Genomic DNA, 144179 nt, shown 5'->3' on the forward strand with positions numbered 1-144179 from the left:
TTGGCTAGGTGACCGAAGGAGAGGAAAGAGGGAAGTGAAGCATACTGAGGCTTTTCTGACTGTTGTAGGAGAGGCAATCACCAATCAGGAGAGGAAATGGTGGGGGGGGGATGTATTTCTCCAGGGCAAGATTTTTGGTGTAGAAGTCAAGTAATGCCTGGAGATTTTAGGAGAGATTTTGGAGAGAAAGGAAAATAGTAATAGTAAACATTTATAGAATTCAGAATTTGAAAAATGCTTTACACAGATAATTTCATCTGATTCTCACAAGAAACCTGTAGTGCTGCTAATATTATACCCATTTTACAAATAAGGAAACAGGCTGAGTGAGATGCTCTGAGTCTCATACCTAGCAAGTATTTGAGGCAAATTCAGGTCTTGACTACAAGTCAGGTGCTCTATTTACTTCACCACCATTTGTTGTCTAAATTAGCATTTTCCATCCTCCAACTTTCTTGGTAGAACAGTTAGGAGCGGAGAAGGAATGGGTAGAAATGAGATTAGAAATTAGTTATGGCTGGAATTTTTTTTTGATAAATGTAGCTATTCTAAACTTTGGGGACCTTCCTAATGGCTTCTTGGCATATGTCACATATCAAATAAGTTCAAGTCAAGAAGCATTATTGAGTACCAACTACAATATGTACACTAAATGCTAGGGCTACAAAGAAATGCAAAAGACAATCCTACACTCAAAGGCCCTTTTAATTCAATGGGCCAGTATAAATAGAACCTATTTATGACAAAATGGAGATACTCTTAAAGGGAAGGCATTAAAATTAAGGAGTATAAGGATGGTTCCCTGCTAAGACTTAAAGGAGGGGAGAACAGTCCAGTATAGTACACAGTCCTGACCCTAGCAAACTAGAAGCAGTCCTTGAGAGCCTCTGAATTAGCAGCAGCAGCAGCAGCAGCAGCAGCAGCAACAGCGGCTGTTTCCAGAGGTCTCAGTTTAGAGACAGTGAAAGAACAGGTTGAACAATTGGTCACAAGAAGATTATAGGAGTTTCTTTGCTAGCACTGAGTCAGGACTTTGTTGCTTTGCTCATATTTGGTTCAGAGCCTGGGTCCCAGACCCTAGGAGAGGAGGAGCACTAGCACACCAGAGCTTACTTCTGCCAGGGAGCCAGGCCCCTATTCATAACTGCAGGATAGAAAAGAGTGCTTGTGGTCATTCACAGATCAGAGTACAGACTAGGAAAGTAGTAAATACTTCTCCTTAGATCATACCACTTTGGAAGAACTGAAAAATTGCAGGTCCCCAAAACTATCTCTGAAAAGAGCTGCAAACCCCCCCCCCCAGAATCTTGGGACAGTGCACCCTTGACCCAAGAAGCATAACTTAACTTCAACATAGAGTTAAGTTGGGAAAACGATCAAACAACATAAAAAAGAAAAACATAACCGAAGAAAGTTATGTGACAAGGAAGATCAAAACACATGTTCAGAAGATTACAGTCAAAGTTCCTACATTCAAAGCCTTCAAGAAAAATATGAATTGGTATCAGGCCCTGAAAAAATTCAAATAAGAAAGGTAGAGGGGATAACAGGGAAGAGAAATGAGAGTGATATAAGAAAATTATGAAAAATGAATCAATAGCTTAGTAAAGGAGTACAAAAATACTGAATAAAATAACAGCTTAGAAAACAAACTGGATCACTTAAAAACAACCTAAAGGTACCAAAAGTCAATGAGAAGAAGAATGTCTTAAAAACACAGATTTGGTCAAATGGAAAAAGGTACAAAAATTCACTGAAAAAAAAAGCTCCTTAAAAAATTGAACTGGCCGAATGGAAAATAGGTAGAAAAACTCACTGAAAAAAATAATTCCTTAAAAAATTAGAACTGAGCAAATGGAAGTTACTGATTTTATGAGAAATCAAGAAATAATAAAACAAAACTCCCAGGAATATTATAGTTGAATTCCAGAGCTCCTAGGTCAAGGAGCCAGAAAGAAGCGATTCAAGCATTGTGGAGTCACAGAAAGAATAACACAAGGATTAGAAGTTTCTACATTAAAGGATCAAGGGACTTAGAATGTGATATTCTAGGTTTTTGCAAGGCAATGGGGTTAAGTGGCTTGCCCAAGGCCACACAGCTAGGCAATTATTAAGTATCTGAATCTGAATTTGAACTCAGATACTCCTGACTCCAGGGCCAGTGCTCTATCTACTGTGCCACCTAGCCACCCCTAGAATGTGATATTCTAGAAGGAATAAAGGCTTGTATTACAACCAAGAATCAACTACCCAGCAAAATTGAGCATATTCTTCATGTGAAAAAATGGACATTCAATAAAATAGAGGACTTTCAAATTTTCCTGATTAAAAAGACCAGAGTTGAACAGAAAATTTGATTTTCAAATACACTCAAGAGAAACATTTAAAAAGTAAAATAAAGGGAAATTTTAAGGGACTTAATGATGTTGAATTGTTTATATTCCTTCAGGAAAAGATGATAGTTAATTATGTGAACTTTCTCATTATTAGGGTAGCTAGAAGGAATACACACACACACACACACACACACACACACACAGAGGGCAGAGGTGTGAATTGAATATGAAGGGATGATATCTAAAAAATCAAGGAGTTTAAGAGTTAAAGGGAAAGGAGGAATTAGATTGGGGTAAATTAACACACATTAAAGAGGAAAGAAAAGGCTTTTACAGTAGAGTGGGAAGAGTGAGGAGATAAGGAAGATTGAGTGAACCTTATACTCTCATTAGAATTGGTACAAAGAGGAAATAACATACATACTCAATCGGTAATAGAAATATATATTACACTACAGGAAAATAGAAAGACAAGGAGGTAAGAATAAAAGGGAATAAGAATAAAAGGGAGCATGGGGGGAGGGGGTGATGGAAGGGAAGGCAGATTGGGGGAGGGGTAGTCCAAAGCAAAACACTTTTGAGAAGTGATAGGGTGAAGAGGAAGAGAGAATAGAACAAACTGGGATAGAGAATAATAGAACAGAGGGAAATACATTTAGCAATAGTAATTGTGAAAAAAATTTTGAAGCAAGTTTCTCTGAAAGAGGCTTTATTTCTCAAACATATAGAAAACTGAGTCTAATTTAGAAAAATAAAAGCCATCCTCTAATTGATAAATTATTGAAAGATAAAAACAGTTTTCAGATGAGGTTACCAATGCAATCCATAGCCATATTAAAAAAGTTCTGACTCACTATTTGAGAAATGCAAATTAAACCAATTCTGAGGTACTACCTTATATCTATTAAATTGGCTAATAGGACAGAAAAGGAAAATGACAAATGCTGGAGGGGATGCAAGGAAAATGAAACATTAATCCACTGTTGGTGGAGTTTTGAACTGATTCAAATATTCTGTAGAGTAATTTGGAATTATACCCAAAGGCTATATAAAACCATGCATAGCCTTTGGTTTAGCAATGCCACTACTAGGTGGTCTGTATCCCAATAAAGATGGAAATAAAAAAAAAAGGACCTATATGTTCAAGGATAGCTTTTTTCTGATGACAAGGAATTGGAAATTGAGAGAATACATATCAGTTTCATAATGGCTGAACAAATTGTGGCAAATGATTACGATGAATTGTTATTCTGCTATACGAAATAGTGTCCAGGATGCTCTCGGAAAAACCTGTAAAGACTTAAATGAGCTGATACAAAGTGAAATTTACTGTGTACAAAGTAACAGCAATATAGTAGGATGACCAATTGTGTATGGCAGCTTTTCTCAGCAGTCTGGTAAACTGGACTGAGGAACGTAAGATAAAAGAATGCTATCCATCCCCAGTGAAAGCACTGATGGTGTCTGAACAGATTGAAGCATAGTATTTTAAAACTATTCTTGAGATTTCGTGTGTGTGTGTGTGTGTGTGTGTGTGTGTGTGTGTATGTGTGTGTGTGTGTGTGTAGGGAGTCTATGTTTTCTTTCACAACATGACTATTATAGAAATGTTTTGCATGACTACACATTTATAACCTATATGAAATTGCTTACTTTCTAATTGGGATTGTATAGGGAGGAAGGTGGAGAATTTGGAACTCAAAAATTTTAAAAACAAATGTTAAAATTGTTTCTACATGTTACTGGGAAAAAAATTAAATAATATATTTTTAAGAAAACTGTTAGCAAAAGCATGTTTTCCTGCCTATAGTTTCATCAAAGATATCCTCACTAAGGGGCAAGTAGGTAGCCCTGGAGTCAGGAGGACCTGAGTTCAAATTTGGTCTCAGACACTTAATAACTACCTAGTTGTGTGACCTTGGGCAAGTCACTTAATCCCATTGCCTTGCAAAAATTAAATATTGGGGACTGCCTAAACAAAATATGTCATTAATCATATTTTGTTTAGGCAGTCCCCAATATGACCCTTCCTTTGTTTCCAATTTTTGCTACTACAAAAAGAACTGTATTTCTGAACATAGAGGACCTTTTCCTCTCTTTGACATCTTTGTTATATATGCCTAATCATGGTATAGTTGGGTCAAAGCCTGTACAGTTTAGTAACAATTTTGGGCATGATTTCAAATTGTTTTCTAGAATGGCTGGACCAATTCACAGCTCTCATATCAATGCACTAGACTTTATAGACCCTGCATTTCATGTTTTCCTCTTTTATTATCTTTGCCAATCTGATGAGTATGAGATGGAAAGTTACTTTAATTTGTATTTTTCTGATTGTTAGAGATTTAGAGCATTTTTATATAGTTACTGATAGCTTGGATTTCTTCCTTTGAAAATTACTTGTTCATATTCTTTGATCATTCATCTATTGGGAATGGTTCCTTTTCTTATAGTGGTTCTTATTCTTATAAGTTCCTTATACATCCTTATACAGACTTTTATCAGAGAAATTTGTTGCAAAGATTTTTCCCCCTATTTTGCTTGTTTTCCATCTAATTTTAGTGAGATTTGTTTGTTCAAAAACCTTTTTAATTTTAAATAATCAAAATTGTCCATTTTAACTTGTGTTATCTTCTATTACTTGTTTAGTCATAAACTCTTTTTTTTTATCCAAAGATCCTAAAGGTAACCCTAACTGGGTTTTTTTATGATTTTGTTTATGATGTGATCTTTTGTATCCACGTCATGTATCCATCTAGAGCTTATCTTGGTATATGGTGTTAGATGTTTGTCTAAATCTAATTTCCAGGTCCTGCCAAGACTGTTGTCCAGTTTTCTCAGTAATTTTTGTCAAATAGTGGTATTTTTCCTTAGTGACTTGGATCTTTAAGTTTATGGAATACTATGCTGCTATGTTTCTTCTTTATGCTTAAAACTTAATCTGTTCTACTGCTTAAACTATTTTTAATCAGCCTAAATCATTTTAATGATTAACAATTTGAGATCTAGTACTGACAGAACCTCTTCCCACTTTTTTCATTATTATCCATAAGTTTTTTGATATTTTGATCCTCCTTATTAATTTCTTTACTTTTTTCTAGCTCTTTAAAATTCTTTGGTATTTTGATTGGTATGGCACTGAATACATAAATTAATCTGGTTGATATTGTCATTTTCATCATATTAGCTCAATATATCTATGACATATTAATGTTTTCACATAAAAGCTTTAGGGATGATTTTTGGGCCTCTTCACTGCTGTAACTACTTTATATCAACTAAACTTTTAGGAAATTATGAAAGTCAGAGTAAATATATTTACTTTTATTTGCCATATTTCTAAGCAAACTGCTAAGAACCCATTTTTACCTTTATACATTTCATATTTTTAAAAAATTTCATTTCCCATTTTTAAGAGCCAAGTTTGTTTAAATACACTGGTTTACAGTTTTAATTTCAAGCTACATTTTCCCATCTTTAATCCTTTCTCCTAATTATGTATTAACTTTGATTTTTGACCATCTAATGATCTGAGTGCTTTCAAATAACTGGTTTTGAAATGACTGGCATGTTGGTAACCAGTTGTTTTCTGTTAGCTAAAATATAGTCAGTTGTCATTTTTAATTTTTGGTTAACCCACCTAGTATAAAGTATTTATCAGATAAAGGCATAAGATTATTAAGTAATCTCTAAGCTCTGGAATCTTATTTTCCAACATTTCTCTCTATCAACTTCCCTGGGTCCCTACACATCAAAGTTACATAGTAGGCATTTAATAATTGCTTATATGTTAATTTGGTTAAAAGAACCTTGCAAAGTTTTGAGTAGTATTATCTATTTTACCTTCTGTAATGAATCTTGGTATATAAGCTTCATCTATCTTTATGGTGGTCACTATGCCTATGCTTGTCCCAAGTTCTGCAAGGTGAGAAGGTTTTTGTAGTCTTTGGATGTAAAAATGAAACCAACTTTTCCAATTCCTTTGTTTGCTTCTTTAAGGCAAACCGTTGAATCATCTATGGTTTCATTTATGGTGATAATATCTATAGATGATCTGGTTTAGTTCCCTCAACAGTGTTAAATTGTTCATCAACAAAGTCATCATATTTAGAATATGAATAATTAGATTAATGATGCCAAGATGGACTAGCACCAGAATGCTGGGCATTTATCATTTGAGTAGATAGTAACTGTTCTCAGGAATCATAGGTAGAGCATGATGTAAGAGGGAAAAGCCAAAGGATTAGAATCATAAGATCTGGGTTCAAATTTCGATTGTTACTTTCTGTTATCTTGGGAAAGTTTGCAAATAATTTAAAAACTATGAGATTCTTAGCACACTTTGCCACTGACACTAAAGAAGAAGAAGGAACCTCTTGGAACCTTAGAAATTCTCCATATTTAGTGAAACTGGTCCTCATTCATGAGGCACATTCTGTTACTAAGACTACACATACTCTAATAATAGTAATAATTGACCTTCATGTTCGAAGAGGACCATGCCAACCAGGTTAATAGCGACATAATTTCATATTATGATTATTATAGTGAGGAGTTTTGCCATTTGCCTTTTGAGAACTATTTCACCCCAGGGCTTGATTTGATAGGAACTAGGACTTCACTTGATGGTCTGCATGCTGCAGCAGTCCTTGGTCTTTGAATATGGTTTTCCCTCCCTTATTAGTGAGGCACCTCGTCACTCCAGCAATGCTGAGTAAAGCACCAGTATGTGATATCTGGTGACAAAATAGATACATGGTACATTCAAACCTGTCTCTCATGGACTAATTGTCAACACAGCCTTTATTCTCAGACCTTCAATCATATTTCCCCAGAACCCAAAGACTTTGGTTTCCCAGGAGCTGCCCAGTGAGTCATGGGAATAATGCTGCTGTATCTCTAGATAACATCATTTATGATCTGGACCAGAGTGAAAGTATTTTCCAAGAACATTTTCATTAATCAAGAATGAAAGTCAGAGGTTTGAAGATCAGATACTGATACTGTTCCAAACAAACAAACTCTAAGCTGACTCAGATAGAACTTTTGCTGTACTGACATTAACTTCACAAATCCTACATCATCTAAAAGCCACAAGGAATTGTTGGAAGAGGACTTCTGGAGAAGCTACACAATTTATTATTAAATTTCTGACATTAAAAGCATGTAAATTTTTTATGTCTGGCCTTCATTCTCAAAGAAGACTATGACATCAGGGAGGTGATACTATGACAAGCACATGATTCAGATTTAAGTGGGGGGGGGGTGCTTTGCTAAGTCACCATCCTCACTTTCTCCTTCAGGGTCATCTGGATCCAGTGGTCAGATATGAATCAGGATGACTGGAGATGACCCTGCATGTGGATATGAGACAATCAGGGCTAAGTGACTTGCCCAGAGTCACACAGCTAGTAAGAGTCAAGTGTCTGAGATTGGATTCAAACTCCTGTTCCCCTGATTTCAAGGCCAGTGCCATTCACTATGCCATCTAGCTGTTATGTAAACTTCTAAAAGCAATATTAAAGAGTGTTCTTTAACCAATGATTTTATCCCTAGGCAGACACAGAACAGGGACTCAAGTGGTACAGAGAACATTAGGGAATAGCCACATTTGTCTCTTCTGCCTGTATAGCAAGATCACTACCTATGCTGTGGGTAGATTCTGGAGCAGATACAGTAATAGTTTGTGAATGACTTAAAATTCTGTGATTCTTAGAAAGCTGTGTCCACTTTTCCTCTATTATTTTTGCAGAAACAAGTCACATAGGAGCCTCTCTATATTACTTAAGCTGGTCCTCATGCAGAATGCAGTGCCACCAAGACTACACTGAAAACTGTTCCATCTTGGTTGAACCTTCCAGGACTTGGGGTCTACTCACACATTGCTTCAAGAATCAAGATTTACCTCCATGCCACAATGAATTATCAAATACCTCAAAGCTGGGACAGAATAAGAATGTTTCACATGAGCCCAGGTCATCTTGGATAGACAGTAACTATCCTCAGAAATAGTTGATAAACACATTCAATTTGGATCAATGTATACCACGGAAACAATGTAAAGACTGAAAAACTGCCTTCTGTGGGGGGGAGGGAAGTAAGATTGGGGGAAAAATTGTAAAACTCAAAATAAAATCATTAAAAAAAGAAATAGTTGATAGAGCATGATATAGAGGAAAAAGCACAGGAATTAGAATCATAAGAACTGAGTTCAGATCTTGACTGTATTACATTCTAGCTGTGACCCTGTGACCCAGAACTTCTCTGGGTCTTATGGGTTTATAGATTTAGAAATGTGCTTCAGAAGTTTTTAGAAAATGGCTTTTCATCAATCTTCTTACTTTACAAATTGTGAAGCCTTGATTTTTCAGGTAGAAAGAGAGATGCCAAGATTCATATCTGGGGTCTTCTGCATCATTCTTCACTATTCATTACTTAGTTTTTTTTATCTTTAAAATGAGAAGGCTGGGTTTGGAGTTAAAGAACTTAGGTCCCAATTCTGGCTTTTCCATTCATTGGCTAGCTGTGAGATCATGGGGCTGTGTTTTTATCATCTATAAAATGAGGTAGTTAGATTAGCTGCCAAGTAAGTCCCTTCTAAATCTATGATCTCATGTTCTCTCAAAGATCCAAATTTCATTATATATATATATGCATATAATATGCATATATGCATATAATATATATGTAGATAGTTACAGATATATACATATATATACATACATATACATATATATTTTACAAACTCTAGATTATAGTAGTTCATTTTCACATAGTACAATGCAAAGTGTTTTTGAACCTTATAACTCCCCCTTGTTAAATCAGAACAGAAATTTCTATTTCCATTTACCAGAGGAGGAAAATCAGATACTAAGTAGTGATATGACTTACTCAAGGTAACATAGCTCCTAATTAGGAGGACTCCTTATTGCCAGATCTATGCTCTTTACACTGTACCAAATTATCTCTTGAAGGGTGAAACCCAGAATCATAATTCAAAAGACGGTATCTCAACCAACTTCATGGCCGCAAGTTACAAGCAGTAAGTTTAGCATGACCAAACAAGTTTCATGAAATGGGGCCAATTTTGTAAAGTTAGCATAACGCTAAACAGTACAGTAGCTCTGTCATTCACTAGCTGAAAGATTAGAGTTGTTTTTGCCTCTACTTGAGTTCCTTCATCTGTAAAGTGGAAATGATTATTTTTAAATTCCTTCCCTCAGAGCTGCTGAGGAAGGTGCTTTGAAACTGCAAAGCAGTGGGAAACATTTTTTTTTTTATTCTTACCATTTTGACCTTGGACGATCCACATTTCTTATCCAAGCTCAAGTTTTCCTATCTGTAAAATGAGGTGATTAGGATATGATCCTTAAAATATCTTCCAGTTCCAAATGCCTGATGATCTGTAAAATGGGGATAAGACTACTCGCACGACTTACCTCACAGGATTGTTAAGGCTTTATAAATTGTAGTGCCAGAAAAAAGGAAGGCTTGAATAACAACTCAAATTTCTATAGATTTTCCATCCTTACTCCCCTTCTTCGTTTAGTTTCAAAGCAATTGATCCAGAAGCCAGTCTCTTCCTCCCCTTCCCCCGCTAACACCTAAAGGGCCTTGTCCTGGTACGAGGTCCTCTTAGTGGACACGACTGAGCCCGTCTCCATGGCGACCTCCTCCTGGGACTCAGGGCCAACCTCCGTTTCCATAGAAACGCAGCCTTCTCGCCGGCCCGCCCCACCATCCCCGTGATCGACAAGTTCGAGTCTCGTTGCTATAGTGACCCCAGGTAAAGGCACCAAGTCCGAGCCCGGTCTCCATGGAGACTGCAGGGGGAAAAAAACTCGGGGGAAAGGGGTGAAGGGGAGGGAGAAGGAAGGAAAGCTAATTTTTAGTGGGGGAAAAAGAAAAAGAAAAGTTTCCAAGGCTATTCTGTGTAAAAAAAAAAAAAGGGAGGCGTGGAAAAGAGAGAGCAAACTAGAAGAGATGAAGGGGGAGGGGGAAAGAGAAAGAATAACAGGAAGTGATATCATCCGCACGTGCTTCTTAAGTGCGCTTGCGCGTTGGCCCCTGCTTCCCCCGCCCCCCTGTCGTCCGCGGGCTGCCGAGTCACGAGGGTGGGACGAGTAGGAGCGGAGGCGGGGCTGAGGCCCCTGCGACGCAGGCGCAGTGGGAGAGTACGGTGGCGCTGGGCGCCCCCCTCACCGCTCTGGATCCGGGTCTCTCCGGGCCCGGGGTCGGGGGGAAAGAGCGGAGCCGACTGGACCGGGTCGAGCAACCGCCTCCGCCGCCGGGAGGTGAGTGTCCAGGCCGTCCGGGGCCCGGGCGGCCGCCGGCTGCCCCGTCCGTCCCTCTGTGCCCCGGGGCGGCCCCGGGCCGGGCCCGGCCCTCCGGCCGCCGGGCTGTCGTGGAGCCGCCTCGCCGCGCTTCCTGGGCCCGGCGCGCCCCCCGCCCGCGGCTCCGCGGCGCCCGGCCCGCCCCTCCGCCCTCGGCGGCCGCTGCCCTTTGCCCCTTCCCGCCCTTTCCCGCGGCCGCTCGCGGCCCTTCCAGCCGGCCGGGCCCCGGCCCTCGGGCGCCCCGACCTGTTGCAGTTCCCCTCGGAGCCCGCCTGGGGTGCGGGGAGAGCCGCGCCGCGCCGCCTGCTAGTCGGGAAAGTGACGGGAGACCCGGGGGCCGGGGGGCATCCCGCGGCCCCCACGAAGCGCTGGGACACGGGCGCGTGGGGGTCAGTGCGCCTCTCCGGACTTGCCCTGACCTCCGCGTGCCTCGAGTTCCGCCCGTACATTGGAAGAGCCGGAGCAGACGAGACCTGGCTTCCAAGGACCCTTCCAGGGTCAGAGCCAGCGATTCCGAAAAGACGGGGTGGGCGCTGCAGAGGGTTGAACTCATGCACGACGACTGAATTAATTTCGGACTTTCACGGAAATTGCCAACTTCGTGTCTGTGCTTTAGAAATAGCGACGATATTGTAACATTTTAAGTTCTTGGGATGAATGGGAGCTGTTCTGTTAGAATGGAAAATGCTCTTTTAAAAGGATGCTTTTTAAAATAGTCAGCATGTCTAGGCAGAGCCGGTAGTCCAGCACCATGTCTACTTTGCGTATAAATCAAAGTTCTGTCACTGTTTATGGCTCAGTTCAAGAGCTAGGAAGGATGTGAAGGAAATCTGTGGAAGTTTATTTTGCATAGAGTTAGACTGGAAGCTTCTCGAGACCAAGAACGTAGTTTTACGCCTAGTTTTTGTGTGTGTCCCCATTGGCTATAATTGCATTGTAAGCAATGGAAGGAGCCTGGACTTACAATTAAGAAAAATTTGGGCTTTTGTTTTTATATTTTTATGTACATATAACTCCTAGATGCTGTGGATCGAGTGTGAAAACACAGGGACTACAAACACTCAGGACTGGAGCTGAGCTAGATTAAAGTATAATTGAGAAATATTTAACAAAATAAATGAATACAAAAAGAACATAGATAATATTAATGTGACTTTCTAAATCAATATGTCGCCCATAAGATATACTTATGTAATGTTCAGATTACCATTTGTGTTTGACACAACTGTGGAGAATACAACAGTGGTAAAAGTTCTTACCTTCAAGAAAAGTTTATAACATTTAGGCAGTTCTGCTGTAGATATAGAATTTATAGGGCACATAAAGTACAAAATAGGATGAGAGGAGTGTGTCTTTTGGAGGTATGATTCAGAGTCCATGGGTATATCTGTTTTAGGAAGTTGGAACTAAATCAGTATGAGTTCTTTGAGTATATTTTCACTGTCTGACATGCCAATGTAGAATAGGCACTTTAAAATATATATATATATATATATATATGTATATATATATATATGTATGTGTATAGAAATATCCTTTGAACAGCATAGTATCCATTGAACTTCTTTTGCAATGCAGTCATCTGATTCTTATGCTCAACAGTTAAGTGAAAATAACCACTCTTCAATTCTACCTCTTTATATGGTAGCATATAAAATATATTATGACACCTCTATTCTTTGGAAGTTTCATAATAACATCAAACTGAGAAGTGATCAGATATGAAATTAGATGAACCAAGAAGGAAGTTGGTGGAGTAGTGGGGAGTGGCATGAGAATGAAGAAGGGAACAGTATGAAGAGATAGGTAAAAACTACTATTTTTTAGAGAATATCTTGCTTTATGCTATGTTATGTCTTTTAGTTGTATTTTTCTTTGAATAAGTTTATTTTTGTTATACCAAATTTCACATTAATCTACAAATACATTATGCAGATTGAACCCTTATTAAGTGACTTTTTTTTTTTAACATTTTTCACTTTACTATAATGAGGGCATTTTGTATATTGGAATCAAGAAGTTTCTTATTTTTGGTATGGAAGATGAGTTGTCCATCTTCTGGGTACTATATGGAATACATCAGTAATCAGGGAACTATTTTTCTAACTCTACCTGCTTTAATCTTGCCTTAATGATACCCTATACTCTGAAGCACATTTTTTTTTTTTAACATTAATGTGTAGGTTAGGAAGTACTTAAGTAGATACTTCAGGAGGAGAATATGTGTCATAGGGTTATATTAAGCTGGGGTTAAGTGTTAGACCAGCAGGAAACCTAATAGCAATTATTAGAATCCAAGTGTTCTGGCTTCCAATTCGGGCTCTCCCTACTTTCGTGTGTTTGTGTGTGTGTGTGTATGTGTGTGTGTGTAGTTCATTTCTGATGAAAAGATTAGTGTACTTGTTGAGCACCTAGATCTTTTCAAATAGGGGAAGATTGGTGCGGCTAGGTGGCACAGTGGATAAAGCACCAGCCCTGGAGTCAGGAGTACCGGGTTCAAATCTAGTCTCAGATACTTAATAATTACCTAGCTGTGGGGCCTTGGGCAAGCCACTTAACCCCATTGCCTAGCAAAAATCTAAAAAAAAATAGGGGAAGCTTTTTTCTTTTTTTCCTGTTGGCAGGAACTAAAAGGCACAGATGTTTGGGATAATTTCTCCAAGCCCAGCTAATAGAATATTGGCATCAAATTGATTTCAGTTTAAAAAATTGCACATTTTATATTTAAAATATTTTATTTTTTATTCCCTCCCACTGTCTCCTAATATTTTACATGAAATTCCCTTTCAAAAATACTTTTCTTCATACTGGAAGTTTCCTGCAAGAAATACTAATTAATATAGAAAGCTAATCTTATAGAATTTGTGTTCTTTTTTAAATTGCTTTAAAAATATTTTTACTTTCAGCATTAACAGTTAATCATAACAGTGAAGCAGCTTCCACAATGAAATCTGAAGCAAAGGATGGAGAAGAAGAGAGTCTTCAGACTGCTTTCAAGAAGCTAAGAGTGGATGCAGCAGGGTAAATATATGATATGATATTGGTGAATTTTTCATTGTATCTAAATAATACCTTATCTTGGAGGCCGTTTTATCCTTTTTGAAATCTCTCAAATCATTAAGAAATGAATGCTCACTCTTATCATAATACAGTATCTAGCCAAAGTTTGACAGCAAAATTTTCAACTATCCAAAGGGAATATTATTCTGTCTACCTGTCCTTGCCCTCTTGCTCATATTAAACCTGAAAGGAAGCATGCTAGTCTTTAAAACACTTCAGAGTTGAGCGTTTTGGTTGTCTTTCACTATAAATAGCTTTATTTTGTGCCGTGGGGTTGTTTTTAAAATTGGAAATTATTAGATAAAATTCCACTAAGTTCTGAGATGAATTTAACCTGAATGTCTCAAAGGAATCATGAAATTTTTCATTGAAACATGAATTGGCTCAGTAGAAACCTTTAAAGACTGTGGATTTCATAGATCTTGATAACTGAGCTGATCACTATGGAAACCCACTCTGTAGGGTTCTGTTACTAAGATCAATAATCTTAGACCCTTTGGTCAAAGTAATTAGTGCACCTGCAAACCAGCTGCTCACTGAATCTTAATAGCTTGACCTTTTCAAAATGTCATATGTATCCTCATTCTCCTCCCAAATAAGGGAAGAAATCCTAAATTTTTAACAGCAATTAGGATTTTCTTTTTGATCTTGAAGCTTCCTACTGGGAAGTGCAAAACAAGAGCTTGCAGCAACAGGTATGTGTGTGTGTGTGTGTGTGTGTGTGTGTGTGTGTGTGTATGAAATTTACTAATATTTGCTTTAGAAGTATTCATTTTTCACTTCTGTGGTACCCAAATAAGTACCTTTGTTGGGCTGATTGCTTTACTGCTATTTTGATGTTTTGTTAGCAGAGAGACGTGAGAGGGAATAGAACTTGTTCTTCCTTGGTTCCAGACGTGGTTTGATTTTAACAAAGCAAAGAAGTTTCTGCGTTCACAAAAGATACTCCTAAATGTATTCTTACATAGAAAAGTAAAAATCAGAATGTGGATAAAAAGGTCTCATCAGTGTGTGAACCAATATAAATATCTGTTTCTGTGATTATTTTATTTATTTATTTTTTTAGGCTTTTGCAAGGCAAATGGAGTTAAGTGGCTTGCCCAAGGCCACACAGCTAGGTAATTATTAAGTATCTGAGACTGGATTTGAACCCAGGTACTCCTGACTCCAGGGCCGGTGCTTTTATCCACTGCGCCACCTAGCCGCCCCTGTTTCTATGATTATAAACAATATTCTGGAAAGTCAGGCAATTTATTAGTTAATTTAGAGGCTATACTTGGGACATTATCAGATCTATAAAGTGAATGGCATCTTTATACTTCCTTTTGATATATGAGCTATATAAATCTGAAGATAGTAAATTTATTTATATGGTAACAGACTATTATTTGGACTGATTAAATATAAAATGAGAAGGAATTTGAGTCTAGACAAGAAAATTCATATTCTGAAGTCTTTAGGTCTTGATGAAACAAAACCTGAAAAGTATATGTCATTTTCCCTTAATTCTTGAAATGAGTAATTTCATTGTGACAGTTTTTTTTTAGTTGAGCTATCTCATGAAAGACAATGCAGTGTTCTTATATGTAGGAAGTAATCTTTTATACTGCTTTAAGAAACTGAAAAATTTAAAGCAGGCTGTTTTTGTAATTCCTCCCCCCTTCACCCCCAACAATTCATTTGAAACCCTTAAAAATACTGATAAAGTAAATAATATAATTATGTGGTCCCAAGTGTACATTTCTAGATTTGTAGGAAAGGAAGAAAGGAAAGCATGTGAAAGAAAATATTAAATTGTACAAAGAATGAGTCATTACTATGACTAAGCAGAGTGAGAATTCTGGCAATTCATTAGTAGGTCCCAGCCTCTTTTGTCATTATTGGTTTAGAAACTGAGGCATTATAGTATTGTGGAAAGAGCATGGATTCAGAAGATGTAAGTTTAAATTCCAATTTGTTGGATAATTGTAACAATAATCTGAACCAACCTCTTGCAGCTTCAGTTCTCTCATTTGTTGTCTATTCCTGTTACTGATCTTACAAGATTGTTATGAGGAAAGTGTTTTGTAAGCTCTTAAGCGCTGCATAAAGATGTAAACTATTACAAAGAATTATCTGTGGGATTAACTCATTAGCAAGTGCAGGGTGACATTATAAACCTAAGAAATATTTAAATTTTGTGATCTTTCTATCAGATTGTTTAAATTTGTAATGGTACTTTATTTTATCTGGGTTGGTATCTTGTTATGAACATTCTGGATTTGACAGTTTTTAGATAGTTTAATCAGTACTTTAACAGTTATCCTAAAACTAGAAGATAAAAAGAAATTGGAGCTAAATGGAAAGGTGACTTAAGAATTTTTCTTGGAGAGACAGTTGGTTTTAGCTAGTGCCCAAAGAAAACAAGAAACATTTTATGACACAATTGATCATGATAAGTGTAATAAAAAGCCCATTGTGAAGGTACTGCAGTCTATACTCCACAACATAAGCTGAAGAAATTGAGAAATTTTGGGGTGGCTAGGTGGCGTAGTGGATAAAGCACTGGCCCTGGAGTCAAGAGTACCTGGGTTCAAATCCAGTCTCAGACACTTAATAATTACCTAGCTGTATGGCCTTGGGTGAGCCACTTAACCCCGTTTGCCTTGCAAAAATCTAAAAAAAAAAAAAAATTGAGAAATTTTATGCTGAATCCATTAATGCCCTCCATACTAGTGATTTTAATGTAAAGTTATAAATAGAGAGAATGGTGAGAAATTAATGGGAAAATTATAGTTCATTTTAAAGAAGTGAAGCAGAATACATGCACCCTCCTCAGAAATCTTATTACCTACAAATTATTTATATTTAAATATGCATATTTCTTTTAAAGAGAAAGTTGGGGAGCACAGAAGATCTCGAGAAATAAAATTGACTGTATCTTAAGATAAGAAATAATTAGATAACACCAGGGAAGTCATTTCATAATCATATGTCGTTGTGTTGTAAGAATATCACTTTATTAGAATAAAGTTTAAAATCAATGCCAAATTTGAATAAAGGATAATGATGAGATCTGGCACGCAATTATGTGACCTTGTCAAATGATTTATTGACATTAAGAAATTGAATCTGTAACTGGAAAAAGTGATTGATATAGATTATTACCTTTCTTATGGAAGTTTCCAAAAATATACAGAAATCTCCTTAGCCAACAACAAGCACTTATACTAGAGGAAAAATATTTTAGAGTATAAATTCATTTACAAAACCTTATGAAAGAGGTCAGTAAGAATTTGAACAGTATCACCTCATTAAATGGCATGAAGTAGTAGAAAAAAAATTTTCAGAGAGCTTAGCTTGAGATCTAGTCAAAGAAGATCATCTCTGAGCATTTAAAAATGAAATTTTAAAGATAGAGCAGACCTGACAGCATTTCTACCATAAGTGATTTTCTTCATCTGTGTTAATGGGACCTCACCAAATTTGAACTCAGCAACTTAAGCCTCCAAGAAGACTTTGTGTGTAAATTGAGGAAATCTGCATTGGATTCAATATAATTTTGAGAGATTGAGCCCAAGATAGCTTGAAAAGAAGGAAAGATCTGTGATTGGGGAAAAAAAATTACAGCTGCCATTATGACCAAAAAAAAGCAATTTGGGAGTATGATGTTTGCCAACCATATGCCTTGCTTATCAGCTTTTGAGAATAAAATCTACTCATGTATTGAGGATGTCTTATAAAAATAAGAGATCGTAACAGATTGGATTTAACAAATGATATTTATACCTTCTTATAGTCACAGAGTTGACTGAAAAACTTTGGCAAACTTAAGATCCTATTATGTCTCATTTGATTTGGTAGAGAACACTTCCTTTAAAGACTTTTCTCCAGTAAGTTGCCTCCCATGTATTTTAGGCTTATACAAGATACCTTGATAACAGCAAAGATAATTTTGGTCAGTGCTCCATGTAAAATCAATATAAAACATGGAACAAATAGGTAATCATGGAAGATATGCATCATAAGTTGAAGAGTCTATAGATGGCGTTTTTCAGATGACTCCTATTTATGAATATTGTTGCTCTGATTTTAGCAAGTCTTAAGAATATAACATTCCTTTAAATGAATTCTAAGACCACTTAAAGCTTGGCCTTACAATACACATAGGAAAAAAGCTGGTATGCAAAGATTACTATTATGTAGAGACCAAAAGTGGCAGTCTTGGTGCCCAGATTCCCTAGGAAGTCCTGTACAAGATTGAAATGTAACTGGAAATGTTTAACCTAATAAATAAAAATATAGTATATCATAATATTACTTTGTAGTTCCCAAGTTATATGCAACTCAGAAGAATCTGTTTGATACAAACAGTCCATAAGAGTTTGTCCATCAGTATCTGAGTCTTGGATAGACATTGCTGATGGATGATGAGCTAGACTCAAAATTGAGAAGAGGGAAGAGAGAATTCAGTTGCGTGTGAGGGCTTGTATTGTGTTTTTCAGCAATCCTAAGATGCTCCCAGAGGCAAAAATTCATCTTTTTTAACACTAGATATTCTGGTGCTTTCTTAGTTCATATCATGGTTAATGTTATCCAAAGAAATCAAAATTTCTGATAACATTAAAGCAATGGAGGGACTTCCATTATACACAAATCTGTAACATAAGGCAAGATATAACATAAAAATATCTTCTAGATATTTTTTAAAATTTTTTTCTAGGTTTTTTTTTGCAAGGCAATGGGGTTTAAGTGACTTATCCAAGGCCACACAACTTGGTAATCATTAAGTGTCTGAGGCCGGATTTGAACTCAGGTACTCCTGACCCCAGGGCCAGTGCTCTATCCACTGCACCACCTAGCCACCCTTAGATATTATTTAGAAAAAGAGCCTGACTGGTCATTTATTGAAAATGAAGAGAAGTGAGTTACACTGAACTCCCATAAAATAACTTAAGACCTAGAGTAAGATCTCCAGTCTGATGACTAGATTTCCTTGAATCCATGGAGCTATTACAATCTCCCTGTTGAAGAGAGTATTTGTAGATGAGATCATAAATCCATTAAAATGTAAACTCTCTTTTTGGAGACATTGATGACCATCATATCATTATAAAACATCGAACTTTTCAGTTTTTTAAAAATGGATATGATTTAGCCCTGAGTTCTATGATGAGATTAAATAAAATATTCACATTTTTAAGATTCTCTTATTAGGAAAAAAATTTTTTTGGTTTTTAGTTGAAGTTGGAGATTTGGAACTAATTGGATGAAGTCTTTCAGAAACTTTATTCTGAAGATTGGATAGTTATATTAAAAATATGGCTTAACAATGAAAGATGTTCAGTGTCATTTATGTTCTCCCTCCACATGAAGAATGATCTGCCCCAGATAAACAATCTAAAAGCCTATTAATAGTCCAGTGCCATTTTATACTTAGGACTTAATACTTTGATTTATGACTTTGAAAACTGAGGACCTTTGAGAACTTGTATTTTGTGGGGACCAGGGAATTGGGGAGAATTTCTGCAGAAAGTTTTTTTTGGTAATAATAAACTATAAGCAATAAAAAGTTATTTGATAAGTTAGAAGTTGGGGGTAGGATGAACAGGACTGATCTGACTACTGGCAGAGGAATTATGTTGTCATGTTAACCACGCTTCATAAAAATTGTGCCACAAAAATTTCTCTATTGTAGAATCTAGTCATAGTCCTATGTTAGCTGAAAGTTTACGGAGATGAACAGTCGAGAGAAAAATTTCCCCAAGACTTCATGTAAGAAATTATCCTAATATCTCTGTGTTCCTTAGCTGACTAGAGATTTTTTGATGGTAGAACATTTTAAATGGCTCAAGAAAAGAAGTCAGACTCTTACAGATACACTTGAAAATTCATTTAGAAATGTCTATAATGACCATAATCTTTATCCTCATATTCTAGATCCATAGCTTCTCTTTCTGTTGGAGAAGGAACGAGTGTCAGAGCATCAGCTAGGACAACTACAGACGAGACCAAACCCAAAACCATATGTGCATCTAAAGATAGTTGGCACAGGTAAGATTTTTTTTTTTTTTTTGCAAATTCCTTTTAGTCAAAGGTTCATCAAACCAAGGGAATAATAATATTTTTCCCCCCAGGAATGTTGAGACTTTTCCCATAAAAAATGAAAAAATAGTTTAAAAATTTGTTTTAAGCAACAATAGTTATAGTTATACTTAAGTGATACTATTTGCCTCTGTACTTGGGAACTTTGTGTATTTTAGTGAAGATCACATTATGTTGTTTACCTCCTGGTTAAGTATAGCAAAAAATAGAGTGTTAAGTCTCTGATTTTTGTGTTTCATCTAAAAATTCTCTTCTGTGCTTTCTCCATTCAGTTCTACACGAAAGACTTCACGGGGAGCAGTGAGAACCCAACGTCGTCGGCGTTCCAAGTCTCCAGTCCTTCATCCTCCAAAGTTTATACATTGCAGTACAAAGGCTGTGCCTTCCACCAATCAACTCAGACACAAAAGCCAAACTGACTGTCCTGACAGCAGTGGCCGCCTGGGGATTCTACCCACTAACGAGTTCAGTGCCAGGGAATGCTCTGTTTCTTCTCTCAGTGAGGCTAATCACACACGAGCTGTGAAGGAGCCCTTGGGGGCTACGGTTTGTGATGGTGCATCAGAAGGCAAGTCAGAAGAAGATTCCCCTGATGCTGCTCTGGCCTCCCAAGCGAGTCTCAAGACCAGTGATCTCTCTGACTTTCAATCAGTGTCCAAGCTATCCCTGAGCAAACCATGTGCATGTGGAAGCAATGGATGCCAGTGTAAGAGGTGGCAAGACATGGAAGTGTACTCCTTCTCAGGCTTGCAGAATGTCCCCCCGTTGGTACCAGAACGAAGATCCACCTTCGAGGACTACTCGCAGTCTTTCCATAGCAGAACTCCATCTGGCTCACCCCGCTCTTGTTCTGAGCAGGCCAGGGCCTATGTGGATGACGTAACGATTGAAGATCTTTCAGGCTACATGGAGTATTACTTGTATATTCCCAAGAAAATGTCCCATATGGCAGAAATGATGTACACCTGATAGCAATAAGCAAAATCACATGCTTTCAAACCAATGAAGGGTTGGAAAAGTGACTTAGTTACTGGCAGACTGCTCAGCCACTCTGTGTGAGAAGATACCTTCCTCTGCTCACTGTGCTTGCAATAAAAACATTTCTTTGCATCTCAGTTAATTTTCATTCTTTAAACTAGCTTCCCTTCCTCTCTTCATCTCCTTTGTCCCAAAAGAAACCCTGGACAAACCAAAAATCCCCTTTCACTTTGAAGTATCTCAGTGGATCAGAGGATTTAGAATTGAAAGGGACTTTAGAGCACCAAAAATCTAACCCTGCCATTTCCCCCATCCCAGTTTGAGAGGGGAGGAAACTGAGGTCTGGGAAGGTTATCTGACTCACTTTAATTCAGCAAGCATTTCAGTGCCTACTTTGTGCTAGATGGACACAAGACAAAAATAAAATTTGCAACTTCCTTGTGCTAAGTTAGGCAGACAGGTAATCACTTAAGTAGAGTATACAATATAATTTGAGAAGAGACCAACAATAAGAGAACTCCCCCAAAACTTCTTTAAAGTGGTACGTGGACTTTAAAGGAAATTGCATTCTTAGGCTTGCCCAAGGTTACACAGCTAATGAGTGACAGCTGAGATTTGAATCCAGATCTCTTGACTCCAAATCAATGAAAAGACCAATCTCACAAAACTACTAGTGGGTGAATATTTAATAATACTTTCCTAAAAGCCACTCTTTAGGCCTGTTAGCACAGAGTGAATGAGTTTTGTAAATTATTTGAATGATTTTTATGCCATATTTAATGACCCAAAGAATCCTCCAAAGAGTGAAAAGCTTTAAAATGAATTTACTGTCCCTGATTTAATTCAGTACAAATTTTTATGATTCCAGAGTTTACTGTGCTAGTGTCAGGCCATAGTTCTGTGGTTCACTAAATATAACACAAAATCATTAGTCAACATCCACTGAAACTTCCCACAAGCAGTATATTCTGTATTTGGTATTCTGAAATGGCAGGCCTCATAGATGGCATGTGAGAGGCCCCAATTTTATTTAAATGAACCCACTTTCTGTATGTTTAAATTAACTGTTGAGCCACTGATTTAGTATGAATACAGTAATACCCAGCATCTTGGTTCATTGTCCCACCAAGCTACTTCAGTTGGAACCTAGGAGCAAGATGTCCTGCTTGTTTATTAAAGTACTTAAAACTGAAATGGAGATGATTTTTTTAGAAGTATAACTAGGAGCTATTAGATTCTGCATGGTTACATCCCTGCAATTTCTGGGTGCTAAGCAGCTGAAGCTCCTTGTCTTCAGTATTGATTACTAGAGAAAGGCAAAGTAGACAAAACTAGGATTAATCTGTCTTAAAATGGGCCACTACCTCTTTCAGTTGCTTTTTAAAATTACAAAAATGGAAGTCATTTTTTTCATAATGTTTAATTATAAATGTTGGAATGGTTTACAAGCAATGAAGAGTAATCAGTTGTCCTGTTAGAGACATTATGAAGAGATAAGGATTAAAAATTGGAACAAAAACTAGTTCCCATTAATATTTTTCTGGTGAAGATATCTAGTCTTTGATAGGAATTTAGCTAATTCGGATTGTGGGGAAATAGGACACATAAAAATTTCATGCATTTCAATGGACAAAGGTATCTGACTATGAAGACTACCCTTTACAAGAGAAAGTTAATTTGACCTTTCCAAAAGTCCCTTCCAGCTCTAAATCCTATGACCTATAATGTCCCCTTGAAAGAATCAGTTTTGGGAGTTACTATTTTTTTTTTTTACTAAGATTCTGGAATCAGTAATGTCTCTAGCAAGCAAATCTAAAGAAATTAAAATTCTGATTTCCCTTTTCTAAGACACCTGGGATTTCTGTGTACAACCCTCCTCTGGGTATTGCTCTTTGTTTACCACACGTTACATGTAATTTTCTCTCCCATTGCTTATTCTACATGAAATAATCAGGTTAAAGGAATTGAAATGAAGCAAGATGAAGGAGAGTGTATGTTTTTTTCCCTAAATAGAGGTTTATTGAGCTGTGAATAGAGTATTTGACATTAAAGAAGAGGAAAGCAGATAAAAGGACTTGCTTTGGAAATAGGCAAGTCCATTGCAGTTTAAATTCTATATCCCTTTTTGCTTAAAGCAAACTACTTAAGGGGGTGGCTAGGTGGCGCAGTGGATAGAGCACAGGCCCTGGAGTCAGGAGTACCTGAGTACAAATCCAACCTCAGACACTTTACCTAGCTGTGTGGCCTTGGGCAAGCTACTTTAACTCCGTTTCCCTTGCAAAAAAAAAAAAAAACCTAAAAAAAATAAAGCAAACTACTTAAATTCCAAATTAAATTTCCAAAATGGTTCAATCCAATCAGTTTCATAAATATTTCCGCAGGGTGGGGGGTGGGGGGGAGGAAGCTGTTCTGCTTTGTAATACATCTATCCAGCCGTGTGAGGTCTCCCTTTCTTTTTAAGAAATCCAGCAGTAACATTAGTGGAGATGCCCCAGGAGAGCATTAGCCCCAAAGTAGTTGATTGCTCATTCATTTACTGTATTTTCTTATGTTCAAAATGGAAACAGGTGACATCAACATAGACTAGGGATTATCAAATTTGTAAAATCATTTAAGACTTTTAAGAAAGTGAAGTGGACTTTTACCAGGTAGGTTAGTTTTATTAAAGGGGAAGAAATACAATCTTGTACTAACATTGAAGGGTAGGCAGGGGAAGGGAATACTATCAAGTATCTAGCATTTAAGAGAGTTACTTTTCACTTGCTCACTATTTTGTTTGGCATGATGGTTTTTTAAAGTGTGAAAACTGCCTCCTGAATAAACAGATTTGAAAGGGCTTTTTGGTGAAGCTGTTTTATTTTGTAATCTTTTTCCAGAGAGCTCTACTTTGAAAAGTACCCATATTTTTATAAATAGAATTTTTTTTAAGTTAGTGGACAATTTGCCCTAAATCAAGATTATCAGGTACACAGATGACTCAATTTGCTCTTGAGGATAAGGGAAAGACAATATTCTTCAGGAAAGAGCTCCCCTTTCTTTCTCATCCACAAGTTACTGCTTTTTCCCTTGTTAGCATTAAGCCAAAGAACATGTACAAGTGTCTATTGGTACAGCACTGAGGAATTCTTAATAATTGAATGGTCCAGGCAAGTGACAACACAATCAGATGAGGAGGCACCTATATAATAGATGTTTTCCAGTATCAGCTAGCTGCCTATCAGACCTAGTGAAGTAGCATGATAGTTACATACTTGAAACTGAAAGGAACCTTAAATTTTATTTAATCCAAATCTCGTCCCCCTCTATTTAAATAGATGAAGAAATTGGGGTCAAGAGGAGTTATATTACTTCCCCAGACTCAAATCCATGTTCATTCCACAATATGGTCCTACAGAAGTGATTTGGATGCAAATTCCTGGTTCCTTAAAACTAAATTACTGCTTTGTGGGGAGTATACATTTCAGTAACCAGTTTCCAACTGAGGAAGAAGAGGTGTTCGTTGGTCATTGAAAAAAAAGGATGAGCCCCTACCGTGACTTTTGTGATGTCGAATAACACTGAATTTGGAGAAAGGTAAGTTTAAGTCAGATAACAGTATAACAGATATAACAGATAACGGGGAAGAGTCCAGAATTTGGTATCAAGAATAAGATTCTTGTTCACCTTAGTCGTTTAACCTTGAGGCGTGTCATTTAGCCTCTTGAGCTCAGTTTTCTCATCTGTAAATTGAGCATTCAGTTAGATATTCAAGGATCCTTTTAGCATGCACATTGTCAGTGAATGATTTGTCATAGATATCCTCTTTAAAAGTTTTTGAACTTCTAGGAAATCAATTTTCATCTTTTAAAAATAAAATAGAACCACTGTAGGATGGAACAGCTCTTTTAGACCAATTTTTAAGTGGGTGGAATGGCTCTTTTAGACCAATTTTTAAAAGAAATTATTCTTTATGCTGTCATACACATACTTAGATGCCTCATTATTCATCAAGAAACATCACGATCAAAAAAAAAAAATAAGAAAAAGATGGACCAGACATTAATACGGTATTGGCTGAAGTTGTGAATTGGACCAATCAATCTGGAAAGCAATCTGGAATTTTTCTAAGAAAGTGATTCAAATATCCACACTTTCTAATTTAAATACCTCACTGGCATATACTCCCAAAGAGATCAAATTGAGAAATGTTCCATATCCATAAAAATATCGATATCATCATTTTCTTGTAGCAAAAAGGAACAATGGGTATTCTTTGATTAAACATATTAGGGTACATGAATGTAATATTACTATGCCTTGAGAAACAAAGTAGAATATGTTGACATATGAACTGTTGTAACACGAAGTAGGCAGAAACAAGGAAACTATAATGATGATGACAATGAAAAATGAGAAAATTAAAACCCCAAACAAATCTTTATTACTATAATGATTAAAGCTTTTTCTCAAAGAGATGTGAAAATACCCTTCCCTTCTTTGTGAGGGTAGAGCATTACAGTAAGAAAAGTTGCATATATTATTAACTTTTGTTTATTTTGGTTAAATGATTTTTCTCCAAAAAAAATTTTCTTAAAAGGGATGGATTTTTGTTGGTGAGGATGAGAGAGATTTTAAAATGAAGATGATATATAAAAGATAATTTTTAAAAATGAACCAGTAGTGCAACGATCAAGAAATGACCAGTGAATAACTAACTATCCATTTCTAAGAAGGCCATCAGCATGTTGGGCGAACTCCTTGTGGTAGATTTATGGGTAATATGGACAGGAGTCTCAAAGGATGAGCAGACATAGATATCTGCTTTATTTTTGGAGGAACATTATTAAAAAGACATTCACTGGAGTTTTAAGAGCATGATACTTTTCGTATTTGTATAAATACTCTGCGTATTTAACCTTTTCACTTAACCCTCAAATATGTGTCAAGGACTGGTCATTATTGGTTTGGAATCCTCCTCTACCAACAGATCACAGTCTTTGACTTAGAACCTTAGAGAATTTCCTGGGACTCAGACTATAACTTATTAGTGGTCAAGTATCACATAGAGAATCTGAACCCAGATTTTTCTAATTCCAGTTCAGAATTCTCTATTCACAGAACCACACTGCCCCTCAATCCTTAAAAGTGCACAAGTTGAGGGAGGAAGGGAATTCTTTACTACTCATCCAGCAAAAGAGACATTTAGTTTTGACAGGTAGTTTTTTTTTTTTGCAAGGCAAGTGGGGTTAAGTGGCTTGCCCAAGGCCACACAGCTAGGTAATTATTAAGTGTCTGAGACCAGATTTGAACCCAGGTACTCCTGACTCCAAGGCTGGTGCTTTATCCACTACGCCACCTAGTGGCCCCTGGCAGGTAGTTTTTGGCAGGTAGTTTTTGGCAGGGAGTGTTGGCTTTCTTTTGTCTGTCAGCTTGACTGAATTGAAAATTACAATTTTGTCATTCAATTACACTGCCAATAAATAGTGGGACAAAGAGCATTATTGATGAATTAGCAGAATGCTGTTCAAACACTGGGCTGACCAGGATTAAATGTAGTGCTAAAGTTAGAAGGTAGTTTCACATGCCTTTTAATAGAGTATTTCTGAAACCAAATGTGCTTCTCCACCCCCCCACCCTGAGGAACACAATTCTAACAACCTAATTTTTTTGTCTCACTTGTCAAGAAAACAAATATAAGTAGTTACCATAGTTGTATTCCTTACATTTGCAACTTTTAATTGGAACAGATAATAGTGTTTCTGAAACTTTTAATATGTCATCTCTATTTCAGTCTCCTGAAAAACTGACAAAAAAGAGATGGTGTGGTCATATTAGAAGAAGAGACTGAATAGCCTCTTTTTTTCTCTCTGCTGGCTTGAGGAACTGAAGGCTAGCTAAAGAAAGCTCATGATTAGTAAAGATAATATTGACTTCCTTACCTTTTTTTCCCCCCATATATATGGTGCAGAAACATGAGTAGGCACAAAGTAGTTTTAGGCCAGGCTCTGGAAGGAGGCTTGGGATTTGTGTTAACTTCCTATTTCAGTTTAAAATCAGGTGCCTTCAAGAAAGAAAAGTTAATCTTTCCCTGAGTGATTTTAAGTGAATTAGAAACTTGGTCATCAGATTACTCAATAATCCTTGTTTTTCTGATAGCTGGTATAATATGATGACTGGTATAATATGATGACTGGTATAATATGATGACTCCAGTAGAAGACTGAAACATGTTGGGAAACTCAAAATCTTTTGTTAATCTTTTCATGCTTTATTGACATCCCAGCTAAATGGTATAAATAGCCACTAAATTTGCCTCCTCTAAGGATTTAAATAAAGAGAAAATTATTTTAAAGTTTGATAGTTCAGAGTCTGTGTTGTAATCAAGGGATGTGAAATTGAATATAGCTGTCAAGTAACTAGTTCCTTATCCTTTGCATCTTGGCAGTGTTCCCATTCCCTGATGCCTGAGTACTTCCTATTATTCCTACACTTCCACTTTCCCAAGAATTACTTTTGCAGCTCTTCTAACCCCAGGGATCTGCTGGTATATTCCAGATCTTGGCACTCCACATCAGAAGGATTCATTGATCTCAAAAAACTTTGGTAGGAACTGAGATATTGCTGAATCCACTCTGACCCAGGAGCTTTCTGAAAGGGGATTTAGGATGGGAGGGATGGAGAGGGGTGGTTCTCTGGCAGTGCATCACTTAACATGCCAGAGTTAAAGCCTGGGGAGATGGGGATAGGAAGAGTGTGCACACCCTATGATACATATATGTATATGTATGCATATATGTGTGTGTATATGTATGCTGTGAGCATGTAGGCTTCTACTTCCAGAGCAGGGAAGGAGTGCCATCTGTTTAAGGCTCTAGTGTCCAGTGTTTCCCAGGATTCCTTAAGTATGTATTGAGTTTATGGGAGTAGAAAGAGAAGGGGAATCATGGTGGAAATGGATTGAATTTCTTGTACCTTCTGATCTAGACTGTGCCTAGAACCCAGCCTCTTTCTACTATTTTCTTCCAAAGGCAAACAGAATTAAAACAAGAACAAAATATTTCCCATGCCTTTTAGAGATTGGTACTTTGTGACAGTGGATTCCTGTAAGGGACTGGTCAGGGATTAGCTTGGAAGTCCTATTTTAGGCAGTGAATAGGTGCACTGCAGAGGTGATGTTCTGCAGAGGCAAGAGGGGATAGGATCTGGGTATTTCCCCCAGGCTCTCATCATTTTAAAGTTTTCTTTGATTTTAGTATTCTACCTTTTTTCTTCCTTCCCTTTTTCTGAAACTTCTTTTTTCCTCCCCACCTCCCCACCCCCCCAGACCCAGAGATATGCTAGACATACGCCTGTGGGAAGAAAAAGCAAAAAACTTCCAAACAAACAGATACCCATCCCAACTCTCTCCTCCCTTTCCAGCCACTCCCTGGGCTGAAGCTCTGGCTCCTGATTTTAAACACATGCCTTGCCATTCTCTCCCCTCCTTTCCTTTCCTACCCCCCTTAGACTCTGTGCTTTTGCTGTCTCTCCCTCCCTCCTCCCCCCCCCCCCCCCCCCCCAGTCCCAGCTAACTTCAGAAGAAGGAGGGATTTTTACCTACCTCATTCGAGGGGCCCAGGGAGGCTGGGCTATAGGGTTATTTTGGGAACAGCTCCTCGGATCTGAAGGCCTTGTTAGGGTAGCACTGACCTTTCCACTAGAGAAGGAGGGCAGGACCAGGAGAAGGGGGCGGGGGCTAGAGGAGAGAGACAGGCAGACCCCCCACACCCATTAGAAGTGAGAGAGGAGCCAGCTGAACTTTTGGCGTAGTGGCATTGCCTTGGGGATCTCAGTACTGGCCGCACTGCTCAGAGGGGATTTCCCCCTTACTGGGACTGGCTGGAGACTCTTAACCCCTATCCTTTCTCCCCGTAGCCTCCTTCTTAAAGGGACCATGCAACTTTTCCAGTCTTCCCTAGAATTGCCTCTGGAGTAAAGGATCATTCTGGGGGATGTGAAATCTTTCCTGCTTTTGTGTCTTAGAAGCAACAGATGCTCTGTCCTTCAGATTGATTCTTGAGGGAGGGTTGGGGACCCTCTCTGCCTGTCATTTACAGACAGACACACCCCCACCTTAGTTCTCTGGACCTTCAGACCCCTGACAAGATCATGTCCATACCATATTGGAGCGGCCTCATAAGGGTGAAGGTACAGCCCTGAGCCGGGACTGGAAAGAGGGTGGGGGGTGGAGCCTTAGGGCTCCCCCCCACACTCGAGCTGGAGGGTGGAGAAGAAGCCAGGGTCTACGATGAAATGAGTGGAGGCCGCTTTGACTTTGATGATGGTGGTGCATACTGTGGAGGTTGGCAAGATGGCAAGGCCCACGGACATGGGCTCTGCACAGGACCCAAGGGCCAGGGCGAGTATTCTGGTTCTTGGAACTTTGGTTTTGAAGTAGTGGGCATCTATACCTGGCCCAGTGGCAACACCTATGAGGGTTACTGGTGCCAAGGCAAGAGGCATGGCCTGGGGATAGAGACCAAGGGGCGCTGGCTCTACAAGGGTGAATGGACTCATGGCTTCAAGGGGCGCTATGGGACCCGGCAGAGCTCAAGCAGTGGAGCCAAGTATGAGGGCACCTGGAATAATGGACTTCAGGATGGCTATGGCACTGAGACCTATGCAGATGGAGGTACGTTGACCTTGCAGCCAGCACAGCAGCAGAGAAAATATGCAAAGAACAGAAAGGGGGGTTAGGGAATATTTGACCTGGAAGACAAAGAGAGGCTTTGGTGTGTGTCACATTGAGGCAACTTGCACATATATTCTGTGCATAATACATTTATTCCCCTTTGGGTGATAGGATGTGATAAAGAGAAATGGACAGGAATCAGGAGACTTAGATTCTAGTCCTATTTCAACCACTAATTGTTTCTTTGGGCAAGTCACTTCCTCTTTTTGTGTCCGAAGTTTGAGCCTCAAGATAAGGGGAATGGACCATGTGGTTCCTAAAGTTTCTCCTCTAACTCTGATGCTATGATCATTTACTCTAGTAAGGAAGAATGATTTCAAATCATGTATGGATAATTTAAAATCATGAGAAATTTTAAACTGTTTCTATTTGACTTTAGAACGCACGATATATTTGCTTTCTATAGCTAACATTTAACATAGATTGTATTCCAGGAGCACACAGTGACAGACTGTCCATAATCTGCTTTCTGTGAATGTGGAAGAAGGCAGGGAAAGCCAGTCTAGATTGAAAATTTTGCTTTAGATAATCAAAAGTAGATTCAATAATGTGACTGAGTATGCATGTAGATTTGTTACTAAATATGGACTTATAGTTTCAGGGAAGAGGTATGCTTGCCAAGTGGTGTGTATACTTTGTTTTTATAACCATGAATGTGGACGTGTGGGGTATTTCATTGATTCCAATTATTATGTAGGAAGAGAATAACAAAGAGCCTAGGTGTGATAAGTTCAGGATATATCTACTGAGAAGTGAGTGTAGACTTCCAAGCCACTACATTTTACTTTTTCCTTTCCCAGGAGAGAGCAGGCTGTATGCTAATGGTACCAACTTGGCTTAATTAAAGTACTATGTGTAAAGTTAGATCTATCTGTTTTGGGAAACATCTTATTTTTATTATCAATCCATCATTCCATCTTAATTGAGCTCCTGTTGCATCCAACTGTTTATTCAATATTACAAGAGCTAAAGAGATGTTTAAGGCAATCTCTTTAAGATAAGTAAAATCAGTTTGGGCAGATAAGATTGATGCTCATGACTCTCATGTACAAAAGACTTTATAATTTAGTCAGACATCATACACACTTTACAAAGTGCATTCATATCCACTCTTACAATAACCTTGTGAAGCAAATAGTGTAAATATCTCCTTTTTTAGAGCTAAGGAAACTGCTCAGAGAGAGAGAGAGAGACAGAGTGTGACTTGCCCATAGTCCAGTAAGTGATGAAACCAGGGATGAAACTCAGGTTTTCCAAATCTTTTTACTTCATTCTATATGGAAAATTATAACTATTCTTCCCCATCCTATAAGTGACTGGGTCTATAGGTTGTACCACCCAATCATTTCTCTTTTCTTCATTGTTATCCATCCTTTAGCAGTTATCCTTTGAGTCATATGTTTGATTAGTGTTCTAGTATCGTCCTATGAGATCTTATAGGTACACACAGAGTTGAGGGAAAACTCTGATCCCAAGGCTTGTTGCCAGTCAGTTAGGGCAGCATTCCTTCCTGCCATGGCCATATATAGCAAGCCTAAAAAAAGCTGCTGATTGGGGTGGGGGGAGAACCCGCACTTGAAAAATCAGCTCTTAAGTTATATACTGCCACTCCCATGGTATTTCAGAAAGTTCTCTTGGAACCCAGGAGGCCTTATAGATCAAATCATGGAATGTCAGAGCTGGAAGGGTCTTTTTAAAACATAATATGTCATCTAAAAGGAATGTTAGACATATTTTAGTATAACCTAATTTTATAGATGGGAAAACTGAGATCTCATTTTATAGATGAGAAGCCTTCCTAGAGGAAGGAAAATGATTTGACCAAAGTTACACAGCAACAGTATCTACTATTTGCAAGCCACTGGGGCTATGAAGATAAAAGAGTAGTACTGACATTTACACTTTATTGAGGAATACAATATGCAGATTATAATATCTGACACAGTATTTTATGGTTTGCAGAACAAATAGGTTTTCTTCTAAAAAAAAATTATCCTCAACCACTGGGGTCAGGTAGGTTGCACAATGGATGGAGAACTAGCCCTAGAGTCTGGAGGACCTGAGTTCAAATTCAGCCTCAAACATTTGCTTAACTGTGTGATCCTGGCAAAGTCACTTAATCCTGATTGCCTTTATTAAAAAAGAAAGAAAGAAAGAAAAAAGAAAAGAATAGGTCATACCTTATTAAACCCATTTCCTTTTTTGATAGTCTTACCAAACTAAGAGGTAAGGTGAATATTGTAGATATAGTTTATTTAGATTTTATCCAAACTTTCAATAAAGTATCTCATACTATTCTCATGGAGAATAGGCATTAGTATAGTCAAGAAGATTTGGAGCTAGCTGAATGATCAGACCAAAGGAATAGTTGTTCATGTTTCAATATCATCCTGGGAAGGAAGTTACAAGTGGAGTACTGTAGGGTTAGCCCCATGGGATTTGACATTTTTATTGGCAACTTGGATAATGACATAGATGATATTTCACCAGAGAGATAGCTTGGGAGAGATAGGAAAGATTTACTGTTAAGTAAATGACAGTCAAAATCCACAAGGATCCACAAGGATCTTGATAAGCTTGACAATTAGGCTTCATGTAGAAAGATGAATTGAGGGGGCAGCTAGGTGGCGGCTAGGTGGCGCCTAGGTACCGTAGTGGATAAAGCACTGGCCTTGGAGTCAGGAGTACCTGGGTTCAAATCCGGTCTCAGACACTTAATAATTACCTAGCTGTGTGGCCTTGGGCAAATCACTTAACTCCATTTGCCTTGCAAAAATCCTAAAAAAGAAAAAAATGGTATAGATCTTCTGTTCCCTTCCGTCTTCATACCTCATTTGGAGGGTTATATTTAGTTCCAGGCACTGAGGCTTAAGAGCATTGATAAACTTGAAAATATTCAAAAAGGGCAACGAGGATAGTGAAGGCCTTCAGTCCATGACATATAAGGAATAATTGAAGGGAATGGACATTATAGTTGTTTTCCAATATTTCAGGGACTGTCCTGTGAAAGAAGGATTTGATTTTATCTGCTTGACTGGTAAAGACAGAACAAGAAACAACAGGTAGAAAATGGAAAGAGGCAAATTTAGATTGTCACAGAAAAATGGGAAGAAAGGAAGAGAACAAGTGAGTATTAAGCACCTAGTAACTGCCAAGTACCTGTGTAGCATTTCACAAATATGATCTCATTTGATCCTCACAAACAACCCTGGGAGGCAGGTGTCATTATTATCCCTATTTGACAATTGAGGAAACTGAAATAGGCAGAGGTTAAGTGACTTGCCCAAGGTCACAGAGCTCTAGGGTGGGTCTGAGGCTGGATTTAAACCCAGATCTTCAAGTCTCAGCACCCTATATAGTGCTCATTTAGCTCCCAAAATGGAATGGTTGGGGTTACTTCCAGAGGTTGCAAGTTTCCCCTTCTTAGAAGTCTTTAGCAGAGGATGGGGGATTGCTTGTCAGAAAAGTTAGAGTGGGGGTGATTTTGGAATATGAGTTGGAGCAGGTGGGTGACTGCTGAAATCTTTTCAAACTCCTAGGCTCTTTGATTCTGTGTTTCCAAATTGTGAAAATTCATGGAGAGGTAATGTTAGTTTGCAGGGAAAGCCAGTAATCCATTATGGCTGAAGTGTGGAGTTATGAATAGCTGGGAGGTGCAAAACACTGGTCCTGGAGTCAGGAAGACCTGGCCTCAGACTCTTACTAGCTATGTGATTCTGGACAAATCACTTAACACTTTTGCCTCAATTTTCCCATATATAAAATGAGCTGGAGAAGGAAATGGCCAACTATTCTAGTATATTTGCCAAGAAAACCCCAAATGGGGTCACAAGCAGTCATTCGTTACGGAATACAATAAAACATAAGGATGGATAAGTAAGTTGAAGACAAATTATAGAGTACTTTAAATGACAGGATGAAGAGTTTGTATTTGATAGAAATTCCTTGTTTCCTTCAAAGTTCAGTTCACACCCCACCTTTATGAAACCTTTTTCAACTCCCTGAAATTGTTTTATGTTTATAATATGTATGTATATGTGAATATATATGATAATGATATTTGTTCTTTGTTCTTAAAAAAAAGACCGTTATATTAGGGAGTTGCCATGGCATGCACATGAATTGGATTTGAGTGAGGGGTCATCAGTTTCACATTCTCCTCCAGAGCTATATCTGAATCCAGTGGCCAGATATGAATCATTTGATTGGAGATTATGCCCAATGTCACACAACTAGTGAGTGTCTGAGGTCAAATTTGAACTCAGGACCTCCTGACTCCAGGGCTAGTGCTCTCTATCTACTGCATAAGTGGTCTCAAATAGAATGTAAACTTCTTGAAGTCAGAACTGCTTCATTTTTGGCATTCTAGCACAAGAACTTGTTGCTTAGTAAATGTTTGTTGATTGATTCATACTAGAAACAATAGGACAATAGGGGCAGCTAGGTGGTGCAGTGGATAGAGCACTGGCCCTGGAGTCAGGAGGACCTGAGTTCAAATTCGACCTCAGACACTTAATAATTGCCTAGCTGTGTGGCCTTGGGCAAGCCACTTAACCCCATTGCCTGGCAAAAACTTAAAAAAAAAAAAGAAACAATAGGACATCATTGAAGCACTTTGCTTTTGTTTTTATTTGCAAGGCAATAGGGTTAAGTAACTTGCCCAAGGTCACATAGCTAGGTAATTATTGTGTCAGAGATGGAATTTGAACTCAGGTCCTCCTGACTTCAGGGTTTGTGTTCTATTCACCGTACCACTTAGCTGTCCCTGCACTGAAAGATTTTGAATAAATGAATGACATAGTCAGATTTGCACCTTAGAAAGATCATTTTGACAACTGTGTGATACATGGATTGAAAGAAAAGACAGGAGAATGGAAGATGGGAGATCTATTACAACAGTTCTGGTGATGAGAGTCTGAACTAATACAGTGGGTTATGTGATTGAAGAGAAAGATGATCAGAATCAAGAAGATTTGTCAACTGAGTGGGTATGGAAGAAGAAAGAAGAAACAGAAGAAGAATGACTCTGAAGCTATGAACCTGGGTGATGGGGAAAAGACAGGGTTCTCCTCAGCGGAAATCAGAAAGTTTGGAGCAGGTATGGGTTTAGAGAAGAAGATAAATTCTGCTTTGGACATAAACAGAGAAGAGAAGAGGGAAAGGATGGAATTTAGTTTGCCAAATGCCTGTTAGAAAATTGAACTGATGTCCAGGAGAGGGATTTGGATTGGCTATGTACAGTCACAAAATTATAGATAGATAGGGGAGTCACCACTGTATATTGGATCATTGAACCTATGGAAGATAATGAGATCATGAAAGGAGAATATGTGGTAGGAAAAGACAAAGCCCAGGACAGAACATTGGAAGGACATGTAAAAGACTAAGACAGAAATGGTAGAAGGAGAACTAAGGGAGAACAGTAAGGAATGACAGGATATTCAGGAGAAGGGAGTGGTGGTCAATATAAAAAAATGATCTTTTCTGTTATCTTTCTTTCTGTCTCCATCCTTCCCCTTTACCTCCCTTTTATTGCCTCCACCTCCTTCTATAGATAGTCTGATTCTCCCTTCTCTCATGATGGGGAAAGGTTTTGGAATTGTATTTTAAAATTACAAGACATAGGATGATAGAGTTAAGAATCTAAAAACTATATGAACAGGCTAGAATAATGGTCCAAGGAGGACCATTCATTACATGATGCTGCTTAATACAGAAGGAATGAATCATTTCTATGGATCTGTCAGCTCATTGATGTAGATGTTCCTTTTCACAAGGCAAATTGAACCTTCCATGCCTTCTCATTCTATGTGACCCTTTCCATGTTGTTCTATTAGTCCTCCAAGGGAATTAACCCCTAGGTTCCTTAATCCTCCATGAGTACCAATGGAGTACACAGAATATCTCTCACCCTATATGACCAACCCAACTCCTTTTCTGGTCTTAAAACTCTGATATTATCTTTTGTGTCCATTATTCACAACTTTTGGTGTTAATGTATCTATTTATTTCTACATATGCCTATTGAGCAAGCTGTAATTTTTTTATTCTGTAGATTGTGGAGACTGAGTGAAGACTATTGATTTTAAAAAGTTGCAAATTTTTTCAAGGTTTTTTGCAAGGTAATGGGGGTTAAGTGGCTTGCCTAAAGCCACACAACTAGGTAATTATTAAGTGTCTGAGGCCGGATTTGAATTCAGGTCCTCCTGACTCCAGGGCCAGTGCTCTATCTACTATGCCACTTAGCTGCCCCCGAATTTTTTGAGATAGAAATTTAAGGTCACTAGGAAATAGCTTAGGACAGGAGAGGAGAAGACAGAAGAAGGGAGGAAGGAAGGAACAAAAGAAGGAAGGGGGCGGCTAGGTGGCACAGTGGATAGAGCACTGGCCCTGGAGTCAGGAGTGCTTGAGTTCAAATCTGGCCTCAGACACTTAATAATTACCTAGGTGTGTGGCTTTAGGCAAGCCACTTAACCCCATTTCCTTGCAAAAAAAAACTAAAAAAAAGAAAAGAAGGAAGGAAGAGAGAAACAAATGAGTTTTAAATGAGATGAACTCTTCTTCATATCATCTGTATTTTCTCTTTATATATATATATATAGACTTTATATAGATTTATATATGTATACATAAAATATGTATGTATATATGTATATATACACATATATACACATTTATATTGAAAAGTTCCATGGGGAACTTTTATAGTCTTAGAATCATGTGTGCATCAAGCAAGCAAGCTAAGATCATTTCCTTGGTTACAAAAGTGTACAATTTTCATCATCAATCATATAATTCATATAATATATTTGTATTATAGTCTAGATAATAGACATTCTTCATCTGCTTAATTTTTTTCCTATATGGATAGTTTAACAGATTTCTTATGTATTATTTTAGAACTCATTTAGGAATGAACGACTAAGTGAATATTCAGGTATTAATGGGTGTTGGGAGCTAGGCTCTCTAAGCTGCTTGACACAGCCATGGCAAGAAGACTCAAGGCAGTCACACCACCTGTTGGAACAACATTTCCTTCTTCAATATATATAGGGATCCCATGTATACCCATATTTATAGGTCTATTATTGATTGCAATACTTACTTATCCTAATAGTGGAATGACTTATAAAGGAAGGATTTCAGAGAAATTCAATGCATAAAACAGATTGTGAACTCTGTCCAAATTTAACAGGACTGCCTCTCCCTAAGACATACAAAAGGTTTCAACATTATGAAATCTCTGGAAAACCCAACACTGGGAATTCCAAGGAGATGTCAGAATATATACAGGGAAAACAGATACAAGATGGGTTAGGTAGAATTCCTGGGAAATCAACAGTTTTGTCCCCCTTATCATATGAATATTTGAAAAAGATGGTGAAAGAATAGTTAGTATAGGTGACCGATATGTGAATTCTAACAGCCTTAGTTTCTTGAGAAAGAATAAAAAAGTCACAGTAACCGTGGTTTCTACCAACATGGGCTGAAAGGAAAATTGGTTATTGTTAAGAGTTAACGGATGGGTGGACAAGCATAAAGATCCTCACTATAGATTGTTAAGGGAGTGTATCAAAGAACATTTCTTACACAGAAAATATAAAAAACTTTCCATTAAATGAATTGCTTAATTAATAACTTTAAATGAATTAACAATTATACAATGTAGTAATAAACTAGGTAACAGGTTGAGGTCATCATGGTCTGAGTAGGGATAAAATATCAATTAACTATATGATTGCTAATCAAACTTGTAACCCCATGAACTATATGATTGATGATGAAAATTGTACACTTTTGTAACCAAGAAAATGATCTTAGCTGGCTTGCTTGATGCATACATGATTCTGAGACTATAAAAATAAATCTGAGCAGCAGTCAGTCAACCTGCTCCTGCCTTTAACTCCTGTGTTGACTCAACTCATTTCGCCTACTCTATCCCTCCTGTTAGGTTCCAAGGACCCCGCGGAGGCTGGACTCCCACAAACGGGGAGATTTATAGAGAGGGGTATTTGGTCTCACTTACAGGGACCCTTTATTCCTATGATTTCTTATTCTGGGGAGAATTTGATCAAGGACTTGCTGGTACAGTCAGTTAATGAGTGGCAGGATTGAAATTCCTACAGTCACAAGGTGACTCAGCCTTCCCAAGAGTTGTCTGTCTGACTGTCCTCTGACCTGTGCCTTACCTGCCATACCTCAGGGAAGCAGCCAGAGCTTTTTTATTTTCAGGAAGGCCCAGGAGGTGGAATGGAACTACTCCCCTACTTCTGGACACCTGACTGCATTAGAGTAGCCTTTTTTGCCTATTTTTATTTTCCCTCTCCCTCCTTCTTCCTTCCCCTACCAGAGGTCTTCTGGGCATGAGCAAACAAAAAAGAAAGCTTTCCTTATCTAAGCCATCTGTTTTGTCTGCCTGATTTCCATAATCTTTCCCCATCCTGCTTTGGAGGAGTACTGGAAAACTGACTTGCTCAATTCAGCTCATCAAACATTAAGTGCTTGGTTCTTGAAATATAAAAATGAAACTGTATAGTCCCTGTTCTTGAGAAACTTAAAGTCTACTAAAAGGAATGAGACAAATAATAGCTAGCATTTGTATAACTCTCTAAAGGATTACTAACTGCTTCAGATAAATTAGCTCATTTGGTACTCATAACAAACCTGGAAGGTAGGTATTATCATTATCCTCATTTTCAAGATAAGGAAATTGAGGCCAAAAGATGTTAAGTAATTTGCCTGTGATCATACAATTAGTATATGAGATTTCAGGTATTGCAGACTTGAAGCCCAGTACTCTCTCTATTCATTGTACCATTTAGCTGCCTCAAATCACATTATCAAATACATAGACCATCATAATTCAAGTTCTATTTGCATTTTTGTTCACTCATTTCAGTATGACTCTCAGTTATCCCATTTGGGGTTTTCTTGGTAAAGATACTGGAGTGATTTGCCATTTCCTTCTTCAACTCATTGTGCAGATGAGGAAACTGAGGCAAACTATTAAATGATCACACAGTTGGTAAGTGTTTGAGGCCAGATTTGAACCAGCACTCTATCCATTGTGCCACCTGGCTGCTCTACAATTGCATAAAACTAAAGACATTTAAAGAGGGTGGGATAACTTATTACTAGGAGTTTGACAGGTAATCAAAGAAAGGTCCCTTCTAGTTCAATCAGAGGTGTCCAGAAATTGGCCAAGCTCATACGTAGAATCGTTGTGATTTAGAAAGTCCTTGCTATCTGCTCCCTGGAAGTTAGAAGTCAAGAAAATTCACTTTTCAAAGCACTTTCATACTCATTTGAGTCACATTGTCAGAATGGGATTTTAAAACGTAGAATAGGAGAGGGTCATAAGAGATCAATTATTTCAACCCCTTCACTTTTCGAATGAGGAAACTAGGGCCAGAAAAATTAATTGACTTCCATATGATTCAACCGTAAACCCAAGAGTCTTGGGTATAGTATATTGGGTATAGTTGGGTATAGTTTATTGAATAAGTGAACTTAATTACTGTATAGTTGAGAAAACTAAAACTCGGGGAAGTGAAGTCACACCTCCCTCTTTAACCTCATATCCCCCCCCATAATAATTAATTGATTCTTAAATTTGAGACTATTAATAGGAAAAGAATTTTAGGTTTCATTGTAAAGGAAGCCTTATAAATATAGCCAACATTTCTATAAACTCTACAGTTAAAAAGTGCTTTAAAAATATTATTTTGTTGGATCCTTACAAAGCTGGCGAGATTGGTACAAGTATATCCTTTTATTTTATGGTCAGGAAATTGAGATTGGAGAACAGAAATGGCTGATCTAAGGATTTATAGTGAATCAGAGACAGAACTAGAACCTGAATCCAGGTGTATTTGTGGTTTTAAAAAAAGTTTTACTGTTAGTTGCTTTTGTTTTTAACACCATAGGAATTTTATTTTAACCTCTTCTTGAACATAGAGTCTGTCCTAATAGCAAAGAAAAACTTTTGACAAAGCCAACAGACACAATGATTGCAGCTGCTGAAGCTTCAATTTGTGAAAATGTGAGTGTATATATTAAGCACACACATACATACATGTGTGTGTATATAGAGAAACAAAGACTTAAATCCTGCATGTTTAGAATATATTTGTATTTCTCTGTGTGTACAAATAAATATATATGCTTACAAATATGTAATACCAACACTACCACCCACATTTCTACTGAAAGAATGAAGATATGCTTCCTTATCAATTCTCCAGAACTAAGATTTTTTATTATAATTCATCAATTTTTGCTTTATAATTTACATTCTTGTAGTAACTGTATATGTCATTCTCTTGGATCTGCTTCCCCCCACTATGTATCACTTCATACAAATCTGATTGTGTTTTCTGAATTCCTCATATTTGTTTCTTATATCAATAATATTCCATTACATTCATGTGCCGCAATTTGTTTAGTTGTTTTCAAACTGATGGGCACCCATTTTTTTGGCTACTGCAAAAGTGTTGCTTTGAATATTTTGTTATGTCTAGGATATTCTTTTCTCTCTTTGACCTCTTGGGAGTATTTACCTAATAATGAGACAACTTGGTCAAAGGTCTAAGAAATTTAATGATTCTTTGCAAATTAATTTCCAGGGTGGTTAGACTAATTAATAGCTCTACTAAGCAAAGTCAAGTACTAGTCTTCCTCTAGCACCTCCAACACTATTTTTTGGTAATCTTTTGTAGGAACTCAGGTCTTCCTCAAGCCCAGGGCTCTTTCCCTTACATCTTTCTGCCTTACTGTCAAACTATCAAACCATATTTCCCACAGGCAAACCATTTCCTCAATTTATTTATGAGGCTCTGCCAAAGGGAGTGACTTTTTTATTTACTCCTAAAGTGGATGGGACTAGAGGGGAAGTGTAACTTAACCCTGGAGAAGAGCCAAGTCAGGGTTCAGGATGTATTTCTAAACTTAGAAGATTTAGAATTGGCAAGAACCTTAGGGATTATGTGGTCCAATACCCTTCTTTTGCAGATGGGAAAAGTGAGACATGTTCAAAAATACTTAGGGATTGTAACACAGTTTCTTTCACTTCAAATCCTTTGTTTTTTGTTTTTCTCCTACACCTATCTCTCATGGTCTCTTAAATGAAGGCCTATTAGATCTGCAGGGAGTCTGGGAGGTATAATGGGAAGAGCAAGCCTGGGTTCATTTAGCTCATTCCAGGTCATGTCAGCTGCAGTCTTGAAGGCTGTCAGCACTCTGTTTGAGGCAGGGGATAGAGAAGATGTCAGTCTCATTCTCAAGTATTTCTGTGAGGTGTGAGGGGGTAATTAATTAAAGATTGTCTGAAAGCCAGGGAGTATTGGAGCCATGAGGTCCCAGGGTTAGAGTTCTCCTCTCCGTAATATGCAACTCAATCCTCCCTATCCAGAGTATAAAAATAGTCCAAATCAGTTTTGTTGCTTTGGGTGGCATGCAGTAGTCTCTTTGAGCCAGAGAGTGTTGACTTTCAGCACAGGCGGTTTTAGATGGGAAGTAAAAGACTGATCCCAGGCTTGTAGATAGCAACAGAAACTTTCTGCCTGCAAGAACATTCTTCATGGAGCATGGTAGAAAGATCAACTGGATTAGGAGCCAAGAGAACTGATTTGAGTCCCAACTCTGTCACCAATTCATCTGTGCTCTTGGGAAAATTACTTCCTTTAGTTCTTCATCTGAAAAATATAGATTAATAGCCTAATTGTGAATCTGTTAATGAATGGGAATGTTTTCTTTTAGCCCTTTGGAGTCCTATGACTAATGTTCTATATGAATTAGGGATAGAGGTCATGTTAGAGAGTCCTTCCCATCCTTAACCATAAATGGACCATCCGTTGACTCTTATCATACAGCTCTGTTCCTGACATGAGCCAGACCATATCCTTGTCATGAACCTGAGTCGGCCTGCAATGTGAACTCCAGATGCCCTGATGTGAACTCCTGAGTATTCAGTCCTATTCCAGGGCTACCAGAATTCTGGTCAAATCTTTCATATGTACTTTTATTTAGCAACTGAGAATCTGAGTTGAAATGTATCTTAAAAACTATCTTGTCTATCTTCTGATATGGCAAGAGTCCATCCCTTATAGTTTCCTAGGTTTGGAATGTGGTAGTATTATTGTCAGACCAAACCTATAATATCATAATTCATTCTAAGTGTCACATTTTAGAAAGGATACTGATAAATTAGAGCATGCTGAAGAGGGTAACAAGGTCTTAAGTTCCTGCCAAATAAGGATCTGTTGAAGTAACTGAGATGCTAGTTGTCTTCAAGGACTTAAAGTTCTGAAAAATGAATTAAGCTTAGTCTATTTGACCCCAGAGAATTTAACTAGGAACAATGGGTAGAATTGGTAGAGAGAGATTCAAGCTTTTGAGAAAAGAAAAATGAAGAGTTATCTAAGATACAGTAAACTACCTTGAAAGACAGTGAGTTCCCCCATTACTGAGTTCTTTAAACAGAAGCTGTGTGGCCACTTTTTGGGAATATTGTAGGGGGGACTCTTGTTCAGATATGGGTTGGCCAAGATGGCCTTTCACCTCTGAGATTCTATGATTCCCTTTCAAGGGATCCAGTCTCTAGTCTATCATTTCTAATGAGAGGAAACTCTTTACTCCCTGAGATAGCCCATTCTACTTTTGGACAGCCCTAATTGCCAAGAAACTTTGCCTTATGTGAAGCCAAAAAATTAGTCTGCAACTTCTAACCTTTGCTTCAAGTTCTACTTTTTATAATTAAGAAGAAAGAGTCTAATCCCTTCTCCATGTGATAGTCTTTCAAATACCTGAAGATAACCTTCATGTCTCCTTTCCCATCACTCTTATCTTCTCTGGGCTAAATATCCTAGTTCTGTTAATGCTATGGTTTCTAATCCTGGGAGCTTTTAGTGTCCTTTTTTAAAACGTGGTACCATAAACTAGATAGATATGACTTGACCAGAAAAGAATTCATCAGGGACTATTACCTATCTTGTTCAAAATATTGTGTTTTTTTTTAAAATAAGGCCTAATATACCATTACATTTTGGGGTTGCCCCACCTTGTTGAATCTTATAGAGGTTGCAGTCCATAAATAACAAATATTACTACCCTTCCCCATTAATCTTTTTTTATATAAAATATTGTCTAGCCATGTTTTCCTCATCCTGTTATTATATAGCTGGTTTTTTGCACATAAGGGTAGGACTTTATATTAATCTCCATTAAATCTCATTTTTATTAAATTTGTCCTATTATTGGAACATGGCAAGCTATTTGTGGATTCTCATTCTGTCATTCAATATTTTAGCTATAACTCTTAATCATGTGTCTTCTACAAGTACAACAAAAATAATATCAATACTTTCATTCAAATCATTGATTTAAAAAAAGGTTGAACAGAAAAGGATCCAGGACAGATCACCACTCCCTTAGAAATCTCCCCCAAGGTGACATCATCACCAATCATTATCCCTCCCTTTCTTTTTTTTTTTTAAGTTTTTGCAAGGCAATGGAGTTAAGTGATTTGTCAAAGGTCATTTATTATTATTAAGTGTCTGAGACTAGGTAATTATTAACTGTCTGAGGTTGGATTTGAACTCAGGTCCTCCTGACCCCAGGGAGGGTGTTCTATCCACTGCACCACCTAGCTGCCCCCACCCCTCCTTTTCTTTACAGAGGTAAGGGACTTGGTGTTGAACATCTCATATACTGATTCAGCTAATATGTTAATTAGTTTTCCTGAACTGCTTCTTCTTCCCTCTTTTGTGTGTGTGTGTGTGTGTGTGTGTGTGTGTGTGTGTGTGTGTATGTATTTTTCCTTTGTTACAAGAGATGGTTATCTGGATAGGCAAAGAATCTATTTGGAAATGGAGGTAATATAAACATGAAAGGGATTAATTAAAAATTCATTAATGACTGACTATTCTTTAGGTCTGGTCACTTATACAGTTTTGAATTCACCATACTCTTATTGGAATTTCATCTCTTCATCTTGTATACATGGTTAGTATGAAAAAAATTAAATGCTTAACTTAAATGTAGGTATATGTAATTTATGAAATTTCTCTGATTTACCAGTCATTCCAGTAAGCTTGTCAAAAAAAGGACTAAATAAATGATCATGGGCTAGAACTGAAAGAACCTCAAATCATCTAACCCTATTTATACTCAAAAACATGAGCCCCAAACCACCTGTTGTCTAGGAGGTGATGTTTTAGAGACAAAAAGCAAATGACTTCCCAGAGTCCCAGTTTGGTTTCTGGTTTATGGAAGAGTGATTCTAATGGAACAGTCTCCCTAAAGTAAGGAATGTTAGAGCTGACTAGGCTGCAGGAACACAAGAATATCAGAGAACTCTTATGATATTAGAGGGGTCCTTAAAAAAATCTTATCCAACTTCTTCAAGTGGGGCAAATTTCTAAGACTTTTTGCCCAAACAGGCAGAGTATAATGGGACTCAGACTACTTGTTCTTCTTCTTGCTAAGTACAGAATATATGAATTCTTTCCCAGGCATTTGAATGGAGGAAATACCCACAGCAACAAAGTCCTTTGAAAAATCCATTGAAAAATACAGTCTGATTGAAAAGAGGATTAGATTCTTCTGTTTGACCCCAATGACAGAATTGGATCGATGGATTCTAGGGACAAGGGAATAAAGTCTATTTATTCAGTCTAGGGTGATCACAGTGGGATTGAATTTATGACTAAAAAGAAATTCATGTTTAAGTATATGTCATAATATGTAGGTAACCTCTGAGTTCCTCTGAGGCTTCATGATGGTGAGTTGCAGAGAGTAAGATTTTTGTTCAATGTAGCAAAAATTTTCCCAACAATTAAAGTTATCCCAAATGGAATGGGTTACTAGTGTAATAATAATAATAAGTAAGAGTTTCCCATAACTGGAAATCTTTGAGTAGAAACTAGATGACTATTTGTCAGGGATAATAGAAGGATTCCTATCTAGGGACAGACTGAAGTATATAGTCTTTGAGTCTCCTTTCAGCTTTGAGGTTTATTAATGATTCCTAACCTCCTAGACTATAGAACCTGAAGACTCATTTTTTTCTTATAATCCTTCATATGACCTACCCTGGGATCAGAAGTCAGTGAATTTCCTTGCTGAGGTGGGTAGAAGAACTTTTAAAATAATTCCTGGTGGGGATTGTCTTCAACCTGACTCTAAGATGATGGTGGGGGAGGTGGATAAGTAACTTTCCCATCTCTATGAATTATTGAATCTTGTACTTATAACCTTAACCACTCAAATCAATGGAGTTCCCCCAAAAGAAACCAGGCATCCGAATTCCCAAGGTCAAATTGAGTGAATTCCATTGATCCAATTTAAACAATCAGTCTAGGGAGGATGATTGGGGTTAGCTGTGTGACCTTGGGTCAATCATTTCCAGTTTTGTACTGGAGCCAGCTCATACTGACTGAGGACCATTTATTAAATATTCAGTGTGAGCATCACACTGGAAAAGACTACAAATCAGGGCTTGACATTGTTTTGTTCATCCTCTAGGTTCAACTAAGTGTTGGAATAAATATTTTTTCCCATTGGAATAAATATTCTTTTTTGCAAATTAAACTTAAAACTAGGTCGAGATTACTTTTTTTTTAAATAATAGCAACTTATTAAACATTTACCAGCACAGCCCCAATCACTTCTCTATTTTGACATCAATTGTCTCTTTTCTCAATTGAGAGTTTGGACCAAATTATAATAGCTCATATTTCTGAAGCACCTTGATTTTAACAAAGTACTTACACCATAACCACCCTGTGATGTAGGTGGATTAGGTATTATTTGTATTTGACAGATGTGCACTTGCCTCTCAGGGTTGCTGTAAGGTCCAAATAAGATAATATATAGAAAGAACTTCACAAGCCTTAAAGTACTGTATATATTATATATTATTGTATTATATATTATATATTATTATATCATTATATATATTATTAAAGTACTGCATAAACACTATTATTATAATAATGCCTTAAAGTATCATATGAAAACTTTTCAGTCATTTTTCAGTCATGTCCAACTCTTTGTGATCCCATTTGGAGTTTTTTGGGCAAAGGTACTAGAGTGGTTTGCCATTTCCTTCTCCAGTACATTTTACTGATGAGGGAATTGAGGAGAACTAAGGAGAACAGAGTTAAATGACTTTCACAGCTAGTGAATATCTGAGGCCAGGTTTGAACTCATGAAGATGAATCTTCCTTAATCCAAGTGCTTTATCCACTGCATCCATCAACTAGCTGTCCATAAAAAATTCTAGCTATTGTTATTGTTGTTATTATTCTCATGGCAGCTAGTTATCATAGTGGTTAGAGTACTAGCCTGAAATCAGGAAGACCTGAATTCAAATACAGCCTTAGGCACTTGCTTTTTGACCTTGGACAAGTCACTTAACCTCTGTCAGCGTCAATGTCCTCAATTGTGAAATCTGCTTATTGGCAGAATAAATGAGTGCTGAGCTTGGAATAAGGATCTTCATGAGTTCAAATCTGGTCTCAGACAATTGCTAGCTGTGCAATCAAGTCGTTTAACTCTGCCTCAGTCCCTTATCTGTAAAATGAGCTGGAGAGAAAATGGAAACTGCTCTTGAATCTTTGCAAATAAAATCCCAAAATGAGATGACAAAGAGTTGGATATGACTGAGGAATAACCTAAAAGGGGGAAAAGATGTTTGTAGATAGAGACAAGGATTCAAAATGGGAAAGGGACTGGAAAGGGGAAGAGAGATAGGATTTTACAGTTTAGTATACTGAGGCAAATAGAAGTTAAGTTACCCAGGGTCACACAGCTAGCCAATATGAAATTTGAACTCAGATCTTCCTAACTCCAAACCCAGTACATCAATCTGGCAATTTTCTTTTAGGTTTTTGCTAGGCAATGGGGTTAAGTGGCTTGCCCAAGGCCACACAGCTAGGTAATTATTAAGTGTTTGAGACTGGATTTGAACTCAGGTACTTCTGACTCCAGGGCCGGTGCTCTATCCACTGTGCCACCTAGCCACCCCTCATCTGACGATTTCTAAGGTATTTTCCAGTTCTGATTTAATATTTCCTCTAGTGATATGTTATGATTTTTTAAGAAATGAAAACTTTGGAGATGCAAGAGACGTTTAATTTAACTCTGAAAAGAGATAATTTTTTTTACCCCTAGTTACTAAGTCATCCCCAACCCAAGCATGTCAGACATGTGGTTATGAGACATGGGGCTGGCTAAACTGTCACAGTGAAAGCTACTGGCAAGGGAAGGTTTTTACATTTGTGATCTAGAAATCAACACCCCCAGATTCTATTACCAATTTCTGCCCCTAAGCAAGACTCAAACCAACCAGGGCCCTGGATCCCTATCCTGAGCTTCTTAATGGCCACAGCATCTCTAAAATTAGTTTACAGAGAGAACAGGGCAGGAAAGTTCTGGCTAAGAGCTCAGACTGTTTGGAGAGAGGTCTCTGCAGGAAACCTCAACAGAGATCTCTCTTCCACCTCCAATCCTAAGGTCCTTATTCAGAACATTAAAAGTACCTTCAAATTCAGTGGTAGTAGTAGTAGTAGTAGTAGTAGTAGTAATTATAATTATTGCTTATAGGACCACAAATTGTTACTTTTATTTATTTTAACCTTTTAGAGTACTATTTTAATTTTTATACTAATAATATTAAAAGAAACAAAAGTGACATTTCTATAATTCTTTGAAGTGCACAAAGCACTTTAACATACATTATTTGATTTATTTCATCCTCCCAATGGCACTGTGAGGTACAGGATAGGAATTTCAGGAATAATGTATACAGTCCAGAAATACTGGAATTATCCCTGTTTCCCAGTTTAAGACAAAAGTGACTTGTGGTCAGATAGCTGGTAACTGCCAAAAGCTGCATTCAAACAGTTTTTCTTGCCCCATATCCACTATTCTATCCATGAAACTGATTCCTTTTTATCAGCCTCCCATCTTGTCTTGTATATTGCTCATTCAGTGAGTATTTGTTAAACACTATCTATATGCTAGGCTCTCTATTATATACTGAAGATGCATATATAAGAATAAGATCATCTGAGATGCAGTATGGTCTCCTTGATCCACTGATTGCCCTTTGGAGTCAGGAGGACCTGAGTCTGACACATACCAACTGTGAGACCCTAAATAAGACAGTTAACCTCTCTGTCCATGTCATCTCTCTAAGGCTATAGGTTGCTGAGAAGGAGTCATTTTCCTTTGGTAGAGGAAGTTCCTTATCAGGAGCTTCCTATATTGAAAAAATCAAAAATGTGTTTCTCACCCAAAAGAACAAACACAAAATCAAAAAGGGTGAGATAACTCCTGCCTACCAGAGGATGAAGCATGCTAATAGATAAATAAATGCAGTATATATATATATATATATATATATATATATATATATATATATATATACAAAACAAATTTATAATGGTTGGGGGTAGGCATTAACCTTTGGAGAGTCAGGGAGAGTCTCTTAATGGAGGCATTGCTTGAGCTGAACCTTGAAGGAAATTCTGAATTTCAAGAACTGGAGGAGAGAACGTATAGCATTCCAGGTGTGGAGGACAGTGTGTGCAGAGCTGTAGTGATATCACATGGAGAGTCATCTATAGATAATGATAAGTTGGTCATTGGTCTGTCCTTTTATAGAGTATATTTAATGATGAATAATATATAATTCCTGGGGGAAATAGATGAGGACCAGGATAGAAATTAAATGCCAAGTAGTAGCACTACATTTTATTCTTACGGTGGTGTGCTAATCACTGACATTTCTTGAAGAAAGGAATGATATGGTCAGACCTGTGCTTCAGAAGCATCACTTTGTAAGTTGCATGGAAGATGGTTAATTAGTCAACCAACCAACATTTATTTATTAAGCCCTTTGAATGTGCTTAAATATTAGGAATACAAATATGTTGAAAACAGAAAAGCAGTCCTCTCTCTCAAAGAACGTAAATTGTAGTGGAGGAAGACAACAAATAAAAGGAAGCTCAAAAGACTAAGTGGGTGGGTAGGTACTTGGCAGGACCATGAAGGAGAAGACCAGAGATGTGAAACCTGGTGGGAAATGTAGAGATGGCTGACCCGAGATGAAAGAGGAGTGCACTAGGAACAACATCCTGGGAAATATCCACACATAGTGACCATTTTGGGTGATAACCCAGTGAAGGAAACTGAAAAGCAGCATAGATCATGACAGAGTCAAGTGCAAAAAACTGAGGGAGATGAGAGATCCAGACAGGAGGTGATCAACAGCATCAAAGGTTTCAGAGGGGTCAAAAACTGTGGGGACTTTTTGAAAAAATTGGATTTGGTCATCTAAAGATCTGGTGATCTAGGAGAGAGCAATTTCATTTGAAGAATAGGAACAGAATCTAAATAGGAAAGGGTTGGACCATGAAAGAGGTGAGAAAGTGAAGGCAAGGATGTTGCAGGCTTATTCTAGAACTTAAACTATGAAAGGGAAGAGAAAAATAGGATGATAGCTTAATAGTGGTAGTGTCAAATAGAGGTCTTGGATTTTTTAAAAGGATTAATTGGGGGAGATCTGGTCATGTTAGTAGGGAGAAGGGAAGAAGTCAGTGGATAAGAAGTGGTAGAACATTAAAGAGAGAGGGAGTGTTTGAAGGGGGAAAAGTTCTTTATGTTACTCTGTATTATGGCTATCTGAATTTTATTTCCTCTAATCAAATCTAAGTTTTAGGACAGAAACTGTCTTATCTAAAGTTTGTATCACTTTAGCTAGCATCTAAGTGCTCTGTATACAGTTGTTAGTCAATCCTTTTAGTCGAGTCCAGCTCTTCCTGTCTCCATTTGGGGTTTTCTTGGCAAAAATACTACAGTGGTTTGTCATTCCTTCTCCAGATTATTGAGGAAACTGTGGCAAACAAGGTTAAATAATTTGCCCAGGGTGATACAGCTAGACAGGTCTTCCAGACTTCAGGCTAAGCACTCTATCCACTCTGCACCTTGATCTAGATGCTCTCCATATAGTATGCACCTAATAAATATTTTTTTGGATTGAATTGTGAAACACTTCATGTCTTTGCTATCTGTGAACACTGGAAGGGTCTTTGTTTGTATGTTTCCAGTCCATATGTGTTTATGCATTTTTTAAAAGAAAGATTTTTTTTTGAATTTTACAATTTTTCCCTAATCTTCCTTCCCTCCCCCTACCCCCCAACAGAAGGTAGTCTGTTAGTCTTTACATTGATTTCATGGCATACATTGATCTAAGTTGAATGTGATGAGAGAAATCATATCCTTAAGGAAGAAAAATAAAGAGATAGAAAATATAAGAGATAGCAAAATTACCTAATAAGATAACATTTTGTTTTGTTTTGTTTTTTTTAATTAAAGGTAATAGTTTTTGGTCTTTGTTCAAACTCCACAATTCTTTCTCTAGATACAGATGGTACTCTCCATCACAGATATCCCAAAATTGTGCCTGATTATTGCACTGATGGAATGAGCAACTCCATTAAGGTTGATCATCACCCCCATATTGCTGTTAGAGTGTACAGTGTTCTTCTGGTTCTGTTCATCTCACTCAGCATCAGTTCATACAAATCCTTCCAGGCTTCCCTGAATTCCCATCCTTCCTGGTTTCTTATAGAATAATAGTGTTCCATCACATACATATACCACAGCTTATTAAGCCATTTCCCAATTGATGGACATTCACTCAATTTCCAATTCTTTGGCACCACAAATAGGGTAGCTATGAATATTTTTGTACAAGTGATGTTTTTACCCTTTTTCATAATCTCTTCAGGGTATAGATACAGTAGTGGTATTGCTGGATCAAAGGGTATTATGCATTTTTAAAGAGCATGATCTTGTTTTACCCTATTATACTATGAACTCTTCAGGGACAGAAACCAACAGTACTTCCTTTTTATTTCTCTAGTACTAGGTTTTTGTATACTTGGAAAAGGTTATCATCCCCCTATCAGTTAACCAACATTATTTAGTAAGTACATCCTTATTAGTTCCAGGCAGTATGCTGGGTTCTGAAAAAAAGAAAAAACAAAAACCACCAAAGTGAACATTGGAAACTGGTTTTGTGTCTCAGTTCTACCACTGAATTTTGTCACAACCTTGAGCAAATTGTTTAATTTTTCTAGGCCTTGGTTTTATTTTCTTATTGTAAATGAATGAACTCCTCTCAGTTGGTGTTTAGGTCCAGACTTTTATATTGATGCAACATCCTAATGAGAGAACTTATAATCCCAACCCCTGATTTAACTGATGAGAAAATGGAAGCCTGGAAAGTGTAAGAGAACCTCATAAGGTCACAAAGAGAAAAGCTGACCCAAAACCCCCAAGTTTCCTGATCCTCACAGCCAGGGTTCTTTCTATTCAATTCTACTTACCAACCATGAAGATCAAATAAAAGAATAAATATGAAGATGCTTTTAAAATGGTGGAAGCACTATAGAATATCAGAACTGGAAGAATAGAATGACACAAGTCTGGTATGCAGTAGGTACTAATAAATGCTAAGCACTTATCAATATTGATTCATTTGATTCTCACAACTCTAGGAGGTAAGTTCTGTTATTATCTCTAGTTTATAGTGGAGGAAATTGAAACAAGTAGAGGTCAAGTGATTTGCCCAGGGTCTCACTGCTAGTTAGTGTCTGATGGAGGAAGTTTGAACTCAGGTCTTTCTGACTCTAAGCCCAGAGCCTATTATCCATTGTAAGACCTGGACATTCCCAGGAAGGGACCTTAGAGATGATCTTGTTCATTCTCTTCATTTTATTGATGGAGAAATTGAGGCTTAAAGTAGGCAAGTGACTTGTTCAATGTTACATAGCCAATTAGAGGTATGGGTATTTCCCAGGATGTTGTTCCTAATGTGCTCCTCAGAGTAGGTTTAGGCCCTAGATCTCACTCAGTCCTGTGCTCTCTCTACTATATCCTGCTGCCTCTCTATAGATATAAGAGATTTGCCAGTGGCTATTCCCATCAGCATAAAAATCTGGGCCCAGGCACTAACTTGACTTTTCTTCTCCCTCCTCAGGAACGTATCAAGGCCAGTTCACCAATGGTATGCGCCATGGTTATGGCATCCGACAGAGCGTCCCATATGGCATGGCAGTGGTGGTCCGTTCACCTCTCCGAACTTCCCTTTCTTCCCTTCGAAGTGAATACAGCAATGGAACCCTGGCCCAGCAGGATGCTCCTTCCACACCCGCAGATGGCACTACCCTAGCTACCCCCAACATCTCCCGTGGTGGCTTTGCCCTCAGCCTCTATGCCAATGCAGAGGCTGCAGCCAAGCTTCCTCGGGGTAGTGGTGGCTTCTTCCAGAGAGGCTCCCTCCTTGGGAAACTGAGGCACTCAGAATCCCGGAACTCTCTGTCCAGCCAGAAGAGCCGGGTCAGCTTCCTGAAGAGTGACCTGAGCTCAGCGGCCAGTGATGCAGCTTCCACTACTAGCCTGGGAGAAGGAGCTGAGGGGGAAGACTTTGCCCCATTTGAATCTGATATTGATGCCACTACCACAGAGACCTACATGGGTGAGTGGAAAAATGACAAGCGTTCTGGCTTTGGAGTCAGTGAGCGATCCAGTGGTCTTAAGTATGAGGGTGAGTGGCTGGACAACCTGAGGCACGGCTATGGCTGCACCACGCTTCCTGATGGCAAGAAGGAGGAAGGGAAGTACAGGCACAATGTGCTGGTCAAAGGCATGAAGAAGCGTGTTCTCCCTCTCAAGAGCAACAAAATCCGGCAGAAGGTGGACCATAGTGTGGAGGGGGCTCAGCGGGCAGCAGCCATTGCCCGCCAGAAGTCAGAGATTGCAGCCTCCAGGTAGGTCGGGGGGGGGGTCACCCAAAATAACAACCAGTAGATGGGAAGGTTCCTCCCAGATGGGGAGACCGTAGGATTTTAAGCTTTGAAGGATTTGAGAGATCATCTAGTCTGGCTCTCTAATTTTCCAAATGAGGAAATAATTTGGCCAAAGTTATACAGGTTATTCCTGGCAGGGCCTATATTTGAATCAATCCTATGGTCTTTCCACTATCTATACCTCCTTGCACAAAGTGAGGAAAGGAGGCTCTGGGTCAGAGAATAACCAGGCAGATCCAACCCTATCAAAGATTTTTTTTTTCTTCTTCTGCTCTACTGACCTTTTCTCATCAGCCCTCTTGAAATACTAGAGGGCAGTCTTTCTATCACTCACTTAAAATACAACTAGGCTTCACCTATCCCAGATACTGTAGCTCATTCAGAAACAGAGAGGACTTTCAGAAAGGTTTTATTAGTATTTTAAAGTAAACAACACACAACTTAAGAGCATAGAATTGGTAAGTCATAGAAATTGGGGATCTTTTCCTAAGATAAAAGTTGGCTGGTTTGATAGTGGGAAGAACAATGAATTTGGCTTCCCCAGCTTCTGCCCCAGCTTGGTCCCATAGTGGATAGAGCTCTAGGCCTGGAGACAGGAAGATCTGAATTCTAATTAGCTGTGTGATGCTGAGAAAGTTACTTTATCTCCCTTTGTCTCAGTTTTCCTCAGTTATAAAATTGGAATAATAATAATAGCACCTACATCCCAGAGTTAATGTAAGGATTATATAAAATATTTGTAAAAACTTGGATTGTAGTTGCTTCTTTTTTTTACATTTGCAAAAAAATGTATAATTTTATTTAATCAGTTTTCATATTCTAGGGATAGAGCATCACTCAGATGCTGTGTCCAATGGCCTTAGCAGGAAGATTGCTTCTGAATTTGGCTTGAACCATTCCACTATTTCTATGAGCGCGAGTAACTTTTCCCCAGATAACTCTTGTTCTGTTGGGTTTCCCACCAGGAGTCACTGTGTTGTTTTTTGGCTTTGTGTACTTAAGCACATCTTTTGACCAAATAGAATTCAATTTCATCCCGGGCATAGACTCCTTCAATTTTCAGAAGAGCTGTGTGTTCTTTCTGGTTTCGTAGGCCTCTCTTGTAGCCAGAAAAAAATGGCCTTGGACCACAGTCTTCCAGACATTTTGCTGTTCTAGAAGTTCTGTTTCCAACAGGCCTTTCCAGCTCTAAGATGGAGGAAAGAGCCATAGTTGTTTCTTAATAACTGTTTATATCATTCTTTTCAAGAACCAAGGTATGAATCCCAGCTCTATATCTTAGTCAATCACTTTTCCTCTCTGGGCTCTATGTCCCCACCTGTACAATGAAGGAATTGAACAAGGTAATTTCTAAGCATCCTTTCACTGCTAATTCCTATACCCAAAATACAGTTGTCTAAAATTTCTTGGGTTTCTTTTCTTTGGGTTTTTTTTAAAGCACTATCCTATCTATCTACAATAATGATTCAAAGTGGATTTTCTTGAAGAAGAAAAAAAGTATAATTTAACAAGGGTTTGCACAAGGAATCTCCTTTGCCAGATATGTTTGGATTTAGGGTATAGAAAATATAATTTAGGGTGTATATAATTGCTTTATATCTTCCTCTTTTCTAAATCTAGCCTCACCATTTTGCATTTGCCATCTTGCCTGGGGAAAAGGCCTGCTAAGTACTCTCACATTATCCTCACCCTTTGTGACCCTGAGCAAGTCTCTTCACTTCTCTGTTCTTTTTCTTCAGTAAAATGAGATAAAAAATAAAAACAATTAAATTAAATTAAATTAAAATTAAATTAAATTTTAAAAATTTTTTTAAAAAGATACTTTCCCAGTTTTAATACCTTATATTGTAACACTCTGGGTTCTAAGGTTATTTCTAGCTCTAGAAGTCAGAGTTCAGAGTGAAACTGCCCATCTCTGGCAGCAATTATCAAAAGTGGAACAAATGAGGAAGGAAACTGAAGCCACCAAATAGCTGTCCCTTCTTGGTTTTACTCTCCTGTTTGCCCCTTCAGGGACTTGGTCCCACAGTGCCAAGTTGTTCAAGCAGTTCCCATTGGAAGGGTTCTGAGAGCCATAAATAGAGATTTGAGACTCCTGGGCTTTTCTATCTTCTTCGTTGTTGTAAATCTCCCTTGGATTCAGGCTGTATATGAGGCAACCAAAGATGCAGCTACACTTTCCGTCAGCTTGGGAATGCCTTGTTCTTTTTGGGCTGGCAAGCTTGATGGGGGTGGGAAAGTTGTTCCTGCTTACTCTTTAGGCTTGGGATAAATTTCCTATTAAGGGCAACTCTGAGCTTGGAGGAAAGCAATGTTAAGGCTCTTTTCCCCTAGAGGTTCTTGGACCTCTTTAGGAGCTGATGAGAGGAGGAAGAAAGATAACAAGTTATAAGGGGAAGTTTTACTTCAGGTGGGGGATGGACTAGATAAATGATCTAATCTTATTCCAAGTTGGAGCAACAGGGTGAATCATTATCTACAGAAATTGAGGCTGGAAGCATAAGAAGGTTTTATAAAACATAGAATGTCATAGCTGGAAGTGATCTTAAAAGAATGACTCTACCCCCCTTCTTTTACAGAGGAATGAATTTAGTCTCAGATATAAGAAGTGGCTCTCCCCCCATGCCATTGATGAAGTTGGGGAAGAATGTGCTCCTAGGAGAATAGGCCTGATTATATAGTTACCTCCCTCCCTGTGCCAGATAGGTGTGGTTTCTTTCTTTTAACAAACTAAGATTTTATAGTACTTTTTATTGAAAGTTCCCAGGTTTATGCCTCTAGCAAAGAGCATTGGGGGAGGCAGAGAGAGGGATATCTTGATTCCTGTGTCTTATCAAATGTCCTGCACAATAATCCAGTGGAGAAGAAATTTAATCAATTTACCCCTTACTGCCCCCCCCCCAATATGGCACAACCCCCAATAAAAAGAAGTTCTGAGAGATGAGATAACTGGAAAAGATCATAGAGTCTATAATGTCAGAGTAAGTTGGGCCCTTTAGAAAACTGAATATAAGAGCTAGAAAAAGCTTTGGAGATAATCTACTCTAATCTCCTTGGTTTTGGTTCTTAAAGACTGGATCTCCCCTCTCACCTGGGCTGGAAATGAAGGTTCCATATCCTACTGCTTTTACTATTTTGATCTGATTCATTTCCAACCTGAACCAATTCCCCCTTTATAGGCAATTGGGTACACTCCCTATTCCTTAGGACTCAACCCTACTACAGCACAGAACTTCTCAGCTCAAGAGATGCTCAAAACTCAGTCTCCCTGGTAGTTGGCAGTATTAGGAGATCTGCTCCTTGGGAAGTAAAGATTGCCACTCTGCAAAGGAAAAATCCAAGACCCAGAGAAGGGGAAATGACTTGTTCGTTGTCACCCAGAGAGTTAATGACAAAACCAGAGCTAGGGGCAGCTAGGTGGCGCAGTGCATAGAGCACCAGCCCTGGAGTCAGGAGTGCTTGAGTTCAAATACGGCCTCAGACACTTAATAATTACCTAGCTGTGTGGCTTTGAGCAAGCCAATTAACCCCATTGCCTTGCAAAAACCTAAAAAAAAAACAACCCAACAACAAAAACCAGAGCTAGAAGGCTGGGGCCTTCTGGCACCATGCTGCCCAAGATTGCTTTGACTGTGGAAGCTAGAACATTCACATGAGAAACAGCACGCTGTAGATAAAGATGTTTCTGGGAAGAGGTGTCATTGAAGGGCAATGAGCAGCCTCAGGGAATTATAAGGGAAAGATTGGGGTTTGTGGGCAGGGATTCAGATTGATGATGCAAATGGTATTTTAGCCTCACTTACCTCTTTATCCACTTGATTCACATGCTTATCCCTGGGCTTTAAATTAAAGAACGCTTTGTGAAATGCAGAGTACATAAGGTTGAAGTTCAGCCCTAGATTTTTCACTGTCTGGTTTCAGACCAGCTTTCCATAAATGCCTAGAGATGTTATCCATCTGCATTGTTGGGAAGAAAGTAGGGATTGGATGGCAACTACTTTAAGCCACTAGCCCCAAGCAGGGCACCAATTTCTCTCCTATGTTATATGAGCACTTTTGGTGCTCATCACATGCCTACCCAGGACTATAGTTTGGGAAGGAAAAAAAAGAGGAGTTGCCAGGTGTCCCAATGATTATACACTGTATCTTGATGGCCTAGGGTGAGAGGTCATGGGATAGGGAAGAAAGAGAATTGACCATGTAGCTATAGTTACAAGTTGGACAATGTAAAAAGCATTATTAAAGCCTAGATAGCAATTTCCTTCCAGTGAAGTCAATAAGAATCCTAGGACATACCCTGCCAGAACTTAAGGAGCTTTAGAAGGACTTTAGAACATGAGCCTTTCAAAGGGACCTTCGAACGGGAATGTCAGAGTTGGGAAGAATCTTAGAATATTCAAATTATCTCATTTTGCAGATAGGAATATGAGGCTGCAAAAGGGAACATGGTTTAGGATTATAAGCAGAACTAAAGGGAACCTCCTTAGAATGTCACATATTAGAGATGGAAGGGATCTTAGAACACAGAATGTTAGCTACTAATGATCAAATTTAATCCTCTCTTTGCTTATTTTCTCCACTGTAAAATTATGGGGTTGAGCTTCATGATCTCCAACTCAGACATTCTGATTCTTTTAAAATTCCATGTATGTGAGTTCTATTTTCTTAATAAGGCTCTTAGTATCTTAAATCAATCAATAAAAAGCATTTATTAAAATTTTATTTTGTACTAAATGCTGGGGATACAAAAAAGGATTAAAAAAAAACAACAGTCCGTGCCCTCAAGGAGCTTGCATTCAAATGGGAGAGAGATTTTGTAAAAATGATGCTTTTCATATTGTCCAACTTTTAACTATAGCTACATGGTCAGTTCACTTTATTCCCTACCCCATGACCTCTTACCCTAGGCCATCAAGAACTCAGGTATAGTGTGTGATCATTGGGAGACCTGGATTAATATAAACTATCCCAAGAGTAGAGCAATGGTAATCTCTGAAAGGAACCTGAACAGCTAGGGGGAGGGGGGACCAGGAAAGACTTTCTGTGGAAATTAGAATTTGAGCTGAGTTTTGAAGGGAGGCTGGAAAACCAGGAGGTGGAGGTGAGGAAGAAGAATGGGACTCTTCTACTTCTTTATCTTGCTTAGGCAAGAAGATCAGTAAAGACTTAATGAATTGACTTGAAACCAACCCCCTTGTCCTTTGCAGAATGGGTCAGACATCATCTTTCCCTTTCAGCTTTTGGGATCTTTTTGGAATCTTCAGCCCTCCCCTTATAGAAAACGTAAGCCAAGGGCTTTTGGAAAGTCTCCAGGCTCTCAGGAGTGTCTCATAACTTCCCCCCCCCACCCCAGGTGTCAGACAGCTTGTGAATTATAAAGTGTTTCTCTTCAACAGAGTGGTGCCCTCACGCTCTCAGCAATCTCCTCTGAGTGCCCAGCTGGGATGGCTCACATGCCCGGGGACATCTGGGGGCTGGGCCTCCTGCCTGGCCAGCTTCCCTTCTTTGTTCAGCTATAACAGACTCCCTTGAGGCCTTCCAGTCTGTACCCAGTTCAGACTACACCCCCTCAGAACTCTCACTTAAAATAAGGTGTGGTGAGCTACATCTTACTAAAACATCTTCCTAGCTGGGTCCCTTCCCTCATCCTCCCTTCCTCCTTTGCCTCATATCTCTGAGTGTTCAGGACTTCATGCAGGCTGGAACGGGGCCCAGCCCCAGCCCCTGACCTAGGCTGGTGGCGGGTGGTGTGGATGACGTTCTGAAAAGCCCTGGAGTCAGCAGACATTCCCTGTCTAAATATGGGAAAGCATCGGAGCACTGGTTTAGCCGAGCCTGGGGAGAATGTGACAGCTGAGCAGTGGAGCCTGCCCATGAAATTCCAGCCCCCCCCCACCCAGCCTGTGTCTCTCCCTTCTCTTCCCCCACTATCCCAGGTGGGGCCCTGCCTCAGTATTCCAGTGAGCAAGATCCTTCCAGAACTACCCCCTGTCATCACAGACACCCCATGGCCCTGCCCCCATCACATCTGAATCTTCTTTAGGGCTTAAAATCAGGTCTGAAAACTGATAAAGTTACTCGTGGTGGGGGTAGGGAGGGGGAGGGCAAAGAAGAAGGGAAGGAAATTTTTCCAGCATCTTCAGTATCTTCTTAAAGATTTAGGGAGCAGTGGGATTGTAGAAGGAGATAGCCTCTGAGTTCCCATTCTGAAATGGAAGTCAGAAGGCTTGGATTCTCCTCCCAGCTCCCACCATGATTAATCAGATCAGTTTGGCCCAATCACCTCCCCTCTTTGGAGAGTGGGGACTAGATAATCTCTAAAAATCTCCACCAACTTGGGTGTTCTGTGATTTTGTGGTTCTACTTTTATGTTCTCCAAGAGGGGCAGTCAAGCTTTTGGGTTGGATCTGTTGCACCTCAGACTTAAGGCAGGTTTGAGTTTTCAGTCAATGGACATATACTTACTGATATCTTCCAGGTGTAGTGCTAATTGAGAAAAAGATAAGACTCAAACATGTGTAAAGGCACCAAATGTAGAAAGGCATAATTGGAAGGGACCCTAAAAACCAGCCACTCTATAGTTCATCTTTTTTATGTTTTGGATCCCTTTGTCAATGTGATGAAGCCATGGCTCCTTTCTCAGAAGAATGTTTTTAAATAAGTGAAGGAAATGCTAAATCCCTATTAGAAGTTAGTGAAAATAAAGATGTAATTTTTTACCCATCCAAGATCATGGCTGCAAGAATCTGGGGGCATCAGGTGAACCCAGCCATTTTATAGAGGATATTGGACCTCTGGGACAGCAAGTGTCTTAATCAGAATCAAAGAGCTAGATAATGGACCAGCTGGGAAGAGAACCAAGCTTTCATGAGTCCAGTGCTATTTCCATTGTCAGTCAGCAATCAAATAGTCAATATCTATTGAGTGCTTCCTAAATGGATAGAAAAGCTCCCACTGAGCTGGGAAATATGACATTTATAATTTTTCAGTGTACTGGACAACTCTTTTAAAACTGAATTTCAGAGGAGATGCTGACCTGCATTGTGGGCTCCCGGGACCAATGAAATCATTGGTCCTATCCCTATTCCTATGTCATGGGGGCTCATACTCAGGTGTCCCAGGTTTGGGCAGGCCACCTCCACCCTTGCAGGATTCTAGCTCCTACAATCCTTACTCTTCCAGGAGGGTTGCTGAATATGCCCAACTGTGCGAATGCATGAATACACACACACACACACACACACACACACACACACACACACACACACACACACAACTACAACACTTCTACTTCACTAGCAGTTTCTAGGAGCACGATGTTGGTGGGAAGAATATTGGGAAAGAAGAGATGATCCCTTTTCCTGGACTGGAGAGAAGATCTTTTCACTAACACTGATGGAATCTAGCTTCCTTTGGCCCAAGACTCAGGTCATGTCCCCAACAGACTAGCTCATGACAATAACATCTCTTGGATGGAGTTTAGAGAATGCAAAATGAGCAAGGCAGTCTAGGTCAAAGTTTGTTTGGCACAAAAGGAAGACTGCAGATAATGTTAACAAATGAGAAAGGAGGGCCCAGAGATGGAAATGACTTGCTTAAGGTCACATATCAAATTAATTGAAATACCTGAGGAGGACCCAGGTCTCCTGTCTCCCAGTCTAGTGTTCCTTAAACTCTGGTAGGAAGCTTCCATGTACCTCTTATTAATTAAGAGCACTATGCCACTACCTTTCTATAATGGGACAGTCCATGGGAACAGGGTTGATCATTCATTTATTATTTCTCATTTCTGTTCATTGGTTTTCTCATTTGTAAAATGAGATCGTTAGGTTCAAGAATTCTTTTTTTTTTTTTTGCAAGGCAAACAGGGTTAAGTGGCTTGCCCAAGGCCACACAGTTAGATAATTATTAAATGTCTGAGACCGCATTTGAACCAGGTACTCCTGACTCCAGGGCCAGTGCTTTATCCCCTGCGCGCCACCTAGCTGCCCCTAGCTCAAGAATTCTTAACCCAGGGTCTGAGTAATATATATATATATATATATATGTTGAGATGTAGCTAAAATTGTTTTTTTAGTTTATTTAAAATTTTTTCCAATGACATTTAGATATAGATTTCAACATTCTTTTTTGTAAAATTTTCTCCCTCCTTCCCTTTCTCGTCCGCAAGACAGTAAGCAATCTAATATAGTTCATATATGTACAATCATGCTATGAAGTTTTTTAAATTTCAATAATTGTAGATCAATATAATAGAGTAGGATTTTATAATGATATGTATTTCATTTTAGGCACTTAAAAGTTTTATTTTGAGAAGGGATTGATAGTCTTCTTCAGACTACTAAAGGAATCTATAACACAAACAAATATATAGCCATAAAGTGGTTAAGTCTTAGTATAGTGTTTTGCATAGAATGAGCACTTAATAATGCTTCATTCATTAATTCCTAGTATACATTCCATAATACCCACTCTTACTCAAGTCTCCTACAGTCTGACTTCCATCTCCAACACTTCTCTGAAACCACATCTTCCAAGATAATGAGTGAATTCCTCCTTGCTTAATCTCATGACTGCTCAGTTTTCAACTTCCCGGATCTCTTTAGAGCATTGCACTGTTGATAATTCCTTCCTTTCCTGATTCTCTTTTCTTCCTTGAATTCCAAAGCATTTTTTTCCTCTCCTTGATTTCTTCCTATCTCACCTGAGCTTCCTCTTTCTCCTACTCACTCAGTTGGAGCGTTTCTTAGGGCTCTGTGCTTGGCTCTTCTCTCCATATACAATCTTCCTTGGAAATCTCATTCAATATTGTGACTTTAATTTATGTATACAAGTTGAGACAAAGTCACTTTAGAGGCAGCTGGATAGTTCCATGGATAGAGGAAATACAAGGAGGCATGAACAAAAGTGTGAACAAAGGGCAGAAAATAATAATACTAATAGTTAACATTTATATACCGCCTATTATGTACTAGGTGCTTTACAACTATTGTTTTATTCCCATAATAACTCTAGGAGGTAGGGGTTATTATTATTTTTATTATTATTATTACAGAAGAGGAAAATGAGACAGAGGTTTAATGATTTGTCTTGGGTGCCCCAGCTTGTACATACCCAAGATAGGATTTGAACTCAGATCCTGACTTTAGAACTAAAGTTCTATCCACCATACAATCCAGCTGTCTCATAGTCAAAGGTAAAGGATGGTATAGAGCAGGAAGAGCATTGGACTTGGAGGACAGGATCAGAATCCTCAGCTTTGTCACATGCTTAGGTAAAATTTGTAAATGCTTCGTGTAGTGTTTGGTTATAAATGTTAACTCTGATGATGATTCTTCTTCTTCTTATTATTATTATTATTATTTTCTGCCTCCTTGTATTCTCTCTTTCCTCTTCAAATCTTTGACAGTCTTCTCCTCCTTCTCTTCCTTCTCATCCTCCTCCTCTTCCTCCCCCTCCTCCTTTTTGCCCTTCCAGCCTGTACTGACTTCTATACTCCTGTAGTGCTTACAATCATTTAATCTCAGAGATGGAAGGAAAGCCCTCTAGTCCATTTTGTACTTGATCATGAATCCCCTCCATAGCATTGCTTGCCAAACAACCATCCCCCATCCTCTTGAACTCACCAACTCTCAAGGCAATCTATCCTACTCTTTTTAAAAAAAAATTTTTAAGGCAATGGGGTTAAGTGACTTGCCCAAGGTCAAATAGCTAGGCAATTATTAAGTATCTGAGGTTGGATTTGAACTCAGGTCCTCCTGACTCCAAGGCCAGTGCTCTATTCACTGTACCACCTAGCTACCCAAATCCATTCTACTCTTGTATCACTCTGCTAATGGATACGGTGACTTGTACGTGCATAGTTGATATGTGGTGGAAAAATGAATGGATGAATGAGTGAAAATCAATAAGAATTTCCTAACAATTAGAGTTTTTATATTGTTATTGATCCATTAGTTACTGCCTTTTAGACATGGTTACTCTACCCATTCTGAAGACAATTCACTATCTATACCATTCTTTATACTGAGCATTAAGATGTGAGACAACAGAGGGAATGTCTTTTTCCCTTCCATCCAACAAGACTGGTCACATCATAACAAATTGTTGATTGATTAATAAAAGCCAGACATATCCATTATATTAATTCTATTATATTAATCAATGCAAAAATTTTTTAAAAAAATTATTACTAATTTTACTAAAAATTTTACTTATTTAATATAATTTCTATCTGTGAATATGTACTCACATACAAAGTATCACAAGCAATGTTATCCTTTTCTTTGAAAGAAAAATGTTAATTTTACCATCTCTAGTATTTGCAAATATACCATGTCCTTTGAGATAGCTTTAAATTCCAGCCACCAATTGATAAAGGCAACTCTTGGTTCCCCCTGATGGAGATGTCATTCTGTATAGAATCTTTATTTTTTCTCCCCATTGATTGTTGATGTTGTTGCTTGTTCTTCATTCTTTTTGTTTTTGTTTTTTGCAAGGCAGTGGGGTTAAGTGATTTGCCCAAGGTCACACAGCTGGGTAATTATTAAGTGTCTGAAACTGGATTTGAACTCAGGTCATCCTGTTTCTAAGGCCAGTACTCTATCCACTGGTTTATGTAGCTCTCCCTCGTCCTTCCTTCTTGAAGAGGACCATGACATCAGGGAGGTGATGCCATGACAAACACACGAATTGAATTTGAGTGAGGGTTGCTGTGCTAGGTCACCAGTCTCACTTTCTCCTCAGAACCAGCTTGGTCCAGTGGCCAGATATGAATCAGGATGACAGGAGATAGCTCTGGATGTGAGGCAATCAAGCTTAAGTGACTTGCCCAAGGTTATTCAACTAGTTAAGTATCAAGTGTCTGAAGTTGGATTTGAACTCAGGTCCTGCTGACTCCAAGACCAGTGCTCCATTCACTGTACCCACCTAACTGCCTTCCCTAGTGATTAGAACAGTTGAATAGCAACTAGCAATTAGAACATTGAATAGCAGTGAGTGGAGAGAATAATCAATCAACATTTATTAAGTTCTTATTGTGTGACAGGCACTGTGTTGACCACTGAACACATGGTTGAGCAGTATTAGGAACTGGGAGCTCTTGGGGAAAATTGAAAGGCAGGAAAAGACAGACTGAACCCAGGGAAACATTTGCATTTCTTAAAAAAATGACTTGAGGTATTTTATTTCTTAGATAAGACCAGAAAGTGTAGCATTAACAAGAAAGAGTTCTGGACTGGGAATCTAAAGGTCTGGGTTCAAGTTCTGGCTTTGCCTGGACAAGTCATTTACTTCTGGAAACTTCAGTTTTCCCATCTGTAAAATGGGGATCCCACTTGTACAACTCACTTCAAAAGGCTCTTGTGAGGGTCAAAAAAGTAACTTAGATAAAGAATGGATAGGATGTATGATTGTTATGATATCACAAAACTTGATACTTGACACTATACCCTCATTTGTAGAAGTTGACATTCTTTGGATGACAGGGAGAAAGAAATGGCCTCCAGTCACAGCAGACATTAATTAAATATCTATGACATGCAACCATCAGCTGGACCCAGGGAGGACATTTAAGTAACACACAGTCCCTGCTCTTATGGAACTTACAGTGTAGTAGGAGATTAGATATCAACAAAAAATGATAAAACACAAAAATCATCCTTCTTCTATTTACATATACCTACATAGGTACATGTCTTCTTCCCCAATAGACAAGGACTCTGTTATTATTCCTTTTGTATTTGGATCCCTAGTACCTGACCCATGGAAGCATTTAAATAAATGCTTGTTGATTGATTTGAGAACTGTGAAACAAAGTGCTATGTGAGCTCCAAAGTGAAGGGTTGTTAATGAGAGTCAGAGGGAAAGATGACAATTAGGTTGAGCTTTAATATAATCCAAAGGGGAAGAAAGGACATTCTAGGCAGAAAGAATAACATAAGCAAAGAAATGGAGACTTGGGTGGGGGGATGTTCTATTTTTTTTTTTTTAGATTTTTCAAGGCGATGGGGTTAAGTGGCTTGCCCAAGGCCACATAGGTAAGTAATTATTAAGTGTCTGAGGTCAGATTTGAACCCAGGTAATCCTGACTCCAAGGCCCGCTGTATCCACTATGCCACCTAGCTGCCCCCAGCGATGGTCTATTTTGACAGAAATACAGAATATGTGGGAAAGAGGAACATAAAAGAAGGTGAAAAAAGTAGCATGGCAGCAGATTTTAAAGATCTGGAATGTTAGTCAAAGGAATTTTCACTTCAGATATGAGGCAATAGGTGACTGGTGAACATTTTTGAACAGAAGAACGATTCAACCATCTGAACAATGCATGAAGAAGGTTATTTTGCCAGTAGTAGAAGGGGTGGGTTGAGGGTTAGGGAGATGTAGAGAGCCAGTGTATGGTCTGCTAGGGTAGTCGCAATCCAATCACCAGATATTCATTAAACATCTAGCACAATATGCACTAGAGGGATGCAAGTACAAAGAATGAAACAATGTTTAACTTGCAAGGAACCAGCACTGAGAACAGATAGGAAGTAATAGATCCAAAAGCTACATCAGAGTTAGAATTGATTGCATTTAAGAGAAAAAGAAAAAGAAGCAATCAAAGATAACACCAAGATTTTTGACCAGGTAAGCAGTTATCAATAATAGGATGAGTAAATTCAAAAGATGGAACGAGTTTATTAAGTTCACAGAATCGCAGATTTGGAATGGACCTCTGAGCTGACCTAGTTCAACTCCTGCCTGAATGGTAGTCATCTCTTCAGCATTTCATGACAAGGAGCCATCTAGACTCTATTAGAAGACCCCCAACTTTGGTGGCCCAATAATAATGAACAATTTGCAACCTTTAGTGTTGGCAAATTGCTTCACATGAATTATCTCATGTGAGTCTTATGCTACTGGTAGATGGTGCTGAGTCAAAGTTTAGCACTAGAGATGAAGAGTAACCTTCAACCTTGGGAATTTGGAATTCCCCCCCTCCCCAGGTCACTTCTCTCTCCCTCTAGGTGACCCAAGGACCTTCCCTTGGTTCATGCCTCATCTTTATCTCTCACTCTGAAATGCGTCACTGAAATGCTTATCATCTGACCTTGGCATTCAGTAGTCTAGGAGTCCTAACTCTGAAATTAATTGTCTCCAGCTTAAGGATTTAGCAGAGATAGAAGGATTGGATTGGACTTGTGATTTCACTGACATATGAAATGGAAGAGAATGCAAATTGAGATCTTTTCTACAATATACATAGAGTTATCTAAAGCACTGAGAAGTAATATGATCAAAAGGTAGGACTTGGGGCGGCTAGGTGGCGCAGTAGATAGAGCACTGGCTCTGGAGTCGGGAGTACCTGAGTTCAAATCCTATCTCAGACACTTAATAATTACCTAGCTGTATGGCCTTGGGCAAGCCAGTTAACCCCATTGCCTTGCAAAAAAACAAACAAACAAACAAACTAAAAAAAAAAAGGTAGGACTTGAATGCAAGTCATCCTGGCTCCGAGGTCAGCTTTCTATCTACTACACCATGGTTGCTTCTCCATAAGAGTTGATTTAAGTACAAACTATAACATTCTTTCTCAATTGGCTCAGCCCCCAGTCAGTTAGGGGAGTTGGGGAAAATATTGCTCTTCTCTGTCACATCAGGTAGTCAGAGAAAGAAGTTTTATCCTTTAATTATGTCTTTTCTTTTGTACCACAAGCCATCTCCCTAGTTCATTCCTTGTAATACCTCTTTGCACAATTAACATACAAGAATCACAAGGAAATTATGATTAATTATAACTTTATAAGAAACTAATCAGGAATTAGAAATAGTTTAAGGAAAATTGTATAGAAAATGCTCACTCACTAGAGGCACCAAGGACAGAAAAGAGACATAAATGTTTACTATCCTTTTGTTAAACTTTTAGATCAACAGTATGAATTCATTCCAAGCAGCTGTATTATTTTTTCCTAATGAGAATGCAGAAGACAAGTCCATATCTAGACTCCAGTCTCTGAACCTGCATTGAAAAATGTCTGAGGGTTCTCTCCTTTTCCTCTCCCTGTCTGCTTCTCCTTTTCTTTCTCTCCTTCTTTCTCTCCCTCTCATTTACCCTCTCCTCTCTCTGTCTCTATCTTTTCTCCTCCTCCTTCTCCTTCTCCTCCTTCTCCTTCTCCTTCTTCTCCTTCTCCTTCTCCTTCTCCTTCTTCTCCTTCTCCTTCTCCTTCTCCTTCTCCTTCTCCTTCTCCTTCTCCTCCTTCTCCTTCTCCTCCTTCTCCTTCTCCTTCTCCTCCTTCTCCTTCCCCTTTCTTCTTCTTCTTCTTCTTCTTCTTCTTCTTCTTCTTCTTCTTCCTTCTTTTTTCTTCTTCTACTTCTCTCTTTTCCTTCCTCTCATTCACCTTTCTCCTTTTCCCTCCCCTTCCTCTCTCCCCAAGCCCTCTTCCTTCCCCTTCCCTTTTCTCTCTCCCTCTCTCTTGCTCTCACTATCTATTCCTTCTTCCCCATCCTCCCAATAGCCTTTATTCCACTGCTGTTATGCTTACTCTTCTCCAAATCCAAACTTCAATGGACTTTATGTATGAACTTCAACTATGCCTCATCGAAATCCTTTGTGTCCATTAAAAAAAATATCTTTGTGAATCTCTTTCCAGGGTGAGGGGAAAAACAAAAAAACAAAAACCCAACCATTCTGTTCAGGATGACAATTCTTAGCTTAGTTAAGTTTCATAGACTCAAACAGAGAAAAGTCTGAAGACCTGGGTACATTTGCAACAACTCTGCAAGGTAGTTCCTAAAGGTATTCTTATTGTATTATTTTTCCATTTTACATATGAGGAAACTGAAGTTCAATGGATTTAAATGACACCACAATGATCCCATGGCTAATCAGCATCAGAGGTGGGAATAGAATCAAGGTCTTCATGACTACAAATCTAACCTACTATATGCTGGGCAATGCTGCCTAAAGCAATCTATTGTACTTTTAGGCAGCTCAAGGTGTTAGGAATTTTTTCCTTAAATGGAATCTAAATCTTATTCTTTTGTAACTTCTGCATTCTGCTCCTCTGGAACCAAGCAGAGTAAATCTAAATCTTCCTCAGGCTGGCCTTTGGAGCCCTTGAAGACCATCCATGTAATTCCCAGCCTCATCAAAAGGCAAGGACTGGGCTTGCCTCTATAAATCATGGCTCTGCTCCTTTGTACTCCTTGGCTTCAACCTCTTGCTTATTCCAAGAATTTATTTGCTTAGTGCAGGAACTTCCTCTTCTCATTAAGAGACTTGGTCCAAAGATTGATGTTGTCTAGGAACTTCTCCATGTCTAGAAGCCTTGATCCTGGAATTTGCCAGAAACAGCTCTGTTTCTCTGATGCTACTGCCCAACTCCTGTTGTCTCTCATTCCTACAATCCCTAGAAGAAACCAGGAATTGTCTTCACTGTTCCACTCTTCTCTCCACCTGATGCCCTGTACTGGAGGCTTTTGTCTTCAGGGCATTCTAACTACAGAGCCTTTTCCCCAGGGAGCTAAGAAAAATGTATGTGTATCCAATCAGTTTCTGTGCAGTCAACTCACCTCTGCCTTCTTCCATACTGCTTTATTTGTGTAACTCCATTTTATCTCTCTAAAGACATCATTCAGATGTAGGACTATGACTCAATCTTTCATAAATGTGGTCTTTTAAAAATATTTATTATTTTCTTTGCTTTGAAATCACCTACATATCCCAGAGTATCTCTATTCCTCTCCTTGATAGAGGAATCTTCCTTATTTATTTATTTATTTTAATTTTTTTAGGTTTTTTTGCAAGGCAAATGGGGTTAAGTGGCTTGCCCAAGGCCACACAGCTAGGTAATTATTAAGTGTTTGAGACCGGATTTGAACCCAGGTACTCCTGACTCCAGGGCTGGTTCACTGCACCACCTAGCCGCCCCATCCATTGAGCCACCTAGCAGCCCCTAGGAATCTCCCTTTTAAGAAACAAAAACTAAACAAAACAAAATCACAAAAAAAGGGAAAAAATAAAGATAAAACTATCCATTATAATAAAAAGTCTGCCCCCTGCCTCTGCTAAGAAGTAGGGAAGATGTCTTCTCATGTTGTTTCTAATGAAATTAGTTGAAATTTACCTTTTATTTAGAGTTTTATGTTGACATATATTTCCTTTTGCAGATGATCTAGTATATTTTAAAGCAATTTTTTCTGTCAGCTACAATTCCAACTGTATTCTCTCCTACTTCTTCCCAGATAACCATCACTTATAAGAAAAATTTAAAAAGTTTCAGGATAACTAACCAACATATTGAAAAAAATCTGACCATGTAGTTTTCCAGTCCTCCTTCCTTATTAAGTTGGGGAAGTGCCTTCTCTTATCCTTTATCTAGAACCAAGCATAGTCATTATAATTTTGAAGCATTCAGTTTTTTTAAACTAAGTTTGTTTTTATTGAAGTCTTCTGTTTCTTACAACATCATTGTTATCCTCAATTCCTCCTCCCCTCCCAGAGAGTTATCCCATAAAACAAATAGTATTTTCTTAAAGAAAGCACAACTTATCAACATAAAATCATGGGCCATGCAGAACACTTGTGGATCTCTAAACTCCAGGAAGGGTTAGGTTATGCCTGTCTAATCCTGTATCTTGATTTGTGTCATGCTTCATTTTTTTAATTTTGTTACATTCTACTTTGATTTTTTGGTATGTAAAAGCATTTGGTTTTGATTACTTTGCTGTTGCTTCCATTTGTATTGTTGTTGCTATTGGACAAATTATTTTCCTAATTTTGCTTATGTCACTTCTCATCAGTTCATTCAAATCTTCTTTGTATTCAACCTATTTATCATTTCTTACAGAACAATAATATTCCATTATATTCATGTACCACAAACTTAATTAACCATTTCTCAATTGATGAGCAACTACTTGTTTTCAGTCCTTTACTATTACAAAAAGTTCTTCTATGATTATTTTGGTTCAAATTTGGCCTTTCTTTTTATTATTCACATCCTTGGAGTATAGATCTAGAAACAGAATCAAAGAATATGGACATTTTTGGCTTTTTTTTCCAGATAATTCCAAACTATTTTTCAGAATTGTTGAAACAGTTCACAGCTCCATCAATGGTACTTTGGTGTTTCTTTCCAAAACTCTTCTGACTTTGACTTATTCCATATTTTCTCATCTCTACTAATTCACTGAGATAAAACATTGGAATTATTTCAATTTGCATTTCCTTTCAATCCCAATTAAAATCCCATCTTTTACAGAAAGACTTTCCCTACCTCTCTTAATTCTAATGCCTTTCTTCTTTTAAATATTTTCATTTATCCTGTATATAGCTTGTTTGCTCATATTTTATTGCTTATTGTCTCCCCATTAGAGTGTGATCTCCTTGAGGGAAGGGATTGTCTTTTGCTTCAATTTGAGGACAGAGTTTTCATGTAGAGGTGAAAATATGAACCTAGGTCCACAACACTGATGATTGACAGATGTACTTGCTGCGTCAGTATCTCTGTAGAATATGAGAAGTACCACAAGACTGGAAGGGGGCAAATGTCATCCCAGTTTTCTAAGAAGACAAGAAGGTAAAGCTTTCAAGTTAAAGGTCCATGAGATGTATGAATAAGCTCACAGAAGTAGAATTTGAAAATTCTTCCCTCTTGTTTTTGTTTTGTATTTTTCCAAATTGAGCTAAGCCTTTTCCCTCTCCATCTGGGGTCACATCTCTGGTTCTCTATAATTTTCCAAAAATCAGTGACCTGGGCTCAGTGATCATAACTTTGGGCAATCTGCACAATGTAGTTTGACTGGACCTGCTGATTTGAATTCACTGAAGCTAGCTGGGTAATCTTTTTCATTGGTGTTGTTTTTTAGGTTTTTGCAAGGCAAATGAGGTTGAGTGGCTTGCCCAAGGCCACACAACTAGGTAATTATTAAATGTCTGAGGTTTGAATTCAGATACTCCTGACTCCAGGGCCAGTGCTCTATCCAGTGCGCCACCTAGCTGCCCCAAAGCTGGGTGATCTTTAATTCTCTTTTTTCTTGATTTTCTTGATTTTGGATTCACTCTCTTAACTGTTTTTATCCAGTCATTCCCAGGAGAACTCCCTGAAGGAGTGTTCTCTTCTGTAGAGAAAAAAGCAAAATAAGAGCTAAGGAGTTTTATCTAAACCTTATGTCTCTTTGATCTTTCCTTCCCCCTCCTCAGAACTTTAAAAGTTCCTTTTTTGTTGTCTGTAGAATTCATCACTAACCTCAACTCATTCTGAATTTTAGTGCCCTGATTGATACCCACCTTATAAGACTTTGAAATGCTTTTATATTAATCCTCTGTTACCTGCTCTTGCCTCCATTTTATATATAGTGCTTTCTCACATAATAAGTGAATAAAAATGTTTTTTCACTCATTTATACCTTTTTATATTTCCCTGTTGAAGTCAGTTATCTCCTCCATGATCCCTAACTATAAGAAGACCATTTTCAGTCTAGCACCTGGGAGCTCAAGTCTAAAGGACAGGAAAAAAAGTACTGTTTAGAGAAAAGGGGGTAAAGACAAGGAGACATTAGACATGAATCCAAGTCCCACATCTGGCACATGATGTCTGTGGCAGTTCATTTACTCCCTCAGTGTTATAAGGAATTCTTTAAACTAGAATTTGAAGAGAAAGTGCCACACTTTTTTTTGTTGAAGGGAATTTCCTTTTCTGATGGCATGATTTAGTCTCTCTTCCAATCACTTTCTATGTCTTTTAAAAATATAAATTGGTTCCCTGTTAATCCATCTCCATCTATTTAGATGATTTCCCTTCTCTATTTCATCAGACTTTTTTTTATTTTAGCTTTCAAATTCTGTTCTTAAGAATCTCTCTTCTGCCCTCAGTCAACTTCTATAGAATGTTAGCCCTTGGAATCCTAACTATGCCTTCTCTTTACTCTTTTAAATCTGCCATCCCTAAATCAAGGGTCTGTGCTAAACAAAATCTGACTTGGTCCCTCCTTTTCAGTCAGATACTCTAAAATGGAGTGGTCACTTTTCTCTGGTCATTTTTTGATACCTCTTAATCCCTCCTTAAAGGATCTTAGAAATCAGAGGTGAAGTTCAGTTCTGCCTCAGGTGTCACCTCCTCACCCCAGTCTCCTGTCTATAGGCATTTGGAAACATGGATCTTGAACTCTGGAGGAAGTCCAAGATAGGACAGATATATTTGGGAACCATCCTTAAAGCAATGGCAAATGAAAATGTCCATGTGAATGACATCACCAAAGAAGAGAGTATAAAGAGAAAATACATTGACTTGGAAAATAACCACAATGAGGGAGGGTTCAGTAGAGTTTGAAGTATGAAGTTTCAATTTTTGAATTTAAGTGTTTTCTTGGGTCTCTACATAGTACATAGTCTATAGTGGTCACATTCCAACCTATCCGTGAAAGGGATCCCCAATATAATTTGCCCAAGGAGTGATCATCCAGATTGTCCAGCCTCTTGAAGATTCCAAGGGGAAGGATCCCTTCTACCCCAGAAAACACATCTCATTTGTGGGTAGCTCTAGTTGTTAGAGGTTTTCCCTGTCACCAAGCCCAACTTTGTAACACCCACCCCTAGTTCCAGGTTCTGCCCCTTGGGACAAAGAAAAGAAGGCTAAGCTCTCCTCCACACAGCAACTCTCTAAAGACTTGAAGACAGTTCTCATGTGCTCCCTGAATTTTTTTTTCTCCAGGTTAAGCTTGTTTAGCTCTTTCAACTGATTTTCATATGACAAGGGCTTCATCCCAGTTGTCCTTCTCTGAACACTGCAGTTTATCAATGTCCTTCTTAAGCCAGGATGGAATTAAAGAAAGAAGAGAGGAGGAAGAAAACTAAGAGTTTTTGAAGCTAAGAAAAGAGAGAATATAATGGATAGTGTTGGCTTCGATTCTGATCTCTGTTCTATGGTAGAGCCCTGCTAATGAACTGGTGTGTCTGGGAGGGTTGAAGCACCTGCCTTCTTCTCTCCATACCAGGGTATGACAGCCTGGCTGAACTAGTGTGAGGGGCAGGGAGGATCAAAGGCCTGACCCGGCATCTGCTGCCCCTTTCCCTGCCCTCAACTTCCCTGCCAGATCAGAGGCACCGATGTAGTGGCTAATATTAGAAAGCTGGGTATTCACTTCTAGGAGCCAGACGCTGGGCTTTATTTTTAAGCCCATCAGTCAAAGGTCCAGGCCCTCTTTGTATGTGACCTAGGAAGTCAGGAGGAAGTTGAAAGGCATTGAAAGACCCTGGGGGGAAAGGGAATGAAACAGCAGGTGGGAGGTGGGGTGGGGCAGAAAACCTCCAGGTGCCTGTAAATGCCACTCATTCTTGTGACTGGTGACTACAGACTGGGAGCATATTAAATGTCCCAGAATCCTGGAATGTCAGAGATGGAAGGGACCTCCTAACATTCCACATGGAAAGTTAGATGCACATAGCAAATTCTTCATAAATGCTTGTTGACTGACTGGCTGACAAGTGACCTTAGAGACCTTCTGATGCAGGGGATCTTAACCCTTTATGTGTCATGGACTCCTTTGGAAGTCTAGTGAAGTCTAGGTACTTCTTGGAATAAGGGTTTTAAATGCATCAAATAAAATGCAAAGGATCACAAAGGAAATCAATTATATTGAAATATTGTTTTAAAAATAAATTTATGTACTATAAATTAAAGAACCCTGACCTAGTTCAATTGATTTTATTTTATAATTTTTAAACATTCTATTAGTGCTTTTATGTTATTTTTAGTCTAATACTCGCCTCCCCACCCCATATATCGCTCCTTTGTACAGAGAAAAAAAAACAATTAAAAATGATCACAACTGCATTTGATAGGATTTGTACCACTTAGCACCTCTGGTCCATCACCTTTCTACTAAAAGAAGATAGAGTTAACTCCTTGACTTCCTGGAGACAAGACTGGTCATTGCAGTTAGTCTGAATTCAGAAATCTTTTAATTTCATGCTCATTTATATCAGAGAGGTCATTTTACAGGAGAAATTCCTGCCTCTCAACTCAGGGATTCTTCTATTAGACCACAGCCAAAAATGCCTCTTTTTAAGTTTCCAAAGCCTTTCCTCACAGTGACACTGTGAGGCATGTAAGTATTATTCAGAGGTATAGTGTTTTATAATCAGTTCTGATGGGAGGGAGAGACTTCATTTAACCTACTTTTAATTTAAAGGTTCTTAATATTCAGTATTTAGTAATAATTTATTCCTTATGTCTACACAGTTAACAAAACAATAAATGAAACCCTGATTTGTAGCATTTGTTGATTTGTAAATATTCACATTGAAACATTAACAATTGACTACTGAGTTTCAGTTAGTTCCAAAGCACCCTTATTACTCCATCTTAGTGATGAGGAAACAAGTTCAGTTAAAGGCAAAGTGACTTGGCCCAAGTCACCATGCCTCTAGTAACTGTTAAAGTGGAAAGAGCACAGAACTGGATTTGAATTCTGTCTCTGTGACATTAGACAAGTCCCTTCGCCTCAGTTTCCTCATGTGTAAAAAGAGGGTGCTGGGCTAGATGACCTCAAAGATCCCTTCTATCAACAATCAGTAAGTATTATTTATTAAATTCCTATTATGTAATCAGGCAGCTAGGTGGTATAGTGAATAGAGCATTGGTTGTAGAGTCAGGAAGACCTGAGTTCAAATGCAAACTCAGATTGCTATGTTATTTTGGGCAAGCCACTTCACTCTGTTTACCTTAATTTCCTAATATCAAAAATGAACTGGTGAAGGAAATAACAAATTACTCCAGTATCTTTGCTAAGAAAACTCCAAATGGGGCTACAAAGAATATCCAACAACCACAATAGAAAAATGTAACGAGATCTACACTAGGGAAGGGAAAAAAATCTAGCTCTAGGATCTATAGTTATAAGAAAGAAAACAGACAAACAACTGAACCCATAGGCAGAGCAGGGCAGCTAGAGGGCACAGTTAATAGAATATTGGATCTGAAGTAAGGACGACTTACCTCCCTTAGTTCAAATCTCGTTGGGGAATGAAGTCTTACATTTATCCTTATCTTTTCTCAAAATTGCTTCCTAGCTCTCCATTTACAGTTCAATTAAAGACCCATTTCTTTTGTGTATTGGGGCAATGAAGGATTTATTTACTGAGGAACAATAGAAAGAGTTCCCTGAGCTAGGGTCGGGAAGATCCAAGTTAAAATCTGACCTCAGACACTTCTTGGTTGTGTGTATTCCTGCAAGTTACTTAACGTCTCAATTTCCTCAACTGTAAAACTGGAATAGTAATAACACCTACCTCCCAGAGTTGTTGTGAAGGTCAAATAGGATAATATTTGTTAAAAAGTTCATAGCACAGTGCCTGGAACATGCTCTGCTGCTGCTGCTGCTGCTGCTGTTTGTCCTTCATTTCTGAAGAAGCCCATGATATCAGGGAGGTGATGCCATGATGAGCAAGTGAATTGAATTTGAATTGGGTGGGGGGACTGTGCTAAGTCACCAACCTGACTTTCTCTTCTGGAGCCATCTGGGACCAGGGTCCAGATATGAATCAGGATGACTGGAGATGGTCCTGGATGAGGCAATCAGGGTTATGTGACCTGCCTTAGGTTGTCACACAGTTAGTGTCACTAGTAAGCATCAAATCTCTGAGGTCCAAGTGTGTATGAGGGATCTAATGTGCTTTGGGGATTCACAGGAGAGGAAACACTAATCCCAGCTGAGGAATTCAAGAAAGGTTTTAGAAAAAGTCAACACTGGAGCTGGGCCTTTAAGGAATGATAATGGCAAAAATGTTGGAAAAGTATTCTAGACATAGGAAACAACATGAACAAAGGCAGTCAGGTGAGAAAGAGCTTCAACATGAATTTTGTTAAAAACTTTATAGACCTAACCATATACTAACCATTGTATGTGTTTGTGTGTGTATGTGTGTGTGTGTGTGCACACGTGTGCTTGTGTGTGTATGTGTTCAAGGTAGTACAAACCAGAAAATAGGTAACCTGACATCCCAGGGTACTTACAGTATGATTTGGGGAAAAAAAGATATAGATAGATAGATAGATATAGTTATAAATATAGATAGTATAGATATGAAATAATTACAGATAATGTCATATGGACTAAGTGCTAAATAATGGAATTGACCATAAAGTCTATGAATTTTTCAGATAAAGGAAAGATCATTGCAGCAGGATCTAGTAGATAAGACACTGGAATTTGAGTCAAGAAAAAAGTTGGGTGCTATCTATGTAACCCTAGGCAAGTCACTTAGTCTCTCTGTGCCTCAGTTTCCTCATCTATGAAATGAAGGGTATGGACCAGATGGCCCCTAAAGTCCCCTTTCCACTTTAAATCTATGACCCTTTGACCCATTTGGAGTTTGAATATTGTGAACTGGAGCTGGATAGAGAGGATTTGATTGCTCAGAAAGAAAGAAGGAGGGCATTCCAGGTGGGAAGAACAACCCAAGTACAGATATGAAGGTGGAAATGAGCTGTCAGTACAGAGCACCTTCTCACAGTCAGGTTTGTATTACCCAGCTGCTCACTTGCTGTTTTAGGACAGAGCTTCATTCCATCTCAGAAGGAATTGTTGAGGGAGATGTGGCTTGAGCAAACAGCAAACTCTAAAGGTTGATCACTGGCAATCACTGTTAGAAAACAGAGAGAATTCTATTCCAAGAAGTGCATCAATGATTCAGACTTAGACTTATGGGTCTGGATGGACTTTTCAACAGAGAATTACTGGATCTAAAAAGCCCATAAGACATGGAATGTCAAATATGGAGCGATCTTAGATCATGAAATGTTAGAACTGAAAGAGACCTTAGGACACCAATAATCAGAACTTCAAGGGACCCCTCTTCTCCTTGATACTCTCTTCTCTCTAGCTGTTCATGGTCCTCCTTTTGCCCTCCCTATATGACCTTTCTTTCTCAATCTACTGTGCTGCATCCTCCTCCAGGTCATGACCATTAACTGTGGATGCCCCACAGGGTTCTGTCTTAGGCGATTTCTTCTCTACTATTTCACTTGCTGATCCATCACCTCCCATGGATTCAATGATCATTTCATGCTTCTGATTCTCAAATATATTTATTCAGGCATGAATACTGAATGAAAATTGGCTGTCTCTCCTGTTTGGCATACTCTCTCTCCTCCTCTCCTCTCCTTCCTGGCCTACCAGGCTTCCCTCAAGTCTCAGATAAATCCATACATTTTACAGGAAAAACTTTTCCCAAATCCTCTTACTTGTAGTGTTTCCTTTGTTAATTATTTCTAATCCATTTTTATATAGTTGTTTACATGTTGTCTCTCCCAATAGATTATGAGTTCCTTGAAGGCAGGGATTGTTTGTTTTTTTTTTGTTGTTGTTGTTTGTTTGTGTTTTTTGCCTGTCTTTGTAAAACCAACACTTAGCATAGTGCCTCGTCATGGAACAGGCACTTAATCAATGTTTATTGATTGATTGACTCACAAGCAATGTGGTAAATTCTGGAAATACATATAGAAAAACAAGAAAACTATGTTTTCAGAGTTCACTTTCTAAGTAGGAGTCAAAACTAGAGGAGGTTTTTGATACAAAGAAGATAAAAAGACCTAGTGGTCTTTAGGGTGGGTTAGTTATGCAGAAGGTAAGGTCCAGAGATCCATCATCCGGTAGGAAGGATTGTAATTGGTGATTTTCATCCAAACAATTGGAGCAGTCATATGCTACTCCATATGCTGGGAAAGGGTCAGTGAGTCTGAAGTCAAAGTAGAGTAGAGATGATGATAGAAGGAATGGGGCAGGGGGAAGATCAGCATCTAAGGGTGGAAGAATAAGTGGAAAATGGGCAGTGAGGACTGGAATAAAGAAAGAGAACATCCCTTTCAACCTCTGCCAGGGTCTTCTTTGCTCCTTTATTCCTTTGCTGTCTTTAGAGGTAAGAATGGGGTTCTTTATCTAGTCTTGGAGGATATTTTTGCTAGACATTTGCCAAATAACAACAACCCTTTCTGTGTCTGAGAAAGATGCTCTGGCTTTGCTATTCAGAGATATATACAGTAACAGGCCGTTGTCTTTGCATCAGTCTTGGCCTTCTCCAAACTTGGAAACATTCTTTTTCACTATGACTTCCTCCTGGCAGTTTTCTTCAGCCTCTCCCCAACAACTCCTTCCATCTCCCCAAGGCCTTCCTCCTGGTGATCCCAGTCTTCCTGGTTCCTTCTAGCACTTCTTGCTCAGGGACAAATCTCCCATTCCAGCTGCCTCATGAATTTCACAAGGCTCAGATTCTGATAATTCAGAAAATTCCTGTTACTCAGGACCCAAGGCTCTCAGCAGTTGAACTGAACTGAGAAAAAGGGTTTGGTCAGGGACTCTATAAGGGATGGGCTCTGACCAGGAAGACAAAAGCAGGGATAGGTAAGAGATGGCAGTCAAGGAAGAGGAGATTTAGATATTTCAATAATCACTACTAATGCCTCACACAAAGAGAGAAGTTTATTGTTATAAAGCACTTTGCAGTCATTATCTCAGTCTTACCACAGACTAAATACTTTACGAATATTATCTCATTTTCTTACCCTTGATGGGTCAGAAGACCCATAGGAATGATATCACCAGTCACTTACTGATTAGGTATTGTGACTTTGCCACAAGTTAGAGGTGGCTCAGTTGACTCTGATTTGGTTACAAATAGAGTTGAAGCCAAGGGATTTGAGTTTGAACCCTGACTCTGCTATTTACTGCCACATGACCTTAGATAAGTCACTTTACTCTCTGAGCCTCAGTTTTTTCATCTGTAAAAGGAGGTCAGTTGCACTAAATAAATTCTAAGGTCATTTCCAGTTTTCAGTCCTAGAATGCCGTGGGCTTTCAGTGAGGAAGCCAGGTGGTCCTGAGCTATTTAGGGGAGGAAGCTCCAGTTTCAGTAGAGGAAGCTTCTGCCATGCCCCCAGGAAGATGAGTGTCTAGGCGGGGCAAATACCAAAGATTGTTGCTGAAGATGGGTTCAGCCAGGCTTCCTGATGGGACCTAAAGATGGTTTAGAGATAAGGGACAATGTGCAGCGAATGGTCTGAGCAACTAAAATCTAGCAATGACATCTTTCAAGGTGTTCAGGACCCTGCTGACCCCCTTGGTGTGGTCATCCTTGCTCCCTGTGGCCAGTTCTGTACACCAGAAAAGAAGGCAAAATCTTTACCTTATTAAGTACACTCATAGTCTAATGGGGGAAGAGAAGTCTCAGACAGGATAGTAAACAAAGGAAAAAAGAATGTTAGACATGGAAGAGATTTTAGAACAGAATGTTAGAACTGGAAAAGATCTCTGAAGAATATTGTATTCTATAATTTTTTTAATTCAAAATAAAATTCTTATTCAAATACAACTTTTCTCCAAAATATGGAAAAATCATCAACAGAAGGAACTGCATTTCAACTATTAAGCAAACTTGATTTAGACTAAAAATTTTCAAAAATGCTAAAGAGAAGCAATCGGTTCAATTAACCACCATCACCCTTTACTAAGTACCTATGAAGTGTCAGAATACCAAAGACATCCTCTCTCTCACTATTTCTTTTTTCTTCTTTTTTTTTAAGGCAATGGAATCAAGTGACTTGCCCAAGGTCACACAGCTAGGTAATTATTAAATATCTGAGGTCAGATTTGAACACAGGTACTCCTGATTCTAGGGCAAGTGCTCTATCTACTGCACCACCTAGCTGCCCCGACATCCTCACTTTCAAAGGAAGGAAACCCAAGATTCACATGCAGCAAATAGGTTAGGAGTTTCTCGGTGATGCTGAAACTCCTGAAAATGGAGGGAGAAACAGAGGAGTCTTGCTCTAGAACAGGTGTGTCCAGCCCCTGGCCCACAGACTATATGCTGCCCTCAAAGCCCATTTATGTGACCTCCATCTCAAGGAAACAAAGGAAAGGGTGAGCATATTTACCAAAATTGCAACAACACAGACCAACTTTAACCCTTAACTAATACAATATGACTTTTTCATGTAACTAAAATTATAAAGTTTCAGAGACAGTTGAAGATTTTTGTGTTTTTTTAACAAAAGATATTTATATAGAAATTAGGATCTTTATTACTCATCAATAATTGCAATAGACAATTTTATTGTATGCAAGATTAATTGCTATTTTGTCACAGAACTTTGAAAATAGATTTCAAAATTTTAGAAAACAATAATTCAATATATTTGCCACTCTATTCTCACTTGACATCAACATGTTGCCTGCAAACTTGCAAAAGAATATATAGAATTGCAATCAGATTGCAACGTAAAGAAAAGTTTATCTTTCTTGGACTTTTATGAGTTTTACAGGCCTAAGGAAAAATATCCAGCATTTCACAAACATACCCTGTTCCTGACGTTTCTTTTGGGGAGTACGTATATTTGTGAGCAACTATTTTCCCCATTAAAAAATATGTATTTTTGTATACTCTGTATGCTTTACAAAAAAGTAAAAATTAAACAAAAATTTCAGTCCAGTATCTTGAAAATAATCTTTGTCTTGCTAAACCTTTATCAAACTAGATACAGATAGACTGGTATCAAAAAAGCAGGCTCAGTGTTCACATTAAAAATGGCCTTTTTTAAAAGTAAATGTTTTATTATTATTATCCTCAATTTTTGTTATTATACTTTTTACATTTTATTATATTTTATTAAATTGTTATATTTTATAATTATGCTCATCGGAATATGATTACATTACAGTCATACATAAATATTAAATTCTATATGTTACCCTTGACAAATATTTGATGGGCAATGTAGCCCAGAAGAGCTAAAAGTTTAGACACCCATATTCTAGTCTAGAGCTAAGTGGCCAATCCTATGCCTATGCCTATGAATCTATTCATTTGCATTTGGCCCTTGGTTAAGCCAATCCTCCAAATATATTCCTAGTAAGAGAAGTATCTCTATAATTCCTTTTTAAAAAAATTATTTAAGGCAATGGAGTTAAGTGACTTGCCCAAAGTCACCCAACTAGGCAATTATTAAGTGTCTGAGGCTTTATTTGAACTCAGGTCCTCCTGACTCCAGGGCCGATGATCTATCCACTGTATCTTTGTAATTCTTAAAGCCAGAAGGAATTTATCCCATATCCTCATTTTGCAGATGAAGTGACTGAGACTTCAAAAATTAAATAATTTGCTAGAATATGTCTAGGCATCTGACTTCTTAGCTAGAAGACAAGGGTGTGAGCAGCATTGCCATAGGATCAATCCTGAGTTGGGAGGTGAGAAGAAAACTAAGTACCCATAATCTTCCTAGTACCCATAATCTTCCTAGTACCCATAATCTTCCTGTTCCTCACATCCCTCAAAGAAGTCTGGTGTGCCTTCCTGGCCACTCCATAACATTTCAGTTTGAAGGTTCATATGATTTCAGAGTTACATAAAATACTGGAAAGCAGTTGGTCCAACCCTGATTCAGCCTGTTTTGTTATTTTGGGAAGGGCACCATCCTTCTCTGGTCTCAGTTTTACCCTTCTGACAAATGGAACAACTGTTGACACACATGATAGGTATCCACAGTTGAGAAGTCAGAGATAATCTGTACCTAATATAACCTCGGGTCAGAAGGGGAGGAAAGAGAGTATTTAGGCACATCTCAAATGTGTCTCCCTCCCTCAGGGATTTCAGCCGCAGGACTGTCTGCTCCCTTTCCCAGAACCACTAGTATTATTTTTAACCTTGCTGACAGTGGGGAGTGGGGAGATAATCCCATGTGAAATCAAGAAGAGTGCTCTTCTGCTTCTGTACTCCCCTCTCCCCGAAGGAGAACCCCCCCCCACTTGGCAGCACTGCCAACCCCTCTTCCCCAGAAGTCCTCTAACTCAGTACCATTCTCCTCTCCAGTCAAGTACCTCTAGTACTATTCCCCTCACTCAATAATTGGAAGCCCCCTAGGAGTATTAGAGCTAACCATGAGAGAGCCACTCTTGCTTAGAATAGGGGGGCACATGTTTCTGGGGGTAAGAAATGGGGAGAAGCAATGGTTCAGGAACCCTGATTTTACTAATTGTATGTGTGACCTTCAGCAAGTCACTTTCTGGGCCTCAGTTTCCAGATCTGTGAAATGGGACAACAGCAGTTTACACCTCTCAGGATTATTTTAGGGGACAGAACTCTCAAACTGTGGAATCTTTAATGTGTTTTAGAAATGTAAACATAACATAACAATCTTTTTTTTTAGTCCCACTGGGGATGCCATAAACTGATAGGCTATGTGTTGCTATTCTATGATTTCTTTTTCCCTTCAATTCTTCCATAATGATAGTAATTCTATAGTGCTTTACCATTTATAAATTACTTTCCCCACAATTTTAAGTGGTGAGTAATTTAAATTTTAATGTCCCTGTTTATTTGTAAGTAAAATGACTTGCCCAGGATTAAATAGTTAATAAGCACCAGAAGTGGTTTTTGAATTTAGCTCTCTTCACTTCAAGAAAATAGCCCTTCATTCCACATCAGATTGTGTGTTAACAGAGTATATGAAAGTTAATATGTATTTGTGTAGGCAGCAGGAGGTTCTAATGAGTTAGACAGGCTTAGCAGTAACTTGGGGAAGTTGGGGTGGAATCATGGAGAGAGTGACAGAAAGGGATGGTGAGTGATGGGGAAGGGACTTCCTTGCTCCTCCTATCTTCTTTATGGAAGCACAGCTTTCTTTCACTCTTCCTCCTCCCTTCAGGGAATGACTTTCCTTTGGGACCCAGCTGTCCAAGTATGTCAACTAATTCAGAAAATGAGACCAAGCTAAAGTTGCCCATGCTTTGTTCCCCTACAGTTGATACTCTCACCAGTTTGTGACTTATTTCTAGGAGCAGCTGAAAGCTAAATTCACATGGCAGGGTTGCACAGTCTATTTACTTCTCTCCTATTTTGTATTAACAGCTTTGAACCCCCAGATTGGCTCTTACTGATCCAAGCCTTTCATCTCCTAAGAGCAAGGACTCTAACCTCATTTGTGTCATGGATCCCCCCAGCAGTTGTCAAAATATAGAATTAAAAATAAAAACGTTCAGAGATTCCCAGATTAAGAACCTATCATAGAGTGAAAATTGATTACTATCTTATTCTTTCTCTGTGTGCAAACTAGTATTTCTGGTGGTCAACAGGGTTTTGTAGTAGGTAAATGAGATATAACTTGAGAACATCAGATAAGGAAAGAACTTGGAAACAAGGAAGAGAATTTCACTAGGAGGTCAGAAGGAGCCCCTGGATCCCTATCGTATCGTGAACTAACTCTCCTTGCATCAGTTAGATACCCTGGCACTTCTGCTGCCTTGGATATAACGTGGGATCAGTCCAGATCTTCTCATAGGCTCACCCGCCCTATCTCTTCACAGTTATCTGTTTTGTTCTTGGGTTGATTCTTCATGTTGGTTTGACTCACTGGCATCTTTTATTCATAACTCTTTTTTCCCCTAAGGCAAGGAGGTGGGGGATCAGGATAGATGAGAATCAAGGTTGATCCATCTGGAGTCAGTCCTTCCCCCAAGTTTCTATTTTGTAGAGGCAGGTTATAAACCCTCACATTGCATGGACTCCAGAGTGAGCAGGTGTGTACAGAGATACAAATATGAACATGTAAATGTCCACCCCAGGGAATTACCATCATTGGACTGAGGATCCTTTGTCTGGGATCAATAATGTTATTGTTCTGGGGTGGGAGTACCTTCAGTTCTCTGTATCTTGTTTTCCCAGGACAAGTCATGCCAAGGCCAAGGCAGATGGAGCAGAGCAGGCCGCACAGGCAGCCAACAATGAGTCCGGCATTGCACGAACCCTGGCTAGGGAGCTGTCTCCAGACTTCTATCAGCCAGGTAGGACGCAACCCAGTGAAGATAGGAAGAGGTCTTTGGCTTGGGCAAGTAAGGAGAAGAGAGGTGGGGAGAGAGGAAAGAGGCTTCCAATGCATTTTTCTTATAGCAACCCTGTGAGGTAAGGTAGCACAATTATTATCATTATTCTCATTTAGCAGATGAAGAAACTGAGGCTCAGAACTCATGATTTTTTCCCATGATTTCATTGTTTCAGTCATGTCTGACTCTTCTTCCCCATTTGAGATTTTCTTGGTATTGTTTACCATTTCCTTCCCCAGCTCAATTCCTCCAGATGATGAAACTGAGGCAAATTGAGAGAAGTGACTTGCCTAGAGTCATCATAGTCAGTAAATGTCTGAGACTGGATTTGACACTGTGCCACTGAGTTCCAGGGTGCTGTTTCCTAACCAACAAAGCATCAACTATCACAATCACTTTTCCAGAACACTTCTTGATGGTTCCATGATGCTTTCCCATTCATTATCTCACCCATTCCTCATAATAATCCCTAGAGATAGTCAGGGTAGATATTATTATTCCCATTTCACAGGTTAGGAAAATAAGGCCTAGGCATTTCTCTGAGGTCACCAAGTTTCTTGTAGCAGAACTAGAACCCAAATCCAATTTTTCTGGATTTTCTGACTCATATTACAAGGTTCTCTCTATATTTCCTTTGTTTGTAGAGAACATGGAATTTGGATTGGACCTTAAAGAATTGGTAGAATTTCCATTTAGGTTCTCTTACTTCCTTTACAAATTGGCCAGCTCCTGGAGATATAGATAGGGAGGTTGGACCATGTAGAGTTATGGATTTGGAGCCTGGAAAACCAGTTTGAATCTTACCCCAGGAAGTTATTAGCTGTGTGACTCTCAAATTAAGTAGCCCCTCTGTGCCTCAGTTTCCTTTTCTATAAAATGAGAATAATATTAGCATCTGCTTCCCAAAGTTGCTGTAATTTTTTTTTTTTTAGGTTTTTGCAAGGCAAATGGGGTTAAGTGGTTTGCCCAAGGCCACACAGCTAGGTAATTATCAAGTGTCTGAGGCTGGATTTGAACTCAGGTACTCCTGACTCCAGGGCTGGTGCTCTATCCACTGTGTTACCTAGTTGCCCCTGTAAAATCTTTTGCAAATCAAAATGCCTTATGCAAATGATAACTATTATTGTTATTGTTGTTATTGTTATTACTAAGATGCACCTTTTATGGAAATGTCATGATATAATGAAAAGAGTGCATCCAGGATCTGCATTAAAATGAATGTTTTGACAATTTATTAGCTGTGTGATAAAGGGCAGGCAAATCACTTTATCTTTCTGAAACTCAACTAGGTAATTAATAAGTATCTGAGGCCAGATATGAACTCAGGTTCTCCTGACTCCGAGTCTGGGGCTTTATTCACTGTGCTACCCAGTTGCCCAATTTTCTTCTTTAAAAGAGAGTTAATAAGGAGAAATTAATGGTGTAGTGAATAGAACAATGACCCTGGAATCAAGAGGACCAGAGTACAAATCTGACCTTAGACATTTACAAGCTATGTGATCCTGGGCAAGTCATTTAACCTTGATTGTCTCCTTTCTTTAAAAGGGAGATGATAATATTTGTACTATGAGGGACTTAGGGAATGTACTTTATAAAATTTTAAGCACTATGTAACGTGAAGTTATTATTATTATTATTATTATTATTATTATTATTATTATTATAGTTTCATTTTTCTCATCTTTGTCAATGAGACTCTCATAGAAATGGTCCTGGGGCAAGTCACCATCATCTTATTGGGAATAGAGATAAGGATCTTCAGACTTGTGAGGTCACTGGTAGAGGAATAGCCTGTCAAACACAGTTACAAATGGAGGCCTGCAGTTGCAGGGTAACTTAGAATATCACATATTAGCATTATCCATGTTACTTGGTATTTTTATATATTTTGTTAAACATTTCCAAAGGCATCTTTATATGGTTCCAGCTATATCTGGGAGTTTTGTAGGCTTTGAATTGAAGACTCTGTGGTAGTCTCCCGGATGGAGACTCTGTCACTTGCTCTCTCTTTTTTTTTTTTTTAAGATTTTATTTATTTTGAGTTTTACAATTTTCTCCCTAATCTTACTTCCCTCCCCCCACCCTCCACAGAAGGTAATTTGCCAGTCTTTACATTATTTCCATGGTATACACTGATCTAAGTTGAGTGTGATGAGAGAGAAATCATACACTTAAGGAAGAAACATGAAGTATAAGAGATAGCAAGATCAGACAATAATATATCAGTTTTTGCTGCTTGCTGTCTTAAAGAGCTGTCTTGAACACTGAGAAGTTAAGTGACTTGTTCGGGGTCACAGAGACAATGCCAGAAGAAATGACACTTGAATATGGGGGGGGGTGGTTATCCTGACTCCAAGGCCAATTATTTTGTGATTACCTCTTGTTATTTTGCCCTTATTCTTTTATATTTAATGTTTGTGGGCTATTGCATGAGCAGATAAGTATTGTTTGTCATAATTATAATTAGATAGTTGGTCATGGATATAGGAAAACAAGTTCAAGTCTAATCTCAGACACTTACTTGCTATGTGACCTTGAGCAAGCCACTTTACCCTGTTATCCTTAGTTTCCTCATCTGTAAAATGAACTGGAGAAGGAAATAGCAAACCACTCCAGTATTTTTCCTGAGAAAACCCCAAATGGAGTCATGAAGAATAGGACATGACTGAAACAACAGTGTCCTAGAACAATGACATCAGTCTTCCTGACTCCAGGCCTGGTATTTTATCAATTGCCACCACCTAGCTGCCCGGTATATAATTTTAACAAACTGCTGTTATATCCACCATCTACCATCTAATCAGGTTCTTCCAGTTATTTGGTAGGTGCTAAATTTTTGCAACCTGCAGTCCTATGAAGCACCATTTCTATTGCTTTCTTGCACAATCTGCCTCAATTACTAAATCCTAGTTTCTTAAGGATAACCTTTCTCTAATTTCTGATGGCATTGATTTGGGCCTATATGACTATCTCCATTTCTGTAAATGAGCTAGAACAACTCAGACATGTGACTATTATTATTATTTAATTATATTTATTATTATAATTTAATATGTTATTATATAATATAACATATTGTATATATTATATAATGTATTATTAAATAATATATAATTATATTTGTTATTATTATTATTATCCCTAGGTCCTGAGTACCAGAAACGGAGAATGCTCCAGGAGATCATAGAGAATGCTGAAAATGTTATGGAGAATGTAGGCCGTGGAGAGACCCCAGGCATCCAGGAGCCCCCTCCTGAGAGCCCTCAGCTACATGAGCGGGAGGCCTCACTCCAAGGGGGTGGCACTCCAGCTCGCACCCCATCCCCCCAACTTGCAGGGACACCCCCTGAGGCTAAGCGGCCTAGGCCTGGAACACAGAAGGATGGCTTCCTGAGTCCAGGAGAATGGAATGGGGAGCAGAGCCGAGAAGGCAGTCGTCCAGTGACCCCATCTGATGTGGGTCCTGGTGAGAGAAGTAACAGAAACCCCACAAGATCCCCTACTGACCACATGGAGATCCAGCCCCTGCAGCCACCACCCCTGCATCCTACCAGGGAGCCAGAAGTAGCACTCTACCAGGGTTACCACAGCTATGCTGTCCGCACGTCACCCCCTGTCCCACCACCTTTTGATGAGGATGAGGCTGATGGTGCTGCCCCCACCACACCTGTGACCCCCCCAAGCTCCCCAGCATTCAAACCAGATATCCAGCCTCAGATGGAGACACTCCCAAGGGCTTCCACACCCCCCAAGCCAGAGCTGAAGGCCAGGGCCCCCAAAACAGAACCAAAGCAGCCACCTTCTCCTATCAAGGCAGACACAAGCCACACCAAGCCCACCAAAAAAACAGAGGCTCGAGGTTCATCCAAAGGTGGGGCCAAAAAGAAGGGACGTCGAGAAGCAGCAGCTGCAGCAGCCTTAGAAGCTGAGATGGAATTGGAGGAGGTAATGTGGATTGGTCTAGGGCTGGCACTATCTTGCCCACATAGAAGAGATAACTTCTACAGAAAGATCCTAGGATCATGCAATTTAGAGTTAGATGGGATCTTAGAGTTCATATAAAAAGTTCTTTTCAGTTTACAAATAAAGAAAATGAGGCCTAGAGAGGGGAAATTCATTGCTTAAAATCATTCAAAGAATAAATGGCAGGCCCCAAGCCATCTGATACCAAGCCCAGTATTCTGGTCATTATATAATGGCCATCTTTTCTGGCTTATAACCCTTACAGCACAATGGCAGACAGTCAGGCCTGCCAGGAGGACTAACCTTAGGGAAAGGAAAGGAGGCTTTCTGACATTCCTTATGGGATGAGAGCATGATATCAAGAAAGTGATGATGACATGACTTGCAAGTGAATTGGATTTAAGTGGGGGAGGGGAGAGCTGTGCAAAGTAACCAGCGTCAGTCTCTTCTCCTGAGCCATCTAGGTCCAGTGGAAAAATATGGATCTGAATGACTAGAGATGGCCCTGGATGCAGTGGAAGGCTAGGCTAGCCTTTTTGAGTCGGTAGAATAGTGGCTAGAGCACCAGTCCTGTAGTCAGGAGGGCCTGAGTTTAAATGCAACCTTATTATTTGCAGATAGTTCACTTAAGCCTGATTGCTTCCAAAAAGAAAAGAAAGTAAAATATCTGAAATATATATTAGCACATTGATTGAGCTGGACTTAAAAGTAGGAAGATGGTTGAGGTGACCACCGGGGGGCTCTTGCAGCCTATAGTCCCTCTGGCAGATAGTTTCTTGAGGTCCTCTCTAACTTCTCCCTTCTTCTTTTTCCTTACAGGCTCCCAACACTGTCCTTATCTGCATGGTGATTCTGTTGAACATTGGTTTGGCCATCCTCTTCGTGCATTTTCTGACCTGATGTGGCCTTGGCTCAGGTGAGGTTAGGTAGGGAAGATGCAGGACCAGCTTCTTCCTACTACCAGGATGGGAGGGGGTGAAAGTAAGGAGTCAAAGACTTGGTCAAAGGCGTGAGCATACTACCCAAATTAAACATATTCCTCCTGTTGCTTCCCTGTAGAAAGCCTCTTCCTACCCCTCGGGTGGTTTCTGAGGCCACTTTGCCCTTGGGACTATGGTACAGGTGAGCAGAAGGTGGGAGAATGATGCTGTAATTGTTCTGGATACAAGAGGGATTTATCACTGGTTGGGCTGATCTTTATCCTTGTAACCAGTGATAGGGTACACCCTCCCATCTAACCTCTTCTCCTTAATAGGGGAGCCTAATCTGTATGCAGGACTGTCAGGGAACTTCTCTAAAATATTCTGTTTCATAGATTGAGCCTCTATAGCCTCTCCCTGAAAATTCTCCCCTGTTGAGGCCCTGGGGCCTTAAGTCCTCAGATATTCTGCCTGGAAACTCTACCCTCTGGTCTAAGAATTTAAAACATTCCTCCTTGAACCAAGCTCCCCTTGAACCAACATCTCTTCATGGTCTGATCCCTTAAACATTCTTCATAGACAGTAACCTCTGACTTAAATCCCCAAACAACTTCCCTAAAAGTGAGTCAATGGTTTAATCTCTCAAACACTGGCTCTAGCCTGTATCTTGAGTCTCCTGGACATTGCTCTGGAGCCTTAATTTCTAGAGACCCTCACTAAGTCCTGAATTCTCCATGAAATAAACCTGCTTTCTCTGACATTCTTCCCCAGCACTGACTCATGACCCAGACACTCCCAAGATCCTTCTCCAAGGTCTGGCATCCTAGGGAGAGGCTTATCTGACCAGGGACAGTGTCCCTTCTTGCTTTGTAATGGTCACCCAGTTTATTCCTTTGTGATGACTCTTACTAATTTTTCTTTTGCTAGCCCTAGGAGTTCCTACCCATGCAAATGTTGGATCTCTTTGCAATGACTGGATGCAACCGCTACTGTGGAGAGATGCCGAGGGCAAGATACTGGACCCAGGAACTGGTCACAGGCTTTCCAACTCTGGCAGTCCCAGCCCTGAAAGCAAACTGCCCTGTGTTCTGTTTTTAGCTTCCCTGATCCCAATCTGACTTGGTCCCTCCTAGTCCGATGTGAGGAGGGACCCTCCCTCTCTATGCCCTCTATGAACTTGAGGGTGGCATCACCTTCATGAGTGTTTATGGCTGCACCTGCATGTGTACCCAGAGAAGGGGACCAGCAAACCTCCCCCCACTCTTCCTGCTTTTCTCACTGTTGACTGAGGTGTCTCAGGGAACACCTCCAGTGCAATGGAATGACTCTGCCTAACCCATACCCCCAAAACTTATTTCCCCAAGGAGGGGTTTGCTTCCACTCTCCTAGGGTGCTGAGATTAACCAGTCCAGGCTCTCTTGAAGAATTCAAAGGGCTAGTTAAGGACTCTCTGACTCAAGTGATCAGAGGCAGCTGGGAAAGAGGGTGGCATGGGCTGAACAGAAGCATTGGACAGGCCCTTGCTCACCTTTGCAACAGACGGATATCTAGGGTAGAGAGGGGGAAAAACTGCCTTGACTCGGACTTGCCTCTCTCTCCTCTCTGCTTTTGGCCTTGCACCGCAGAGCAAGATAATAATGGCAGCTTAAACCCAGACTATCAAACTATCCCCCCAAGAAAAAGGAACAGGAACAAATTCATCCACTCCAGCTACCTGAGGTCCTGAGGCCATGGGGTAAACCACTTTGAATGAAGATCCCTATCCTGACCCCCATGGTGAAAAGGGGATCCCACTGTGCAGAGGCAGGCCAGGCAGCCCATGGAGTTTTGTTGAGATGGGAGGCTGGGTGCTTGGAGCTCACTGTCTGTTTCTTTGAAGTATTTCAAGATGGCTTTTGGCTTGGCTGATAGAAGATGGCCCATGCATGCACCTATATTTAAAAGCATTTTTTTTTTCAGTGGTGGGTCTTCCAGGATGTGCCCTTCTGTGGTAGAGAGGTGAGGATAAGAAAGCCCCAAAGGTGAGCTAGGAGACAAGGCAGCCTGAGGGCAGGGGACTCAAATCCATGCCAGACCCTTGGTGCCCTGGCTTAAGATAAAACCCATGAGGAGTGGGGCTAGGAGGAGATGTACAAGTTATTGGGAGCCGAAGTTCAGACATGAATCTGAGTGACATGACAAGTCTTTCTTGACTTTTTCCCCTCGTTGATCCCTGACTTTTTGGGGTGGTTTTCCAAGCTCTCCAGTTAGTCCTATGTGAGGAAGACTGCCTCCCAAACCCTGCCAAAAAGAAGGACTATAGGGAAGGCCTTGGCTGAGATATCACTCCTTCTCTTCTTCCCCTTTTCCCTGTATCCCTCTCAGCCTCCATCCTGTGCTTGCCCAAAGCTTCTGAGATTGGGATGGAGATGAGCACAGAGGTGGATGCTGGCATGAAGAACACTGGCCTTTCTCTGTCATCTCTTTCCTTTCTTTCTCTCAATATTCTTGAGCCTTGTTTCTGATCTTGAGATCTTGAGGATGTTTGTCTATTTTGCCAAGGTCTGGATCTCAACTGTCCTTTAGCTTGATTTAAATCTCAGCTCTGATTTCTTTACAGGGAGGTCAGAGGCACTAACCCTCTTGCCATAGTCTGTGATGGGGTGCCTGGTCTGGTTTCTGTGTGATGGTGGGAATTGACCTTTCAGAGGAGGTACCTAAAAGTACCTGCTACCTCAGACTAGGGTGCCTCAATCCCCAGGACTGACAATAAAATTTTGGGATCTGATTCCAGTCTCAGGATGTTCCCCTCACGGGACATGCCTAGGTCCAGAGAATGATGGCAGGGGGAGGTGCCTGTGTGCTATGTATGTCCTGGCCTGTCTTTCTATCTTTCTGCTCTACATTTTGCGATAATAAAGTTACATGCTCACTGTCCCTGCCTGAGGCCTGTGTATTGGTTCTATATGTGGGCTTTCTTCTTAATTAAGGTGGTTGGGGAGGAGGGTGCTGTGCTTGGAATATTCAGGAATAAGGGAAATCCTTGACTGTAAGTGGAGTTTGGTGAGGAGGGGCTTGGAGGTAAAGGAATGGACCAAATGACCTCTGGAGCTATCACCCGGGACCCTGGGACTTCAAAGAATAGGTGAGAGAGAAAAAAATAAATAAAAAAAAAGAATAGGTGAGAGAGCCAGGAAAAAATTTGCTTATCATTTTAGGGAGCATCTTACTCTTCTCCTCCTTACTGTGTCTTAGGAACCATTCCCTTCACATTACCTATAAGGGATGAGGTAATGAATGGATCAAGTTTCTCCCCTTTCCAAACTATTTTTATTTTGAAGTATGTGAGAGAGAGGGCATTAAGGAAGAGCGGAGAGGTGGTAACAAAACGTAGTTGCTTTTATGTAGGAAGAAGCTAAAAGTCTAAGAGGAAAAATGACTTACCCAAACTCATTTAGTAAGTGAGAGGGCCGGAATTTGAACAAAGATCTTCTGATTTCAGATCCACTGTTCACAGAGTCCGGAAAGGAAAAGAAAAACTTCAGACCTCCCTTATAAAAGCACCTGGGGACACGTTTTGGGTTAAGGAGGCCTGCCCATTGTCCAATAAGGGCTATTGGACTGAGTATGTCAGGCTGGTCCTGTTCCATTGGAGGGGGAAGGAGGGTCTGAATGGGGGCTTCAATTTAACAGTCCTGGAGAAATGGTGTGAATGTGAGGTGTCAGGCTGGAAATTATTTCACCAGCTCTCTCCCCTCAAAGGTACACATGATGCACTTTTAAGTTTTATCAGCATTATTAACGTTCTCTTCATGATATTCTCAAGTCTAGATGTCAAAAAACAAGCTCTCCTTTGTAGTATTTGCCAGGAGGCTCTTCCAGCACACCACTGGATAAGGAAGAAGAACATTGTTAGAATTAGGGATAATGGTCAAGCAGATCAGTCTTTGACCATATAGTCATCAATAGGTCACAAGGTGGCATAATGGTTAAAGTGCTAATCAAGATGACACAAATTCAACCTGCCTCAGACACTTAGCTGTATTGATTGGAATGAGTCACTTAGGGGCAGCTCCATGGCACCGTGGATAGAGTGCTGCACCTGAATTCAGGAAGACCTGAATTCAAATGGGACCTCAGATACTCACTAGCTGTGTGATCCTGGGCAAGTCACTTAACTTTGCTTGCCTCAGTTTCCTCATCTGTAAAATGAGTTGGAAAAGGAAATGGTAAACCACTGTGGTATCTTTGACTAGAAAACCCCAAATGGGATTAGTTTCCTCATCTGTAAAATGGGGAGAGTAGTAGGACCTACCTCACAGTATTGCTGTGAGAATCAAATGACCTGATACACGAAAAGCATTTTGCAAACCTTGATGCATTATACATATGCTATTGTTATTTTAAATGCTAGCATGACCAGGATGGGAAGGTGAACAAGGGGAGGAAGAGCAAAGAGATTCAGGACCCAAGTGCAGTCTTCTGCAGGCTCAAGTTCCATGCTTCCCTGTGGGACTTTGGGCAAGTGTCAGAGCTTCACTGGACAGAAGATCCCTAAGTGCCCTTCCAAAGCTAAAAGGAGCTTTTGGACTTGATGAGGGGGGAAGGGCCTGAAAGGTTGGTCCTCCCCAGGCTGTGCTTGGGTTGCAGAGCTCCCTATCTGAATTACAGGGATGGGAATGATGCAAGGGAGCCCCCTGCTGTGGTCATGAGGCTCCACAGGCTAGTTTCCTCCAATAGCCTTGACTCTGACTCTTGGTCCAGGACCAGCCCTACCCTTCCCAGCAGCTGGCCTTGTTTCTATTTCCTTTTTTTTTTAATGGAAGTTATTGCTTTATTGGTCACTGATTTGTTCCCTTTAGCCACAAGGAGAATGAATCCCATACAAAAGACCCTTATACTTTCTATAACAAAATAATACATTATATCAACACATAGATATAATAATTATTATAGTATTATAGTCATGTCATGCATACCCACTTAACTCTATGTCCGTATGATGTAATCACTATCACCTGCTTCTTTCTATTCTAACACAAGAGCATACTGCTGCTAGAGCCCTCCAGTCTGCTGCCCCCTCCCACCTCCCAACTCCTGCCATAACAAGAGTTTTGGGGGGAAAGGAGAATGTGCATGTGTTTATGTGTTTGGGGGGGAGGGGAAGTATTTAAGTTTTCCACAGTTCTTAGGAACCCCAAAAGCCACCTGATCCAACCCCGTTCATTTCACCCAACCTCTTACTTTTTAGATGAAAAAAACAAAGTGGGGAAGATTTTAACTCAGCTCAGTTGGCATACTGTGCTACCTCTCAGCCAGGCTCAGGTGGCAAGGACTAGGTCACAGGATTAGATCATGAACAGAGAAAAGATCGAGATCTCTTTCTAGCCAAGGGTGAGCTGAGAATCTGCTCTAAATCACACTCCAAATATGACATGTTTACATCATAGGGTTCTTGTGAGGAAAACACTTTTCAAACCTTAAAATTTTTATTAAGTTCTTACTGTATTTAGAGTATTGGGAAAGGTACAAGGTATAGATAAGATATAGTTCTTGCTCACAAAACTGTAATCGTTGACTTCTGTAGTAATTTCCTTACATTCAGTTGAGGCAGGTAACATATAAGAAAATTGAGGCTTTGAAAGATTAAATAACTTGCTGGTGACCATAAACCAGTAATTGTCTGAGGCAGGATGCATATATCCAGATAAAACTCTGTACTCCAAATACAGCATAGTATCTATAATACCAAACTGTCTCCAAGTAGTCTATAATCTAGAAAGGGGAAAGATATGCAAAATATGGCTATGACACAGAAGTGTGGTTTTTAAATTTTTTTTATTTTTGCAAGGCAATGAGGTTAAGTGACTTGCCCAAGGTCACATCAGGTCCTCCTGACTCCAGAACTTGTGCTCTATCCACTGCACCATTTAACTATCCTAATAAGTATATTTTAAAAAGTACCAAATATTCTAGGAGGTCAGAGAGGGAAGATTAGCATTGATAGGGGCATTGGGGATCAAATAAGCTCTCCTTAGTGGATGTCGCTTTGAGTGAAGCTTAAAGAATAACAATATTCCACAAAAAGATATGATGATGTGATGTTTGTCCTTTGTTCTCAAAGAAGACCATGACACCAGGGAGATGATGCCATGACAAGCACATAAATTAGATTTGAGTGAGGGGGTTCTATGCTAAGTCACCAGTCTCACTTTCTCCTCCAGAGTCATCTGGCCCAGTGGCCAGATATAAATCAGGAACATTGGAGATGGTCCTGGATGCAAGGTAATCAGGGTTAAGTGGCTTGCCCAAGGTCACAAAGCTAGGAAGTGTCAAGTATCTAAGACTGGATTTGAGCTCCCATCCTCCTGACTCCAAGGCCATGTTCTATCTACTGTCCCCCAAGTGCCTAGCTGTCCCCTACCTAGCTGGCTTTGGAGTCAGAAGGGCCCAAGTTCAAATCTGACCTTAGACACTTGACATTTAGTAGCTGTGTGACTTGGACCAAGTCACTTAACCCTGATTGCCTCGTATCTTGGGCCTTCTCCAATCTTCCTGATTCATATCTGGCCACTGAACCCAGATGACTCGAAGGGAGAAAGTGAGACTGGCTATTGACTTAGCAAAGCCCCCACCCCCCATTCAAATCCAATTCATATGTTTATCATGGCACCACCTCCCAGATTTATGGTCAAGGACAAAAAAAAATCACTACTCAATAAGAGTTGTGTTTATCAATCAACAAAGAAGAGAGATGCTCTTGTGACCTCCAGAAGTGATTTGAGGGGCAATGAAATGAATACTTCTCTTAGGGCTGTTGTTTTGGCCTAAAGGTATGCCTCCAGAAGACCCCCATCAAACAGCAACAACTTTATCCAGGAATATATGATGGATGATATCCTGAGCAAAATCCAAATAGAAGAAATATTTCCTATAGATAATTAAATCCTCCAGATTCTACTGTTTGAAGATGATATCATGCTAATTGTGACAAGCCCCAGAGCATTATGGGATCTTGAATGAAATCTATAATTACTCAAAAATATTGGTATAATAATCCATTTGGTAAAAACTATATGGATGAAAAATATGTATTGTAGATTGAAGCACATTTCTGATGATGACCAGCAAGGAGCAACCAGCAAAGGAAGCTAGGTGGACAGACCTCATGATCCATAGATAGGAATGTTTTAGGATGAGAAGGCATGATCAAATGGCAATCTATAGTGATGGAGGCAACATGCACAGTAATGAGTGCTGAGAATATGAGCTCTGGGAGGATGTTACCTGCAAGGGTCAATACAGTAGCCCATTAAAAATGAGCCTTCCCTTTTTCCCTGTCAATAGGGTTTTTTTTTAATTACAACACATTTTACATTCATTTTTTCATTTGTTTCTCAAAGCAGTCCAATGAGGTAATCAGTTCAATTATTATTCTCTCATTCTTACAGCTAAGGAAACCAAGACTCAGATGGGTATGGTGAGATAAGGGTGGGGGGAGCAAAAGTGACTTGCCTGAGGTTGCATAAGTAGATTCTCTAGGATCAGGAGAGAACATATAGACCTGAGAGAATGGGACACTGAAAAGGTTAATTTTGATTTGGGATAGGTCTAGGAGATATAGAAAACTGAGAAAGTAGGGAAAGTCCTTAAGAGGGTTTTTTTTTTTTTTAACCTTACTGGGTGCAAGACTATCACCATAAAATCACCAAACTGACAATTAGAACATTGAGAGACAGGTTTGGATATACCATGCTGTCTCCAAATTGTTGCCAGAAAATCATATTCTGGCACTTTGCCTAGTGTTGCTAGGGTGAAAATGGTTCTGGAAAAGTCACTGAGAAGGATGTCTTTATACAACAGTCCTCTCACTCAACATAATGGGCATGTCATGTCATCATTCATTTGATGTCATGGTCCTCTTTGATTATGAAGAACAACAACAATTAATCAATCAATAATAATTGGTGCAGAGCGAATTTTGCAGTGTCCAAGGAGCGCCCTGTGAAGGCAGAAGGACAGCTTTCAGCTCTGTCACAACTGGATCCAGAGACTGTCCTGGGAATGTGAAACATGAGCTTTGAGGAGAGACTGTCTCCATGCTCATTCTAAGACTGAGGAAAAAATAATATGCAGGATGGAAACAAATGAATGAAACAACATATTTATTAAGCACTTACTGTGTGTTATGCTAAGCACTGGAGATACAAATTAAAATGGGGATAGTTTCTGCTTTCAATAGGGGAATAGTAGTCAGGGAAAGAAATCACGGCCTGGAAAGTGACATAAATGGTGAATGAAAACAACAGAGTTGTCCACTGACAGATCACAGGTCTCAGAAAAAAAAGTGTCAAAGAGATGGTACTGGAAGGGTACCTTGTCCCTTCCAGGACAGAGTCAAGTGACTTAGCTCCTCCCAGGCCTGGTCTCCGGTGGTGAGTCAGTTAGGCTAACTTACTATGTGCTCTTCTGGAGATATAGAGAAAGGTTAAAAAGCTGATGATACCATTATGATGTCCAAGCAGGAGGGAAAGATACAGCAAATTATTCCAGGCCCAAGAAAGGTATGTAAGGAATACAAGCCACAGACTACTTTGAATGGTGATGCTGAAGATGATGTTTGTCCTTCCTTCTTGAAGAAGAACAGGACCTCCGGGAGGTGAAGCCATGATACGCACATGAACCGGATGTGAGTGAGGGGGTACTGTGCTAAGTCACCAGCCTCACTTTCTCCTCCAGAGTCAGGTTAGATAGAAATCAGGGCAACTGGAGATGGCCTTAGATGTGAGGCAATCAGGGTTACGTGACTTGCCCAAGGTCATATAGCTAGTAGATGTCAAGTGTCTGAGGCTGGATTTGAACCCAGGTCCTCTTGATTCCAGGCCTGGTGCTCTATCCATTGAACCACCTAGCTGCCCCAAACAAAAACAAAGCCCTGGAACCTGCTGTAAATGGGTGAGACAGCTATGTATAAAGAAACAAAGCAGATGGGCAATACTGTTGATAGAACTCTGGGTGTGAAGTCAGGAATATCTGAGTTTCAACTCCACCTCAGATATTTACTAACCCTATGACCCTAGGAAAGTCATCACCATCTGCCTCAGTTTCCCCATCTGAACAATGATAGCACTTACCTCTCTGGATTGGGTTGTGAGGGTTAAATGAAATCAGTATAGTCCATTATATAAATAGTAATATTAGTATTAGAATAATCTGGAGAAACTGTCAAAGGCACCAGCATAATCTTTGTTTTGCCTGGTTTATAGGATTATTATAAGGAAAGGCTTTTGTTCATCTTAATGAACCACAGAAATGTGAGGGATTATTGTTACAAAGGGTCAAGGTTCTCAGCTGTCCCTGCCTGGACCCTTCCTATTTGTACTTGTTTCTGACAACTCCAACTTTCAGGGATTCTGTCTAACTAGAAGAGTGTCCTGATAAGGGAGAGGAAGAAGAGAACTGGGTCATGAAAAGGAAGTGCTGTTAGAGCATCCCTCCCACATCAATCCCCGAAATCCAAGAACAGGGCAATAGCTTGAATAGAATCCCCTGATTACAAAGGAAAGGTTTCTCTGCTCAGCAGTAGTCTGCCTCTCAATTTCCTTTCCCTCCATCTCCCCAACCCTCCTACTCCTTCTAGTCCCTAAACAGCTTCTTTAGACTCCAAGGCTTCAGAAGTGAACTGTGGAGATCAAAATGGATAGTCAAATACACATTTTAAATTTTAGAGCAAAATGAGCTCTGTGAGAGGGGAGCTCCCTACTCATTGATCACTTCCTATCTTCAGTATGAGAGCCTTCCTACCCTCCCCCTCATATTTAGTTGTTGTGGTTGCTAGTCTGTGTAATCTCTTTCATCTAATCAAAATGAGAATATTAGAGCTAGAGGGGCATTTAGACCCCATCTGACCCACCTCTCTCATTTTATCTGAGGTATCCTTCACACATTGTCCTGAGCCCTAGTATGACTGTTCATGAAACATTTGCTCTGACTTTGATGATTTTTCAGCAAATAAAAACAAAATTCCTTATTGGAACCCAACAAAGAAGAAAAGATAAAGAATTTCTTTGTCAAGACTGACTCCTTGATAAGTCATGAAACCAACCTTGCCCCTAACACAACTTTGACTGGGTTAACTGATCTATGACCAGTTCAAACACCTGGACCAGACCCTTGAACTTAGTCTTTGAAAAGGAGAGGAAATTTCCAAATAGATAAGTGGTCAAAGAAAGAGAATAATAGTAACAACCACAATAAATGGCATCTAAATAGTGCTTTAAGGTTTGTAAAGAGTTTTATAAATATTATCTCATTTTATCCTCACAACATTGCTGGGAGGCAGGATCTCTTATTTTACTGTAACATTTTATAGATAATAAAATTGAGACAGACAGAAGCTAAGTGACTTGCCTAGACTCATACAGCCAGTAAGTGTCTGAAGCAGTATTAGACCTTAGGATACTATCTACTACCCCAAGTACTGTAAACTGTGAACAACTACATGAAAGTATACTCCAGGTCACTAATAAAAAAAAAAATCAACTCAACTCTGAGGCTTCAACTCACTCCCCAGCAAACCGATACGATAACTGGTTCATTGTTGATAGAAAAGTGAATCATTACTCTTGGTTGGGTGGTTCTTATCCTTCATTATCTATCAAAGAAGACCAAAATGACATCACTAAGTCATTTCTTTCTTCAGTAACTCCCAAATACTGAACTAGCTCTGGCAATATCAATGTGTACCTCCCTGGAAAGGACACTTCCAGGATAAGTGAACTTTTCCACAGTACTCAAAACCTCTCCATTAGCTTTAATCAATGGTTCCACATATGGATAGTGTGATGCTGGCTGATGGAACCCTGTGTTTTCTTGGTATTAATTATTAGGCCAAAATTAGTACAAGCAGTGTTGAATTGATCCATACTTTGTTGCATCTCAGCTTCAGAGGCTGCATTGAGTGCACAATCATCTACAAACAGAAGATCATGTACCAACACTCCCTCTACTTTGGTCTTGTCTTGTAACCTTTTCAAGTTGAAGAATTTACCATCAGTGCAGTAGTTGACCTTGATGCAGCGTTCATTCTCAGGGAAGGCTTTTGATAAAATGGCTGAAAATATCATGTTAATAAGCATGGGAGCAAGGACACATCCTTGTTTCACTCCATGGGTGACCAGGAAATCTCGAGAGTATCGTCTACCATCCAGAACCCAGGCAAGCATGACATCATGGAATTGACATACAATACTGATGAACTTCTCCAGGCAACCAAAGTTTGACATAATTTTCCATAAACCCTTGTGACTGATGATATCAAAGGCCTCATTCAGATCTACAAACATTGTGTACAGATCTCTGTTCTGCTCTTGGCATTTTTCCTGGAGTTGTCAGAAAGCAAACACAACTGGTTCTTGACCCTTTCTGAAGCCACACTGACTCTGATATATCTTCCAGGTGGAAGACCAGCCTATTGAGAAGGATTTTACCAGTAATAACTAAAATACAAAAATCCCTCCTATTATCACAGTACAATTCTATTCCCTTTATCTTTGGAGGCATCCTTGAATTCTCAGGAATAACCTCTTTATGCCATATAACCTGGGAAATTTCACTTAGCTTTTGGATGAACAAGTGATTTGCTCAGCTTTCCCTTCAAGTTAGCAACATAGAGTACTAAGAGAGGCCATCTAATCTCTTGACATTAGTTCTTCTAGAAGTCATTTTGTCTTGGGGCCTCTTCTTGAATGTGAATACTTAACTTGGAAAGGATGAATCTGTGATCAGCCCAGCATTCTGTACCACAAATTGCCTCTCTTACTTTCATATACTGTCTGTCTCTTCTACTTAAAATTACATAGTCTATTAGATACCAGTATTTGCTACAAGGGTGCATCCAGGAAGTTTTATTGCATTTAGGTAAACAGAAGACAGTATTTGTAATGAGAAGGTCATGAGATGTACAAGTCTTCAGTTGTAGGTGGCCATTACTGTTGTTTCCAAATCCATACCTCCCAAGGATTCCTTGCCATGTCTGGTAGTCTGAGCTTACTCTAGCATTAAAGTCACCCAAAATGATAAACTTGTTCTCTTTTGGTTCATTGATGGTAAGGGTCTCCAGGTCTTCATAACATTTGTCTTTGATTTCATCAGGGTTCATCTTGGTGGGAGCATAGGCACTGATGATAGTGGCAAAGCATTTTCCTGCAAGTGACAATCTTGTTCACTCCTTTTGGTAGGCATTCAAGCTTGCTGACTAGATTAGCTTTAATTGCAAAACTTATCCCAGTTTTACAGCACTGCCCTTCAGTGAGATCACTCCAGAAAATCTTGTATCTGTCGCTGACTTCAGTAAACTGACCTGCATTTGCCAGCCTTGTTTCACTCAGGGTTGCTATTTGGATATGATACCTGCTGAGTTCTTTTGAAATTAAGTGCTGTTTGTCTTTCAGGTCTATTGGATCTTGGGTTATTTATGAGTGTGAGCACATTCTATGCACCAATGGTGAGTGGAATCTTTTTTGAAGAAGATTTTGCAGATTTTTTTTTGTTTTTTTGAGCATAGAGTAGAATCTCCATCTGCCAAAGTAATCAGGTCAGACAATTTTTAGCCTCTTCCTCACACCATGAGGTAAGTAGTGCAATCCTTAAAAAGGCTGCTCAGAATTCCATTGCTGTTTTCAGTGGGGGAAATGACCCTATGACCTGGGCTACCTGTGTGCAGGGTTGTGACTACAGCTTCCATTACATCCATACTTGTTGCTTTGTCACTTGTCTTTCACTATAGGACTTTGAGATAAGAATGGTGAAGTTGTATGAGTGATGTCTTTTGGTTTGTGACTAAATTGGGCTTAAGTGAGGCAGAGTTGCATGAAGTTGTCAACCCCACTCTTCCAAAATTATCGTGATCCAGTGGCAAGACAGTCAAAACAACTGGTGATGGTTCTAGATTCAATGGATAACCTTGGTGATTTTTGTGTCTCTAAGTGCTCCACCTACCTTCATGGCCTTTGGAATGAAGAGGAAGACTTCATATGCTTGGAGTAGACATCTGTCTTCTCTCCACCCCCCCAACCCCCGCCCAACTCACTGATGAATTTGAGACTCCTTCCTTTACTCTCAACCTGGTTTAGTCTGTCTGCCAAAATGGTTTACTGGGGGTGTGACTGCTGTGCATGCTACAGTTTCTTGGATCCACAGGCAAGAGTTAAGTAGTTCGGGTGGCTATCAAAGGTGGAAAATAGTCCTGAAAAGAGCTCAGCAACCCTCAAACCAGAGTTGTATTCCTTGAACACACCCTACAGCCCATTACTTTTCATTCATATTGGAAAGTGATTTGGGATTATGCAAATGAAGTGACTAAAATGTCCATACTCTTTGATCTGGAGATTCCAATTGCTGGCATTTACCCCAAGGAGATCATCGATAAGATGAAAGTACCCATATACACCAAAACATTTACAGTAACATTTTTTATAGCAACAAAAAAATCAAGTAGATATCCCTTGATTGGAGTATGTCTAGATAGTGATTCATGAATGTCAGGGAATATTACTATGCTCTAAGAAATGATGACTATGTTGAATATAGAGAAACATGCAAAGACTTATGTGAACTGATGCAAAGTGAAATAATGATTACTACATGTTAATGGAAAGATAAATAAAATACAATAAAACAATTAAAAGTAAATGTTGTAGAATTACAAAGAGCAACATGGTCCCAAAAAAACAAAATGTGATAACATAATTCCTTTATCTTCTTTACAGAGATAGTAGATTTCTAGGTGTGAAAAAAAAGTTTATATTTTTAAGATTTTTTTCTGGTGCATTGTTTTTGCTGGAGAAGGGGGAATTCCTCTTCCTTTTAAGAAAATATTCTTAGTTACATGGGATGACTCTCTGGAAGTGAGGTAGGAGAAGGACATTGGGGAAAATATAAAAACAAAAAAAGATATATTGTTTTTAAAAAGGGAGAGGAGACAGAAATCTAGGACTGAGAAGGATGGAGAAGAGAGAACTATAGCCACTCTGTCTTCATTTTCTAAAGGCAAAATCTGTGTGCCTGAATATCCATGAGATATTCATATAGGTAATCAGATGCAACAAGAAAACATGTGCTCCCCATCAAGGAACCGTGATCTAGATAGAAGTTGATGGAGTCATGGCAAGGCATGAAGAGTTTCTTGATCAGACTTGGAACTTCAGCACTTAATTAAAGAGTTATAGTATCAAGCCCCCTTCAGTGATAAAAAGGAGTTCATGGACCAAGCAGTTATTGAGACCAGAGTTGAAGAGCCTTGTTGCTTACTGTGATGTGGAAGAATAAACAGATCCTTGTCCTTCACTGGTATTGTGACTTATGGGAACTGTGCATATCCAGGAGCATATGCCAAATTAGATAAAGTTTTCCATATATTTGATCATTTGTACCAACAAGTACTTAGATGCTAAGGGTCCTTTACTTTGTCTAAAGAAATCTAAAAATGAACAAAATTATCCCAAAGGAAACCAAACCAGGAATATAAGCCAAAAAATATATTTATTTCAGAAATCCTTTCAGTCCAGGAGTGTTGGAAGTATTAAATGAGACAATGGATGTAAAGTACTTTGTAAACCTTAAATTGCTATATAAGTTCCAGTCATCATCATCATCATCATCATCAGTTTTATTTTTAGCCTATAGTCACCAGGCTTCAAATGAAAAAATGGATATAAAGTATTTTCTAACCCCTTAATTCACTATATAAATTCCAGTTATTATCACTGTTATTATTATTGTTGTTATTATTATTATTAATTATTATCACAACCATCATTGTTTTAGCCTATAGTCCCTAGGTTTCCCAGTCTAGTGATGGCTTAATTCCTTGAGTCTTCTATCTTGCTATGCTCAAGTGATTGTTTCTTCAGCAATATAGGCGTGTGTTGGTAAATGTTTAATAACCAGCCTGAAAGAGGGATGGTATATATGTGTACACTTTTTTGAGTTCAATCTCAATTATTTATACTTTTTCCCCTTTTATTATTTATTTAAGGCAATGGGGTTAATGTGACTTGCTCAAGGTCACACAGCTAGGTAATTGTTAAGTGTCTGAGGTCGAATTTGAACTCAGGTCTTCCTGATTCCAGAGCCAGTACTCTATTTACTATGCCACCTAGATGCCCCCTCAATTATTTATATTTTTAAAATGTTCTTATTTATTTCCTTAAATATTTCCCATTTTGATGTAAAATTCTTTTAACATTTGTTAAAAAAAATTTCATGTTCCAAACCCCCCCCACCTCTCCCACCCCTTGAGAAGGCATTATTTTGTGAAGGATTATCTATGTGAAGCCATGTAAAATATATTTCCACATTACCCATATTGCAAAAGAAAATATACAAGAAACCAGAAAAATTAAGAAAGCAAAAAAATATGCTTCAATCATCAGAGTTCATCATTAATACTTTCTTAAGTCTGCACAATCAACAAAACAATAAATCAAGCACTACTTTGTAGCATTGTTGATTTTCTAGGTTTAAAAACTCATACAGAAAATCTAACTATGGATTCTAGGGAGATAGAGACTAAAATTCATATGACCAAGGCGTTCTCTGAATCTTTGGTCTTCTCCCTGTGTTGAGAAGCTAGAAAAGAGGTAGCAAGAAAGCATTTAGAACTAATCAGGAAAAATCAGGAACTGCCCCTCCATGCTCACTTTCCGGCAGGTGGAGGTTCCAAAGGGCCATCGGCCTAGGCCAAGAGTGAGCTCAGGTCCAGCTCATTGGGGCTCTTGGGAGTTATAGTCGCTAACTCCAACACACCCCTGTGTCACTCCACCCCCATTCCCTTATTTACAAACACACCAAGATTGAACACAGTCTGTATAAACCCAGAGGCTAAGGTTCTGGATCACTGGTTACATAGTTATAACAAATCTATATTCGGGGAATGGTAATGACTTGCCATAGGTTACATAACTAAGTAATAGTAGAGCAAACTCTCAGTACTAGAATTGTGATGCCTCTTCAGGGGCTCTGTCCATTATACTCCTCATTACTGACTCTTTCTGAGCTTCAGTTTCTACATGCAAAATAATACAGGGATGATCAGCCAAGCCCTGATGCTTTCCTGGGATTGTTGCAAGAAGCAAATGGAATGCTTGAGAATGGAAAAAAAAAGAACAAACATGTATCAAATACCCATGATATTTAAGGTCCTGGGAAAGTGCTTGGGGGAATCTTCAGACATGGAGCAAAGACAAGGAATGATCACCCTCTCACACACACCACTCTTCTTGTTCTCACGTATTCTTTTTAAAATTATTTAATATTTCATTTCCTCCTAATTATATGGCAAACAATCTTTAATTATTTTTTTTATAAATTTTGAATTATAAATCCCCCCCCCCCACTTTCCCTCATTGAAAAAGCAAGCAATTTGATTTAGGTTATGCATGTGCAGCCTTGCAAAACTCATACAGTTTTGCATAGAGAAAATATTTCTACATTAGTCATGTTGGTTCCCACATATTCTTTCCATTAGAGAGTGATGAGTTTGGTTGTGGGAGAAGATACAGACTAAAATTCATTTGGCTAAGTGGTCCCCTGAGTCCTCAGCCTCCTCCCTGCCTATAGACTGGGAAAGAAGAAGCAAGATAGTATTTAGACCTGACTAGAAAGAATCAGGAGCTGTCCCTGGGCTGCCTTTCCAGCAGATAGAGACTCCCAAAGGACCATCAACTCAGGCCAAGAGTGAGCCCAGGCCGCTTGGTAGGGCTTCTTTACGTTTACAATAATTCTTCTTTCAAATTAAAGTGAATCTCTCAGGTAAACTTTGTGTGTTTTTTAAATATATATTTTAGGCTATTGATGTGTTTATAGTTTCTTTGATGAACTGTTCCCTAGCTCTAGGAATTCCCTTTCCTCTCCATCCAGTTGCTAGGCAGACTCAGAATTTTTTCCATCATCTTGGGATCAATCACTCCCCCTTCATTTCTGAAAAACTCCTTCATTCCCTTGCTTACTCCCACAGCCTCCCAGAAGTCATAGACCATCCCACTTTCCATATGCCTAGGCTTTTTATCTTTTTTTTTTCCTGTTTCAAACAAATGAATGCTTACCTATGGTTCCAACCACTCCCAGTGGGTCCTTATACATTTTAAATCTTCAAAGGAAAATATGCTACAATTTTATTTTTTTAACATTTTAACATTTTACTTGTTTTCCAATGATATACAATAGTAATATGTACCCATCATTTTTTGCAAGGCTGTGAGTTCTACATTTTTCCCCCTTCTCCCTTCCCTCCCCACCAAAGAAGGCTGTCTGACAGTCTCTACATTGTTTCCATGCCATACATGGATGTAAATTGAATTTTATAAGGGTAAACATAATAAGCATAAACCCCCTTGGGGGGGCCCCCAAGAAGATGAGAAACCTCAAAACACACACACACACACAAACGGGGGGGGGGGGAGAGAGAGAGAGAGAGAGAGAGAGAATTGTACTTCAGTCTGTGTTCATATTCCAATGGCTCTGTCTGGGGTGAGTTGCTTTCTTTATCGTGTCTACCAGAGAAGTTGTTTCAATATTTTTCCCTCAGTTGCTATTGCTAGCTGTACCTCCACTCTATTTCTCCACACTCTCATTTATTCTATTCTCTCTCTCTCTCCCTCCTTTCATTCTGGCCCTGTCCAAAAGTTTGTTGAATCTGGTTATCCTCTCCCTCGATCTTCCCTCCCTTCTATCACCTGTTACCACCCCCTTCCCTTCCCCCATTCCCCTTCATCCCATCCCTTTCCTCCCATCCTTCTCCAGGGCAAGACAGATTTCCTCACTCTATTAAGTGTATATGTCATTTCCTCCCTGAGCCATTTGTGATGAGAATGAAGGCTCACTCATTCCCTCTTGCCTTCCCCCCTCCCCCGCACTCCAATGAAAAACCTTTTTTTCTTGACTCTTATATGAAATCTCTCAGATCCTTCTTCATCTCCTTTTCCTTCCTCCCAGTACTTTCCCCCATCACCCATTGACTCCATCCCTTTACAACATCATACCATTATATTCTGCTCCTTCCTGTGCCCTGTCTATATATGCTCTTTCTAACAGCTGTTATAAATGAGAAAGTCCATATGAGTTATCAATATCTTCTTCCCATGCAGGAATACAAACAGTTCAACACCATGAAATTCCTCATAGTTAGTCCCTCTCTTCCACTCCCTCTATGGTTCATCAGAGTCCTGTACTTGGAGATCAAACTTTCTATTCAGCTCTGGTCATCTCAATAGGAAAGTTTGAAAGTCCCCTGTTTCATTCAAAGTCAATCTTTTCCCCTGAAAGAGGATGTTCAATTTTGCTGGATAGTTGATTCTCAGTAGTAAACCAAGATCTTTTGTCTTCCAGAATATCATATTCCAATCCCTATGAGCCCTTAATGCAGATGCTGCCAGATCATATGTAATCCTGACCATAGAGCTTCGGTAGTTGAATTATTTCTTTCTGGCAGATTTTAGAATTATCTCTTTGATTTGGGAGTTTGGGAATTTGGCTTTAATATTCCTGGAAGTTTTTCTTTTGGGATCTCTTTCAGGAGGTGACCAATGAATTCTCTCGATTTCTATTTTACCCTCAGCTTCTAGGATCTCGGAACAATTTTTTCTGTATTATTTCTTGAAAAATGAAGTCTAGGCTCTTCTCCTGGTTGTGGTTTTCAGATAGCCCAATAATTTTAAAATTATTTCTTCTAGATCTGTTTTTGGGGGTCAAATGTTTTTCCAATGAGATATTATACATTTTCTTCTAATTTTTGGCTTTTTTGGAAGAGTTTTATTTCTTCCTGATTTCTTGCAAAGTCATCAGCTTCCTTTAGTTTCATTTTGCATTTGAAGGAGTTATTTTCTTCAGAGAGTTTTTTCATCTCCTTTTCCAGCTGACCAAGTCTGCTTTTTAAGGCATTCTTCTCTTCATTTGCCTTTTGTTTTGCTTTTTCTATTAGGCCTAATCTGGTTTTTAACACATTATTTTCTTCAGAATTTTTTTGTATATCTTTCACTAAACTTTTGATTTGGTTTTCATGATTTTTCTGCATTGCTCTCATTTCTCCTCCCAATTTTTCCTCCACCTCCCTTAATAGCTTTTCAAATTCTTTCTTGAAGGAGTGGCTAGGTGGCACAGTGGATAGAGCACTGGCCCTGGAGTCAGGAGTACCTGAGTTCAAATCCAGCCTCAGACACTTAATAATTACCTAGCTGTGTGGCATTGTGCAAGCCACCTAACCCTGTTTGTCTTGCAAAATCCCCAAAGTCTTTTTTGAGCTCATCCATAGTCTGAACCCATTTTCTATTTTTCTTGGAGGTTTTGGATATGGAAGCTTCTATCTTGTTGTCATCTGAGTATGTGTTTTGATCTTCCATGGGACTAAAGTAATTCTCTATGGTCAGATTCTTCTTTTTCTGTTGTTTAGTCATTTCTTCAGCTCAAGACTAATTTACAGCATTTCCAAGGGTTTGGGGTTGTTCCCCCCCCACACACACCCCACTGGGATCCTCCAAGGTCTTATGCTCTCTAGCCTGTGCTTTGATATGTGGATGGACTAATACTTCCCTCTGCCCTGGGGCTATAAGGAAGGATCCAGCTATCTTAGTATGGAAGCCCAAACTGCAATATTTGAGTATAGGCAAACAGCAGAGTCCTACCCAAGGGAGAGCAGAGAAATCTCTGCAGATTTCCCTTTCTGTCTCTGGGGGTGCAGGCTGCTTTCTCCCAATTCTCACTGCAGATTCTGTGGCCAGTGCTCCTCACTCCACACTCATTCTGATGGAGAAGAGTTCTCTCATCACCTCTTCAAACTGTTGCTGGTGATCTCTGGGTTGCGCTGAGCTGGGCTGCACCAAGGCTTTTTTCCAACCCTCAGTTCTGGTGAAACACACTTTCCTATGGAACTTCTAAGTTATCTTGGACTGGGAAAATGTATCACTCAGTCTTTCTGTGGGTTCTGCCCCTCAAAATTTTGGCTAGAGCCATCTTTTGTTTTGGGGGGTTTTGGGGGGTTGGAGCTCCCAGGAAATGCTGCCTTCATGTCCGAGCTTGGCTCCACCCCCTACAACTTTATTTTTGAGATTTTCAGGACAGGAATTATGGTTACTTTACTTGGTGGATGGGGTGGGGTATGAGTTTAAAGAAACTGAGCCCAGGTCGATTTATATGAGTAATAAGTTACCAAGCAAGGACTTATCACCTGCTCTCTAGATGTTAAGTCCAGGGATTTTCCTACTCTATCACTTGTCTCCTATTGACTCTGCTTTTATACCTTTTCATCAGTTGTTGGTTACCTTAAAATTGGTGTGGCTGAGAGCTCTTAGGAGTTTTAGTGATCCCACAAAGCAAAAAAAAAAAAAAAAAAAAATTGGGTCCACCAGGAATCGGCAAAGGCCAGTACAAATCTAGAAGTCAGAAAACCTGGGTCATGGACTTATAGATAAAGAGATGGAAAGGATCTTAGAGGTTATTTGGTCTAATTCCCTTATAATACAGATAAAGAGAGACTGAAAATAAGGCTTGTCCAGGGTCAGTCAAGAAGTAAATAGTAGAGATGGAACTAAATCCTAGATCCTTTGTCTCCAGATCCAGCACTTCCCCACTGCATGATGCTTCCCTTTAATGTTTGGTCATAAATCAGATACATAACAAATAGAGGTGGAGATTGTAGGGAGGAAGATTTTTGGACCAAACCATTACAGCGATTCAATAGTAGAATGGATTGCTCCATTGGATAGTGAGCTATCAATCAATTGCTGGAAGCATACCAGAAGTTGGACTTTGGACAATTTATACTCAGAAAGGAATTGTTCCATCATTTCAGTCATATCTGACTCTTTGTGATCCCATAGATTTTCTTGGTAAATATCCTGGAATGGTTTGCCATTTCCTTCTCTAGATCATTTTGCAGATGAGGAAACTGAGGCAAACAGGATTAAGTGACTTGCCCAGGGTCACACAGCTAGTAAGTGTCTGAGATTATATTTGAATTCCTGAAAATGAGTCTCCCTGACTTCAGGTCTGGCTCTCTGTCCACTGTGCAACTTGGCTGCCCCAAAAGGAATGTAATACTTCAATTGTGGTCTGACTAGGAAGGGCAGAGGACAGTAAAACTATTATTATATTCACTCCTGACACCAGACTTCAGTTTTCATAGCCTTTGACCCCATCAATATTTTTAGTAGCAGCACTTTGGTAGCTTCTGAAGGAAGTATGTTACAACATGTCCTCAGAAGATGTGGGTTCACATCTTAGTTCTGTTGCTACATATGTGACCTGGAGCAAATCACTTAACCTCTGTGGGACTTAGTTTCCTTGCTTGTAAAATGAGGATGTTGGATGGTTTTTAAAGTCTTTTCTAGTCCTAAACCCAGGATCTTAATCCTTGGGTTCTGCCTGGTGACTGGGTCTCTGGGCCATTAGGCAATGAGGATGGAGTTGTGGGTATAGGATAAGACTGGCCAGCCTTGCCCATTTGGAGATTCAATTTTCCTGTGACCACACTAAGGATTACAATCCTTCTTCTTGAATTTTTTTGTTGTTTTTTGAGAAAAAGGACAAGTGTCAGGAAGGTCAACCTGATCCAACAGTCAGACCGAATCTCCTCTTTCCTGTGTAGGAGAGCCCTTGGGATTCCCTTCTCCTCTCCAAGGCATAGGGAAAGTATAAGTAGGATTTAGAAAGGCAGAGATAACTGGGTAAATATGACACTTAAATGAGTCTCTATTGGAACAGGCTCCCAAGCAGCTAATATTCTAGGAATTATCAAATGTTATTTTAACATTTAAGTTTCTCTCCAGTGCTGACACTCTACATTCTATGCTTCAGGGCCTCTCCTTGGTTCTGCTGATATTCTATGTTCTAAGGCCCCTCTCAGTCCAGCCATCCTGTGACTTGTGGGTAGCCAAATGCTCTTCAGGGTTGCTTCCTTAAAAAGGGTGGGTACTGACTCCTTATTCATAAGGTAACTGTTGTCTATTCTGTGGCATAGCAGGGTAATGAGCCAAATATAATTCATCATCATCTTAGTGGTTGCCACAGTCAAGTTCCCACAAATCCTAATGGAATTACTTCTCGATCTGGTATCTTCCTAGATGCAGGGGACAATGTACAAAGATTGAAGTATCAGGATAAATGGGAGCACATAATAGGAGTTTAGCCAGATGATTGATGGATGCCAGGAGGAAGATCAGCTGTCTCCTTATAGGTATTTTGCTTTGGAAGCACAGAACCCCAAAGCAGGATTAAGTTTTGAAATTTGGTTTCATGTCTCCTCCATCAATTTTTATCTGTCTTCATCCTTTTCCACCCGCTGTTCTAGATTCCCCATGCCAAAGCTCCAGATAGGAGAGAGGGTGCAAATAGGAATGTGGTTTGACATAGTTTTGAAGAGATAAGAGAGGGACTTGAGTCCTGATTCAACTACTTACTAGCCTTGGGACTTTGGGCAAGTCATCTCAGTTCTAATCCTCACCTCTCAAATAAGGCTGATGACACCTGCATTGCCAGCCTAATGAACCTTTTTACAAGTCTTGTAAACTGTAGTAAGACGAATACTTTGCAAACCATAAAACACTATCTAAATACAGGTCTCTTATTACTAGCTATGTGATTTGAGATATGTCTCAAATTCTCCGGACATTAAGCATCTCATTTTTTTTCAAATAGGTACAATGCCCACACTGTTATAATAGTACTAGGATATTTAGAATAATTACTAAATGATATGAGATGGTTGTAAACTAAAAAATTCCTTTATAAACGTAAGAGATTCTCACCCTATTATTACAAAGATAGGATGTTAGAACTGGAAAGAAAAGGTCATTTAGTCGATTCATTTTACAGGTAGGGAAACTGAGCCCCAGAGATAAAAAATGATTTGCCCAAGGGCATGCAATGAGAATGGCCCTGTGGGAACTAGATTTCAGGTTCCTTCTCCCTACATCTCTCCACCTGCTGAAGACTTAACTGGGTGGTACCTATTAGTTATTCAGAGGCAAGGTGGTGTGGAACATGTGAAAGGGTATTTTTTTTTTGTAATTACTGTCTCATTTACTGCCTATGTGTTGACCTTAGTCATCTGACTTTGGTTCCTCTCCCCTGATATCCAGTGGAGGGGGCTTTGGACTCTGTTTTGCCATCAACTCAAGCCTTTTCACAGGGACCAATTAAGATTGTGTGTGTGTGTGTGTGTGTGTGTGTGTGTGTGTGTGTGTGTGTGTGTGTCTAATAGGTTTGGGGTCAGGGTGAAAAGGGGCAACAGTTGTTTTCCTGTTACCTAGGCAAAGTATCCCAGCTGGGGTCAATTGGTGAGGGGAGGGGAAGGAGGAAGTTGAATGAGTTGGAACCATTCTGAACCGTTCAGGGGGTCAAATAGAAGGAACACGGGAGTGGAAAGAACCAGAGGATCTGGGTTCTGAATCACCACTCAGCTGCCTACTATGACCCTGGTCAAATCACATTTCAGTTTCTTCATGTATTGTTTCATTCTTTATCCTTGTATCCTTACCACAGTGCTACACTTAATAAATGCTCGTGAATGAAAGATGGGTATTAGCTTAGATGACCTTTAAGGGATACTTCTGGATCCCAAATATGTGTCCTTGGGCTACCTGGGATGTCACAAGAGGATGTTTCAATTCACTAAGCATCTACCTAATATCCTCTTACATTCAGATACTGACTCATCCCCACCCAGCCTGATCATCCTTCCCACCCTCTTCTCGATCAGGATTTAGGTCCACACACTACATGGTAATTGCATTTGAGTCCTCATCAACTATATAATTTCAAGGTATGGGGTTTGGAGTCAGGAAAGGCCTGGGTTCAAGTCCTAAGCAAGTCACTTTACCTTATGAACTTCAATTTACTCATTTTTAAAATGGAAAGATAATATTTTGCCTACTTCAGGGAACTCTTATAGTAAAGTGTTTTATAAACCTTAAAGCACCAAAGAAATGTGAATTATTGCTATTATTATTATTATTATAATCATAGAGATATAGCATGAAACCTCAGATAAACACAGTATCCTTGATGCTTTCTTTTGGGTGTTTGTTGAATCCTTCTTCCCAATTACTTCAGTTACTCAAAGTCTTAGTGGGAGATTCAGGAATTGTTCAAGTTGGAACTAGAGACCATATATGCCCAATTTCTATTTCTTCTTTTTTCATGTACACTTCCTTTCTCTTAAGGTATCCCTGGGGGTTAGGGAGCATCAAGAGTTTTGGGTTGGATGAGAGTAGATTCTCTTTCCCAAACAATTCAAAATTCATCCCTTTCTCTTTTGGATCCTTTCTATTCTTCTGAGTCCTCCCTTGGCTACTGTGTCATCAATGACTCCCGTAAGCCTAGAGGATGTCTTACTGTATAGAGAAATATAGCTGCTTCTGGAGTGGAGAGCAACAGCTCCATTAAAGCAATAGTTCTTTATTATTTTTAATCCAAGAATAGAAAAATAAGCACAACTTCTACTCATGCAAAATAGTCCATCCCTTTACATCCCCCTCCACATAAATGTTCATCTTTCCAAAATATCTTCAGTATGTCCCTTTTCCAGGCCAGTAAGAAATTAGAGAGCACCTAAGGAGTTATCCTTCCAGACTGCCTTGAAAACATCTGGGCAAATTTAAGAAAGTAGAATGGCTCTCTACTCCCTCCACATTTAGAAGTCACAGAAATGACATTGGGAATCCAGGAGTATCTTGTGGGCAGTGATTGGACTGGGATATCCATCAAGGTAGGATGCTGGTTTGACTCTACCATAATGTCCTGCTTCCCTATTCTTCAGAATGTACTCCATGGAAGACTCCCTTCAATAAACTGCCTAGGTCAATTATGGCAAACTCTGCTGGAGATGCAAGACTGTTATCTCCTTGGGCTTCCAAGAATTCCTTCTGGGGTCTCTGATCTAGTTGTGATATCATCAGGGAATTGGGGACCAGATGCAAAAAGGAGAAGACTGGCTTGTAAAAGTACCCCTCTAATTCTTCATCCCTTTCCTCTGCTCCTTAAAAAGATAGGCATTGTGCTCTAAGGGAATCAGAGGACTTGAGTTCAAATCCTGATTTTCCCTTAACTTTGTGCAATTTTGAGCAAGTTACTCTGCCCCCTTGGGGATTCCCTCTCCTCAACTGTAAAATGAAGAGGTGCTGTTCATTTGGATGATTTCTTTTGATCATTCCCCTCCCCACCATCCCTAACCCAACTAAACATGCTCATGTCATGCATTTGTTACAGTGGTTACCTCCCACCCCAGACCAACCAATCCCAACTATCTGGAATGGCATTGGGGTTAAGGAAGGGGGACTCTTGGTCCACTGGGGCTTCTGGTGACCAGACTCAGGAGATTCCAGGTTACTATCTTATCAGACAGCTCTCCTGCCCAGGTCCAGGGATGCTGTTGTACTGATTGGTATTGGAGTCAGAGTTATTGAGGGAACAATCCTTCATGACACTGTAGTAGACAGGGGTTGTGCATTGGGATGGGGTCTCGGGCAGGGCTGTCCTGCACCTGCACAACTTCTGAAAGGCCATGCGGAACTTCTGGGACATGAGGCTGTAGATAATTGGATTGACAGCGCTGTTTAGGTAGATGCAGATACGACAGAAGAGAAGGAACCAGAGATTCAGATAGGGTGGATTGAGCAAGGAATTGACTACCACCAGGGTGCGGTATGGCATCCAGAGTAGGGCAAACAGAATTATCACGACAACCAGCATCTTGGTGACCTACCAGGAAATGAAGGGATAAGAAGTTATGTTCAGGTTTTGTAGAGGAGACAGGGCACTGAACTTGGAGTCAGGAGCTCTGGGTTTTCTAGGGTTTGCAGGATTTGCTCAAAAGCCTCTATTGGCTCCCTATTATCTCTAGGATAAGATACAAATCCTTCTGTTTGGCAAAAAAAAAAACCCAAAACAAAAAACAAAACAAAACAAAACAAAAAAAACCCAAACCTCTACAATCTGGTTTCATCCTATCTTTCTCAGATTATTCTATGTGATCTCCTTCAAGAACTCTACATTCCAGGCAAACTGGACTTTTTACTTTCTTCGCAAAGACATTTCATCTCCTTTCTCTATGCTTTTGCATGCTGATTCTCCTGATCGATTGTAAACTCCGTTTAGGCAGAGATTGTTTCACTTTTGTCCTTGCATCACCAGCAGGTGCTTAACAGATTCATGTTTATTAAATTGATTAAACAGATAACCCCTAAGATTCCTCTCTAACTTGAGAGTTTATGAGTCTGTAAGTGAAAGATGTATTTGTGAGTCCAATCATTCTATGATCTAATGAATCTAAGTCTGTGATACCCTCAAGGCTCGTGTCTCACTCCAAGTTATTTCTCCTCCACCTGGAAACTCGTTAAGAAATTGTTCTCCCCCACCCCCCCGGCCCCCAGCCTTCAGGCTTCTAGGTTCCTGCTTCCTCATAATCTGTGCTCTTTCCAGTACTGAGTCAAACCTTCATCTTTCCCTCCCTTCCATTCCATTTTTGTCCTGCAATGATCCTAAGGATTTTTCTGTTGAGCTGGACAGCAACTCTGTAGAGCAGAGAATTTCTCTGGAGCTCTAACTAGCTGCATTGTTTTATAAACAAGCCAAGGAGTGAAAATAGGGGCTGCCAAGCAGGTTGAGTAAGCCCTCCATTAGCACTTCAAACTTGCTAATTAGGCCAGCTTCCAGTCTTCCTCCCCCAACACCCACTTGGGAGTTCTCATAGCTGGTCTGGTGGGGTGAATCCTAGAAGAGTTGTTATTCTTGTACTTGGAGAGTTACTGGAAATTCAGTAAATATAGCTCAAAGAACAAGTTATTAGTCCCTTGCCCCAGGCTCTATGACAATTGCAACCTGAGAATATCATCATCTTCAAAGCCATTGGAGAAAAGTCAAACTGCTAGAAAGGTGCCATAGCATATCCAAATAATAATAATAATAATATCTAGTCATTGTTTCATATTTTCTTCATGAGCAAGACTTGCCCTCTTTAAGTCCCAATTTCCTTATCTATAAAATTAAATAGTTGGACTGAGTTCCCTCCTAGTTCCAACATTTTATGTTCTAAGATTCCCTCCTAGCTTTGATCTATTCAATTTTAAGGTTCCTTCTAGTGGTAATATTCCATGTTTCAAGGACTCTTCCAGTTCTGACATTTTATAATGTAAGTGGGCTGGGTAACCAACCCTTCAATTATAAAGTCGGTTATTATAGCAGTTAGATGTAGGTTTTTGTCTCAGCAAAGAGAGAGACAGACGGAAGGTTAAGGAGAAAGAAAGCTATTGAAATACTTCAGGTCAAAGGTGATAGAGTGGGGCAGCTAGGTGGTGCAGTGGATAGAGCCCCATCCCTGGAGTCAGGAGTACCTGAGGTCAAATCCAGCCTCAGACACTTAAAAATTACCTAGCTGTGTGGCCTTGGGCCACTTGACCCCATTGCCCTGCAAAAACTAAAAAAAAAAAAAAAAAAAAAAAAAAAAGGTGATGAAGACCTGAGCTACAGTGGGAACCAAGAAGATAGAGAGAACAGAGATTATAGAAACATTGTAAAAGAACAGATGTGATAATGGATGTGAATGTGCTTTAACAAAGTTTGAAGAGTCAAAGTCAGTGATTCATGTGCTATGAGTAAAAATTCAAACCTCCCAGATTTTCTCACTACCTGGAAAAATCAAAGAAACTGTCAGGACTCCCAAACGGAAGCCCTTTTTAAAACCAAACTGCACCTGTCAAGGAATCACAGCATTTTGAGAGCTGGAATTCATTAAATGATCATGGAATCCAACCCCAAACCTCCTCCTTACGCTCATCCTTTTTGTGGTCATCCATTCTCTGAAGACCCCCAAGGTAGGTGGGAGGGAAACCCATCCCTTCTTGAGAAAACCCATCCCTGGACAGCTCCATTTATTAGGAAGTTTGATTTTTGTTTTTCCCAAACTGGCCTCTTCGAAATTTCCCCCGGATCTTCCCAGGCTTACCACCATCAGACCCACCAAGTTCCCTAAATCTGACCCTGACCCTCCCAGCAGACTTTCTCCCTACGCCTCCGAGGCTGCCTCCCTCACCCCCGCGTTCCTTGCCCCTCTTTACCAGGAGCGGAAAGGGGGAAAGGGAAGTTCGGTTAGGGTTGAGCCCTACCTGCTTCCTGGAGCCCAGGGCGCCCCTGTTCCCGCGGCACGAAAAGCGGCCCGAGCCTTGGGAGGCAGAAGACAGATGGAGGGAGCGGCCCTGGTGGATGGAGGAGCTGGTGGGGTCGGCGGCGGCACCGCGGGGCAGGGGGCCTAGGAAGAGAATGCGTGCCATGAGTGTGTAGAGCACCGTGGCCAGCCCCAGGGGCAGCGCGTAGAACAGGGCGAAGTCGAGGAAGTAGATGGGCAGGTAGAGCTGGCGGGACACTCGGTAGCCGCACTCCACCCGCACGCCGTCGGCGAAGGTCACCTCGCTCGTGTCCACCAGGAAGAGCCACATGACGCAATAGGCTGCTGTGCCCAGCCACACGCAGGCGATGATGCGTTTGGCCCGGGCCACAGTGCACAGGGACTGGGCTCGCATGGGGTGGCAGATGGCCAGGTAGCGCTCCACGGTGAACGCCGTGAGAGAGCCCGTGGACGTGTTGATGCCCAGGTACTGCAGGTAAGTGATGCACAGGCAGCCCGCGTGGCCAAACACCCAGGAGGCCACCGCGTCCGACAGGTTGGGCAGCCCGGCAGCCAGGAGCACCAAGAGATCGGCCGCCGCCAGACTGACCAAGTAGCAGTTGGTGGGGGTGACCATATGGCGATTTCGAGCCACCACCAGGACGACCATGGCATTGCCCACGATGCCCACGCCGCAGATGAGCAGCACCAGCGCGATGGTCACCACCTGGACAGCCAGGGGCGTCCGAGGCATCGGGCCCAGGGTCCTACCACGATCCGAGTCGTTGGCTAGGAGGCTGCTGACTTCCCACGTTCCGTTCTCCATAGTCAAAGTGCCCTTGGAGGAGGCAGAAGACTAGTGAAGAATTATCCATCTCAAGGCACTTCCCACCGCGCGAATTTAACTGTAACCCCCTCCCCTCCCCTTTCTCCCGGTCTCTGAGGAGGTTACTGTGCATATACTTAAGTTGACACGGGTTCGAATCCGTGAAGCAGCTTCAAACACTCACCAGCTGTGTGACCTGAGCGAGTTCCTTAACCTCTCTGGGTTTAAATTATGGATTTGGAAAACAAGATGATTAGACTTGATGAGCTCTAAGATTCCTTCCAGCTCCAATTCTGTGATCCAAATTGCTCCATCTATAACCCTCCCCAAATGGCGACCCAGCTGATCTCTCGCCACCCCAGATTCCGTTGCTCAGTCCTGGGCCCCACGAGAATCACCCGGGTATAGATCCAGTTGAGTGTCCCCTCCAACTCTTCCCTTGCCATGACATAGATTCAGCTAGAACCTTGCCTTTCCTTTGCCTCCAAGCTCCTAAAGCATGCCAGATGAGCGCCCCTTCGCCCACCCTTCCCTCGTTCCCCAAGGTTGCAGACCCTGAGTTAAAGCAGGATTAGTCTGCCTCCTCCTCTCCCTTTCTCCCTTTCCATCTCAGGACGTCGGGCCCCTTTGTGGTCTTTCTGTGGTGCTGGATCTAACGGTGGGCTCTGGGCTGCCGCTTCAGTCTCTGGCCAGTTCCAACAACTCCGCCCCGCATTGCCTTGCACCGGTCCGCCCCGCTAGGGTCCTAGCGCCTCTCCCAGACTCTCCCAGCCTTAGCTCTTCAAGAACCAAAGAGGCTCAGAGCTCAGGGGAGCCCAACTGAGGAAGAATTTGATATCTTTGGCACCATAGCATCCATAGCAGCCGCTAAATACTCTGCACTCTTCTTTGGCTCTTTTCTTTGACAACTCCCAGGGTGTTGCTGCATCTCACCCAGTTCATTCGATGGAGCAAATCATCTTTTAGTCCCTTGGATTTGGGTGCATCCCAACATCCTTCAACCGTTTCTATCTCACAAATTGCTGTCTTCATGACCTGGATGGTTATTATTCTCATTCTACAAATGAGGAAGCCAAGACTTAGCAGAGTGAGTTGACATCTGTCACATAGTGACTAAGGCAGGATTCCAACACAATTCTTCTGACTACAAATCTAATGGTCTTTCCACTGATGGAGAGAACTATAATTTGTTTTACTTGCCCCCTCCCCTCCCCCCACCTAGAACCTTCTATCTCTCAGCATTTCTTCACTGTATCCCCAAAACCCTTTCTAACACTGCTCATCAGAACCCAAGACATATTGGGCTATGGTCAATTAGAGAATACTTAAAGAATCAATAGGTATATTTAACAATGTTCAATAACCTGCTCATTAGAAAAGATTTTATGACCACTACTGGGTCTATACTCTGAAGAGATTATGAAAAAGGGTAAAAATATCACTTGTACAAAAATATTTGTAGCAGCCTTGTTTGTGGTGGCAAAGAATTGGAAATCAAGTGAATGTCCTTCAATTGGGGAATGACTTAACAAACTGTGGAACACTATTACTCTATTAGAAACCAGGAGGGATGGGAATTCAGGGAAGCCTGGAAGGATTTGCATGAACTGATGCTGAGCAAGATGAGCAAAACCAGAAAAAACATTGTATACCCTAACAGCAACATGGGGTGATGATCAACCTTGATGCTCATTCCATCAGTGCAACAATCAGGTACAATTTTGGGCTATCTGCTATGGAGAATACCATCTGTATTCAGAGAAAGAATTCTGGAGTTTGAACAAAGACCAAAGACTATCACCTTAAATTGAAAAAAAACCCCACTATCTTATTATGTAATTTTGCTGTCTCTTATACTTTATTTTTTTCCCTTAAGGATATTTTCTCTCTCTCATCACATTCAACTTAGATCAGTGTATACCATGGAAACAATGTAAAGACTAACAGACTGCCTTCTGGGGGAGGGGGGAAGCAAGATTAGGGGAAAAATTTTAAACTCAAAATAAAATCTTTCTTTAAAAAGAGTGTAGTAGAGAATACTTATAAATTAAATCTGCACCATTAATATTTTGGTTATCACTTTCTTATTTATAGCATTTTTCCAATTATATGTAGAGATAACTTTTAGTAATTTTTACAAAATTTTGAGTTCTAAATTTTTCTCCCTCTCTAAAACTGAAAGCAATTTGACAAAGGTTATATGTGTGCAGTTATATAAAACATATTTCCATCTTAGTTACAAATATGAAAGAAGAAACAGACTAAAAGGAGAAAAAAATGCCAACAAAACAAAGTGAAAATGGTATGCTTTGATTTGCATTCAGAGTCCATCAGTTCATTTTCTAGAGGTTAACATTTTCCATCATGAGTACTTTGGAAATGTCTTGGATCATTGGATTGCTGAAAGAGCTAAGTCAATCATAATCCGTAATGACAGTGTTGCTGTGTATAATATTTTTCTGGTTCCACTCTCTTCATTCAGCATCAGTTCATATAAATTTTTCCAAGTTTTTCTAAAATCTGCTGCTCATCATTTCTTATTACACAATAAGATACACATAGTCATCACTTTCTCAAGTCTAGACAAATAAAAAAACCAAACAAGCAAAAAATCAAGCTGATTTATTCACTGGAAAGTGAATAAACTATTCTCACAATGACTCTGCATACAACAGTTTCTAATTCTTTCTCAATGATACTTTCCTGTCTTATACCCCAACTTCTCTAAGCCAGAGACTCTCTGACCAGTAGCCTAATGTCATGGAGAATCCTTGTCAGCCACTATCAGCAAAGGGAAGCGGTGGAAAAGATTTGGTGGAAATTAAGAATATTTGTTTAGCATCTTTCAAATATCACTGTGCCTATTAAACAACAGAGAAGACTGAAGCCTGGTGATTTATTTGCTCAAGGTCACATGGTTAGTGACAGAATCAGAATTATGAACCAGGCTTCTTGAATCTTGAAACTTTGTTCTCTTTCCTTGGTCAAATTGTGGTTAGAGGATAGTTAGGTGACAAAATGGATAGAGTAATAGCCTGGAATCAGGAAGATAGCCTATTTACTGAAGTTAAATCTGGCCTCAAATACTTATTAGCTGTGTGACCTTCTACAAAACACTCAATCCTATTTGCCTCAGTTTCCTCATCTATAAAATGAACTGGAGGAGGAAAAGGCAAATCACTGGTTTCTTTGCCAATAAAACCCTATATGAGGCCACAAAGAATCAGACATGGCTGAAACAATTGAACAAATTTGAGGATGGGAGTACCATCCCTACCCTTTAAGGCTTTGATTAGTGCTCACCTCAATGGCATAATTACCCAGGCTGACATTTAAAAAAAAAACATTGCTGTTGTTGTTCTGTGACCCTATTGGGAGATTTCTTTTCTTTCCTTCCTTCCCTCCTTCCTTCCTTCCTTCCTTCCTTCCTTCCTTCCTTCCTTCCTTTCTTTTTCTTTCTTTCTTTCTTTCTTTCTTTCTTTCTTTCTTTCTTTCTTTCTTTCTTTCTTTCTTTCGCAAGGCAATGGGGTTAAGTGACTTGCCCAAGGTCTCACAGCTAGGTATTTATTAAGTGTCTGAGACCATGTTTGAATTCAGGTCCTCCTGACTCCAGGGCTGGTGCTCTATCCACTGCACCACCTAACTACCCTATTTGGGGCTTTCCTGATAAAGATACTGGAGTGGTCTGTCATTTCCTCCTCCAGTTAATTTTCCAGATGAGGAAATAGAGGCAAACAGAGTTGTGACTTATCTAGGGGCATATAATAATATGAAAAACAAATTATTCCCAAGGAGATAATTGGAATTCTGGGTAGCTTCAGCTGCCAGTAGTCAGAGAGGAGACCAAGTGAGTTTAAGATCATTCCTTTACCCCAAAACCCAGATTCCCAACCCCACAGGCTGAATGAACTATGATCTAAATAATTGACAAATGGCCTAAAAACCACCCAGAAGGTCAGGGCCTCCCTTACTCATAGGCAGAATAAACAACTATCTAAAGGTCCTAGGGAAAGAGTTTGGAGTCATCAGGAAGCTCTGGACTAATGTATGAGAAGGAAGTCTTTGATGGATTATGGTACAATAGAAAGAATTTGGAGATCACTCTACTGAATTTGGAGGTCAAAGGACCAGAATTCAAATCCTTACAACTTTCTTATAACCTCAGACAAGTCATTTAATATCTGAATTTCAATTCCCCATATGAAAAGAGTTGAACTTCATGGCCTCAAAGGCCCCTCCCCACTATAAATCTATGATCTTGTGATCCTGTCAAGATAAAAAAGATCCAAGTTCTAGGTCTAGATTTGTAGTTAACTTTCAATGTTGTCTCACTTCCTTTTTCTCTTAACATAAAAGATTGGGTTGGATGGTCTCTAAGGTACCTTCCACTTCTGAATTTTTTTATGATCTGAGATCTCGTCTAGATTTGATGTTCTGTGATTTGTGCTCCAGGGTTCTTCAGTTCTGCTAGGCTACACTCTAAATTCTAACATCCCATTTAGCTTTGATGTTCTCTGTCGCAATAATAATGACTGACCCTCTGTAGCTAAGGTTTCTTGAGCACTTTACATATAATGTGTCATTTAATCTTCACAGCAACCTTGGATGCAGGTGATAATAACATTTCTATTTTATAGAAGAGAACGCTGAGGCCCAGAGAGATCTTGCCCATGGATGGAAAGCTAGTAAGTAGGTGCAGAACCTTACTTGCTTACTACTTTCTAGGTGCAGGTCTTTTCTCTTGAATCTAAATTCCAAAGTTCTTTCCATAACATTTAGTCTGAAGTCTCTTCTAGTCCTGACATCTTGCATTCTAAAGATTCCTTATCCAACATACCAAATTCTATAGTCTAAGGTCCCGCTCTCTTCAGCTCTGACATTCTATATTCTATGGTCTAAAGTCTATATTTTAGCTCTGACACTGTAATAATGTTGCTAGATGATGAAAGCTAACATTTATATAGCACTTTTAAGTTTGTGAAGGACTTTATATATAATTTGACCCTCACAACAATGCTCTGAGGTGGATGTTATTGTTATAATACAAATTTAACAGATAATGGGACTGAGGCTAATAAAAATAAAAGAAATTTGCCCAGAGTCACACAACTATGAAATATATGAAGCATGATTTGAACTCAGACCTTCCTGACAAGAAGTCTAGTGCTCTATTCACTGTGATATCCAATTACTTTTACAATCTATGTTCTAACATGTATATTATATATAGGCCAGTGGTGACACAATGCACATATAGAGTACAGAGTTTGGAGTCAGGAAGACCTGAGTACAAATCTAACCCCTGATATCTTCTAGCTATGCAAATTTGGGCAAGTCACTTTAATCTGTTTGTCTCAGTTTATCATCTGTTAAATGGGAATGTAAAATGTAAAACCTGCTTTTCATGGTTGTTGTGAGGATCAAATGAGATTTAATATATACATATATAATACAATCATATAGATATATATTGATGATAGATGTATATACATTATATGATATGTACCTATAATGTACACATATAATATGCAGATATTTTATATATATATATATATATATATATATATATATATATATATATATGTCTCCCCACATTTCCAGTATGGTTCTTCAGGAGTATGCTGGAACTTGCTCCCTTTCCTGACTTATCAGGGATCATGGAACCAAATTTTCTGCTAACCCTGTTTTTATATATGTTTGTATATGTGTGTGTGTGTATGTGTGTGTGACTCAAAGGTAGCATTGCTATGTGTTAGTTAATTAGAATAGACTAGAGTCATTTCACTTTATCTATTGCTTTCAAAAACTCTTCGAATTTAATCCAAAATTCTAACATTGAGACTGATAGTTTGAACATCGTATGTTATTTTAATTGTGTTTAAGTAACTGGATTGAATAAATATTAGTTTCATGCTTATATAAGGTTGGGAAACAACCTGGACTAAGGCACAGAGATGAAAGATCCTAGTTAATAAAATCCATTAAACATAAATCCAATGCTGAGTTTGCAATTAATAAATAGAAAGACAGTCTTTACTCTCAATGAGCTTATAATCTAAAGGTGGAAGCAGGAAAGTGGGTTGGCAGAAAAGGGACACTAGAGAATGATAGAAACAGAATATCTTGTTCTGTGGAACTGAAACCAGCTTGGGAAGCAGATGCAAAGTGAAGAGAGTTGACAATGCAGTTTCTGCCTCTATAAAGGAAGGCATTGGGAGAACCTTGGCTCTCTGTTCTCTGTCCTCCAATCAGAGAGAAGAAGCTGAAGGAGTTGATGTCAATTAAGGGTTGAATTAGCAGCTTGGTGGTGAGTTTAGAAGTGTTGGGCTTATTTTGGAGCTTATTCTGTGGAAATTCTATGAAAATAGACAGGAGAGTGGATGCAAAATGGAGGGAGAGATGGATGTATATGAGGAATAGTAAGTAGGTCAAGAGCAGCTAGATTGTGCCATAGTACACAGAATGCAGGTTCTAGAGTCAGGAAGACTCCTCCTACTGAACTCAAATCTGGCCTCAGATAGTTATTAGCTGTGTGACCCTGGGCAAGTCACTTCCCCCTGTTTGCCTATCAGTTTCCTCATCTAAAAAATGAACTAGAGGAGGAAATGGCAAGCCACTCCAGTATCTATACCATGAAAATTCCAATTGGGATCACAAAAAGTCAGACATAACTGAAATGACTAAATAAGTCACTTTAACTGGAACCAAGAGCATGTGAAGAGAAAAATGTGTTATGCCCAGAAAATGACACTGGAGTCAGACTGTGAAGGACTTCAAATGTCAAACAGAGGAATTTGTATTGGATCCTAGCGACAATATGGAGCCCAATCAAGCTTATTGGGTAAGGGACTGACATGGACAAGATGGCAGGCTTTATTTCTCTCCTGACTGCTTCTGACCCTACAGATTTCATGTCTCTGTAGTGGTACATCCCTCTACCCACACCCTTGATTTTCAGCTCTATCGTTTGTGTTCCCTCATTAAGTGGATTTTTTTATAGGTTTGGGGTTTTTTTGCAAGGCCAATGGGGTTAAGCCCAAGGCCACACAGCTAGGCAATCACCAAGTGTCTGAGGTCACATCTGAACTCAGGTCCTCCTGATTCCAGGGCTGGTGCTCTATCCACTGCGCCACCTAGCTGCCCCGTGTTCCCTCATTAGAATGTAAACTCTTTGAGGGCAGGAAATATCTTTCTTTTTTGCTCATATTTATATCCCTAGCTCTCAGCCCACTATCTGGCATATGGGCAGCCCTTAATTGCTGGCTGATTTGATTTGACTTTTATTTGTGCTCCAGGAATATTACATCGATAGCTATGTGAAGGATGGATTGGAGTGGGGAAAGACTAGAGGCAGGGAGGCCTATTTGTAATAGTCCAGATGACAGGTTATGAGAACCTGAGTTAGTGTCCTGAAAGAGAGGAGAGAAGGAAATAAAGAAGAAATGACAAGACTAAGCAACTCATATATTTAAGGAGGGGAGAGGAGTCAGGGAGGTCACCTGTGACAGTGACCCTGCAGGACTGAATGTTAGTGGTGGACTCAATAGATAGAAGGAAATTAGGAAGGTATGGAGGAAAGAGTAATGAGTTTTACATTTTGGATGCTCTGAGTTTGACAGGCATCCAGGAGTAGACATCCAATAGATAGTTGTGATTCAAGAATAGAAAGAGCAAGAGTTAAGTTAGAAGGCTCCCAGAGGGGTCCTTCTCTCCCATTCATCCCCCACTAGCAATACCATGTGATTTCTTGTCCAGCCTATGCCTCTGCCCCTTATATACCTCTGCTCCATCCCAGGTGATGACTTCCCCAGTTCTGATTTCAAGGTGATACAAGATAAGGGCTGCCCCATAAGCTGATGTCAGAGAGTCTGTGGTTGAATGTTTAGTGCCTCCTGACCCAGTATATCAAAATTATTGCCTCCCCCATGATTTACCCCATACTCCTCTGAAGCTGACAATGGCAAAGGACTTATGCCAGGATTCATGGAATGTTAGATGTAGACAATCCTAAATGGAAAGAGAAAAAAAGGAGAAAGAGGATCTGAGTTAGAATCCTACCATTTAATATTTCTGGGGTTCATTTTTCTCATATGTAACATGAAGAAATTGACCTAAATGGCCTCAGGGGTCTATTCAAGCGTTTAGCTTTGATACTATTGTTTTCTCCCTAACCAAACTCTCTCTTTTCAGAGGGAAATAATTGTTTGGTTGTGTCCAACTCTTTGTGATTCCATTTGGGATTTTCCTTGGTGAAGATACTAGAATGGTTTGCCATTTTCTTTTCCAACTCATTTTACAGCTGGGGAAACTGAGGTAAGCAGGGTTAAGTGACTTGTCCAAGGTCACACAACCAGTAAGTGTCTGAGGTCACATTTGAACTCAAGAAGATATCTCCCTGATCCTAGGCTCTGCACTCTATCTATTGCACCATCTAAATGTTCCATGGCTCAAAAGCTACCTCCTATAATACTTAAACTGCTTGAGAAATGGGAGCCTTTTTATTGACCCAATTTAGGTAGATCTCATAATATTCTGCCTTATCCTCAAAACACAACTCAGATGCCACTTCCTCTAGGAAGCCTTCATTGAACATTTCAGCAAGCTGTGATCTCCCTCACCTTTGGATCCTCAAATCACTGTGTACCCCTCATTGTGGAGCTGAGCAAAACCCATCAGTATGATGCTTATTGGCATATGCGCCTTATCTCCCTTACTCAATTTTAATACCCTTAGGGGCAAAGACTCCAGTTTATTTTTCTCTGCATCCCCCCTGCCCCTCCCCCCCAACTCATATGGGGTCTTGCAGAATTGGACATGCAGTAGGGACTTAATAAATGTCCTTTGAATTTCACCAAATGGAGTAGGGGAATGAGTGACTTCGAGAGTGATGTTTGATATTCTAAGATCTCACAAAGGTAGGGTCTGTGATGGGATAGAAAATCTTTGGTGTGGAATCAGGAAACATGGGTCCAAGTCTTGACTTTTTCAAGTCCCATTTCGTCTTATCATTGGCCTTTTCTGTGCTTCCATTTCAGATATTCTATAAGACCTTTCCAACTTTATCTTCCTTCTGGATTCTATTTTCTAAGGTTTTTTTTTCCTATGTTTATCAGTCTATGCTCTAAAGTTCCTTCCAATTCTGACATTCTAGTTTCTAGGTTCTGAACCTTAGCTCTAATATTCTGTGTTCTAAATTGTAGTGACCAGATATATAATGCCTAGTAAGTGCTTCTTCATTAATTTATTCCCTTTATAGGTGAAAAGTCTAAAAGCCCAGAGAAAGTTGAGGGACTTGTCCAGGGTCACACAGTTAATGAGGATGTGTGGGATGGGGTGGTGGTGGAGTGGTGAGGTAAACAAGAGTAGCTCTTGAAACTAGAGCTCCTGACTCCTCAATTTATAAGTGAAGAAACTGAGGCCCAGATGGGAAATCACTTGCCCAGGATCATATGGTATGTCAGTGGGAGAACTAGGCCTTTTCCTGTTGCTTATGACTCCCAAGTCCACTATTCTCTCCCCTATTCCAGCATGACTTTTTCCATTGTGGATTGCAACAGAGCCAATGAGAACCAGACAGTTTGCCCTGGAGCTCTTGACTTCATTCCCACTCTACCTAGATTTTAGGGCTGACAGCCTGTGCAGGAACTTGGATCAACTCAAAGCTGCTTTCCTATTTTTATTCCAACACATAAAACTGGATTTTCTGTTTTTCCCCTCAGGCATAACTTAAAATGGAAGTCATTTAGAAAAACCTCATCCCATTGATGGGCTCTCTCTGCTAATGACCAATAAATCAACTGAATGTGTCAGTTGGCTCAACAGTTTCTTGAACTTGGAAGCCATTAGGCAGCCTGAATTGCAACCTCAGGCTAAAATGTTGGCCAATTCCTTTCTCCAGAGTCTCCTGAAATGACACTGAAGCTCAGAGACTGTATATCCACTGACTATGAGAGCTAGAGGCCACCTTAGAGCACAGAATTGCTGCTAGCACCTTCCCAGCAAGGCTAGCTAGCACCTTTCCCCCCAGGGCCACCTTCCATCTATTCTGTATTTGTCTTTGTCTTCTCTAATATATGGATGCTGTCCCCCATTTTTTTAAAATATAAGTTCTTCCACAGTTAAAATTGGTTTTGCTTTCCCAAGGATTAACACAGGGCCTAGAACACAGGAGGTTCTTAACAAATCCTAATTGACTGATTAGAACTGAGAGACCTTTAGAACATGGAAGATAGAATGTCAGATTTGGAACTTAAAATATAGAATTTAGGATGTGTAAATGACAGAACATGAATGGACCTTAGAACCTAGAAGAGACCTCAAGAAGCTAAATTGTTAGAACTAAAAGGGTTCATGGAAGCTAGACTGTTAGAGTGGAAGGGACTTTAGAACCTAGACTACTAAAGCTGGAAAGGAGCATAGAAACTAGACTGTTAGAGCGGAAGGGACAGTAGAACCTAGACTTTTAGAGTTGAAAGAGACTTTAGAATCTAAACTTTTTAGAGTTGGAAGGGACCTTAGACTATAGAATATTGGAGTTGAGAGTGACCTTAGAACCTACTCTGCTAGAACTGGGAGGTACCCTAGAACATAAACTGTTAAAGCTAGAAGGGACCTAGACTTGTAGAGTTGAGAGAGACCTTAGAATCTAGAATTTAAGAGTTGAAAGGGATTTTAGAACCTAGACTTCTAGAATTGAAAGGTACTTTAGAACTTAGACTATTAGAGCTAGAAGAAATCATAGAAATTAGCTGTTAGAGTGGAAAGGACATTAGAAACTACACAGTTAGAGTAGAAGGGACTTAAGAACTTAGACTTTTAGAGTTGGAAGGGTTCTGAGAACCTAGACTATTAGAGCTGGAAGAGACCTTAGTACCTAGACTTTGAGAGTAGGAAAGGACCTTAGAACATAGAATGTTGGAGCTGGGAGGAATCTTACACTTAGACTACCAGAACAGGAAGGTACCTTAGAACCTAAACTACTGGAACCTGAAGGGACCTCAGAATCTAGACTTTTAGAGTTAGAAAGGACCTTTGAACCTAGAATGTTAGAGTTGGAAGGGACCTTAAAACATAGAATGCTAGAACTGAGAATGATCTTATAACTAGACTAATAGAACTGGAAGGTACCTTAAAACATAAACAGAGCCAGAAGGGAACCTTAGAAACTAGACTTCCAGAATTGGAAGTGCCATTAGAACATAGAATATTAGAGCTAGGGCTTAAAATCTAGGACCTTCAATGAATTGAAGGTATCTTAGAGCACAGAATGATAAAGACTGGAAACTTGGATAAAGACTTAAAATTTGGATCACAGGAGAACAAATTTGGAAGATGGACAATTTAGCATATATATATATATCATAGAAAGTCAGACTCTGAATGGACATTCAAGTTAGACAATTAAATCAGAAAGACTTTAAAAAGAAACTGTCACAGCTGAAAGGGTCACTACAATTTAGAACACAGAATATTAGAGCTAAGGTTAAGAACCTAGAAACTAGAATGTCAGACTTGGAAGGGACTTTAGAGCATAGAATGATAAACCTTAGCATAGGAAAATACTTTAGAAAATAGAACACAGAAGGAGGATAAAGCTGGAATGGTCTTAGGGAATATGTGGGTTAGATAGGAAGCGGGAAATGAAGGCACAGAAAGGGCCAATGACAAGTCAAGATAGGACCTGAAAAAAGTCAAGGCTTGGACCCATGTTTCCTTTCTCCACACCAATGCTTTTTCTATACTATCACAGACTCTACCTTTGTGAGATCTTAGACTATCAAACATCACCCTCTAAGTCACTCATTCCACTACTCCATTTAGTTAAATTCAAAAGACATTTATTAAGTCCCTACTGCATGCTCAACTGTGTGCAAGGCCCTGTGTGAGTGGGGAGGGGGTGTGTATAAGGGGGAGGCAGGGAATACAAAGAAAAATAAACTAGAGTCTTTACCCCCTGAAGGGTCTTATAATTAAATAAGAGAGATAAGGCATATATGCCAATAAGCTGTTGGGTTTTGGTCAACCCCACAATGAGGGGTACACAGTGATTACCTTTGGATAAAGGTAAGGGAGATCACAGCTTGCTAGAATGTTCAATTAAAGTTTCCTGGAGGAAGTGGCAGTTGAGTTGTGCTTTGAGGATAAGGCAGAACATGATGGGATTTACCTAAACTGGGTCAGTAAAACGTCTCCCATTTCTCAAGCAGTTTAATGTAAAGTAATTCATGTAAGGATGAATGACAACATAGTACAATAAGAAGAGTTCTGGATTTGGAGACAGAGGTCCTGACTTTAAACCTGTTTTTGCTACTTATAACCTGAATGGCCTTGGATAAATAACTCCTCTTGGAGTCTTCATTTCCTCAACTGTAAAATTTAGACTTGTTAAATTGCAAGGTTCCTTCTCATTCTAAATATATGTCCCTATTGCTCGCATTTTGAGGCTTAGGGATATAGAACTTGTCAGAGATCACACAGATAGGAAATATTGGTGCCTGAATATGTGCAATGTTTTCTGATTTTATAACAGAAGCGAGCAAACATAAAAGCATGTTGGAATTCTAGTGAGAGCTACTCACTAGGTGCAGTGTCATTACCTATGTCCTCAGTTGAGTTTTGATGTTCTATAGAGAAGAGGCTTAGACAGCTAGGTGGTGAAGTGGATAGAGTGCTAGACCTGGAGTCAGGAAGACCTGAGTTCAAATATAATTGCAGAGACTTATTAGATGTGTACTCTAGGCAAGTCACTTAATCCTTCTTACTTAGCTACTTCAGCTATAGAATGAGCTGGAGAAGAAAAGAGCAAACCGCTCTAGTATCTTTGCCAAGAAAACCCCAAAAGGGGTCACAGAGAGTCAGAAATAACTGGGATGAATGAACAACAAAAAAAAGAGGTTGCTTCTTCTTTCTCTATTTCATTGTCCCATTCACTACAATTAATGAAAGACTTTTCAAAGCTGGGTATACTGACACACATGCCTGTGATCTCTGCTAAAGCTTAGGATTTCAGAGATTCAGTGGGCACCAGCATGTGGGAGAAAATCATCAGAGGCAGAAACAGAAGCAGTATTGTGATTGGATTATACCACAGATCAACTGTACAGAAAGAGGAATTAGATGAAGGATACAGGAACAAGTCACAAGTCTGGCATCAAGGCCTATTATAAAAGTTATGAGAAGTTGCGATTATTCAGATATTTACTGGATCTTTCTTCCAAAAGTGAAATGGGGGGTCGGAGCCAAGATGGTGACAAGAACGAATTGTTTTAGGTGCTCTCTCATAAAACTTATAACCTAAGGACTCTAAATTTTCAAGAGACAGAACCCACAGAGGGACCCAGGGAGGCAGTTCTCCTACTCAAAGTAACCTGGAAAAGAGCAGAAAGACTCTGCTCCCTGGGGTTGGAGGGGCAGCCTGGAGGGGTGGCCCACCAGAGGGAAAGAACTTCAGCCTCCCGGAGGCAGCCCCAGGGTGCTGGGAGCTGGGCTCACAGCAGCAGGGGGGGGGGCACGTTTCCTGAGCTACACCCCCGGGAGCACCAGGCACAAATTGGGGAAACAGCGGGGGACCTCTGCCAAAGCAAGTACGTGAAGCCCAGCCCCCAGGGCACACAGAGCACCATGGCCAGCACAGCCGAGTTCTAGGAAACAGAAGCAGGCAGAGCCCATTGAACCTAAGGAGGGGAATAAAGAGAGAGACTGCCGAGCACTGTCCTCTACCCCTGGAACAGGACTCTGGGGCTTTAACCACATTCAGATACTGATCACTGTCTAGGGCCCCCATAGAACAGCAGGGCCCGCCCCCCCCACCTCAGCCCCATGGCAGAGGGGGGTGCATATGGTCATTCACAGACCAGGAGGGAGAACAGAACCTCACACACTGAGACCCTTGTGGGAGTGTCCCAAAAGCTCAGGAAGCACCCAAAACCAGGCTCAGGCTGGGAAAATGAGCAAGCAGAGAAACAAGAGGAACACCATTGAGAAATATTTTGCATATGAGCCCAAGAAGTATCAAAATACTCAGTCTGAAGATGAGGAAGCACAAGCTCCTGCATCTAAAGACTCCAAGAAAAACAGAAATTGGGCTCAGGCTATGACAGAGCTCAAAAAAGACTTTGAAAATCAAATGAGGGGGGCAGCTAGGTGGCATAGTGGATAAAGCATTGGCCTTGGAGTCAGGAGTACCTGGGTTCAAATCCAGTCTCAGACATTTAATAATTACCTAGCTATGTGGCCTTGGGCAAGCCACTTAACTCCAATAGCCTTGCAAAAAAAACCCCTAAAAATAAGAGAAAGAAAATCAAATGAGGGAGTTAGAAGAAAAACTGGGAAAAGAAATGAGAGAGATGCAGGAAAAACATGAAAATGGAGTCAGCAGCCTAGTCAAGGAAATCCAAAAAAATGCTGAAGAAAATAACATGCTAAAAACCAGCTTAGATCAAATGGATAAAACAGTTCAAAAAGTTATTGAGGAGAAGAATGTTTTAAAAAGCAAAATTGGCCAGATAGAAAAAGAGATAAGAAAACTCTGAGGAGAACAAATCCTTCAGACAAAGAATAGAAATCAGGGAGACTGATGAAATTATAAGAAACCAGGACTCAATACTTCAAAACCAAAAAAATGAAAAATTAGAAGAAAATGTGAAATATCTCATTGAAAAAACAACTGATATGGAAAATAGACTTAGGAAAGATAATTTAAAAATTATTGGAATACCTGAAAGTCATGATCAGAAAAAGAGCCTTGACATCATTTTCAAAGAATTACTACAGGAAAATGGCCCTGATATTCTAAGAAGCAGAGGGCAAAATAGAAATGGAGAGGATCCACCCATCCCCCCGAGAAAGAGATCCTAAAAAACCAACCCCTAGGAACATTATAGCCAAATTCCAGAACTCCCAAGTCAAAGAGAAAATATTACAAGCAGCCAGAAGGACACAGTTCAAATATCATGGAGCTGCAGTCAGGATCACACAGGACTTAGCAGCAACTACAGTGGAAGCTCGTAGGGCTTGGAATACAATATACCGGAAGGCAAAAGAGCTTAGAATGCAGCCAAGAATGAACTACCCAGCAAGGCTGAATGTCCTCTTCCAAGGAAAAAGATGGCCTTTCAATGAACCAGGGCTAATTTCAAATGTTCCTGTTGGAATGGTCAGAGCTGAACAGAAGGTTTGATCTTCAAATACAGGACTCAGGTGAAGCATGGAGATTGGAGGAGAGGGGGAAAATATGAGGGACTTAATGATGATGAACTGCATGTATTCCTGCATAGAAAAAATGACACTGATAATACTCAGATGAACCTTCTCAGTTAATAGAGCAGGTAGAAGGAGCTTTTATAGTTGAAGTACAGGAGAAAGCTGAATTTGAAGATAAAATATGGTGTAAAAATGGAGTCAATAGAAAAAAGGGAAATGTAATGGGAGAAAGAAAAAGGAGAGGGGGGAATAGGCCAAGATATTTCATATAATAAGATTTTTCTTTATTGCAATGAGATATTGCAATGATATGGAAGGGGGGAAGGCAAGGGTAAATGAGGGAATCTTTGCTCTCATCAGAGGTGGTTAGGAGAGGAAACAGCATATATACTCAATGGGGTATAGACATCTGGAGTAAGAAGGAGTGGGGGATGGGGGAAAGGGGGTGATATGAGTGATGGAGGAGAGGATGGACCATAGGGGGAGAGTGGTCAGATAAAGCACATTTTCCTTTTTACTTCTTGCAAGGGGCTGGGATTGGAAGGCCTGTCCGGGACCATAGGGCCAGGTGGATGCTGGGCCTAAGGGGTGGTATGGGGGCTCAGGGCCTCTTGGCCCCAGAGCCAGGGATCTGTCTGCTGCGTCACTCAGTGACCCTACAGCAGAGTCAGAGTGAAAGGAGAGAGAAAATATAGTACATGGTAGTGGAGAAATATGAAAGGAGGGAGTTGTGATCAGTAATGGCAACAGTGGAAAAATATGGAAGTAACTTTTGTGATGGACTTATCATAAAGAATGTGATCCACCCGTGACAGGGTTGGTGGTGTTGAAACAAAGACTCAAGCACATTTTTTATTATTATTATTTTTTGGGGGGGTGCAGGGCAAATGGGGCTGGGTGGCCTGCCTGGGGCCACATAGCAGGGTGATAGTTGGGTGCCTGAGGCCAGATTTGGACCCGGGTGCTCCTGGCTCAAGGGCCAATGCTCTGTCTGCCACCAAGCCACAACTACTATTATTACTATTTTATTTTATTTTAGGTCTTTTTTTTTTTTTTTTGGTTTTTGCAGGGCAGTGGGGTTTGGGTGGCTTGCATGTCACACGGCTGGGTGATTGTTGGGTGTACGGGGCTAGATGTGGGCTCAGGTGCTCATGGCTCCAGGGCTGGTGCTCAGTCCATTGCACCACCTGGCCATACCTACAATTATTACTATTATTTTTTAATTTTAATTTTTTTTCCTCTCCCCTTTACTTTTTTGCTCAAGCAAGTCTATATTTATGGGGGGGGGGGTATTTCATTTACTCTTAAACAAGAATATTTTATTAATGTGTAAAAAACATTATTTGTACCAAATGAGAATAAATATTAAATAAAAAGAGATGTGAGGTCTGAAAAAAAGTGAAATGGTTAATAATTCCTTAAAACTAATTTTATCCTTTAAGAGATAGAGGAAAATATACAGGGAAATTCTATTCTGCATCTTATTTTTAACAAAGGAGGAACTGAATTCTAGCTGGTAATGATAGAAACCTTGGCAAACATGATCATTCTATCTCAGAATCTGTGTTAAAAAGGAGAGAAAAGTCATGTCATCTTACATGCATTCTAAATTTTAGGAAGGAAGATTTCAAAGGATACAGATAAATAAAAGGCCATGGAAAAAAAATCAGGACAGTGAGCTCAACCATTATATAAAAAGGTCAAAATGAGTAAAGGATTTACACATAAAAATACCATAAGCAAATTAGAAGAGCATGGAATAGTTTACCTGTCAGTTCTAAGGATAAGGGAAGAATCTAGGGCCATTATAGGGAGCATTACAAGATGTAAAAGAGACAATTTTGATTATATGAAATCTAAGAGTTTTTACACAAAAAAACCAATGCAACCAAAATTATAAGGAAAGCAGGAGACTGGGGGTGGGGTGGGGGGAGGAATTTGCAGCAGGTAAAAGGCCTCATTTCTCAAATATCTAGAGAACTGAATCAAATTTATAAGAATACAAATCATTGCCCAAATGATAAATGGTCAAAGGATATGAACAGGCGGTTTTCAAAGAAATCTAAAGTCATATGAAAAATGCTCTAAGTAACTATTTTTTATTTTTGCAAGGCAATGGACTTAAGTGGCTTGTCCAAGGTCACATAGCTAAGTAATTATTCTGAGACTATATTTGAACTCAGGTCCTACTGACTTCAGGGTCAGTGATCTATTTACTGTGCCAACAAACCTCTAAGTAACTATTGATTAGAGAAATGCAAATTAAAAGAACTCTGAGATACCACCTCATATCTATCAGATTGGCTAGTATGACAGAAAAGAAAAAAGGATCAGTGTTGGAGAGAATATAGGATAACTGAGATACTAATGCATTGTTGGTGGTATTGTGAACTGAGCTAACCATTCTGGAGAACAACTTGCAGTATCTCAAAGAGAATTTTTTCAAAAGGCTAGGGAGAAGACTTTTTTTAATATTTTAATATTTTATTTGTTTTTTCAACTATATGCAACAGTAGTTTTTTACAGATCTCTTTTTTACAAGATTTTGAGTTTTACATTTCTCTCCCTCTCTCCCTTCCCTTCCCCTCCCCTTGACAGAAAGCAATCTAATATAGACTTTACATTTATAGCTATGCTAAACAATAGATCCATATTGATCATGTTGTGAGAGAAGATTCAAATCCAGAGAGAAAAAATAAAACAGAGAAGAAAAAAAGACATAATACATAAGACAACTTTTAAAAACCAAAGATAATAAGCTTTGGTCTTCATTTAAACTCCACAGTTCCTTCTCTGGATATGGATGGTATTTTCCATCATAAATCTTTTAAAATTCTCTTTTATTATTGTACTGCTGAAATGAACAAATCCATCATAGTTGATCACCCCCACATTATTATTAGTATGTATAATGTTTTTCTGATTCTGCTCATTTCACTCCACATCAATGCATGTAAGTCTTTCCAGGTTTTTCTGAAATCTCAGAGAGGATTTTTTGTATGAAAATAATTATAGTCATTCTTTTGTAGTGGCTAAGAAATGGACATCAATGAGATTCCCATCAATTAAAAATTGATAAACATGTATATGATTGTGAAGGAATATTATTATGCTATAAGAAATGAAAAGCAGGTTGATTTCAGAAAAACCTGGAAAGACTTACATGATGCAAAGTGAAGAGAACAGAACCAGAAGAATATTGTACACAATAATAGAAATATTATACAATGAAGAACTGTGAATGACTTAACTATTCTCAGCAATATGATAATCTTGGACAATCCCAAAGAACTCTTGTTGAAACATGCCTTCCACCTCCAGAGGAAAAACCTGATATTGTTGAATACAGACTGAAGCATGCTCTCTCTCTCTCTCTCTCCCCCCAAATCTTCTTGTACAAAGTATCTACTATGGAAATGCTTTACATGATCATACATGTATAATATATATTGGATTGCTTACCATCTCAGGGAAGGAGGAAGGGAGGGAGAGAGAAAATTAGGTACTTAAAACATTTTTTCAAATGTTAAAAATTGTTTAAAATGTAATTTGAGAAAAAATAAAATATTATTTTGAAAAAAAGAGTAGTGAGTTAAGAAAAAAATAGAAAACTGTCCAAAAAACCTCAACCTCACAAAATTCTTGATGCCACAAAGAGAAATAATGCTAATAAACAGCAAAGGGAGAAGGGTGTCTGGAATGACTTACTTGAATGGCCTTTGATGGGTGACTGTCATTTTTAAGCCTAGTCTGGAGCAAACAAAGTTCTTGTCCTCAGTTTAATCCTAACGTTTCATTTCCAGTACCCTTCCTATTTTAGGGACCTCAGAAGTCTTTTTGTTTAAATACTGACTGGGCAAAAAAACCCAGACAAGTGTGCATCTAGACTTTGCTTAGAGAACTCCCTAAGGAGGATCTATTGCTCAGAGTGGCCCATTCCACTTAGTGTCAGTTTTAATTGCTAGCTTTTAATATATACTATATTTATATCAATAACATCTATTCAGAGATGTGGTGGAGACAGTTCCAACTGACTCTCTAACAGAATATTGACAAATTTTCTGCATTAACATTTACACTGAGAAATCAACAAGCAATACAAATGAGGGCTTAGTTTAATGTTTTGTTCCATCAACCCTTAATAAAATGATGGAGAAAATATTAATGCAACCTCTCTACAACTTTTGTTTATTCCTTCTGGTTCTTCCCTTTGGTACCAAATAGAACAAGTTTATTACTTAGAACCTCTCTCAGTTTCTTTTTCTGTTAAATGAAGGGGGTTGGACCAGATGATCACTGAAGTTTCTTCCAACTCTAAATCTTCTCTATGAAATGAGGCATTTGGACTATTTGACTTCTTAAGTCATCATCTAAGTTTCTAAGTCCCCTTCCACTATAAAGTGCTTTGATCCCATGATTACAAGTGATCATACCATCAGTTCGTGTCACCACTACAATAGTGCCACCTTATAGTTTGGTGTTTTCATATTTAGAAAAAGATAAATGAGGGCAGGTGTTGGAGGATAGCCATGATATGACATCAGATCCTTTAAATGAGGGAAAGGAGGTTCCCTGCTGGTGAGAGTGGTTATGAAGGAGCTTTTAGCTTTGTCTGAAGAAGTTGAGGAGGATATCTTGATTTTTGTAAACTCAGACTAAAATCAACAGCCTTTAGAAAGTAGTCATTCAGCATTGGTACTGATGGGTGATCTATCACCGCCCCCCCAGGTCCTATTTAGAGTGATTTAACTAAGGTATGAGAGATAGTCAATGAAACTCATGAATTTGGGAGGTAGAATGGAATATCTTGCTCAAGGAATAGCAAGAAAGCCTAGGATCTTATAGTATATAGTGGGAAGTCAAGTATGAGACTAGTGGAAAGACAGGAAGGGGTCAGCTTGTAGATGCCTTTAAAAGCTAACTGGTTGTTGTTCAGTCTTTTTTCATTTGTATCTGACTCATCCTGATCCTATTTGGGGTTTTCTTCTTTTTTAAAAAAATTATTTAAGACAATGGTGTTAAGTGACTTGCACAAGGTCATCCAGCTAGGTAATTAAGTGTCTGAGGCTGGATTTGAATATTTGGGATTTTCTTGGCAAAGATACTGGGATGGTTTGCCATTTACTTCTCTAGCTCATTTTACAAATGAGGAAACTGAGGCAAACAGGGCAAAGTGACTTACCTAAGGTAACACTGAGACCAGAAATGAATTCAGAAAGATGAGTCTTCCTGACTCCAAACCTGTCTCCTATCCACTGCACCACCTAGCTGCCCTTCTCCAGTTGTCCTAATTCATATCTGGCCCCTGGGCCCAGATGACTCTAGAGGAGAAAGTGAGACTGTGTATGTCATGGCATTACCTCCCTAATGTCATGGTCTTTTTTGAAAATGAAGGGCAAACATTATTTTTAGCCAAAAAGAGGACTTAGTATTTAATTCTAGAGATAATAGGAAGCCCTTGGAGTTTTTGAGTGAGGAAGAGGGGCAATGACATGGTCAGATAAATTCATTTGGAAGATCACTTCGACAGCTGATGGTCAAGAGTAGAGACAGACTTGGGGCAGGGAGACCAACCAGACATCTACTGCAATAGCAATATGGTATGAACATGCTGAGGGTCTACATTCTTCATAAGAAGAGATGTATATAAGAGATGAAGCTCTGCTCCCTGAAAGCATGACCCCCTTCCTGTCACCTCTCCACCTTCTGGAAGTTCTTGCCCAACCAGACCAAAAGCCAAACTCATGAAGGAAAATCTGTCCTAGATTGTTAGCCCTCTCTGAGTTGCCTATCTTGGGAGGATATCCTGGGGAAGTTACAGAATTAATTCTGTGATGTATGAAAGTTCCTTAGACTTTCTGGGACCCAGTATGCTAGTTTGTAAAATGATGTGGTTGTAACAGATGATTTCTTGACATCATATGGTGTAAATCCCTGGGAAGAATTTCATCTGATTCCCTACCCCAGTTGAAACATCTTGCTGTGGGCAGCTTGGTGGCACAGTGGATAGAGCACCAGCCCTGGAGTCAGAAAGTTCTGAGTTCAAATCCACCCTCAGACACTTAATAATTGCCTAGCTGTGGGACCTTGGTCAAATCACTTAACTGCCTTGCCAAAAGGAAAAAAAAGTCATCTTTTTGGCAAGAAACTAATATGGGAAGATGGGCTTGGCAGACACCTTTGTACTTTTTGAGGGTTCCAGGATTGTGCCTCAGGAAGTTTCTGTTATCATCAGGTGACAGCATCAGCAGGTACAATCTAGCAGCTGGTACCTGTGTGTGTACTAGGGGCCAACCTGCCTTGCGGACTTTCCCTCAGAGCAGGGAGGTGAAGGGTAGGGGAACATTAGATCCAAAAACTGGTGATTCTGCCCAGGCCAGTTATAAGCAGTGATTAAACACAACTGCTGCACATCTGACTCACCTTGGTCTTTCTTCCCTCTTCTTCCTAGCCCACCCCCATTCTAGCTATCACCAGCAGAGGGACCAGTTTGTTATGTCTTTCAGCTATAAGCCCAAAACTATGAGTATTGCTATTTCTCCCTTTTCTTCCTCTTTTGCTTGGTAAAGGCTATTATGCTCTTTCTCGTTTTATTTAAAGTGTTTCAAAAAAAAAACCCTAAAAAAAATAAAGGATGGCTAGGTGGTGTAGTGGATAAAGCATGGGCCCTGGAGTCAGGAGTACCTGGGTTCAAATCCAGTCTCACTCAATTAATTACCTAGCTGTGTGTCCTTGGGCAAGCCACTTAACCCTGTTTGTCCCCCCCAAACCTAAAGTGTATCAAGCAGTAGTTTTGGTTGACGAATTAACCAAATTGGCTTAAATTTATTAGTTCAATTGGAGCACAATAGTATTTGTTTAATATAATCACAATTTCTTAATGTGTTCTATGTTGGACCGGGGCATACTTTTCTAGGATATCTTCCAGGGATTCTAGAAGGGACTTTAGAACTAAAAATATCAAAACTAGAAGAAGTCTTAGGGACTTCTAATGCCCAGTGTTCTTAACCTCTGATTAGTAGTGAACTTTTTTCTTCAATATTTTGATGATTATAATAGAATTAGGTTCCTTTGTAATCCTACATATTTTATTCATTTAAAAATATTTATTTTGAGAAGAGGTTTCATCACAGGACTAGACATTAGGTACTCCACAAGGCATAACAAACTTTTAAATTTAATTTGCATCATTAATGCTTTCTTATGTTTAGCCAATCAGCAAAACAATAAATCAACCCTGATTTGAAGTGTTTGCCACTTTCCAAAGTGTTAATGCTCACAGTGAAAATTTAGCAGTTGACACCCCCCAAAAGGGATAAGAACTCCTGATGTAGCCCAACCCCTTTTTTTGGAAGGAAAAGAATAAGCCTTGGGCTGGGAAGAGACTTGCTCATGTTGAAATAGCCAGTCAGCTCCAGAGCCAGACCTACAACCCTTGCTTCTGATTAAGGCTCTTTCAGTTACTTCACAATGATTAGGGGTTAAAGTTAGGGAGGGGGAGGGGGCAGGGGTTTCCTGAGCTCTAGGTGCTGTGTAGCATGTGAATGACTATGTATTTATGTGTCTGAGTGAGACTAGAGCAGGAGATGTTTTGTATGTGAAGAGAGACAAACTTAATAAACGGTAATTAATAAATAAATTTTGTAAAGATGTGCCTGGCATGTGCTATCATTAGCTCCTGAATAAATAGCTCAGACAAATTTGACATGTTACATCTGGAGGTTCTCAGTCAAATGAGTTTCCAAGGCAAAAAAGAGGTAGTTGTTTTTCTTTTTAAAAATTGAGCTGAGACTTCTGGGACCTGCTCCTTCTGTCTCCCTTCTTCATCTCTGGTGTTGACCTCTTTCCCTTCAACTAGCCAGGCTTATTAAGTCAACATTCAGGAAGCATCTGCCTAGGTATGTCCCCATCCCTATTACAGGAAATAGAAAAACAGATATAACACAAGTCCTCATGGAGCTTGAAAACTAGTAGGGGATGTTTTTGTTTGTTTGCTTGATAGTTTGTTTTTATCCAAATCTGTGCTTCGGTCAATATCGGGAGCCTCTGGGTGTCAAAGAAACTCCATTGATACCGATCAGTGACTCACCTATGATAATTCATAGTCTTAGAGAGTTACCTGAGACAATGAGAGATTGAATGTTGAATGACTCAAGATCTCTAGACTATAGATTTATAACTCATAAGAACCTTAGAAGTCATTTAATGTCTTCATTTTTCAGATGAAGAAACAGGACTAGAGATGGAAAATTGGTTTCACCTAAGGTCACAAAAGTAGCAAGTAGATTTGAACTTAAATTCCCTGACTCCAAATTCAATGTCCTTTCCACAGTGCCATGCCCATGATGACCAAGTGGATTATGTGGCCTGTATGCATCATGGCAGTACTTGAAATCAGGCCTTCCTATTTCCAGGGATTGGCTAAACTTGGCTAAATCTCTCAGGCAAGGTTACTGCATCTGTACAAATAAAGAATAATGACAATGGTTCACATTTATTTAGTGTTTCAAGGTATATACAAACATACAAAGTAGAGAGGTAAGTGCTATGGTAGTTTGAAGGAGTAGAAGGAAAAGGTCATTACTTCCTAGAGGACTCCTCCTTTCTCATTTTATGAATGGGGAACCTGCAAATCACAACTTTACCCAAGGAAATTAGTCTTGGAACTGAGTCTAGATAGAACCTAGGTCTTCTTACCTCTAAGCAACTCTTCTCATTACAAAGAGTGTAAAAGTCTGGAAGTTTGCAACATGGGTCTACAACACTGTTTCCAACCTTGAGATAGATGTCAGAAGAGAAGAGCAGTCTTTGAGTTAATGAGCTTTTACTCTGAAAGAAGAGAGACAGAGGCAGCCTCTAGGAACAAAACTGAATTTGGCACCATTAGCCCTTCTAAATGCCCTCTAGGTTCTCCTTAAATTAGTTGTGAGGAACTTCAAGAGGGTGATGCTTCACATAAGGAATAAAGCAACAATGGTACAATTTTGGGTACTGAGGAACTGATGAACCTTTTGACTAGGGTAGTCTTCCTAATGTCCCAAGCATCATACTGGACACTGGATATTAAATGTCCTTGAACTTTCTTTGATCCTTTCTGTTCTCTTGGTTCCTGCTGGCTTGGGATGGGTTAGCTCAGTTTAGGAAAAAGTAGGCAGGTCCCATTCTCTTCTCAGCATGAGGGTTAGATAGAATGAACTGTTGTTCCTGAGCTATGGGGGTAGCTGGGGTACAACATGCCAATCTATCCTTAGACCTGAAGGTTTGGAGGGCAGACGTAATGCAAACTTGGAGACAGAAATGTGAGCCCTGAATGTAATACACAGAGATGAGTAGTAAACACCTTGAGGGAGTGGGTGGTGAAGTGGCTGGAACAGGATCAGCTCATCAGCAGCTGATGATTCATGGACTAAAAATACCTCATGGCTCCTAGGAAGGACTTACAGATGTGATGCTGCTAAGGTTTGTTAAAATAACTTGATGGCCATAACCAGGGTGATAATCATACAGAAAAACCAAAGACTGTATGAAGGGGGATTGCTGATTCTCATCTCTGCATGCAGTCTGAGCTAAATCTTTATTGGACCAACACCAAAAATGGGTCCCAGGCTGGGTTTGGTAGGAGGAGAGAGTAGGAGTAGAAGAGTGAGTGGTCCTTTGGAGGAGTCTCAGTAAAAACTATGTCACTTTTTCCACAACATATCACTTCCCCCTCAAATTCCCTCCCCATCCTCTTTTCTCCCTTCTAGCTGGATGGATGCCAAGTGTATCCAAAGAAATCTATTTCTGGTGGCAGAGAATGGTGGGATGGGGAGAGGCATTAGAGAAGTTGGAGAAGGGTAGGTGGAGAGAAGGGAAATTTGGGAGAAAAAGAGACAAGATGAAGTGGTCAGTAAAGTGCTCGATCAACAGAAACCTTTTTCACTTTGATACCTGATGGTATTTTCAATAAAGTTCTGAGTCATGGAAAGGTCATTTATTGTATTTGAAAAATGTAGATGGGTTCAAGTCTCAACTTTATTGCTTCTTAGTGTGACTTTGAGCACTCGCAATTCCACACTCTGGGTCAGGGTTGGCTGAGAAGATGTCTAAAATTCATAGCACCATACGGGTACAGTGCTAGAGCTGGTTGGAACCCCAGATATCACCTAGTCTATTATTATTATTTTACAGCTAAGGAAAATGAAAGATTAAATTACTTGACTAAAGTCATCCAGATTGTGAATGGTAGAGCTAAAATTCAAGCTCTGGCCACGTGATTCTTTTCTTGGGGGGGTGTTTTTGCAAGGCAAACAGGGTTAAGTGGCTTGCCCAAGCCCACACAGCTAGGTAATTATTAAGTGCCTGAGACTGGATTTGAACCCAGGTACTCCTGACTCCAGGGCTGGTGCTTTATCCACTACGCCACCTAGCCACCCTGGCCCTTTGATTCTTAAGTTCAGTGGTTTGTTTGTTTTTTTTTTTTCCCCACTACTCCATATTTTTGTGATCTCACTGGCTCCCTGGAGACCACAAGGCCATGCGGCAAAGTACTGAGTGGGCTGAAGCCAAAGGAAACAGAAGATCATGGAATGCAGTCTTGTGTCCAAAGCTAGAAAGTGATAGTCCCTCTGCACTCTGACCTAGTCAAATCATACCTGGAGTATCATGTCCAATTCTGGACAGAACCAGAGAGTGATAGAGGAAGATGAACATAGAGCAGAAATCTTGCCATACAAGGACCTGTGGATCCTTTCCATACAAGGATCCATGGCAAGTGCCTGGGGGAGAAGGAATGAGAAAACAAAGCAGTTGCCTTCAAACATCTGAAACACTGATTGACTCCACAGGTTGAACCAGGAAATGAGGAAGAGTGTCAGGGAAGATGGAGTTTCTTCTTAGTATGACATAAATAGATGATAAACTGTTAGACTTGATGTTGAAAAGAGTGCTGCCTCAGATACTAGGTGCTTGATCTTGAACTATTGAGATTATTGAGATCCCTTCAGTAATCTAATTATTCTCTCTTGTCTTCATCAGAATCAACTATAAAATTAGAGGGTTGGATTACATGATCTTTAATTTTCTAATTTTTATGATTCTATAAAAAAATTCAGAAATTCACAAATTTAAACTGGAAAAGATCTTAGAAGTCAACTGGGGTAGCTAATCTGGCCTCAGACTCTTATTAGCTATGTGATCCTGGGAAAGTCACTTAACCATGTTTGCATGAATTCCCTCATCTGTAAAATGAACTGGAGAAGGATGGCACTATGGAGCCCAGGGCTTTGAAAGATATCTTTCTATTGTGAGATAATCTTCAAGCATACTTTGGATGACCACTTGTCAGAGATCTCATATAGGGGATTCATGTTTGGATAGGAATTAAATCAGATTCCATCTGAAATCTATTTCAGTTCTGAGATTCTATATTTCCATGGAAATTTGGAACTGGTAAAGATCATAGAGATCAATGAATTCAACTCCCTTCATTTTCAGATGAAGAAATAAATTCAGTGAACTGACTTGCCCAAGCTCATAAGGGGAAGAGTTGGGATTCAAATGTGGGTTCCATGATTCCAAATCCCATGATTTCCAATATTCCATGGAAATGACTTCTCTCTACCTTGGGCCCTACAATCTTTGGGGGAATAGACCTGCTTCTAGGAGTCTAAGTCTCCCTCATTTGGGAGCCAGAGTTTATTCTATCCCACTCTTTGTTCACCCTAGGACCAGACTTTTGTTCCCCCAAGTAGGGAATTTCTCTGGATGCAGTCAGACTTGTTTCCACTGACTCAGACAGTTCTGATGAATCTGACTCACTGATAGGGTGAATCCATCTGTGCTTTCTCATCATACTTCCTGGGACCAGGGAACTATAAACAACCCCCACAGCATCCCCTAATAATAATAACTCACTTTTTT

The 144179-nt window shown here is 39.6% G+C and overlaps 3 protein-coding genes and 1 pseudogene across 3 annotated transcripts; 2 read left to right on the top strand and 2 right to left on the bottom strand.

The window, feature by feature from the left end:
• The first annotated feature begins 10466 nt into the window (after positions 1–10466).
• On the top strand, positions 10467–20928 carry LOC141504835 (oxidative stress-responsive serine-rich protein 1-like). Its single transcript, XM_074210151.1, has 4 exons — positions 10467–10630; positions 13576–13690; positions 19649–19762; positions 20086–20928. Exons 2-4 carry the CDS (start codon positions 13614–13616, stop codon positions 20780–20782), a joined length of 888 nt encoding a protein of 295 aa, XP_074066252.1. The 5' UTR covers positions 10467–10630; positions 13576–13613; the 3' UTR covers positions 20783–20928.
• A 7507-nt stretch (positions 20929–28435) lies between these two features.
• LOC141504836 (junctophilin-2-like) lies at positions 28436–98330 on the top strand. Its single transcript, XM_074210152.1, has 6 exons — positions 28436–29441; positions 51550–52339; positions 83079–83197; positions 86382–87181; positions 88019–88115; positions 89047–98330. Exons 1-5 carry the CDS (start codon positions 29063–29065, stop codon positions 88097–88099), a joined length of 2169 nt encoding a protein of 722 aa, XP_074066253.1. The 5' UTR covers positions 28436–29062; the 3' UTR covers positions 88100–88115; positions 89047–98330.
• LOC141504837 (large ribosomal subunit protein eL33 pseudogene) lies at positions 53198–53628 on the bottom strand (annotated as a pseudogene).
• Positions 98331–113478: 15148 nt separating the features above from the next.
• Positions 113479–117005, bottom strand: LOC141488960 (thyrotropin-releasing hormone receptor-like). The gene is made up of 2 exons (XM_074189504.1): positions 116253–117005; positions 113479–113850 (listed from the first exon to the last, which is right to left on the bottom strand). Exons 1-2 carry the CDS (start codon positions 117003–117005, stop codon positions 113479–113481), a joined length of 1125 nt encoding a protein of 374 aa, XP_074045605.1.
• Positions 117006–144179: the final 27174 nt, after the last annotated feature.

Source organism: Macrotis lagotis, chromosome 1 (genome assembly GCF_037893015.1).
Source record: "Macrotis lagotis isolate mMagLag1 chromosome 1, bilby.v1.9.chrom.fasta, whole genome shotgun sequence".
Lineage (NCBI taxonomy): Eukaryota > Metazoa > Chordata > Mammalia > Peramelemorphia > Peramelidae > Macrotis > Macrotis lagotis.

Coding starts and splice junctions, on each gene's coding strand:
- LOC141504835 (XM_074210151.1), top strand. CDS start 13,614: ATGAAATCTGAAGCAAAGGATGGAGAAGAAGAGAGTCTTCAGACTGCT. Junction 13,691..19,648: donor CTAAGAGTGGATGCAGCAGG/GTAAATATATGA, acceptor CTCATATTCTAG/ATCCATAGCTTCTCTTTCTG. Junction 19,763..20,085: donor TCTAAAGATAGTTGGCACAG/GTAAGATTTTTT, acceptor TTCTCCATTCAG/TTCTACACGAAAGACTTCAC.
- LOC141504836 (XM_074210152.1), top strand. CDS start 29,063: ATGAGTGGAGGCCGCTTTGACTTTGATGATGGTGGTGCATACTGTGGA. Junction 29,442..51,549: donor TGAGACCTATGCAGATGGAG/GTACGTTGACCT, acceptor CTCCCTCCTCAG/GAACGTATCAAGGCCAGTTC. Junction 83,198..86,381: donor TCCAGACTTCTATCAGCCAG/GTAGGACGCAAC, acceptor TATTATCCCTAG/GTCCTGAGTACCAGAAACGG.
- LOC141488960 (XM_074189504.1), bottom strand. CDS start 117,005: ATGCCTCGGACGCCCCTGGCTGTCCAGGTGGTGACCATCGCGCTGGTG. Junction 113,851..116,252: donor CCCTGGGCTCCAGGAAGCAG/GTAGGGCTCAAC, acceptor ATTTCCTGGTAG/GTCACCAAGATGCTGGTTGT.